We start from the raw sequence: 139,354 nt of genomic DNA, 5'->3' as shown, positions 1-139,354 counted from the left end.
AAATACAAAAAATTAGCTGGGCATGGTGGCGCGTGCCTGTAATCCCAGCTACTCAGGAGGCTGAGGCAGAATTGCCTGAACCCAGGAGGCGGAGGTTGTGGTGAGCCGAGATCGCACCATTGCACTCCAGCCTGGGTAAAAAGAGCGAAACTCCGTCTCAAACAAACAAACAAACAAGTATTAACTACAGAAAGGTAAGCCTGGCCAATAGGAAAGGAAAAGCAGCCCCCCTGCAGATCCACACCAGTATGGAAACCTGAGCCACCATACACATTACTTTGCTGACTGGGGGCAAAGGATGAATTAGTGAGCAAATGGTGCTGGGATAATCTGTAATCCTTTTGGAAAGAAATGAACTTGAATCTGATCTTATGACACAGAAAAAAAGTCAAGATATTCAATATGAAAGCAACACTTTTTAATTTAATTTCATTTTGAGACAGGGTCTCTCTTTGTCACCCAGACTAGTGTACAGTTGCACAATCTCTGCTCACTGCAACCTCTGCCTCCCAGGCTCAAACTGTCCTCCTATGTCAGCCTCCCAAGTAGCTGGGAATACAGGTGCCTGCTACCACACCTGACTAATTTTTGTATTTTTTTGTAGAGACAGGGTTTCACCATGTTGCCCAGCATGATCTTGAACTTCTGGACTCAAGAGATTCGCCCTCCTTGGCCTCCCAAAGTTCTTGGACTACAGGCATGAGCCACCACATCCAGTTGAAAATGACACTTTAATACTTTCAGGAAATTATAAAAGATGATTATTAAGAGCTCAGGATAAAGAGAAGTTTCTGGCGAGGAATGGTGGCTCCAAACTAGGTATCATGTGATGGAGGATGATCAGACAGGGGTGAGCACTGGACATTACCTACTGTGTGGCTGATATTCCCAGGCAGGAGTGAGAGAAGACACTGGGCCAGGCACGGCGGCTCACACCTGTAATCCCGGCCCTTTGGGAGGCTGAAGCAGAAAGATCACTTGAAGCCAGGAATGGAAGACCAGCCTGAGCAAAAGAGTGAAACCCTGTCTCTACAGATCATTTTAAAACTTAGCTGGGCATGGTGGTATCTGCCTGCATTTCTAGCAACTCAGGAGTCTAAGTCTGAGGCAGGAAGATTACTTGATCCAAGGAGTTGGAGGCTGCAGTGAGCCAGGATGGCGCCACTATACTCCAGCCTGGTGACACACACACACACACACACACACACACATACACACACACACACACACACACAGACACAGAAGACATTAATCAGACAGCTCTCTTTTTCTTTTCTCTTTTTTTTCCTTCTTTTATTCCCTCCCTTCCTCCCTCTCTCTCTCTCTTTCGAGACAGAGATAGGTCTCACTCTGTTGCCCTGGCTGGAGTGCAATGGCCTGATCTCAGTAATTGCAACCTTTGCCTCCTGGGTTCAAGTGATTCTCCTGCCTCAGCCTCCTGAGTAGCTAGGATTACAGGCATGCGTCACCATGCTTGGCTAATTTTCATAGTTTTAGTAGAGATGGGTTTCACCATGTTGGCTAGGTTTGTCTCAAACTCGTGACCTCAAGTGATCCACCTGCCTCAGCCTCCCAAAGGCTGGGATTTGTAAGTGTGAGCCTTTGCACTTGGCCTTTTTTTTTTTTTGAGATAGTCTCACTCACCCTTGTCCAGGCTGGAGAGCAGTGCCATGAACACTTCAGCCTCCTGAGTAGCTGGGACTACAGGCATGCACCACCACACCAAGTATTTTTTGTTAAATTTTTTGTAGGGTTGGGATCTCACTATGTTGCCCAGGCTAGTCTGGAACTCCTAAGCTCAAGGAATCCTCCGGCCTCAGCCTCCCCACGTGCTGGGATTACAGGCATGAGCCACAGTGCACAGCCCAGGCAGCTTTCAATTTGTATCCCAGACCACGCAGCCTGTGGTCTATTGTGCATGAATATAATTGCTATCATCTTGTGACTTGCATAATTATATTGTGATTTGTGTGTTAAAAGAGTTAAACTGTTTAATGTAAACATTTAATATTTACTATGATTTGTGTAAACCTATTTTGGCAGTTTTCATTTTGTAAGGTAGTGAGACCCTCCTCCCCCAGATCAGAAGCATTTCAGGGCTCTCCTAATATCTACAGGATCCCAGTTTGAAGGTACCTATCTCTTTGAACTTATAATTATACATTGTCAGCTCCTTTAAGGCAAAAGGAAGTCCTAATATTCTGTCCCACAGCTGCATTAATTGTTGGGAAGATATTTATCAGAGAATTTACCACGCCTTCTCATCTGTGTGGGATAACGAGGCAGGCAAACCATTTAATGAGAAATAAAAAATACTTGGGACTTTTTTTATTTTGTTTTGTTTTTTGAGATGGAGTCTCTCTCTGTTGCCAGGCTGGAGTCCAGTGGTGAGATCTCGGCTCATTGCAATATCCGCCTCCCGGGTTCAAGCGATTCTCTTGCCTCAGCTTCCCAAGTAGCTGGGATTACAGGCATGTGCCACCACACCTGGCTAATTTTTGTATTTTCAGTAGATACAGGGTTTCACCATTTTGGCTTAACTCCTGATCTCAGATGATCCGCCTGCCTTGGCCTCCCAAAGTGCTAGGATGACAGGCGTGAGCCACTGTGCCCGACCCGGGACTTTCATTTTATTTCCCCAGGATGCTCAGAGAACACAGCCCAGCTTCCTCCTTCTTCCAGCCTCCTCTCTCTCTAGGGGTTGTGTTTATTCTCACCTCTGCATATAGTCAATAGGAGCTGAGAGTCCGTGAAACCTGAGCCAGAGGGAGGGACCCCAGCCTCCAAAGAGAAGTCCATACATTGGACTGATTGGAGGGACAAGCCCTTGCTCTCACCAGGCTCTGACTTTTGCATAGGTTTAGGCAAGCAGTAGAGAGCTGGACATTTGGTCGCTAAGGCAGAGCACCTATTTTCTACTCCCAGTCAGAAATGCAGACACTGTTTCCACTGTTCACATGGTATGTGGAAAAAGAAAAAACTGTCTCAGCCAGGTGCACGGGCACCTGCACCGCGGGCCACAGGGGAAGCTGTGCTGGCTGCTCTGTTACTAGACACCTAGCCTACACTTTGCCCTCTTATTTGCTTTTGTTTTTCTTTTTTTCCCAGTTGTGCAAATGCATGCTCATTATACAAAATTAAAACAATATATATTTTAAGATGAGCAAATGATAATGCCAAACTTTTTGCCATTATAAATAATGCTGGAATAAACTTCCTTATGCATCCTCCATCCTGACTACATACAAACAAGTCTGGATGGGCCAGGCAAGGTGGCTCACACCTGTAATCCCAACACTCTGGGAAGCCAAGGTAGGTGGATGACCTGAGGTCAGGAGTTCAAGACCAGCCTGGCCAACTTGGTGAAACCTAAAAATACAAAATTAGCCAGGCATGATGGTGCACACCTGTAATCCCAGCTACTCCAGAGGCTGAGGCAGGAGAATCTCTTGAACCTGGGAGGTGGAGGTTGCGGTGAGCCAAGTCATACCACTGCACTCCAGCCTGGGTGACAGAACGAGACGTCATCTCAAAAAAAAAAAAAAAAAAAAGTTACTAGGAAGGCCAGCCTGTATGGTCTGGTGTCATCTTTTTGCTAGTCCATGAAGTACAATGGAGTTTCCAGGCTTTCTATGTGACAAAGGGTGCTGTTTTGGTGTCACTTTTTTTTTTTACTTTTAAGACAGAGTCTTACTCTGTAGCTCAGACTGGAATGCAGTGATGTGATCACAACCCACTGCAGCCTTTAACTCTTAGCCTCCCACCTCCTGAGTAGCTGAGACCACAGGTACGTGCCACTGTTCCTGGCTAATTTTTGTATTTTTTTGTAGAGACAGAGTCTCACTAATGTTGCCCACACTTGTCTGGAACTCCTGAGCTCGAATAATCCTCCCACCTTGGTTACCCAAAATGTTGGGATTACAAGCATGAGCCATGCCCAGCTGAGCCTTGATTTTTTTATTTTTTTATTTTTTTTTTGAGATGGAGTCTTGCTCTGTTGCCTAGGCTGGAGTGCAATGGTGTGATCTCAGCTCACTACAACCTCCACCTCCCGGGTTCAAGCAATTCTCCTGCCTCCTGAGTAGCTGGGATTAAAGGTGTGCACCACCACACCTGGCTAATTTTTGTATTTTTAGCAGAAACAGGGGTTCACTATGTTGGTCAGGCTGGTCTTGAACTCCTGACCTCATAATCTACCCCCCTCGGCCTCCCAAAGTGCTGGGATTATAGGCGTAAGTCAAAGGGCTGGCTAACCTTGGTATTTAAATAGTGGTCTGGGGACTCACAGCGCTGACCTCCCCTTGGAGCTTGTTAGAATTGTGCAATTTCAGGTCCCACTTCAGACCTATTGATTGAGCATTTGCATATTAACAAGATTCACAGGTGATCTGTATGCACATTTTAGCTTGAGAAGGACTGCTTTCGAATGGAAGATTAAAAAATGGCAGATATAGTGGCTCACGCCTGTAATCCAAGCACTTTGGAGGCCAAGGCGGGCGGATCACCTGAGGGCGGGGGTTCAAGACCTGCCTGACCAACATGGTGAAACCCCGTAATTTAAAAAAAAAAAAGAAAAGGCAGATAGAGAGTTAAATACCTTCCATTCAATTAGGGACTGATGACTGCGTGACCTAAAACATTCTTCTGGGTTGAATTTGGCATTGTTGCCTGGACTATCAATATTCTGGTGTGTATCCTCTTAGGGAGAGAACTCCAAAGACCAGATCCCTTCCTTAATCTGCTTCTCTAACCAGGTGTGGGAAGCTAGAGTACCTTCAAATCTTGAGCTGTTAAGGCTGGGAAGAGCCTGAGATGTCATCAGTTCAGCTCAGTCCTTAGCTGCTGCCCTACCCACTTCTGCCCACCCCTATGTCACAGGCAAGGCTCTAGGAAGGGCAGTGGTTTGCTCAAAGCACACATCAGCCCAGGGCGGGCTGCAGTCCTGGGTCCCAGAACTTACCTTTTCTCTAAGTTTTGGTCTGTTATTTTTTCTCTTACGGATTCAGCCTATCTTTTTAGAAAAATGAATTTTAAAAACATACATGGGTTCATATTATAAAAGTATCATGTGCTAGTGTTACAGCTCTTTTAGAATTTGTCTAGCAGGCTTTCCAGTTTTTGCCAGAAAGCCCCCCCAAAATTAATAATAATGAAAAAGAAAAAAAGTATAATGTGCTTATTGTAAAGAAATCAAACAGGATCGGGTACAGTGGCTCACACCTATAATCCCAGCACTTTGGGAGGCTGAGGCAGGAGAATCACTTAAGCCCAAGAGTGCAAGACCAGCCTGGGCAACACAGGGAGACCCTATCTCTACAAAAATAATAAATAAATAAATAAATACATACATACATACATACATACATACATACATAAGCAAGCCAGGCAAGATGGTGTGCACTTATGGTCCAGGCCACTCAGGAGGCTGAGGCTGGAGGGTGGCTTGAACCCTGAAGGTCGAGATGGCAGTGAGCTATGATTGCACCACTGCACTCTAGCCTGGGTGACAGAATGAGACCCCATCTCAAAAAACAAAACAAAACAAACTTTAAAAGGTGAATTTTGTATATGTGGCATTAAAAGGGTGAATTCTGGCTGGGCGCAGTGGCACATGCCTGTAGTCCCAGCTACTTGGGAGGCTGAGGCTGAAGGATCACTTGAGTCCAGGAGTTCTGGGCTGTAGTGCACTATGCGGATCTGATGTCTGCACTAAGTTCGACATCAATATGGTGACCTCTGGGGAGCGGGGGACCACCAGGTTGCCTAAAGAGGGGTGAACTGGCCTAGGTCGGAAACGGAGCAGGTCAAAACTCCCATGCTGATCAGTAGTGGGATCGCAACTGTGAATAGCCACTCGCTCCAGCCTGTGCAATATAGCGAGTCCCTGTCTCTAAAAAAAAAAAAAAAAAAAGGGTGAATTTTGTATATGTGAATTATATCTCAATAAAGCTGTTACTTGAAAAAAAAAAAAAAAAAGCAGGCTGGGTGCAGTGACTCTCACCTGTAATCCCAGCACTTTAGGAAGCCGAGTCAGGCAGATCACCTGAGATCAGGAGTTTGAGACCAACCTGGCCAAATGACAAAACCCCATCTCTACTTAAAATACAAAAATTAGCAGGAATAGTGGTGGGTGCCTGTAGTCCCAGCTACTTGGGAGCCCAAGGCAGGAGAATTGCTTGATCCTGAAAGGCGGAGGTTGCAGTGAGCCAAGATCGCCCCACTGCACTCCAGCTTGGGCAACAGAATGAGACTCCATCTCAAAAAAACAAAAACAAACAAAAAAAGCTAGAAAGAAGAAAGCAAAATATTCTGAGTCACCAAACCCCAGACTCTCCCCAAGTAGGCATTCATTCATTCATTCCACACATATTCTCTGAGGGCCTGTTCTGTGCAGGCTGTATGACAAGCGTTCCCACCCTGGGAGTGGTGCCAGCCCAGTATCCATCCCCCGTGACCAATGACTTCCCCTCCTCTGTAATTTCCATCGACTGACCTCTGTGACCTCACCTCCTTTCTTTCCTCCTGTGCCCCAGCTCCAGCAGTCCATGGACCCTGCCCCCTTCTGCTGTCCCTCAGCCCTCCTGCCCTCCATGTCCTTCCTGCCTAGCCCACAGTCCATGGTCAGGCTCCACCCCCACCCCCTCCTGTGGTCTGTGAATCATTGTCAATCTCACTGGACAAAACCCCAGCACTGGTCAGTCCCTCTGCCCCACCTCTGCTGTACCTGCACCTGCACTTGGGCAGCTAAAGGTCACACCACCTTGCCAGCTGCCTCTCTTTCAACTCATGACACAGAACCCTAGAAGGCCCTTTGTGGATGTCAGGGTAATTCACTGTCCCCATGACTCTTGCACCCCTCTTTTCTCCTCTCTATAAAATAGAGGTGATAATATTTCTGTCTCCCAGGGCTGTTGGCAGAATTAGTAAGTAGGTCCTTGCTCGGGGGCAGCCTCTGGGGTTATTTCCTCTAGTCCTCAGTCCAAGAGCTCCTGGGTGTCTTGGTCTCCACGGAGTCCCACCCTGCGGTCATTTATTCATTCTGCTGGTTGGGCAGTCATGGGCTCTTTGCCAGATCTGATCATCCTCCCAGAGACAGGAGGGGATGGAATGTGGCACCAAGCAGTAAAATGCATGGCTGAGCTCAGCAGGAGAGGGAAGCAAATGTCCTAGGTGATGGTCAAGCCTGACTCAGCCAGTGGGGCCAACGGAAACTTACCAGGGCCTCAAAAGGGTGTGTGTGGGAGTTCAGAGGGGAGTGGAGGCAGCCAGCATCCCAGTCTGGACCCACAGGGCAGGGCAGGGAGAGGAGGATGGTCCCGCCCCCAGGAATCCAGGCCGCACCTCCCTCCAGGGAACTGAGATCAAAGCCCAGAGGGAGGAGGAGGTGTGAACCCAGTGACTCACTGAATCCCTCCAGGGCAAGTGCTCTCACCCATACAGGAATTCTGCCCTCCTTCCCACCGACCGGACCGTCTGCCCTGGGTCAGCCTGTGCACAACACTGACCCCATTTGCCTGCATGCCTTCATTCCCCCACCTCCAACCTCCTCGAAGAGGTGTTCAGGTGTTTGCAGGTGCCTGCCTGTGTTTACATGTAGGTCTCGAAGATAAGAGAGGCAGCAGGGGAGTGGCGAAAGCCCGGTTCTGGTGGTCAGGACACACAGGGCTTGGCCACTAACCAGCTGTGTGAGCTTGGCTGGTCTCACACCCTCTCTGGGCCCTGGCCACCACTGAATTCTACCGGCTTGGGGTTCTTCCTTCTCACCATTGCTCGCAGGGGAAAAAGTCCCAACCCCAGCAGTGTCTAGGAAGCCTTGTTGCTTTGGTTCCTGCCTGAGTCTGGACCTCATCCTGCTACTTCCCACACCCTCAGCCACATTCAGCTGTGCCCAGCTCGGAGAGCAAGCACCTGGAGACCTCTGGGCCCAGAGCCTTGCCTGGCTGACCTCCTGCACACCCTTTAGGCCCAGTTCTGACATCACTTTCTCTGCAGGCTGCCCTGCTGGACTCCTTGCTGTGCCTCCCTAGCACGGGCTGTTCTCTTGCCTCCTTTTTCCACACAACTGAGCTCTGTGCCAAGGGTGGTGACTGGCATTTGGGAGGGGTCAATGAGCATTTTATTAATGAGTGAATGAATGAACAAATGAATGAATGAAGTGGGATTTCTAGGCACACTGGAGTGGAGCCATTGTTTGCTTCCTGCCCATGGGACCTGATTTGAAGCCATCCCAGGCTGGGCCATAGGGAGTTCTGCCCTGCCAAGGAGGGGGTGCTGGTCAGAGGGGTGCTGGAAGGCCAGGGCAGGGTGCTGGGGGCAGGGGTGCAGATTTGCAAGGGAGGTTCTGGCTGAGCTCCTTGCATGCCACAGCCCGTCTGAGCAGTCCTGGGAAGCCCCAAGCTGCCAGGCCCATGACTCACAGGCCCCAGAGAGCGTTCTTAACCCTCACTGACCCCCATTTGTCTTCTGATTGGGCCTTCAGGGTAACCCTTCATGGGTTTCTTTGTTCCTGCTTCACCCAGTCCCTCCCTATGGTCTGAAGCTTGGAATCCTGCTAACTTTAAAGGACCGGTTCAGGATTCCTGGGTCGTGTTGTTTTCCTAAGGAATCCTTGCTGTGTTTATGGACGAGAAAAAAATTACCACCCACATTAGGTGAAGGTCACTCTGATTTTCTGAAACCCCTCATCATCCTCTTCCTACTTGGCACCTGTCTCCCACATGCTATAGAAATTGGGTCAGGTCCCCCTCCTCTTCTCTGCCCTCTCCTTAGTAAGCAGCCCCTCCCCCTTGTCCAGACACGATGCCCCTCTCAGCCCAACTTTCCTGTTAGCAGAAGAGTGTCTGATGGCCTCCTCTCCCTCCCTTGTTCTTACATCATCAGTCGGAGGCAGGGCATCCCAGCGCTGAGGTGCAAAGGCTTTCCCCTTTAAATAAGAAACCTGATTTTGAAATAACTTTAGATATACTGAAACACTGCAAAAATCATATAGAGTTCTCTTACACGCTTCGTCAGTTTCCCTTCCATTAACATCTCACGAAACTATGGCGCTGTCGAAACTAGGAAACCGACATTGGTACAACATGACTCACCAAACTCCAGACTTTCTTGGGATTTCACCAGCTTTTCCACTAATGTCCTTTCTTCCTTTCTAGAACCCGCCCAGGAAATCACATGGCATCTGGTCATCCGCCATTGCATTCTTTTATGTGTGATGATCAAATAATTCTCTCTGTTTTACAGATGAGGAAGAAAGTGATGGCCAAGGGATTGCCCTGTCACTTCTGGAGGCAAAGACAGTGGAATAAAGGGTTTAGGATGTGGCTAAATTTAGAGCTGGAATCCATGTGGTATGACCTTGAGCCTTCGTCTCCGTCTGAATAATGGGATCATAGATCGTTCCTTCCAGGCAGCGGTGGGGACTAGATGAGATAATACACATGGGCATATGCGTGCCCATGAAATGGTAGTGGCTGCTGTTGTTATTACTGTCAGTATCATCACCAAGCAGCCTTGATCCCAGGCAGACTGCCTGCCTGCTGAAACCTAGCTTCCTTCCTGCATAATCCACCATCGCACCTCTCCAGCCTCTCCCCAAACAGGACAAACGAGAACTCAGGAAATAAATGTCAGTTTTTGATAGCATTCCTTACCCTCAAAACTTAAAGAGGTTGTGTCTCAAGGTCAAATAGCTGGCTAGGAGCTTAACTAGAGACAGAATCTAGTTGCTTTTTTTTTTTTTAGAGATGGGGTCTCACTCTGTTGCCCAGGCTGGAATAGAATTCCTGGACTCAAGTGATCCTCCCACCTCACCTCCCAAAGTGCTGGGATTATAGACATGAGCCACTTCACCCAGCCCAAGAATCTATCTAGGTTTTGCTAAGACTTTGTCCCATCCACTGGGCAGAACCCCTCCCTCTTCTCTTCCTCCTCCCCTCCCCTCCCTTCCCATTCAGAGGCTGCTCTGGGGAGCAGGGGCCGCCTGCTGGCTACCCTTAACTCTGCTTCATGGGCTGTCCTGCAAGGAACCCCACCACCTCCTCTGGTCTAAAGGAGCTGTCATAAACACCTGATGAAGGAATGTGTTGCAAGATAATTTCCAAAAAAAGGTAAAATCATGCCTCCCACACAAATAGAAAATGAATAGGTATTAACCATTTTATTTAACTCATAAGGGAGCCAGGTGATGTTATAACCAGCTCAGAAGGGCAGCTAAGAACAGTCACATTCATAGGTCAGGAATATTGAAATGAATGTGAAAATTGAAACTGGTTTTTCAACAAGAGAGGGAGGGAGAGCCTCTACTAGATAGGGCAATATATCTTTTTTTTTTTTTTTTTTTTTTTTTTGTGAGTGAGTCTTGCTCTATTGCTTAGGCTGGAGGGCAGTGGCACCATCTTGGCTCACTGCAACCTCTGCCTCCTGGGTTCAAGCAATTCTCCTGCCTCAGCCTCCTGAGTGGCTGGGATTACAGGCATCTGCCATCATGCCCAGATAATTTTTGTATTTTTAGCAAAGATGGGGTTTCACCATGTTGGCCAGGCTGGTCTTGAACTCCTGACCTCAAGTCATCTGCCCTCCTCGGTCTCCCAAAGTGCTGGGATTACAGGCTTGAGCCACCTTGCCCGACCAGCAATATATCATTTACCTACAATTTACAGAGCTGTAAAGTAGCTCAAAGACAACAAAAGGCTAGAATCTGATATCAGGAAGGGTGTGCTGTGTGTAGACAGTGCATTATTTTCTGCTGAATCACACACATTTTTTTCTGCAGAAGGAAGGTTATGAGTAGGGTACACTCCAGGGTCTCTAATCTGATGATCACTCTCTGAGAATTAGTATGAGTCATACAGGATACAAGGACCTTTCCAGATGGGTTAGGAAAATTATATCTCACTTGCAAGCAACAGCCTGCAGTCTAAACTCCCCGCACTTAAGATGCAGGTCTTAACCTGGCGAGTGGCTCACGCATGTAATCCTAGCACTTTGGGAGGCCAAAGCAGGAGGATCACTTGAGCTCAGGAGTTCAAGACTAGCCTGGGCAACATAGAGAGATCTCATCTCTACCAAAACAAAAAAAAAAAGGAAAACAAAACAGATGCAGGTCTTACTTAGCTGGGCATAATGGCTCACTCCTGTAATCCCAGCACTTTAGGAGGCTGAGGCAGGAGGATTGCTTGGGGCCAAGAGTTCCCGACCAGCCTCAGCAACATGGCAAAAACCCATCTTTACAAAAAATTTAAAAAATTAGCTAGGTGTGGTGCTGCATGCTTGGGGTCTCAGCTACCTGGGAGGCCGAGGTAGAAGGATTGCTTGAGCCCAGGAGATCATCGAAGCTACAGTGAGTTGTGCCTGCACCACTGTACTCCAGCCTGGGCAACAGAGTGAGACCCTGTCTCAAAAAACAAAAAACAAACAAAAACATGCAGGGCACCTTTGTCACATGATGGGTTCTGGAACATTCTAGAATGTGGATTTCTGAAGTCGGTCTTTAATGAGGGCCTATAGAATTTTCACTGGACCCGTTTTGATCTGTCTCTGCTGTGAGTCCCTGTGCAGTTACACCACCTCTCTGATGTGCAACTTCCTCCTCTTCCGGGATGCCAACATTGTTACTTCATAGATTGATTATTTTGTGACATAAACTGTGCATTAAACTGAGGAGAACATTTCTTGGAAAATGTCCTCATTCCCTGACATTCTTCCTTAACAGCCCAGCCTCCTCCCCTCTCCCCAGCCTCCTCCCCTCCTGCACTCCATTCAATTCCCCATTTCTACCATTTGTCTCTCTACCAGGGTAGGGAGGGGACTGGGTTGCCGTGGAGGGGGTGGACTGTGACTCAGGAAAGGGGCCCCTGGGGACAGGGAGACCATTGGAAAGGCTCAGGACTCCACAGTGCGCACCATGCTGCCCTTTGTCCCAGCCCTGATTCTGTGCTTACTGTGCCCAGGTTCCCAGGTATCCAATTGCAGGGGAGCAGCATGGGGACTTCCAGGTGGCCCCTCCTAGCAGGTGGGGGTTTGAGCCAGTGAAGAATTCAGTCCCCACAGGTCTCCCTCTAAAAGGGCATGTCCCCAGGACAGCCGCAGCAATGCCACAGCCACATCACTCACTCTCTAGTTTTTTTGTTTTGTTTTGTTTTTGAGACAGGGTCTCGCTCTGTGGCCCAGGCTGGAGTGCAGTGGCGTGGTGTGATCTCAGCTTACTCCAACCTCTGCATCCTGGGCTCAAGTGATCATCCCATCTCAGTTTCCCAAGTAGCTGGGACCACAGGTGCTCACAACCACACCTGGCTAATTTTTCTATTTTTAGTAGAGATGGAGTTTCTCCATGTTGCCCAGGCTGAACACTTTTTTTTTTTTTTTTCTTGAGACAGTCTTGCTTGTCGCCCAGACTGGAGTGCAGTGGCATGATCTTGGCTCACTGCAACCTCCGCCTCCCAGGTTCAAACAATTCTGTCTCAGCCTGAGTAGCTGAGGCTACAGACGCAGGCTACCACACTCGGCTAATTTTTATACTTTTAGTAGAGATGGGGGTCTCACCCTATTGGCCAGGCTGATCTCAAACTCCTGACCTCAGGTGATCCACACGCCTCCCAAAGTGCTGGGATTACAGGTGTGAGCCACTGCTCCCAGCCCAGCCGGGACACTTTCTCGTTTTGCAATCTGTTCTCTCCTCTCAGCCTCACTACAACCAGGCCTGGTGGGTGGGCTGGAATGATCCTTCCTGTCTGGCGTTTGGAGAAGTTGAGGACCCGGGTGAGCCCTGAAATCATTCCTGCCTTGGCTTCCTGTTCGCCGGCTCATGCTGCCCTCTAGTGGCTATATGCGCACCTGCCTTTAGGGATTCCAGGGCCGCTGGGACAACCAGCTGGGTCTGAAAACAGCAGTGGCCAGCCTTCCCAGGACCCTGGGCCGGGGACTGTTACATTATCATATATGTATATTTCAATTGTGTTAAAATACATATAAAACTTACCATCACAACCAATTGCACTCCAATCACACCACTGCACTCCAGCCTGGGCCACAGAGCAAGACCCTGTCTCAAAAACAAAACGAAACAAAAAAACTATACAGTGAGTGTGTAGCTGTGGAATTGCTGCAGCTGTCCTGAAGACGCCCTTTTGGAGGGAGACCTATGTAGGCGACTGAACAGTTTCCAACTGTACAGTTCCATGGCATTAAGTGCATTCAGACTATGGGGCAAGTATCACCACCATACAGCCCCAGAACTATTTTTTTTTTTTTTTTTTGAGACAGAGTTTCACTCTTGTTACCCAGGCTGGAGTGCAACGGCGCGATCTCTGCTCACCGCAACCTCCGCCTCCTGGGTTCAGGCAATTCTCCTGCCTCAGCCTCCTGAGTAGCTGGGATTACAGGCATGCGCCACCATGCCCAGCTAATTTTTTGTATTTTTAGTAGAGACGGGGTTTCACCATGTTGACCAGGATGGTCTCGATCTCTTGACCTCGTGATCCACCCGCCTTGGCCTCCCAAAGGGCTGGGATTACAGGTGTGAGCCACCGCGCCCCGCCCAGCCCCAGAACTTTTTGTTTTTTGCGGTAGTCTTATTCTGTCACCCCAGGCTGGAGTGCAGTAGTGCGATATTGGCTCACGGCAACTTCTGCCTCCAGGGTTCAAGTGATTCTCCCACCTCCACCTCTCAAGCACCTGGGACGACAGGTGCCTGCCGCCCCACCTGGCTAATTTTTGTATTTTTAGTAGAAATGGGGTTTCACCACATTGGCCAGGCTGGTCTCAAACTCCTGACCTCAAGTGATCCACCTGCCTTGGCCTCCCAAAGTCCTGGGATTACAGGCGTGAGCCACCATGCCCGGCCTAACAAGGCTATATTTTAATGATAGGAGAAATCAAACCAGACCAAACTTGGTGACTAAGAGAAAGTGGACTCTGAGAGCTGGGAGTTGGCCTGGCCTCACAGCTGCGGCCTGGGGTGCTCCCAGCTCACCCACATGGGGCAAGGTCACTCTGTGATCATGAGGAAGTGAGTCAAAGTCAAAAAGCAACACCACTCAGCAGCTGTCCTGAACACGCATCTCAAGGCCACCCACACAAATGCCAATGTCCCCCTAACCTGAGCAATCACAGCTGGAGATACAAAGGGATGGAGCCACCCAGCCATACATCTGACAGCACGTCCAGAGCAAGCCCGCACTTCCTTAAATCTTTCTCCAAATCCAATACCAGTACTAACACCGCCTTTGGAGACACCCAGGCTTCCCTGTGCTCTTCGGCCTCCCTTGCCACAGCGAGCATAATAAACCCAATTTTGTTGACTTCAGGCATATTCCTGGTGGCCTGACAGGCATTAACGTGACCATGAAGGAAGTGGCTAGAGAATGTCAGGGTTCATGAGATGGAGCCAGTGACTCATGAGCTGAGCTGAAATCACCCCAGCCTGATACTTCCCTTTTATCTCAGCAACCCACCATGATAGATTAGAATTGTTTCCAGTTGGCTGGGCATGGTGGTTCACATCTGTAATCCCAGCTATTTGGGAGGCCAAGGTGGGAGGATCGCTTGAGCCCAGGAGTTTGAGATCAGCCTCGGCAATATAGTGGGACTCCACTTTTATTTTTTTCTTATGACATTGTTTCGCTCTTGTTGCACAGGCTGGAGTGCAATGGTACAATCTCGGCTCACTGCAACCTCCACCTTCCACGTAGAAGCAATTCTCCGGTCTCAGTCCCCCAGGTAGCTCAGATTACAGGCATGTGCCACCATGCTCAGCTAATTTTTTTGTATTTAGTAGAGACAGGGTTATACCATGTTAGTCAGGCTGGCCGTGATCTCCTGACCTCAGGTGATCCATCCACCTCGGCCTTCCAAAATTCCACACCTGCTAGAATTACAGGTGTGTGCCACCATGCCTGGCCTCTATTTTTTTTGAGATGGAGTCTTGCTCTGTTTGAGATGGAGTGCTCGATCTCGGCTCACTGCAACCTCTGCCTCCCAGGTTCAAGCAATTCTCCTGCCTCAGCCTCCCGAGTAGCTGGGACTACAGGTGGCTGCCACAACACCCGGCTAATTTTTTTTTTGTTTTTTGTTTTTTTTGAGATGGAGTTTCGCTGTTGTTACCCAGACTGGAGTGCAATGGCACCATCTCGGCTCACTGCAACCTCCGCCTTCTGGGTTCAAGCAATTCTCCTGCCTCAGCCTCCCAAGTAGCTGGGACTACAAGCACACACCACCATGCCCAGCTAATTTTTGTATTTTTAGTAGAGACGGGGTTTCAGTATGTTGACCAGGATGGTCTCGATCTCCTGACCTCGTGATCCACCTGCCTCAGCCTCCCAAAGTGCTGGGATTACAGGTATGAGCCACTGCACCCAGCCCTCTATTTTTATTTTTTTAAAAATGTAATTGCTCCAGATGAGAACATCAAGGCTGAGGGTATTGAGTATAGAGAGAGGTCTGAGCTCTGGGTGGCCTGTCCCCAAGCCAACACTCATTTAGACCAACTGCCTCTGGGCTTGTGCTCACCAAGTGAGCCCAGGGGCCAGTGTGCAAGCTTGCAGAGGGAAAGCAGACTGGTTACATGCAGGGAGTAGGCCCTAGGGGTGAGTGGCCTTTCGGGACTTTTTTAGAGACAGGGTTTCACTCTGTCACCCAGGCTGGAGCACAGTGGCACAATCACAGCTCACTGCATCCTCGACCTCTACCTCAGCATCAGGCTCAGGTGATCCTCCTACCTCAGCCTCCCAGGTAGCTGGGACTACAGGTGCATGCCCAGCTCATTTTTTGTAGAGACGGGGTTTCACCATGTTGCCCAGGCTGATCTCAAAAACTCCTAGGCTCAACCCATCCACCCACCTTTGTCTCCCAAAATGCTGGCACTGCACCCAGCCTGACTTCTAATTTTTTTTTGAGACAGTCTTACTCTATCCCCAGGATGGAGTGCAGTGATGTGATCTCAGCTCACTGCCACCTCCTCCTCCCAGGTTCAAGGGATTCTCCTGCCTCAGCCTTCCGAGTAGCTGGGACTAGAGGCATGCACCACCATGCCCAGCTAATTTTTGTATTTTTAGAAGAGGCAGGGTTTCACCATGTTGGCCAGGCTGGTCTGGAACTCCTGGCCTCAAGTGATCTGCCCACCTCAGCTTCTGAAAGTGCTGGGATTACAGGCCTTGGCTATCATGCCCAGCCTGAGTGTTCATTCTTTTTTTTTTTTTGAGATGGAGTTTTGCTCGTTACCAGGCTGGAGTGCAATGGCGTGATCTTGACTCACCACAACCTCCACCTCCTGGGTTCAAGCAATTCTCCTGCCTCACCATGTTGACCTGGATGGTCTTGATCTCTTGACCTCGTGATCAACCCTCCTTAGCCTCCCAGAGTGCTGGGATTATCGGCATGAGCCACGACACCCAGCCCAAGTATTCATTCTTAAAGCATTTGGTGGCCTTAGTGAGGCCCCTGTAGCCAACCCCATCAGTGGTGGCCTTCGTCCAGGAAAAGCACACCTGTGAGCTGGCCGGCACCAGCCTCTGGTGCTGGGCATGAGGCAGGAAACAAGCCCCTTCATCTTCTGAGCTGAGCCCAGCACTTTCCGGACACTCCTGCCATGGCGAGCAGATACCCAGCAAACATTTTTCCAGGGCTACTACCAAAAGCCAGCATTTACCTGTGTGAGAGCTTATATGCAACACAGAAGAGCTTCTAACAGTTATACATTTATTTTCATGTGTAAGAAGAAAAACATTAGCACGTGAGCATGACTGCATGGATACACGGCTCAGCGCAAGGCTGAAGTCAGAAGTGAGTGAAAACAAAATAGCATGTTGATTTAAATGAAATAACACGAGGCCTTTGGTTATAACAATTGTGGAGGTGGTCTGTGAGTGCAGAAGTTTGGGATGCCCTGCTTTAGGCTTAGGGCGAGATGCTGAGCTCTGGACTGAAGCCCCTTGGGCTCTATAGAGAAGCTTGCCCAGTGCACGGCACCTGTGGGAGTCTCCCGGGAGCCTGTGGGACAGTGAGACCCCAGGGAGGAAAAGGAAAGCACATTCTTTCTTTTTTGAGACGCAGTCTTGCTCTGTCACCCAGCTGGAGTGCAGCAGCAAAATCTCAGCTCACTGCAACCTCCGCCACCCGGGTTCAGTTCAGCCTCCTGAGTAGCTGAGACTACAGGCATATGCCACCATGCCCAACTATTTATTTTTTTTTTTTTTTTGTATTTTAGTAGAGACAGGGTTTCACCATGTTGGCCAGGCTGGTCTCGATCTCCTGACCTTGTGATTTGCCCGCCTCAGCCTCCCAAAATGCTGGGATCACAGGTGTGAGCCACCACGCCCAGCCTGGAAAGCACATTGTTTCACTTGTCCATGCCCTGCAAAATGTCTTAGAAGGGATGAAGCAACAATGTTAATTCTCATTCAAAAGGAATCTTTCAGGTGTGGCCTCGAGGAGGCAGTGGATACAAGACAGGCTGGGCTGCAGGGCCCAAGTGGGACTTGAGGTCATAACCGGGGGACAAAGGGACACCTGTCCCAGCATCATTTTGGAGAAGTGCTTGTGTGTTTTGGATGGGAGGGGGGTGTATGGCTCCTGTCATGGGTCCAGGAGGCACACTCGGCCCCTGCACCCTGTTCCCAGCATGCAACAGGCTCTCACTGCATGCCTGCTGACTCACTGCAGCACTGGGAGGAGGTGCTAGAAGGCAGGTGGGTGCTGCTGACATCCCAGGGAGTCTGTGAACCACCCTCTTCTCCTGGGTCTGGGCCCCAGCCCCAGTTTAGCATAACCTATGCCAGGGTGGGGAAGTCCAGGGCTGTGTCCCCACTGAGTCCCATTCTCCCACGTGTGAACCAAGGGGAGGTGTTTGCTACTATGCTCTCTCCCCTAAATCCAAAGAATGCTGGTTCCCATCATTTCAACCTCAACATTTTCAAAAAGCATTTTTTCTTTTCCTTTTTTTTTTTTGAGACAGTCTCTCTCTGTCTTCCAGGCTGGAGTGCAGTGGTGCAATCGCCGCTCACTGCAATCTCTGCCTCCCAGGTTCAAGTGATTCTCCTGCCTCAGCCTCCCACGTAGCTGGAGTTATAGGCATGCACCACCACGCCCAGATAATTTTTGTATTTTTAGTAGAAATGCGGTTTCGCCACGTTGGCCAGGCTCGTCTCAAACTCCTGACCTCAGTGATTCACTCACCTTGGCCTCCCAAACTGCTGGGATTACAGGCATGAGCCACCATGCCTGGCCTAAAAAGCCCTTTTCAAGGAATCTTGGAGTTTTTCCTCAAACAGCTCAACCCTACAACAGGCCAGGCTGGTCCCAGCACCCCTACCAGATAGCTACAGTCAGTGATAGGGGTCCAAGTACCCTGGCAGACTTCCCCAAGCTTTCCCCTGGAAGTGGGGTGGGCCCAGTAGGGAATTCTGGGGGTGACACTCATGGTCCAGGAGTCTTCTGGTGCCCAGAGGGTAGAGGAGGAGTGGAAGGTCAGGGGGCACTCAGCCCGCTGTGTCCTGGAGGCTGAGATGACTTGCAGTCTGGTCTCTATGGGGGCTCAGAAAGAAAGTGTTCAAGAGCAGGTCAGGAAGGGAAACCAAGTCAGGGAAGGGTCCCCAGCCGGGGCTAGTGGTCCATTCACTGCCCGACACCCAGAGGGTGCTCTTAGCAGCACCCTGCAGCACTCCGCTTCACATGGCACGGCTTGCAGAAGAGACGGTTGTTCAGGGGGTAGCAGCCTTGGTCCGTGGGCTCCACAGACAGGAGGATCCTGCAGTCCTGGGGAGATAAGGACACCTGCAGACCCACCCCAGGCCTGGGCACTGCCTGCACAGTGGAGGAACTCACTTGGCATCTGCCACCTAAACCAACTGCATGAGTGGAAGTGCTCCTTAAGCATGAGGAAGGAGGCTGCTCGTGGCTGTCCTTCCAACACCTGGGCCAGGTCTCCATAAGGGAATACAAGACACAGACACACACAGGGGCTTTAATCCACGTGGAGGCGTGGGTGAGGACGGACATTCACTGTCAGGAAGACTGAGGACACCTGGGGGAGTCCCCTGAGTGTTCAGGGAAGGTTGGGGCTAGAAGGGCCTTAATAGTCCCTTTATCATTTTTTTAAGGCTGGGAGCAGGGGCTCACGTCTGTAATCCCAACACGTAGCGAGGCTGAGGTGGGCGCATCACCTGAGGTTGGGAGTTCGAGACCAACCTGACCAATTTTGAGAAATCTCATTTCTACTAAAAATACAAAATTAGCCAGGTGTGGTGGATGGAGCATGCCTGTAATCCCCGCCAGTCGGGAGGCTAAGGCGGGAGAATCGCTTGAATCCAGGAGGTGGAGTTTGCGGTGAGCTGAGATCGTGCCACTGCACTCCAGCCTAGACAACAAGAGCGAAACTCCTTCTCAAAAATAAATAAATATTTTTTAATATTTGTTTTTATTATTCATTTATTTTGAGACAGAGTCTTGCTCTGTTGCCCAGGCTGGAGTGCAGTGGCACGATCTCAATTCACTGCAACTTCCATCTCCCAGGTTCAAGCAATTCTCCTGCCTCAGCCTCCCAAAGTAACTGGGATTACAGGCATGCACCACCATGCCTGGCTAATTTTTGTATTTTTAGTAGAGACAGGGTTTTGCCATGTCAGCCAGGCTGGTCTCCCACTCCTGACTTCAACTGATCCACCTGCCTCCACCTCCCATGCTGGGATTGCAGGTATGAGCCACTGTGCCCAGCCTAACAGCCCCTTTAGAACATAAATCCTGTGAGACAGGAACCTTGTTTATGGCCAAGTCTCCAGCCCAGCCCAGCACAGCCAGCCGTGGCTGGGATACCTTTGTTTCCAGCTGTGAAACTCTTTGTTTCACAGCTGGGGTACCAAGGCCCCAGGTCACACAGCCAGTTCTGGAGCCGGGTCCAGGGGACTTTTTGGGGCTCCATGGCCCACACAGCTTCAAAACTGGCACAAATATTAGTATTTTCAATTTTTCAAATCACCAAGGATTTCAGAACGAGGAACAGAGGGATTCGGGGCCCAAACTGCCAACATCACTGTTCTGCCCCAGAAACCTCCCCTGGGCACATGCTGGAGAATGACAGAAGGGCAAATTTGTGTGTAAAACCTTGGTTCTGGGCACCCTTTGGAAGCTGATTGATCCCACAAGAGTCCCTATAGGGACAGTAGGGACCCAGTAGGGACCAGGGTCTGCAATCTGCCTTCCTCCATGGCTAGCTGGGTGAGGCACCCTTCAGTGTCTTCCCTGCAAGGCCACTTGAGTCTCCTAAGTGGACTCCGGGCTACACACTTGCAGCATCTGTGCCACCTGTGACCCCTCCTAAATGAGAACCAATTGGAGGAAACACCTCATCTATTGCCAAGTCTCACACCATCTGCAAGGCAGCCGTGTGGCGGCTGAAAGCTCACCCAACCCAGCCCACGCAAGCGTGGCTGGGACCACTTTTCTGAGATTATTTGCCTGTTTTCCCTTCTCTCTCTCTCTCTCTCTCTCTCTTTTTGACAGGGCCTCACTCTGTCACCTAGGCTGGAGTGCAGTGGCATGATCATGGTTCACTGCGGCCTCCACCTGTGTCAGGTCCAAGCAATCCTCCTGCCTCAGCCTCCAGAGTAGCTGGCACTACAGACAGGTACCACCATGCCTGGCAAATACAAAAAAATTTTTGTAAAGATGAGGTCTCATTGCCCAGGCTGGCTTCAAACTCCTGGGCTCAAGGGATCCTCCTGTCTCAGCCTCCCAAAGTGCTGGGATCACAGGTGTGAGCCACCACCACACCCCATCAGTTTCCTCATCTTACATGGGGACAATAAACGCCATCTCAAAAGGCTATCACTAGGATTAAAGAAGGTGATGTTAATGAAGGCATTTTATACATTTTAAAACATTACCTATGTATAAAAGTATTATTATACTTCCAACAATAGTCATAAATAATATGGACCCCAAGGCAAGTAGAAATGGTGAGATGCAGGTGTGGGTAGTGTGCAGAAACCCATTTTCCCTCTTAGGAAATAGCACTCAACTCCTTCCAGGCTGCTGTGGCTCAGAAGCCTCATTTTAAAATTTTATTATTATTATATTTTTGAAACGGAGTCTTGCTCTGTTGCCCAGGTGGAGTGCAGTGGCACAATCCTGGCTCACTGCAACCTCTGCCTCCTGGGTTCAAACGATTCTCCTGCCTCAGCCTCTCAAGTAGCTGGGACTCCAGACATGTGCCACCATGCCTAATTTTTTTTTTTTTTTGAGACAGTGTCTCGCTCTGTTGCCCAGGCTGGAGTGCAGTGGCATAATCTCGGTTCACTGCAACCTTTGCCTCCCAGGTTCAAGTGATTCTCCTGTCTCAGCCTCCCAAGTAGCTGGAACTACAGGTGCACACCACCACGCCCAGCTAATTATTACATTTTTAGTAGAGACAGGGTTTCACCATGTTGGACAGGCTGGTCTCATTCTCTTGATCTCATAATCCACCCACCTTGGCCTCCCAAAGCACTGGGGTTACAGGTATAAATCACTGCACCTGGCCTAATTTTTGTATTTTTAGTAGAAACTGGGTTTCGCCATGTTGTCCAGGCTAGTCTTGAAATCCTGACTGCAAGTGATCCATCTGCCTTGGCCTCCCAAAGCGCTGGGATTTTTTTTCTTTTCTTTTTTTTTTTTTGAGATGGAGTTTCACGGTTGTTACCCAGACTGGAGTGCAATGGCACGATCTCAGCTCACTGCAACCTCCGCCTTCTGGGTTCAAGCAATTCTCCTGCCTCAGCCTCCCGAGTAGCTGGGACTACAGGCGCGCACCACCATGCCCAGCTAATTTTTGTATTTTTAGTAGAGACGGGGTTTCACTTTGTTGACCAGGAGGGTCTCGATCTCTTGACCTAATGATCCACCTGCCTCAGCCTCCCAAAGTGCTGGGATTATAGGCATGAGCCACCATGCCCAGCCCAAAGCGCTGGGATTACAGGTATAAATCACTGCACCTGGCCTAATTTTTGTATTTTTAGTAGAAACCGGGTTTCGCCATGTTGTCCAGGCTAGTCTTGAACTCCTGACTGCAAGTGATCCATCTGCCTGGGCCTCCCAAAGTGCTGGGATTACAAGCATGAGCCACCGTACCTGGCCAAGAGCCTCATCTTCTGACACATAACTGCCAGAGTCCAAATCCTGACTTACGACAGGAGCCTTGGCCAACTCCCCGGATGGTTTATGTGCTTCCTGGCCAGGCTCAGGAAAGTGCCAGTCACTGCTGGCACTCATTAGGACGATGGTGGGGATAATAGCACTTGAACTTCCTCATTGGGCTTTCAAAATGCATTATCAGCAGGACTTTGAACTACAATCAACAGACAATGTAATGATGCAGCAATTTATCAACTTCTCTACCCAGCTCCCTTGACAACCTCAGTGAAAATAGCCTCTGGGTTCCCGTATCTGTTTAAATAAATGGGAGTGAACAGGGGTTAAGAATTACTCATCGGCTGAGTAAGATATTTGCTCTGGGGCTCTCCACTTGGGTCCTCCCATAAACGTTGCCACCTTGTCACCATCACCAGAGAAGGTAGAAGCTTCAGTGATAAGGAGCTGGCAGTAGAAGGGGTGGGAGAGGATTCCTGGAGGCTCCTCAGCAGCACTAACTACATAATTTGTAGGATCCAGGACAAAATGAAAATGTGGGGACCCTTGTTCAGAAATTAAGAATTTTGGTTGGGTGTGGTGGCTCATATCTATAATCCCAGCACTTTGGGAGACTGAGGTGGGCAGATCACTTGAGGTCAGGAATTCAAGACCAGCCTGGCCAACATGGTGAAACCCTGTCTCTACTAAAAATACAAAAATTAGACCAGCATGGTGGCAGTGCCTGTAATTCCAGGTACTTGAGAGGCTGAGGCAGAGAATTGCTTGAACCCAGGAGGCAGAGGTTGCAGTGAGCTGAGATTATGCCACTTCCCTCCAGTCTGGGCAACAAGAGGGAGACTTCATCTCAAAAAGAAAAGAGATGGAGAGAATCCTGATGCCATCACTCAATACCACCAGTGATCCTACCGCCGTGAGCCAGCAGACTGCCTTTTTTGCAGAAAGCAATTTGAGTTTGGTTTCTATCATTAACACAAAGAGTTCTGATTAATAGACTATAGTTGTATTTCCTTTATCTTCTGTTTCTGTTACTGGACAGTGAGCAATTTGAGAACAGAGCCCCCACCCTGACCCGTCCCCATGTCTCAGAACCCAGCCAAGGGCCTGGCACACGATTGAATATTAAACCACCTGGGCTCCACTCACCTCACACCTGTAGCAATTTTCATGGAAGTTTCTTCCCATGCACTCGATTTTGAAGGCATCCTTCCCGTCCCGAGGAATGATGGGATTCTCACAGATGCTGCAGATAGGGGCAAATTTCCTAGAAGCAAAGGAACCCATGCTTGGTAGGTGTTCATGCCGCAACCACAGAAATTAATTAGCTGTCAGAACTCGGGCTGGAGTTCACCTCCTGAGCAATTTCAGACCCGTTGCTATGAGATTGCACCGGCAGCTACAAGCAGAGATGTCTATTTCTTCCTGGCAGGAGCAGGTGCAAGAGACCTGTGGAATGAGACCTGGTTTCCCAGCATCACTAGAGATTTCTGAATTGAGGACAATCTCCAGTGAGGCTGGGAAACCGGGTCTCATAGAGGTTCAGTTGGGCTGGAATGCATCTCATCTTTTTTTTTTTTTTTTTTTCCAATACTTCTTTCCTTTTTCAGAGGCACACCTGTCTCTCCCCTTGTGTGGTAAACAACTCATGGGCAGAAACTGAGTCCAATGGATACTCATGTGCCTGTACTGCTTCAAGAAGCTCCAAGGGCAGGCCCCAAGGTTTGGGGTTTCAGAGCAAGGCCCCCAAGTCAGGTCCTTGGGAATTTGCATACTTACCAAGAGCTTCAATACTTACCTGTGGGGAGACTTTGGGTACTTAGCTGCTGTGTGACTTGGATGGTAAATTAGGACTCTTAATAGTACTTGCCTGTGAGATTATATTTATTTTTTATCTTATTATTTTTTTGAGATGGAGTCTAGCTCTGTCACCCAGGCTGGAGTGCAATGGCACCATCTTGGTTCACTGCAACCTCCACCTCCCAAATTCAAGAAATTCTCCTGCCTTAGCCTCCCAAGTAGTTGGGATTACAGGCACCTGCCACCACACCCAGCTAATTTTTATATTTTTAGTAGAGACGGGATTTCACCAGGTTGGTCTTGAACTCCTGACCTCATGATCCATCTGCCTTGGCCTCCCAAAGTGCTGGGATTACAAGTGTGAGCCACTGTACCCGGCTAATATTTTAGTACATTTCGAGACAGGGTCTCACTACAGGCTGGAGTACAGTGGCATGACTGTGGCTTACTGCAGCCTCTACCACCCGGGTTTAAGCAATCCTTCTATCTTAGTCTCCCAAGTAACTGGGACCACAAGCGCATGCCACCATGCCTGGCTAACTTTTTTGAAATTTTTGTAGCAACGAAGTCTCATTATTTTGCCCAGGCTGATCTCGAACACCTGGCCCCAAGCAATCCTCTTGCCTCAGCCTCCCAAAGTGCTGGGATTACAAGGATGAGCCATGGTGCCTGACCTATTTTTTTTTTTTTTTGAGACAGTTTTGCTGTGGCCCAGGCTGAAGTGCAATGGTGTGATCTCACTCACTGCAACTTCTGCCTCCCAGGTTCAAGTGATTCTCATGAATCAGCCTCCCGAGTAGCTGGGATTATAGGTATGTGCCATCATGGACAGCTAATTTTTGTATTTTCAGTAGAGATGAGGTTTCACAATGTTGCCCAGGCTGGTCATGAGCTCCTGATCTCAGGTGATCCACCCACCTTGGCCTCCCAAAGTTCTGGAATTACAGGATGTAATATTCTGTTGTTTTTTTAAGATGGAATCTCACTCTGTTGCCTAGGCTGGAGTGCAGTGGCACGATCTCCACTCACAGCAATCTCCACCTCTCGGTTTCAAGTGATTCTCCTGCCTCAGCCTCCAGACTAGCTGGGATTACAGGCATGTGCCACCACACCCAGCTAATTTTGTATTTTTTTTAGTAGAGATGGGGTTTCTCCATGTTGGTCAGGCTGGTCTCGAACTCCTGACCTCAGGTGATCTGCCCACCTTGGCCTCCCAAAGTGTTGGGATTACAGATGTGAGCCACCGCATCCAGCCCTATAATATTCTTTATAATAAACCAATAGACAGAAACTCTGGCCCAGCCCCCAGGACTAAAGCTCAGCTCCTTCATCCTGCTTCATCCTGGGTCTCACCCAGTCCCCACACCCTACCCAGTGTGCAGACCCCTCTCATACCTGTAGAAGTCGTCCAGGCAGTATACCTCGTTCTGGCTGCCCAGGGCAAAGCTCTCATCCCCGATGCACCGGGAGCAGGTCACACATGTGAAGCAGGAGGGGTGGAAGGCCTGGCCCAGGGCCCTGATGATGTGCTCCCGGACCACCTCGCCACACTTGCCGCACTTCTCCAGCGTGTCCTGGGACAGAGGCTACTGCCAGAGCCATCCACAGCACACCCACCCCAAGTCACAAGGGTTGCCTTCTTCTGGGAGGCTGCCCTCGGGGGCCCAGGAGCTAGGAAGTACAGGAGAGGCCTGCAGACAGCCCGTGACTATTGCCCAAAACCTCCACCTTTGATTATAACAAATTGAGCATAGTCTTGCATCCTTGGCTTACAGCAAGGAATACTGCTCTGATGCTACTTTTGTACTGCCTTTCTTGTTACTGGGACATGTTTAGGGCCAGCGTCCACAGAGAGCATAGGAGAAAACTCTCTTAAAAACCTCAGGGTCGGGAAAAAAAATCCTTAGGAGAGTTGGCGTGCTTTTATTATATGACAATAAACGAAATGGCTCTGAGCTCCCAAGTGGCCAAATGGAAAAGGGAAAGAATTTCAAGGCTTATTGTCTGTATGATTCCATAGGAATCATTCATTATAGGGCTTTTTTGTTGTTATTTGGTTTTCGTTTTGTTTTATTCTGGGACAGAGCCTCACTCGGTTACCAAGGCTGAAGTGCAGTGGCCCAATCTCAGCTCACTGCAAGCTATATGAGGTTCAAGTGATTCTCAAGCCTCCTGAGTCTCCAGCTGGGACTACAGGTGTGTGCCACCACGGCCAGCTAGTTTTTTGTATTTTTTGTAGAGATGGTGTTTCACCATGTTGGTCAGACTGGTTTTGAACTCCTGACCTCAAGTGATCCACCTGCCCTGGCCTCCCAAAGTGCTGGGATTACAGGCGTGAGCCGCTGCATCAGGCCTGCTCACACATCTGTGTAGTAATATTCCCTCTGATCTCGTCTCACTTTCTATTTTAATTTTCATTCTGTTTAGATGTTTTTGTTTATTTTACATATCATAGTATTACTGCAGTCTTTAAAAGAATTGTTTTAATAGGGGAAGAACACTTGAGATCTACCTTTTTTTTTTTTTTTTATATGGAGTCTTGCTCTGTCACCCAGGCTGGAGTGCAGTGGCATGATCCTAACTCACTGCAACCTCCAGCTCCCAGGTTCAAGCTATTCTTTTGCCTCAGCCTCCTGAGTAGCTGGGATTACTGGCATACACCACCGCACCCGGCTAATTTTGTACTTTTAGTAGAGATGAGGTTTTTCCATGTTGGTCAGACTGGTCTCAAACTCCCAACCTCAGGTGATCCACCTGCCTCGGCATCCCAAAACTCTGGGATTATAGGCGTGAGCCACCACACCTGGCCGAGATCTGCCTTAACAAATTTTTCAGTGCACCACATTATTGTGGTTATAGGTATATATGCATTCTTTTAAAAAATGTATTTTAATAAAGAACTATTTTAAAATAGAGATGGAATCTTGCCACGTTGTCCAGGCTGGTCTTGAACCCCTGGCCTCAAGTAATCCTTCCACCTCAGCCTCCCAAAGTGCTGGGATTGCAGGTGTGAGCCGCTGTGCTGGCTGGTATATATGCACTCTTAGAAGCTGCCTCAAATTCCTTCTGGAATGGGGAGGAATGACAGAGAGATTACCGAGCCAGAGCAGCGGGCCTCCCTCTAGCCTTTCCACCTTTTCTCCTGGACACGCTGTCTCTCCTTCCTGGCTGTGCTCCTGCGCATTTTAACTTGACCCCACCTGGACAGATATGGGGGGCAGCAGTTCTTGCTCCCTCCCTCCCTCTCATGGGCATGGCCCTTCTCTTCCTAGCACAATGCTCAAGTCTTCCTCCTGGCTGCTTCCAGCTGGAAACCCCTCCTCACCCCTCCTACCCCAATGTCTCATCCTTGAGTGACACTCCCCTGTCATGTTGATGGGGCCACAGGGACAGGGCAGGAGGGCCTGGCTCCTCTTTCCTCCCACAGTGCCTCACTGGTGGTGAGCCTGGAATCGGATTATTTAGATTCTTCTGGAGAGTCTCAGCTCCAAATACCCTAGACCCTCAAATCAGCTATTCTCCTTCTCTCCCTCCTTCCTTCCTTCCTTTCTTTTTTGAGACACAGTCTGGCACTGTCGCCAGGGCTGGAGTACAGTGGCATTATCTCGGACACTCAACATACCACCACAAACCATCCAAGAGTCAGAATTTCCAATATGCTGGCATCCCAACCAGCTCTCCCAGATTGCACGTGGTACCCAGACACAACACAGATTCTGGTGACATCAGCACTGGAAACTTATGGCTCCAGGGGAGACACTGACAAGACTGATGGCAGGCTCCAGAGCCAGACAGGTCTGGAGCAAAATCCCAGCGTCTTGGCCGCTTCATGTGGTAGCTAAGAGATGTCCCCAAAGATATCCAGGTCCTTACCTCTGGACCGTGTGAATGCTCAGATGATCCCTGAGTTAGGCTCTTAAGATGGGGAGGTTATCCTGATCATCCAGGTGGGTCCTAAGTACCATCACAGCGTGCCTCTAATTTGACACAGCAGTGGCCATACGGCCGCCGAAGTGGGATGTCACACTGCTGGCTTTGGAGGTGGAGGAAGGAGCCAAGGAGACTGCAGCTGCAGAAACCGTAAAAGGGGCAGGCACAGTGGCTCATGCCTGTAATCCCAGCACTCCGGGAGGCCAAGGTGGGTGGATCACCTGAGGTCGGGAGTTCAAGACCAGCCTAACCAACATGGAGAAACCCCATCTATACTAAAAATACAAAATTAGCCAGGCATGGTGGTGTATGCCTGTAATCTCAGCTACTTGGGAGGCTGAGGCAGGAGAATCGCTTGAACTTGGGAGGCAGAGGTTGTGGTGAACCGAGATCATGCCATTGCACTCCAGTCTGGACAACAAGAGTGAAACTCTGTCTCAGAAAAAAGAAAGAAAGAAACAGCAAAAGGGGCTGGGTGCAGTGCTCCCAGCACTTTGGGAGGGTGAGGGGGTGGATCCCTTGAGGTCAGGAGTTCTAGACCAGCCTGGCCAACATGGTGAAACCCTGTCTCTACTAAAAACACAAAAATTAGCCAGGTGTGGTGGCGGGCTACTTGGGAGGTTGAGACATGAGAATCGCTTGAACTCAGGAGGCAGAGGTTGCAGTGAGCCGAGATTGCATGACTGTACTCTAGCCTAGGTGACATAACAAGCCTCTGTCTCAAAACAGAAGACACTGCAAAAGGCAGAGAGATTTGGATTCTTGCCTCAAGCCTCCAGGCAGCATACCACCTTGACTGTGGCCCAGTGAAGTTGACTGTGGGCTTCTGACCTCCAGAACTGGGACAGAATAAACGTATATTGTTGGAAGCCACCAAGGTTGTGGTGATCTCTTACAGGCAGCCCTAGGAAACTAATCGTCTTTTCTGGGCTCCTTCTTTCTGAGCCTCAGTTTTCTCATCTGTTAAAGGGGTCAATAGTGCCTACTTCCCAGGATCATGGGGGAATGAAATAGTGCAATGTCTCCTAAGTACCCAGCTCAGTGCCTGGCACCCAGAGATCTGCTGCGGGGCTTACCTGGTAGCAGGGTTCACAGAGGGGTCTCCCATCCTTCTGGTAGAATCTCTGCCCGGCCAGCTGGTGGCGGCAGGTGCGGCACGTGAAGCACTGGGCATGGTACTGCTTCTTCATGGCCTCCACAGCCAGCTCTCGGGGGGACACGGTCTTGTGGCAGAAGGCACAGATGTCTGGGATAGGGGAGACAGCCCATCACCAGCCCAGCCTGCGAGAACCGTACCCAGGCACCACCCAGAACATGTCTAGGGAACCTGAGGCTGTGTCTTAAACCCTGCAAATCCCTCAACTGACAAATACAGAGGGTTGTGAGGAGCATTTAAAAGGAATCTGGGGTCGGGCATGGTGGCTCATGCCTGTAATCCCAGCACTTTGGGAGGCCGAGGCAGGAGGATCATGAGGTCAGGAGTTCAAGACCAGCCTGGCCAACATGGTGAAACCCTATATCTACTACAAATACAAAAATTAGCTGGGCATCTCTACCAAAAATACAAAAATCAGGGGGCTAAGGCAGGAGAATCACTTGAACACAGAAGGCAGAGGTTGCGGTGAGCTGAGAGCGTGCCACTGGACTCCATCCAGTCTGGTGACAGAGCGAGACTCTGTTTCAGAAAAAAAAAAAGGAATTCTGGACAGCAGCTTCAGGACAAAGGGATTGTTGGCTGAAAATAAATAAATAAAAGAGGGGGCTCCACAGCAATACCTTACACCTGGATAATCCCAAATTATCAAAGATTTAAATGTAAAAAAAGAAAACCGTAAGAATACTAGAAAAAACAAGAAGAGAATTACTGTACAACTCTGGAGAAGGGCCACTCTAATCACGGCCAAAATCCAGAAACCAGTAAAGGGCAGAGACATTTGACTACAGAAAAATTAAATTTTTTATGGATGACAAAAGTCACCATAAGTCAAAGGGCAAATGACAAAATGAGAAAAATATCTGCAACTTGTATCACAGACAAAAACTCAAGGGCTGGGCACAGTGGCTCATACCTGTAATCCCAGATGTTTGGGAGGCTGAGGGAGGAGGACTGCTTGAGGCCAGGAACTGGAGACCAGCCTGGGCAATATAGTAAGACCTCATCTCTAGAAAAGATTTAAAAATTAGCTGGGTGTGGGCTCTTGAGTAGCTGGGATTACAGGCACACACCACCACACCCAGATAATTTTTGTATTTTTAGTAGAGACAGCGTTTCACCATGTTGGCCAGGCTGGTATTGAACCCCTGACCTCAAGTGATCCACCTGCCTCGGCCTCTCAGAGTGCTGGGATTACAGGCCCGAGCCACTGCACCCATCCAGGAGCCACTTTATATTCTGATGTGTGACCAGCTCTGAGCTGTAGGAAGGAAAGAAAGTGAACAGCAGAAGGGCCTGGTTTGCTACTTATGGAAAAATGGGGGGAGTGGGTGGACACATATTTGTATTTGCTTGTATGGGCACAGTGTCTTTGGCAGGATACACAAGAGCTCAATGAATGACAGAGGACACCCATCCTGAAGGAAACCGGGTGGCTTGGGGACAGGGCAGGTCTCAGGCTTCTCACTGTGTCCCCCTCACGCTGTCTATTTCGCACTACGTGAGGGCATTAGGGATTCAAAAAAATAAAATAGTGGAGAAAAAATTTAAGGCATTTTTGCTATCATAGCAAACCGTGCAGATAAACATTTTAAATGGAATTTAGGTATGAAGGAGAAAAGGCTAAGGCGATACAAATTAAATGTATGCCCAACTGCAAAGCCCATTGTTGTCATGCGAGCTGGGGCGGGGATGGGAAGGGGGCCTCAGTCTCCTCACCTGGAAGCCCATGCTGGCCCCATGAGGTCACCCAGGAATCCTCCCAGCCCTGTACACCTACCTGTGGACGCCTCTCTCTCAACAGGCTCTGCTGGAGGAGGTGGCAGCTCTTCCTCCACGGCCCTGAGGGGACCAGGCCCAGGCTGGACTGAAGGTACCTCTGCCAGGGCCTGTGGGGATGCAGAAGGGGAGTCACCCAGTGAGGACCCCATGCAGCGTCCCTAGCTCTGTTCCTCATCTGGGTGGCAACAAGTACAATTAGCCCCAGTGCACCGAGAAGGAAACTAAGGCCTAGGGAGGTGGAGGTTTCCATGAGCCGAGATCACGCCTTTGCACTCCAGCCTGGGTGACAAAGAGATTCCATCTCAAAAAAGAAAAAAACAGGTTTCCTATGCAGCCTAAGGGAGTTAGGTCAGACTCGGGGAAACCTCTTCCTCAGAGCTGAAGCGGGGGGTGTCTGAGGGGTTCTGCAGGGAGGGAGTGCATGGCAGCCCTCTCCCGGGACTGTGAAACACTTAGCCAATTTTTACCTGACTGAATAGGGACTCCTGAAAGTTTCAAAGAATGAATGCCCCTGAGCAGATGAATGGACCAGACAACATCCAGGTTTAGAACCCCTGAATGCCCAGAAGGCCCAGACTCCCCGTCCCCCAACCCAGGGGACAAGGGATTGCTGAAGAGGGCAGTACCTGTGGTGGGGGTGGGGGCAGGGGCAGGTGCAGCTGCTCTAAGTCTGCAATGAGTGAGGCACCCATTGGAGCAGGAGCCTCCTCTTCAGAAGGCAGGAGCGCTGGAGGGGGCGGTGGAGGGGGTGGGAGGAGGTCCAGGTCGGGAAGTGCATCCTTGCCATCCAGGACAGGAGGAGGGGGTGGGCATCCTGCAACTGGGGAGGAAAAAGGGCTGGTCAGAGCCTCCCAGGTGGACAGGGGAGGGTTTTACTTACCCACATGGCCATATGGAGGGTAGCTAAGGGCTCGGGTCTGGGTCACCCCAGCCTGGGTTCCATCTCTAACTCTGTCACTGATTTGCTGTGTGTCCTTAGGCAAGAAACGTAATCTCAGGTCAGGCAAGGTGGCTCATGCCTATGATCTCAGTACTTTGGGAGGTCGAGGTAGGCAGATTGCTTGAGCCCAGGAGTTCAAAAGTAGTCTGGGCAAGATAGTGAGACCTTAACTCTACTAAAAAAAAAAATGTAGCCAGGCATAGCAGCCTGGCCATGTAGTCCCAGCTACTTGGGAGACCGACCTGGGAGGATCCCTTAAGCCCAAGAGATTGAGGCTACAGTGAGCTGAGATCACACCACTGCATTCCAGCCTGGGTCACAGAGGGAGACTCCATCCAAAAAGATACTCAAAAAAAAAAAAAAAAAAAAAAAGGCCGCATGCAGTGGCTCATGCCTGTAATCCCAGCATTTTGGGAGGCTGAGGTGGGTGGATCATGAGGTTTGGAGTTCAAGACCAGCCTGACTAACAGGGTGAAACTCTATCTCTACAAAAAATACAAAAATTAGCTGGATGTGGTGGTATGTGTCTGTAATCTCAGCTACTTGGGAGGCTGAGGCAGGGAAATGGCTTCAACCCAGGAGGTGGAGGTTGTAGTGAGCAGAGATTGCCCCACTGCACTCCAGCCTGGGGGACAGAGCTAGATCAAAAAGAAATAAATAATAAAATAAAAAGAAATAAAAAAAAAAAAGAAATAAAAGAAAGAAAAAGGAAACATAGTCTCTCCTGAGTCTTATTTTGTTCAGCTGAAAAATGGTCATCAGTCCCTTAGGCTGCTGAGGATGAAATGAGATGACACACAGTGAGTGGCACATGTGGCAAGGGCTCAGAGAACAGCGGCTGTGAATGCCCTGCTCAGCAAGCCCCCTGCCAGGGGGCCTGAGTGCTCAAGAGTACCCCAGAGGCCCTTGTGGAAACAGAAGCATAACTGACCCCCGAGGCCGAGGCTCTCCCAGCATGGCCCCTGTAGTGACAGTAGCAGCATGACCCGGGAGCTTGTCAGCAATGCAACTTCTCCGCCTGCCCCAGACCTATAGAATTGGAAACCCAGGAGCTGGGGCAGCCGTGTGGATCTTAACAAGTCCTCCAGGTGATGCTGATGCTGCTTAGGTGTAGGGACAGTGCACCGCCCTAATGAAGTAACAGATCCAGGTCACGACCATCAGGTGTTGGAAGCACTGGGGGAAAGGTTCTCGGGAAACTTGCCAAGGTGGGGTCAGGCTGCTGCCACCTGGACTGACTTGTAGCCTTCGGCAGTCACGGAGTGGGGGTCTCCTGACTCGTGTGATGCCATGGCAAGCTATGGCACCTAGAAAATGTTCTTCAACAAGGCCGGGTGCAGTGGCTCACGCCTATGATCCCAGCACTTTGGGAGGCTGAGGCGGGTGGATCACAAGGTTACGAGATCGAGACCATCCTAGACAACGTGGTGAAACCCCTTCTCTACTAAAAATACAAAAATTAGCTGGGCATGGTGGCTCGTGCCTGTAGTCCCAGCTACTCAGGAGGCTGAGGCAGGAGAATTGCTTGAATCCAGGAGACGCAGGTTGCGGTGAGCCGAGATTGCGCCATTGCACTCCAGCCTGGGTAATAAGAGCGAAATTCCGTCTCAAAAAAAAAAAAAAAGAAAATGTTCTTCAACAAACAAACAAAACCCCTCCATCTAATCGAGTCTCTGGAGTTAATCTGCATTAACAGATTCAGGAGGTAGAGGGGAAAGTTAAATGAGAACACGGGGAAGCAAAGGGACGAACCGGGCAGGTGGGATTTCTACAAAAACCGACCTTGTTTCTACAATAAGCCCATGGCATGAGGAAGAAAAACAGGGAGGACTGCCCCAGAATTAAGAGACTTAAGAGAAAAATGCATAGATTTGTGCTGTCCAATGTAGTGGCCACCAGCCACATGTGGCTACTGATTACTGGAAACGTGGAGGCCACACTGAGCTGTGGTAGGTGTCTTAGCATGCAAAAAAGCACCGCATCCTGAGGAACTGGGACCACAGGCACACACCAACACACCCAGCTATTCTTTTGTGTTTTTAGTAGCAACAAGGTCTTGCTATGTTGCCCAGGGTAGTTTTGAACTCCTGAGCTCAAGTGATCTGCCCACCTTGGCCTCCCAAAGTGCTGGGATTGCAGGCGTGGGCCACTGCACCTGGTCTAAATGGCATTTCTATGACAATCAGGGAAACTGAATTTTGAACAGAGATACGCAGAAGGCATTTTTGTTCAATGTGGCACTGTTTGGCACTGTGGTTACGTAAAAAAAATGGCTATATTTAGAAAGACAGCCCTGACCAATGTGGGGCTGAAATGCTGCAAAGATTCAGGTTTCCTTTAAAATACTTTACAGGGCTGGGCATGGTGGCTCACGCCTGTAATCCCAGCACTTTGTGAGGCCGAGGCAGGTGGATCACGAGGTTAGGAGATTGAGACCATCCTGGCTAACACGGTGAAACCCTGTCTCTACTGAAAATACAAAAAATCAGCCAGGTGTGATGGTGCACACCTGTAGTCCCAGCTACTCAGGAGGCTGAGTCAGGAGAATTGCTTGAACCCAGAGGCAGAGGTTGCAGTGAGCCGAGACTGGGCCACTGCACTCCAGCCTGGAGACAGAGTGAGACTCTGTCTCAAAAACAACAACAAAAAACAACTATACAAAAGAAAAAGAAATAAAGGAATAGAATAAAATGTGGCCAAGTCTCCATCACTGTTGAAACCAGATGTAGGTGGCCGGGCGTGGTGGCTCACGCTTGTAATCCAAGCACTTTGGAGGCCAAGGTGGGTAGACCATCTGAGGTTGGGAGTTCAAGACCAGCCTGACCAACATGGTGAAACGTTTTAAAAAAAAAAAAGGAAGGAAACCAGATGTAGGCTATGTAGGGTCCTTGTACTGTACCCCCTACTTCTGCATATGTTTGAAAGTTTCATAAAACCACATCTTCACATCCCACGCTCACCCAGCCACCCATACCCCCAACACACCACAGACACACTGGCACAAAGTCACTTCCATTATTGGCACAGCTCCGCTCCTGCTCCCAGGAGCTGAGATTGGCAGAAAAGGAGGGCACAAGAGCTGCCCTTGATCCTGATGGCTGGTCAGGGGGCACAGACCCTCAGGGCTCCTGACAGGGAGGGAGGTGGGTGGCTCAGCTCCAGGCTCTTTCCTCCATCCAGGGACCATCAATGCTGTAACTGCCCTGCCCCCCCCATGCCAGGCTGCCCAACAAGGAAGGCAGGAGGGAAGCCTCAGAGGGAGGCTGGGACCATGCCTGTGAAAGCCCTCTGTCTACTGCCCATACGGGGTGGGCACTGTGAATAGTGCCCTGGGGAGAAAAGGGTACTCTGCTTACCTCCTGGCACAGCTAAGGCCAGGCCCAGGAGCTCAGCCTAACTGAGATGCCTGTGGAAAGCAGATAGAAAGTGCTAGAGATCCCAGGGCGTCCAGGCCTAGCTGTAGCCCAATCTCCAGTTCATTCTTGGGGGCACCCTCCAGGCTTCAGGTTTCTCATCCATTCAATCAAGACAACCCCCCACCCCACCCCACCTCTCCCTGGGCTTGGAGGGAAGTACAGATGAGAAGCTGGTTCTATGCCTGTGGTCCTCACACTTGAGCTGGTGACAGAATCCCCTGGAGGGTGGGGGGACTTGCTCAAAGGCAGATCATTGGGCCCCAACCCGAGTTTCTGATCCAGCAGATCCAGGACAACGGGAATGTGTGTGTCTGATGAGTTCCCAGGTGACATTGATGCTGCTGGCCCAGGGGCCACACTCTGAGACGACTGTCCCAGCCCCAAAGTCCCACCTGCTTGACACCACTGAACTAGAATAACAGTTCTCTCTTTTTTTTTTTTTTGAGACAGAGTCTTGCTCTGTCACCCAGGCTGGAGGGCAGTGGTGCGATCTCAGCTCACGGCAACCTCTGTCTCCTGGGTTTAAGTGATTCTCTTGCCTCAGCCTCCCAAGTAGCTGGGACTACAGGCATGTGCCACCCCAACCAGCTAATGTTTTGTATTTTTTAGTAGAGATGGGTGTTTAGATATGTTGGCCAGGCTGGTATCGAACTCCTGACCTCAGGTGATCCGCCCACCTCGGCCTCCCAAAGTGCTGGGATTATAGATGTGAGCCACTGTACCCGGCCTAGAATAACAGTTCTTAAAGTGTGGTCCCCAGACCAGAGCATCAGCATGACCTGGCAAGGGGCAAGAAATGCAAACTATGCCGGGTATGGTGGCTCATGCCTGTAATCCCAGCACTCTGGGAGGCCGAGGCGGGCAGATCACTTGAGCACAGGAGTTTGAGATCTGCCTGGGCAAGATGGCAAAAACCTGTCTCTACAAAACATACAAAAATTAGCTGGGCTTGGTGGCGAGGGCTTGTAGTCCCAGCTCCCTGGGAGGCTGAGGTGAGGGCTTGTAGTCCCAGCTCCCTGGGAGGCTGAGGTGGGAGGATCACTTGAGCCAGGGAGGTTGAGGCTACAGTGAGCCATGATCACACCACTGCACTCCAGCTTTCGTGACAGAGCAAGACCCTGGAAAAAAAATACGCAAATTTTCGGGCCCCACAGTAGACCTGCTGAATCAGAGCTACCCAGGGTGGGAGCCGGCAACTGTGTTGGAACAGGCCTGGGTGACACTGCTGCTGACACAGCGGAAGTGTGAGAACCAGGCTCTGATGAGCTCACAGAGCCAGAATCCAGGTCTTGGAGAGGCAGTGAGAGTGCTGTGGCCTCTCCCAGTGCCTGCCCCCGGGGTAGGGCCCACAGAGGGCAGCAGGAATTCAATAGAGAAGCAGGTCGACCTGAGGCCACAGGGCAGGTGGGCAGAAAGGGGGTCCGGGACCCGCTTGAGGATGATTAAGAAGACAAGTACTAGGCAGATGGCAGCTGGCAGCCTGTAGTGTAAATGGCTTCGAGCAGCTGGCAGCATCCCCACGGCCCAGGGCCAGCCTTTGTGTCCTGAGATCACACCAGGAGCATGACGAGCTGCTCACATAAAACTATCTCATAGGCCGGGCGAAGTGATTCACAACTGTAATCCTAACACTTTGGGAGGCCGAGGTGGGTGGATCACCTGAGGTCGGGAGTTTGAGACCAGCCTGACCAGCATGGAGAAACCCTGTCTCTACTAAAAATACAAAAAATTAGCTGGGCATCATGGTGCATGCCTGTAATCCTAGCTACGTGGGTGGCTGAGGCAGGAGAATGGCTTGAACCTGGGAGGCAGAGGTTGCGGTGAGCCAAGATCACCCCATTGCACTCCAGCCTGGGCAACAAGAGAGACTCTGCCTCAAAAACAAAACAAACAACCACTATCTCCCTTCAGGGAGACTGAACCCCAAGATCCCCATGCTCTGCTTGAGGGCATCAAATTGGCAGATGAAACAGCCAGCCAGCCATGCTGACCAGTGACAGGCCAGCCCTTCCCAAGGCAAGTTTGATCTTGTTCCCACACTCCCAAGATCCTCTTCCTATAATCCCAATAACCCATGAAAATGTCCTGGAAATTCTGACATCTAACCTCTACTTCCCTGGCTCCCCTGCCCACCCAGAAGGGGCACATCTTTTTTTTCCTGTTGGATCACATGTCCTGATATGTGAATTTTGTCAAGATGGCCCTCCTCTAAGGAGAGGTGGCTGGGAGGAGCCTCTGTTCTTGGGATGTGAGATTAGGAAGGAAAGATCAACGTAGGAGCATCCATCACAAGGAGGAAGCATGTTCCATGGACACCCAGGTGTACTTGAACCTGTGTGGCCCCTTGTATTGACCCTTTTCTGGCTTCCTGTAATCGATATTTCCTATTGGCCGCTGGGTGATTTCCATACTGATGATAGACAGGGCGGCCCCCGACCTGCTCCAGGACATCAGGACACCTGCCTAGGCACCTCGGGGATTCAGGGACTTAGCTGCCTCCCTGGGCTGGCCTCTGCCCCTTAGCTCTCCGCCAGTACCCTGTCAGCTGATGAGCCAACACCTTCCCCAAGCCCTGGACTGTCAACCTTCCTCACTCCTGCCCCTCATGATAGCTGAGACTTTCCTTGGGAGACACAGGGAAGAGAACTGAAAGGCTCTTCCTGTCCGACCAAGCCCAAGGGAATGGAATAGTCATTTGTGCTGTATTCATTTTGTGATTGATGATCACATCCACACCCGAATTTCCAGTTTCCGGAAGAGGACCTTGAGGCCCAGAGCAGCAGAAGGCTGGCTCCAATCACACAGCAAGTGAACAGCAGAGCCCAAGAGAAAACAAAAGCAGGTTAAAGACCCTTCACCCACCAAATTGCTTCCTCCCTCAGGCCTCTGCACTGCCCTTGGACTTTATCTCCCCCTGGCCGGCTCCACGCTATCATTCAGGTTTCAGCTGAAATACCACCTCTTCAGAGAAGCCATCCTGAGCACCCTGTAAAAGCTGCCTCTTGGCTGGGCACGGTGGCTCACACCTATAATCCCAGCACTTTGGGAGGCCAAGGCGGACAGATCACCTGAGGTTAGGAGTTCAAGACCAACCTGGACAAAATGGCAAAACCCCATCTCTACAAAAAATACAAAGATTAGCTGGGTGTGGTGGTGCATGCCTGTAATCCTAGCTACTCAGGAGGTGGGAGGCTGAGGCAGGAGAATAGCCTGAACCTGGGAGGTGGAGGTTGCAGTGAGCCGAGACCGTGCCACTGTACTCCAGCCTGGGCAACACAGTGAGACTCCGTCTCAAAACCAACAAACAAAAGCTGCCCCTCATCACCTCTCCACCACACTTTACTCTATGAGATCGCAGGTGTCTGCCCAACATCAGACATCATATTTTCATTATGTGCGCTCTGCACACTGGGATGGAAGCTTTGTTCAGGCTCAAAACCTCTCAGCACTTCCTGCGTGACACACCCAAGGCTAAACACTTTACAGGTATACTAACTCATGTAATTCTCACAACCACACTGAGGGAGGTACTGTCTTTATCTCTGTTTTACAGATTAGTAAACTGAGGTACGAGAGGTTAAGTGGCCTGCCAGGATCACCCAGCTGAGAAATGGAGAAGCCGGGGTTTGTACCTAGGCAAGTGGGTTCCAGAATCTGCCTGGCACTTAGTAGGGCTGAATGAATGAATGAATGAATGATGCTGGAGCCTGCCCTTTCCTCCCCACTTCTGTCTCTGACCTGGTCTTCTCCCAAGTTCCCTCCACTCTTACCTCCATTGGAGAGCTGCAGAGGTGCAGCTGGCACTGTGGCCGCAGCCTTGCCAGTGGGTGTCCAGAGACTGGGCCTCCCTGCTAAGCCAGCCCCGGGTGCCTTCATCGGGGCAGGAGCCTCCCAGGGGCGGCCATGCTGGGCCTCACAAACCGCCTGCCTCACTTCCTCCGCCACAGCCACATCGCGGCGCGGGGGTGCCAGGGTGATAAAGACAGATGACGCCACCCTCTTCTCAGGCTTTGAGGCCATGGCTTCAGCTCCTGGTGTGGCTAGGGACAGAATGGGGGATGGCACAGGATTGCCACCTGGACACACAGACACACTCCCTGAGGGCAGAGAGCCTCCCTCCCCACAAAAAGACAGGTCAGCCACCCCACCATGCCAACAACCCAGTCCAGCACCCAGCCCAGCCAGAGAAGGGGTGGGAGTATCCTGCTGGGGAGGGCAGGGGCCCATCAGGGTACTTGGCCATAGGGGTGAGACCCAAAAATCCTGACTGCCCCTCCCCCCAACCTTCACACCAAGGGGTGCAAAGGGCACAGATCACCTCACCAGGCACTCAGCTGCCACCCTGAGTCTAAGACCCATGAGGAAGGAACAGATCCTTCAGCTCCCAGCCTGGAGCCCCACCTGCCTGCTGGGCCACACCCCAAGCTACCTCCCTCACCTGGGATCTGATTCTCCTGGAAAGGCTGAAGTCCGGAAGGTTCAGGACAGCTCCACTTTGGGAGGGAAAGAGAACAGATTAGGATCTGTCAGCGTGTCAGGGCTGGGCTCTGGCGGGGGGCGGTGGGGTGGGCAGGACTCAGCGAGAGCTGTCTTCACTGAGACCTGATCCTCCCTGAGCACGTTATGGTCGTTAACTCATAAACCCTCAGAAGGGACTGTGGGGCAGGCACTATCATCACCCACCTAACACATCAAGAATCGAGACTCAGAGAGAAGTCACTGTTCAGGGTCACACAGTGGTGAGGTGGCACTGGAACCCAGAGCCCATGCCCTTGGCCATTTTGCTCTGCCTTGCCCTCTCTGCCTTGCCCTCTCAGCCCAGTGCACGAGTCAGCACCCTCCATGCTTGCCTTCTAGTGCCGGAATCTCTCACTCCACCCGATCTCCAAAACCCTGGTCCTGGTTCAGGCCTGGGCAGGGGGCAGCGGGCAAGGGGAGAGATGGGGAGGCTCCACGGCCTCTGGTCTCACCTCCTAACCCTAAAGATTGATGTTTCTAGAACGTACATACTTCTACTTCACTCAACTCTGGGAAACAGAGCAAGACTGTCTTAAAAAAAAAAAAAAGAAAGAAAAAGAAAAAAGGCCAGATGCAGTGGCTGATGGCTGTAATCCCAGCACTTTGGGAGGCCAAGGTGGGTGGATGATCCTGAGGTTGGGAGATCAAGACCAGCCAGTCTCACCAACATGGAGAAACGCCATCTCTACTGAAAATATAAAATTAGTTGGGCATGGTGCTAAATTCCTGTAATCCCAGCTACTTGGGAGGCTGAGGTAGGAGAATCGCTTGAACTTGGGAGGCCGAGGTTGCAGTCAGTCAAGATCACACCATTGCACTCCAGCCTGGGCAACAAGAGCGATACTGTCTCAAAAAAGAAAAGAAAAGAAAAAGAGCATGGCTTTAGGAAGAAGGAGCCCCTGGACCACTCATCCTTCCCGCATCCTCTCTCAGGCCTTGGAGTGATTCTTCTACGGTTTTCCTCTCCTGCCCCCACAGGGTGAATTTGAGCTTTCTCTTAGAGGCCCAGCTCAAACATCACCTCCTCCACAAGGTCCTCCTGATTCCTGGCTCTCTCCAGGGGTGGTTTCTGCTGCCAAGGGCGATGACAGAGATGACAGCCCCAGGGCAGGACAGGCTGGCTCACAAGCTCACTATCAATGTGTGACCTTCAGCAGTACCTGAATTCTTTCTGTGCCTAGAGGGTAGCTCACAGTGCAGGCATCAAAGCACAGATCTGGCCGGGTGCAGTGGCTCACGTCTGTAATCCCAGCACTTCTGGAGGCAGAGGCTGGGGATCACTTGAGGTCAGGAGATAGAGACCAGCCTGGCCAACGTGGTGAAACACTGTCTCTAGTAAAAATACAAAATTTGGCCGGGCTCGGTGGCTCATGCCTATAATCCCAGCACTTTGGGAGGCCAAGGCAGGGGTGGATCACGAGGTCAGGAGTTCAAGACCAGCCTGGCTAACATGGTGAAAGCCCACCTCTACTAAAACTGCAAAAATTAGCTGAGTGTGGTGGCAGGCACCTGTAATCCCAGTTACTCAGGAGGCTGAAGCAGAGAACTGCTTGAATCCAGGAGGTGGAGGTTGCAGTGAGCTGAGATTGCTCCGCTGCTCTCCAGCCTGGGCGACAGAGGGAGGCTCAGTCTCCAAACAGACAAACACAAAAATTAGCCAGTCATGGTGGCTTGCACCTGTAGCTACTCAGGAGGCTAAGGCAGGAGAATTGCTGGAATCCTGGGAGGCAGAGGTTGCAGTGAGCTGAGATTGCGCCACTGCACTCCAGCCTGGGCGACAGAGGGAGACTCTGTCTGAAACAAACAAACAAAACAAAACAAAACAGATCTGAGAGCATGGTGGCACCCTGACATCCTGATGTCAGGAAAGGGCATTATTTCCCATATGTCACGTAGTTCCTGCTGACAGTAGTCTCTGCAGCCAAGGCTGAGGTGGGGACATGGTGGGAGATTTGGGAGTCCAGTGAACCCAGATGTCCTCACCAGGCCTGCAACAGTGGTGCCCAGGGCTAAAACACGTCTCTTTTTAGGTCGAGCACAATGGCTCATGCCTGTAATCCCAGCTGTTCGAGACCAGCCTGGCCAACACAGTGAAACCCCGTCTCTACTAAAAATAACAAAATTTCCTGGGCGTGATGGCGGGTGCCTGTAATCCCAGCTACTTGGGAGGCTGAGGCAGGAGAATTGTTTGCACCTGGGAGGTGGGGGTTGCAGTGAGCTGAGATTGAGCCATTGCATTCCAGCCTGGATGACAGGGCAAGACTCTATTAAAAAAAAAAAAAAAAAAAGTGTCCTTTTCTATCTCGCTCTTCAGGCTGTCCTTTGTGCACTGGCCACTGTGGGTTCTCAGTGACTGATGGATAATAAAAACAGTAAGAAGTGCTCCTGAATTACTCTTAAGTTGGTTTATGTGTTTGGCTAAAACATATAGCCCAGTCTGATAATAAAGTATTTATTCTGAGTAAGAAATCAATATATTAGGAAAGAGCCTCAAAACTTACTTAAAAGTACTTCTCTTTAGCTTCTGGGTTTGGCAATGGTGTCTGGAAGTATGTATGCTCAGGCTGGCTGTCACGGGCTTTAGTTTTACACTTTGTTGTAAGTTTAAGAATCTGTTTTCTGTCAACAATATTCAGAGTGCATCTGAGATCTAAAGAAATACTGAACAACTCGCTGATAAGGCACCAGGCCTTGTGCCAGGTACTATATGTGCCTCAAAACCCACCAGCCTCTCAATCTAGCTGCAAGAAAGGCCCATCCTGGCCCCACTTTGCAGATGGAGCCTATGAGGTTCCAGGAGGTTAAGTGACTTTCCCAGGCCATCCATGGCTCTCAGAATTCTAATGAAACATCATCCCACCTGGAAATCCAGGGTGTCCCCATACCTGAGAGGACACACTTTTCCTTCCTTGGATGGCACAAGGCCCCCCAAGTTGCCAGGCCTGTTCTCACTCTAGAATGACCCAATCCAGAAATCTTGTGGTCGGCAGGTTCTGGGCTGGTCCCCCGGGCTGCTGTGGGCCTTTGAGATGGCCCTCTGCCTCCTCCCACCCAGCCCTGACCCTTCCTCCACTCCTCCGGGAAGTCAGATATGCCTGGTTTCTCGGAAAATGTCCAGCACGGAGGCCAGATGTTCACATCTGGGCAGCCCCCATCCCTCTCAAGCAGTGACTGCAGGGACCTCAGGCCCCAGGGGAAGGGACTGAGCTGGGGAGTTTCAAAACCCTGTCAATCCCATCGGGAAAGGGAGCCCTGGCTTCCCTCCGGTCCCACTGCCCTCCAATCAGTTGGGAGCAGGGTGTGTGTGTGTGGCGGGAGCAGCAGGATGTGTGTAAGTTCCCCAGGGGCAGTCTCCCTTGCCCAGGGGACCCTCTGCCCTCACTCTTCCTCCCGGAGAGGGTGAATCAGAGATCCAGTTAGATAAGTGGAGAAAGTGGGGACAAAGGGAGGGAAAGTCATTTCCTGTCCAAAGTTAGGAAGGAGGTTGGGATCCAGCCAGCCACCCAGACCAGCTAGAGGCTGCAGCCTTGGGACAGAGGATGTGCAGCTCAGGACCTCAGGACCCCCCCACCCCCATTCATTTCCTACTCCTAAAAAAAAAAAAAAAGAAAACCTCCGGGACCACCTCTAAGCGTTTTCCTTTTTTTTTTTTGAGACAGAGTCTTGCTCCAGAGGCAAGTGCAGTGGTGCAATCTCGGCACACTGAAACTGCCTCCCAGGTTCAAGCAATTCTCCTGCTTCAGCCTCCCTTGTAGCTGGGACCACAGGCATGAGCCACCACACTTGGCTGATTTTTGTATTTTTGGTAGACACAGGGTTTCACCATGTTGGCCAGGCTGGTCTTTAACTCCTGACTTCAGTGATCTGCCGGCCTTGGCCTCTCAAAATGCTGGGATCACAGGAGCAAGCCACCACACCCGGCTTCAGCGTTGTTCTTTAATGACTGGATAAAGCAGTCTACCTTTGGGTCCGGAATTAAACTTAGCCCGAGATGGGGACGGGGCGGGCTGTGCCCCAACTCCTCCCACCTAGCAGCCTTGGGGAGGGGTTCCCTCAACCTCTCTCCCACCCCAGGGAAACAGAGGAGACAGAGCTGGGTTCACAAGAGGCCCCACCTCTTTCCTGCGGGGTGACCTCGCGCAGGTCACTGAACCTCTCTGGCCTCGTTCTTTTCATAAAGTGAGAATGAGCCTGTCCTAAAGGCGGCTGAGAGTATATAGAAGGAAAGAAGGCTCAGGGTCGAGGCCCTTGGAAAGCGCAAAGAGAAGGTTATGCAGCGGCTGAGCGGGAAAAGGGCCTGGGGCTGGGCTCCGCTGGGGGTGCCTCCAGGACCAGGAGGTAGCTTCCACCGTCATTAAGAACAGGAATCTGGGCGCGGCCCCAGCCTCTCCCGGGGGTCCTCAGGTCGGGGCGGAAGATGGCGGGTGGGGGCGGACGCCAAGATCGCCCCAGGGCACACACCTATCGCCCAGCTCCGCTCCTTTTCAGCCCCCGACGGGCGCATGAGGCCCAGAGAGGGGCAGCCCCGGGGCCCGTCCCTCCCCTCCCCTGACCCTGGCTGGGAAAGGGGCCCGGAGCTCCCCCGGGCTCCGGAAACGCGGGGCCCTCGCAGGCAGCCGAGCAGGGAGGCCGCCGGGGTCACCGCCGGGGCTTTAATTCGATCCATGTGCGGGACGCCGGCCCTTTGTGCGGGAGCTTCCGCCCAGCGTGCCCGTTCCCGGAGCCCGCTCCAGGTCTGGGACTCGACCCTCCGCCGCCCCCACTGAGCCTTCGCCCCGGACCCGCCGACCCCCGACTCCGGGGACAGAGAATAAAAGAGACGGGGACGCAAAGGACGTGAGGACCGCACCCCCCACCCGCAGGCCCCTCCAAGGGCGCCGCGCCGGGACTCCCGGCTGGGGACCGGGTGGGCTCCGGCCGAGCGCTGCCTGCGCTGTCACCTGTGTGCGACGGGGGCAGGGACGGAGGAATGCCTCCCTCACCCACCCGGCCCCCTTACCTGGGCTGCCCGCACCCCTGCGGCTCCGATCCGACGCCCGAGCCAGTGGAGTCCGGAGCTGCGGGGCCTCCCGCCCCCTCCGCCCGTCCGCCCTCCCCGCCCCCTCGGCTCCCTCCGCCCCGCCGCCCCGCGCCGCGTTACCATAAAAGGTGAGGCTCGGTGGGGAGGGGGCGCGGGATTCCCGCCCCGCAGAAGCGGTTCTTACCTGCCCCCTACCCGCCCCACAACCAGTTCGGCCGCGCCCCGCGCCGTTCCCTCCCCCTCCCTTTGTTTCCTGGACCACGCCTCCCCTCCCCCTTGGCCCAGGCCCGGGGGTGGGGGTTAGGGGGAAGGGGTGTGGGGGCCGAGGAATGGGGAGTGGGGGTGGGCCTCCTTCCCTCCCCGCTGTCCACCCCCTCGTGTCCGTTATGGACCCCTCGTGGTCCCTGCCCTGCCCTTTCCCTTGCTTTCCTGGGCTGACGCCCCCACCTGCCCTGTCCCGCGTAGGTGAGCTCTTACACCCCACTTTGCCTCTAGGATCCGCCAGGGTCCCGAGTCAAGCCGATCAGGGTTCTGCGGCCGTTCACTAAGCGTGAGACCTGGAGCAGTCACTCCACCTCCTGAGCCTCAGTGTCTTCATCTGTAAAGTGGGAGTAGCCACTGCCTACCTCTCCAGGTTGGCCTGAAGATAAAAGGTGACAGTCACAGCCAGGACTGTGATTAATAGAGGTTAATATATGCCGGGTTGGGGTTTTTTTCTAGGAGTGCCCCTGCGGGTGGGGGTCTCAGAGACCTCCCAGTGGAGCAGGTCACCTTGTTCTGCTGTCCTGAGGTATAAGCCCTCTGCAGGTGGGTCCCGGTGTCCTGGGGGACAGGCCCCTCCAGGAGCTCTGGAAGGCAGAGCCCAGCTGGCCCAGTGGCTGAACCCCTCCCTCCACCTCCAGTGACCCTCTCCCTCCTAGCTGGAGCAGTTAGGACGGTAGGGGGAGGGAAGGCTGAGCCTGGCTCTGGGGCCCAGGATGGGGCTGGGATGAGCCGCCTGGGTCCCTCAGGAGCATTGTGGCGAAAGGAATCTGGGTCTGATTCAGAGGCAGATTGTTCTTTTGATTAAAGCCACAGTGGCTGAGTCTGGAGGAGCGCTGGACCCAGCGCCATCTGTGGGGCGGCCAGGCAGCATCTGGCCCTCTCCTGCAGCCTCACAGCTACAGTCACCCCTCCAGGGTGGCTCTGGGACTGTTTCTGAGGGAGGCTGGTTTATATTCGAAGGAGGGTGCCTTTGCCCTCTCCCACCAATCATTGCCCCTCCCATCCCTCTTGTCACCCCATTTCCCATTTGATCCTCACAGTTGAACTGCAGTAACAGCAGCAGTCCCAGCAGCTGCCTTTGGTGGGGGCTTTCTAGGTGCTGGTGCCCATCCTCATCCCCTTCCCAATCCCACGAGAGCCCTGGGCGCCAGGGCTGATAATTCCTCTGCACAGTCAAGGACACGGAGGCCCCGAGAGGCCCGAGGCTACACTAGGGGCAAATGACAGAGCTGAATTCAAACCAGAGCCGCTGTGTCCTTGGGCACACAGCTCTGCTAGTCTCAGGAACAGGTACCACTGCCACCCTTCACAGATTCGGAAGCTGGGGCTTGGAGGTGGTGAGAGTTCTGTGCAGCAGGGCGAGGTTGCAGCTCAAGGCTGTTTGAGTCCCCCCTTGGCTCATTCCTGGCTTGGCAGTGATACCCTGCTCCTCCCAGCCCCCAAGCTTTGCAGTACCCTTTGGAGGAGACTTCCCCCATACCCTCCACTGGGAGGGAAACACCGAACGCCAGAGACAGGAAGGACCCTGGTGTGATCTGGGGGTTTTCAGGGACTTTTGGCTGTAGAACCCCTTTCCAAGTGCTTGATGACCCAGGAGTTTATTTTAGAGATAAAAGTGGAGCTGCCCGCCGTCACCTCCATGACATCCCCTGAGCCACCTGCACCCCCAGATGGGAGAGTGGGGCACCGAAGGGTTGAACTGGGGCTTTGTTCAAGGTCACACTGACTCAGTCTAGGACCCAGGCCTCCCACATCTGCTCTGGGACGGTCAAAGGGAATGAGGGTCCAGCTGCCTCTGCTTACCTGCCTCCAGCACCTTTGGCCGCCTGTTCGACTGCCACCACCACTCCCAGATGGAGGAGTGCATCCTGGCCTGCAGCAGCCCAGGTGTCGATGTCACCTATCAGCAGGTGCCAAACTTCCTGCAATGGAAACCCAGGAAGTGCACTGGACAAGAACAGACGCGCTTTGTCTGCCAGCTCGGAAGCCCTGCTGCCCTCTGCTGTCACTGCCAGGTTCGCATCGGCTTTCTCCCCACTCAGATGGCCCCAGCAAGCAAGGGGCTCAACCTTCCCTTAGGATGGTGGCAGCAGAGGCCCTGGGTGGCAGGGAATGGGTGGGCGAGAGGTTTGAGGGAAAGTGTGCTTGCCAGGGTAGGGGTGGCACCTGCCATCCACAATGGAGAACTTTGACTTTGCAGACACTGTTGTGTGCAATGCATGAGTCAAGGAGCCAGTGGGATCAAGTCAGACATGATCAGCCCTTGTCCCCACAAACCTTACAAGGAGATTGGGTAGACCAAACCATAAGGCATATTAACATGATAATGACCAATAGTAAAAGGTGCTATGAAGGAATGGACCAGGGGCTGAGACAAACATGAGTGGGGGTGGGCAGGGATGGGCAGGAAGGCCTCTCTGAGGAGGTGAGGAGGGTTAAGCTGAGATGGAGAGGAGCCAGTGTGAGAATAGGGACAGAGGGGAACTTTATTAAAGGTCAGATGCCCCTGGGGCCTCTCAGCTCCTTACTCCATCCCTTATTTTCCATCTGCCTACCTGCTTGGAGTCAGGTCAGTCCAATGCTTATTTCCTGGGTGCTGCTGCGTATGGGGTCCTGTGCTAGGCAGGGTGGGAAGAGGAGCAGCACAGACAAGAGGGAGCTCCCCCATAGTGGAGGCGTCAGATGGGGACACAGATACAGTTGTGAGTAACATCAGCATCTGGGAGTGACTCCAGCTCTGCCATTTGCCAGCCTTGGGCAAATCACTTCTCTCTGGGCCTCAGTTTCCTCTTGCAACTGAGGAGTTACAAACCCAGGTTTGTCCCTTGTGACTTCATAGCAAGAATCCAGTGGGGTAAATATGGGTAAAAATACCTGGTGCTCAGTAGGTGTTCAAAGCTGAGCTCTCCCTACCACATAAAGGATAGAAGTTGTAGTCAGAGGGACAGAGTGCTGAAAGGAAGAGAAGGACGCGACTTTGTCCTGCAAGAGAATCCAAGGCACATCCATGGCTCCTGACAGCCCAGCACTGCTTTCCCAGATTCTGATAACAGCACTGTTTCTGTTTGGGGAACCTTTCCTTCACTCTCAATGCCTGGGGTTAAGATAAGATTCCTGGCCAGGGGCGATGACTCACACCTGTAATCCCAGCACTTTGGGAGGCTGAGGGGGCAGATCACGAGGTCAGGATTTCAAGGCCAGCCTAGCTAATATGGTGAAACCCCGTCTCTACTATAAAATATTAAAATTAGCTGGACATGATGGTGGGCGCCTGTAGTTCCAGCTACTCAGGAGGGCTGAGGCAGGAGAATCACTTGAACCTGGGAGGCGGAGGTGGCAGTGAGCCGAGAACATGCTACTGCACTCCAGCCTGGGTGACAGAGTAAGACTCCGTCTCAATCAATCAATCAATAAAAGATGAGATTCCTACATCCTCTGACTCTGCAGATGTATACATGACCCATGTCCAGCCAATCATGGTGGCTGTTAGTTCTAAGATAAGCTCTCTGGGCTTGTTGGCTGGCAGAATACAAGCTTGGCACCACTTTCGCCCCCCACTTGGACCCCCACAGAGGACAGCAGAGCAAAGAGATAGAGAAAGATAACTGATTTCATCACTTAAGCTGCTGGATCCAGCCCTGCCTGCAATCCTACTACCAGGCCTGCAGAATCAATGCATTTTTTCCCTTTTTGTTTTTTATTCTTTTAAGACAGAGTCTTGCTCTGTCAGCCAGGCTGGACTACAAGGGTGCAATTTTGGCTTACTGCAACCTCCACCTCCCAATTTCAAGTGATTCTTGTGCCTCCTGAGTAGCTGGGACTACAGGCATATACCACCATGCCTGGCTAATTTTTGTATTTTTCTAGTAGAGACAGGGTAACAACATGTTGGCCAGGCTGGTTGTGATTATAGGCTCCTTACTTTTTCTTAAACCAGTTAAAATTGCATTTCTGGCCAGACGTGGTGGCTCATGCCTGTAATGCCAGCACTTTGGGAGGCCAAGGTGGGTGGATTATGAGGTCAAAAGTTCCAGACCAGCCTGACCAACATGGTGAAACCCCCACATCTACTAAAAATATACAAATTAGCCAGGTGTGGTGGCGTGTGCCTATAATTCCAGCTGCTCAGGAGGCTGAAGCAGGAGAATTGCTTGAACCCAGGAGGTGGAGGTTGCAGTGAACCAAGATCACGCCACTGCGCTCCAGCCTGGGTGACAGAGCAAGATTCCGTCTCAAAAAAAAAATTGTATTTCTCCAGTCATTTATTGTGCTTTTTCTTTTTTTCTTCTTCTTCTTTTATTTATTTATTTTTTTGCCTGAACATAGCTGTAAACTGTTCTGAGATGTTGTGCTTTTTCTCCTTGTTCTAAATAAATAGTCATGAGTCTGGGTGCGGTGGCTCACGCCTGTAATCCCAGCAGTTTGGGAGGCCCAGGCAGGCAGATTACTTGAGGCCAGGAGTTAGAGACTAGCCTGGCCAGCATGGTGAAACCCCGTCTCTACTAAAAATAGAAAAATTAGCCAGGTGTGGTGGTAAGCAGCTGTAGTCCCAGCTACTCAGGAGGCAGAGGCACAACAATTTCGTGAACCTAGAAGGCAGAGATTGCAGTGAGCCGAGATGTCCCCACTGAACTCCTAAGTGCCCTAAGTGATAGAGCCAGACTTTGTCTCTACTAAAAATACGAAAATTAGCTGGGTGTGGTGGTGCACACTTTTAGTCCCAGCTACTTGGGTGGTGGAGGCAGGAGAATTGCTTGAATCTGGGTGGTGGAGGTTGCAGTGAACTGAGATTGTGGCACTGCACTCCAGCCTGGGTGACAGTGAGACTCTGTCTCAAAATAAATAAATAGGCCAGGCGTGGTCTCTCAGGCCTGTAATCCCAGCACTTAGGGAGGCCAAGGCGGGCAGATCACAAGGTCGGGAGATCAAGACCATCCTGGCCAACACAGTAAAACCCTGTCTCTACTAATAATACAAAAATTAGCTGGGTATGGTGGCATGTGCCTGTAATTCCAGTTTCTCTGGAGGCTGAGGGAGGAGAATCACTTGAGTTCGGGAGATGGAGCTTGCAGTGAGCCAAGACTGCACCACTAAACTCCAGCCTGGCAATGGAGTGAGGCTCCATCTAAAAAATAAATTAGTACATAAATAAATAAAACAAAAAAATTAGCCAAGTGTGGTGGTGCACACCTGTAGTCCCAGCTACTTGGGAGGCTGAGGTGGGAGGATCACTTGAGCCCTGGAAGTGGAGGTTGCAGTGAGTGAAGATCAATCATGCTACTACATTCTAGCCTGGGCAACAGAGCAAGACCTTGTCTTGAAGAAAAAGCCAGGCCAGGCATGGTGGTTCATGCCTGTAATCCCAGCACTTTGGGAGGCCGAGGTGGGAGGAACATGACGTCAGGAGTCTGAGACCAGCTTGGCCAACATGGCAAAACCCTGTCTCTACTAAAACTACAAAAATTAGCCAGGCGTGGCAGTGGCAGCTGGGGGTAGTACCTGTAATCCCAGCTACTCGGGAGGCTGAGGCAGGAGAATCGCTTGAACCTGGACGCAAAGGTTGCAGTGAGCTGAGATTGCACCACTGCACTCCAGCCTGGGTGACAGAGCAAAACTCCATCTCAAAAAAAAAAAAAAAAAACCAGGCACCTGTAATCCTGGCTATTTGGGAGGCTGAGGAAGGAGAATTGCTTGAACCCAGGAGGTGGAGGTTGCAGTGAGCCAAGATTGTGCCACTGCACTCCAGCCTGGGCGACGAAGTGAAACTCCACCAAAAGAAAAAAAAGCCGAGTAGGAATTGACCAGGCCGCAGCTAGAGCCATATGGTGTCCACTCTAAGGCTTTAAGCCTGTGTCCAACTGCCTCGCCCAGGCAGAGCCTACGTTCCCAAGAGCTGGCTGTGACAATATTGTCTGGGTATTAATCCCCTACTGGTTTAGGGGCCTGAGCTGGCTCTGGCCAGGCATGCTGGTTCCCACGACCAGGCTGTCCACTCAGCAAATCAGCACAGGCTCCAGGGTGGGGTGTGAGAAGTATGGGACAGGCCAAGGAAGGGCTTGAGGCTCAGCTGACTGAGGGGGCCCTCCTCACCCTAGGCCATCCCCGTCAGGGCCCCTCTGTCCCTTATTTGGGAAGGTCCCTGAGCTAGCTCCAAACCCTCACTGACCCCAGCTGCCTCCTCGATCCCCCTCCCACTGGGAACCTCCACTCCCAGCGGGAACCTCCACTCCCAGCGGGAACCTCCACTCCCAGCGGGAACCTCCACTCCCAGCGGGAACCTCCACTCCCAGCAGCTTCTATCCCAGCATCCGCCCTTGCTGATCTATCTCCGCACCCTCAAGCCCTGAGCCCCCTCCTTACTAAAGCACAATGTGGCCTGAAACCTGCCATCACCTCTGTGGGTCTCCCCTTCTCTCTTAGCCAGAGGTGGGCTTATTGTGGAGTTAATAAAACTTATGCTCATGGCCTCACTCCCATGGCCCCTATGAAGGCTGGGAACTTCTGGGTGTTACAGAGTGTTCTAGACAAATAGGGAAGCCGGTTTTGCTTAGGAAGGGAGTCCATGAAGCACACCTGGCAAACTGCCCAGGGAGACATCAGAAGAGCCCAGATCTTCAAGTCTCCAGTCATAGTTGTGCTTCTTCTCCTTGTTCTAGTCACTTTCAGCCAGGCGCAGTGGCTCATGCCTGTAATCCCAGCACTTTGGGAGGCCTGAGGTCAGGAGTTTGAGACCAGCCTGGCCAACATGGGGAAACCCCATCTGTACTAAAAATACAAAAATTGGCCGGGCGTGGTGGCTCACGCCTATAATCCCAGCACTTTGGGAGGCCGAGGCGGGTGGATCACGAGGTCAAGAGATTGAGACTATCCTGGTCAACAAAGTGAAACCACATCTCTACCAAAAATACAAAAATTAGCTGGGCATGGTGGTGCGCGCCTGTAGTCCCAGCTACTTGGGAGGCGGAGGCAGGATAATTGCTTGAACCCAGAAGGCGGAGGTTGGGGTGAGCCGAGATCATGCCATTGCACTCCAGTCTGGGTAACAACAGCGAAACTCCATCTCAAAAAAAAAAAACAAAAAACAAAAATTAGCCAGTGTGGTGGTGCATGCCTGTAATCCCAGTTACTCAGTAGGCTGAGGCAGGAGAATTGCCTGAACCCGGGAGGCAGAGGTTGCAGTAAGCTGAGATCTCCATATTGCACTCCAGCCTGGTGACATAGTGAGACTGCCCCTCCCCAAAATAGTCATCTTCATACGAATCCTGTATTATTTTTCTAAAGGGAGTCCTTAAAATGGGATCTGCCTTGATCTTTCTTATTTTATTTTGAGATGGGGTCTTGCTCTGTTGCCCAGGCTGGAGTGCAAGTGGTGTGATTATAATTCACTGCAGCCTCCACCTCCTGGGCCCAAGTGATCCTCACGCCTCAGCCTCCCAAGCAGCTGAGACTACAGGGACACACCACCATGCCCAGCTAATTTTTTTTTTATTATCTGTAGAGATGAGGTCTTGCTATGTTGCCCAGACTGGCCTCGAACTCCTGGGCTCACAAAATCCTCCCGCCTCGGCCTCCCAAAGTGCTGGGATTACAGGTGTGAGCCACAACGCCTGACCCATATGCCTCACTTTTATTATTTACAATCCCCTCTCCTCACAGCAGCCAGAGCCCCTCACTAAAGCAGCACCTAATGCCCTTCTTTGCACAGCCCTCTATGGCTCCCCACTGCTCTCTGGGACAATGCCAAATCCCTCACCCCGGCCCTGTGTGATCCCGCCCCAACCCACCCCTGGTGCTATTTCCCACCACTGCACCCCTCAACCCTCTGCTCCAGCCACACTGACCCCTCCTCAGCCCCTCAGTCCACTCTGGAGCCTTGAAACCTTGCTGGGCTTCAATACCACCCCCCTGGCCTGGGAATGCTCATCTTCTCACCTGGGTTATTCAAATGCTTCCAGACTATTCTGAAAACAGCCACAAGAGGATTCTTCTCAAGGTGTACGTCAGCTTCCTCACGTCCTTGTGCAAAACCTTCTGCTGGCTTCCCTCAGGTCAACACAGTCCTCAGCCTTGCCCAGTGCTCCAGGCCCAGCTGCCTTACCCTCTCTACCACCTTCCTTTTTTTTCCTTTTTTTTGGAGAGGGAGTCTTGCTCTGTCACCCAGGCTGGAGTGCAGTGGCACGATCACTGCAATCTCTGCCTCCCAAGTTCAAGTAATTTTCCTGCCTCAGCCTCCTGAGTAGCTGGGACTACAGGTGCCCATCTCACCACACGCAGCTAATTTTTGTATTTTTGGAGAGACGGGGTTTCACCATGTTGGTCAGGCTGGTCTTGAACTCGTGACCTCAGATGATCTGCCTGCTTCGGCCTCCCAAGTGCTGGGATTATAGGCGTGAACCACCACACCTTCCGAAATGCCCCAGCCTGTTCCCGCCACAAGGCGCTTGCTGAGTGGTATTCTCAGCTTGGGACGTTCTTCCCTCTGCTGTTTGCCTGGTTCCCCCTTGCTTTGTTCAGGTCTCTGATCCAATGTCCCCTCCTCCCAGGAGCCCTCTGTGATAGCAGCTTCTGAGATGCCCCTAGGAGCCCCACCTCCTGGGATTCATGTCCTCCCTTCAGCTGGGGACCTGGGGACCTCTCCTCACTGATAGATTGTAGCCAAAACAATGGGATATCACTTTCAGTACTGAGTCACAAAAAGAACGAGGCCTGGGCTCACTTGTCCTCCAATCCTCTCCCTGGCTGACCCTGAGGAAAGCCAGCTGCCACATTGTGGGGCTTCCCTGTGGGAGGCCCATGTGGCAAGGAAGGAGGGAGGCCCTGGGCCTTAAGATGACACCGTAGCCTCGGTGACACCTTGACAGCAGCCCTGAGACACAGGACCCAGCTCAGCTGCACCCAGATCCCTGACCCACAGAAAGATGAGATGATCCATGTCTGTTGTCTTAAACTCTTAAATTCTGGGGGGGTAATTTGTTACATCTATAGATAACAAATGTACCTTTGTGCCTGCCCGCCACTCCACCCCATCACCTGGCTTTACTTTAGTTGTTTTTTTTTTTTTGAGCCGGAGTCTTGCTCTGTCGCCAGGCTGGAGTGCAGCAGTGTGATCTCGGCTCACTGCAAACTCTGACTCCCAAGTTTAAGCAATTCTCCTGCCTCAGCCTCCCAAGTAGCTGGGACTATAGGCGTGAGCTATAGTCCCACATCCAGCTAATTTTTGTATTTTTAGTAGAGACGGAGTTTCATGATGTTGGCCAGGCTGGTCTCGAACTCCTGACCTCATGATCCACCCACCTCGGGCTTTCAAAGTGCTGAGATTACAGGCATGAGCCACCGCACCTAACCCAGCTTTAATTTTTTTGCAGCACTTTGTGGAGGGAAACTTCCCTCACTCCTCTCAGTATCCCCAATGCCAGCCTAATGCCTGGCTCCAGGCAGGTTCTCAGTTATAACTTACTGAATGAATGAATGGGTGAAGAAATGCAAGGCCCTCAGAAGGAAAATGCTAGAGCTCAGAAAAACCAGAAGTGGGGAGCTCAGGATGGGGAGGCCAGCTTACCCCAATCCCAGCTGCCCAGAGGTCACTACCCACTTTACGCAGAGCGTGGGAACACTGCTCCCTACCTCTTCAGCATGAGGTTGCCCTCACCTTGGGACCTTGGTCCTATTGGTAAGGGCCCAGGGTTCAGGCTCTTAGGGTCCCCATGGGAACTGGTCCCAGCCTCATGCTTTGCTCAGACAGTACATTTAGATTGTCCTACGCCTGCTGGATTTCAGGCCGCTTTTCTCCATTTGGTGTGGAGATTGCTAAATGCCTCATTTAGAGTGAGCTCATTTTATGCCCTTGCCAGTCTTTTCACAAAAATAATTCGATAAGAAAAGAATCCTACTCAAGCCCACGTGTCCCAATTTTTGTTTGGAAAACAATCCCTGTGCCCATAAAAAGGAAAGGACTGCTGAGTCCAGTCCCCTTCTGGCCCTGTCCCTAATGGGGCCCAGGCTGTGCCAGGGATCGAGAGGCTGAAGCACATTCCAGAAAAAACACTGGCCCCGCTTGGAACCCAGAGCCCAGTCTGGGTCCGGCAAGAAGCTGGCCCTGTGCCCACCTAACTGAGCCATTTCCTCCCAGACTGGGGCAGGTTTCCTGCCCGGAGGGAACAGAGCACACTCCCAGCCGGGGAGGACTGGGTCCTGTTTTGGGGGAGGGGGCTTCCACAGGCATTTCCCCCACCCCAGCTACCACACCCTGGGATGAGAGGCCTGTTCAGGTTCAGGTTTAAAGACTGGGCAAGTGGTGGCCATTCTTGGGTGGATGAGCTGAAACCACCCGGCCCAGCCTTGGGTGCAGCCTGCTCTGTATCCCAGGTGTGCTGAGCGTGGAGCATGAAGGATCCTTGGGCCGTCCCTCCCTGCTCCCAAGCAGCAGCCTTCAGGTGAGTGCGGTGCCTTTGCGGAGAGGCAGGGACCCAGCAGAGCCTGGAATCCTCAAGGTGCCCTCTCCAGGCCTCACCTCCCTGATGCCTTCTCTGCTACCCCCACACCTTTCAAACCCCCTCCAGAAAGGCCATTGGCTGGGAGGTTCCTTTGCCCTATGGAGCCTTCCCTAGGAAAAGGCCCTGAGCTGCAGCCCTGGATCCCCATGGAACCAAAGGGCCCTGAGCGCTGGGGCTGGGCTAGAACACTGAAGCCTCAGGCTCCCTTGCACCAAGGTGGCTGGAACCACATCCCAGAACCTGCTGGTAATGGACGTGCCATATTTCTCATCTCTGTTAGTTTCCCTGGCCCCAGATTTTCAATAAGAGGGTTAGCAGGGAGCATTCAAAGCACTTGAGCTCTGGGGGTCAGGCCACATGAATTCAAATCCTAGCTTTGCTACTTAATGCCTGTGTGCTCTTGAGCAAGTCACTTAACCTCTCTGAGGCTCAGTTTCTGACTGTAATAGGAGATAACAGTGCCTGCCTCTTGGGGCTGATGTCAAAATGAGATGGGACAGTGAAAGTACCTGGCACATGGCAGGCACCCAGCACGAGGTGGTAATTCTTCTGCCAGGCTCAGAGAGAGACAGTGGCCTGTCCAAGGTCACACAGAGGGTAGTGGAGGAGCTGGGACCCAACCCTCTGGCCTTCCTGAGCAGGGTCCTGAACAGGCTGAGATGGGAAGGGTGCTCATGGCCTTAGAGAAGTCAAGGTCGGGACTGGGGACCCCAGGGCACCCAGCAGAGACCCTGTCAGCATTGTGCGTCCTTCAGCTGTTTCCTAGCCTGGGATGGGACAGGACATGACCACTGTCCACCCAAGACTGCAGGTGGGTACCAGACCTAGTGTCCATTCCCCAGCCCCCTCACCTCCTCAGCCACCTCAGTACTGCGTGTCCCCCCCCCACACCACCCCAAACCATTTTCTTAGTCTGCAAGGAGCCACGTCTCCCAGGGGACATGGTCAGCCTGAGGCACATATCCCAGGACCCTGCCAGAAGAGCTGTGTGGCCTCAGAAAAGCCTCTTTCCCTCTCTGTCTGCGATTCTTTTTGTTTGTTTGTTTTTGAGACAGAGTCCTGCTGTGTCACCCAGGCTGGAGTGCAGTGACACGATCTCAGCTCACTGCAACCTCCGCCTCCTGGGTTCAAGCAGTTGTCTTGCCTCAGCCTCTTCAGTAGCTGAGATTACAGGCATGTGCTGCCATGCCTGGCTAATTTTTGTATTTTTAGTAGAAACAGGGTTTCGCCATGTTGGCCATGCTGGTCTTAAACTCCTGACCTTAGATGATCCACCCACCTTGGCCTCCTAAAGTTCTGGAATTACAGGTGTGAGCCACTGTGCCCAGCCTCTGTGTGTTCGTGAGTCTAAGCACAGCTTGAGAAAGTCATCGTCTTTATTGTTTGTGAAGAGGGCAAGGGGAGCCAGTAAAGGGGGAGCCCTTCTGAGGATGCACCCCCACCCCCACCCCTGCCCAGGAAGTCAGGTCTGAGGGGCTGCACCACTGCCCACCCTGAGAAAAAGAGAGTTCAACCAGGGCCCTCAGGTGTCTCCTTTCCAGAGTCTCCCATCCCTAAATCCTGCCTTCCCTTCTTGGGGCTCCCAGGGCCTGCGCTGAGCTCCGGGCAGGGGGCCAGCCCCGTCACTCTGCCTCCAGGCATCGTCCTGGGGTCAAGACCTCAAAGGTCAGGCTGGTGGGCCTGAGACAGACTTCAGATCCTCCCTGAGGCAGGTCAGGAGGAGGCTGAACTCTGGGACTGGGGTGTAGAGGGCAGGGGCTGGCTTGGCGTTGACACCGAAGGCCTCTGGGTTGGAATGTCCTGAGGAAAGGCATCAAAAATGAGACTGCCCATTCACCCATCCCCCTGGGGCCTTGGGTTTCCAGTGACCCGGGTACTTCCTCCCACTTGGGCCTCTGGGTTGCAAGCTGGAGAGGGCTGTGGACAGGGTGAGGGGTGCCAGTGACATGGAGGACAGCCCTGGCCTGGTGACAGAAGGCAGGAGAGGGGATTCCAGCTTCCCCTGCCCCCAACTCCCAAGAGAGGTCACCCTGGCTCTGCTTTTTTTTTTGAGACAGAGACTCACTCTGCTGCCCTGGCTGAAGTGCAGTGGCACAATCTTGGCTCACTGCAACCTCCACCTCCCAGGTTCAAGTGATCCTTGGGCCTCAGCCTCCCGAGTAGTTGGGATTACAGGTGCGAGTGACCATGCCCAGCTGACTCTTCTTAAACTTGGGCCTCTTGAGGCTCCTGGGCTGTTTAAAGTGGGGCTTCAGTGTCTGGGGGACACATGGGATGGGGGTACCCACCTGTATCTGGCAGAGGTCAAGTAGGGTGCGGACACCCACCAGACACCAGAGCTCGCCCAGCAGGGAGACGAGGATGCCCAGCAGGTCCAGCCAGCGGCCCACAGTCAGCAGCAGCACGAAGAGACCGCCCATGCGCACCAGCACCGTCTGCACCTGGCTCTGCAGGCCGGGGTGCTGCCGCTGCTCCTCTAGGAGACAAGGGTGCCTGTCACCACCCGACGCAGGAGGCTGGACCTCCTGGCTCCCCGACCCACCCTCCCCGGGCAAGCCTTCCCCTCCCATGCAGCCCTCCTCCCATCCCATCCTCCTGGTCCCCACCCCTGCTCTGAGCATCTGCAGGGCACCACGTGCTCTGCCTCCAGGACTCACTGCCCAGCCCACAAGCCTCCCACTGGGCCAGGCCAGAGCCCCACAGCCTCGCAGGTGCCGGCGTTATCCTGATTCCTCTCTTGGCCACACACCTGCCTCTAGTCCATTAGTTAGAGCCCTGGCAACTCCTTCTGCCTCCCCCATGGACACATCAGGGCCCAACTGCCTTCTTTTCAAGAAGCCTCCTTGCCGGGCTTCCAGCTTCCGCTCTATTTTTTTGGGGACGGAGTCTCGCTCTGTCGCCCAGGCTGGAGTACAGTGGCACGATCTTGGTTCACTGCAACCTCCGCCTCCCATATTCAAGCAATTCTCCTGCCTCAGCCTCCTGAGTAGCTGGGATTACAGGTGCACTCCATTACAGCCAGCAAACTTTTTGTATTTGTAGTAGAGACGAGGTTTCACCATGTTAGCCAATCTGGTTTTGAACTTCTGACCTCAAGTGATCTGCCTCCCTTGGCCTCCGAAAGTGCTAGGATTACAGGCGTGAGCCACCTCGCCTGGCCTCGTTTTTTTTTTTTTTTTTTTTTTTGAGACAGAGTTTCTCTTTTGTTACCCAGACCGGAGTGCAATGGTGCGATCTCGGCTCACCGCAACCTCCGCCTCCTGGGTTCAGGCAATTCTGCCTCAGCCTCCTGAGTAGCTGAGATTACAGGCATGTGCCACCATGCCCAGCTAATTTTTTTTTGTATTTTTAGTAGAGACGGGGTTTCACCATGTTGACTAGGATGGTCTTGATCTCTTGACCTTGTGATCCACCCACCTCGGCCTCCCAAAGTGCTGGGATTACAGGCTTGAGCCACTGTGCCCGGCCTGTTTGTTTTTTGAGACAGAGTCTCAAAAAACTTAAGTAGCTCAGCCTCCCACCGAGCTACTTGGGAGGCTGAGGCCGAGAATTGCTTGAACCCAGGAAGTGGAGGTTGCAGTGAGTTGAGATTGTGCCACTGCACTCCAGGCTGGGTGAAAGAGGAAGGCTCCATCTCAAAACAAAACAAAACAGCAGCAAACCCTGCAGTGGGCAGGGCGTAATGGCCCGTCCTGTGATCCCAGCACTCTGGGGAGCTGAGGTAGGTGGATTGCTTGAGTCCAAGAGTTCAAGACCAGCCTGGGCAACATGGCAAGACCCCTTTATTTATTTATTTAGAGACAGAGTCTTGCTCTGTCGCCCAGGCTGGAGTGCAGTGGTTCGATCTTGGCTCACTGGAACCTCTGGCTCCCAGGTTTAAGCAGTTCTCCCTGCCTCAGCTTTCCGAGTAGCTGGAATCACAGGCACCCACCATTATGCCCAGCTAATTTTTCTATTTTTAGTAGAGATGGGGTTTCACCATAATGGCCGGCTGGTCTCAAACTCCTGACCTCAGATGATCTGCCTGCCTCGGCCTCCCAAAGTGCTGGGATTACAAGCATGAGCCACTGCACCTCCCAGGTTCAAGTGATTCTCATGTCCTTTGTAGCTGGGATTACAGGCACAGGCCACCACACCAGGCTAATTTTGTATTTTTAGTACAGGCAGGGTTTCACCATGTTGGCTAGGCTGGTCTTGAACTCTTGACCTCAATGATTTGCCTGTCTCAGCTTTCCAAAGTGCTGGGATTACAGGCATGAGCCACAGTGCCCAGCTGACCTCTTCTCTACAAAAAATAAAATTTGCCTGGCATGATGGTACATGTCTATAGTCCCCACTACTTGGGAGGCTGAGGTGGGAGAATCACTTGAGCCTAGAAGGTCAAGGCTGCAGTCAGCTGTGATTGTGCCACTGCACTCCAGCCTGGGCCACTGAGCAAGACCTTGTCTCAAAAAAACAGAAAAGCAAAACAAAACAAAAACACAAAAAATCCTGTACAGCGGCCTCACGTCAGACTGATGAGGCTGATGAGGGCTCTCCAACAGGCCCCTTCGAACCTGTCCAGGCTCACCCCTTCGCCATGCCGTGGGGGTGACAGTCACACTGGACTCCAGTGGCTTGTTTGATGCTGCCATGCCCTCTCTCCCCCCTTGGTGTTGGCACATGTGGTTCTCTCTGCCCGAGATTCCCTTCCCTGCCTCGCTTCTTTCTTTATTTATTTTTTGAGACGGAGTCTCGCTCTGTTGCCCAGCTGGAGTGCAGTGGTGTGATCTCAGTTCACTGCAACCTCCACCTCCTGGGTTCAATCAATTATCTTGCCTCAGCCTCCCAGGTAGCTGGGACTACAGGCACACGCCACCACGCCCAACTAATTTTTGGTATTTTTTTTTAGTAGAGATGAGGTTTCACCATGTTGCACAGGCTGGTTTCGAACTCCTGAGCTCAGGTGATCCACCTGTCTTGACCTCCCAAAGTGCTGGGATTACAGGTGTGAACCACCGTGCCCAGCCCCTGCCTCGATTCTCTTAGGGATCTCCTACTCATCCTTCGAGCCCCAATCTAGAGGCTTCCACCTCAGGGCACCCACCACATGCTGCTTCTCTGCACTGCCCATGCCGCACAGCCTCTGCCCTGACCAGGCTCTCTGGGATGGCAAGGGTGAGAGCTGTTGGCTGGCGGCCTCCCCAGAGTCCGGTGCAGGCAGAGGGATGTGTGTGGATGCAATGAGCCGCACCGTGCTCACCCTGCATGTAGATGACCAGCAGCGTGTAGCAGATGGTGAGCGGCGTCCAGAACCGCACGGCCTCCGAGATAGTCAGAAAGTCCCGGTTGATGAGGGCCACTGCTGCCAGGTCACCCACAGCAAAGGCCACGGCCAGGGCACGGCCCAGCAGCCGGGGGAGATCGTGCGCGCCAGCCAGCAGGCCCAGGCACACCCCACAGTAGCGCTGGCTGCTGTGCAGCTCGTAGAGGCGGCAGACGTGGCGGTGGAGGCGCCGGGCGCCCAGGCCCAGCAGCGTGGCCAGCCCGAGGCTGAGCAGCAGGTTCAGCGTGCGGTGAGGGGCGCCCTCCTGCAGGAAGCTCAGGCCGCAGCTCAGCCCACAGCCCAGCGAGTACTGGCACAGCAGGTAGAGCTGCAGCCTCTCAGGGCCCTGGGAGCCCTGTGGGGAGTGGCAGAAGAGGGGCAGGAGATGTGGGGACCGCTTCACTACAGATGCCACACGCCACAGGAGGCTGACCTTAGGGATGGTTCCCAAAGGGGCCACATCGGCTTCAGATGAAGCTCTAGGGGATCATCTCTCTCACCTTAATTTCAATCATGTCTCTTTTTTTTTTTTTTGAGAGAGTCTTGCTCTGTCGCCCAGGCTGAAGTGCAATGGCACGATCTCTGCTCACTGCAAACTCTGCCTCCTGGGTTCAAGAGATTTGCCTGCTCCAGCTTCCTGAGTAGCTGGGATTACAGGTGCTCACCACCACGCCCGGCTAATTTTTTTTTTTTTGAAACGGACTCATGCTCTATCACCCAGTCTGGAGTGCAGTGGCCTGATCTTGGCTCACTGCAACCTCTCTGCCTCTCAGGTTCAGCAATTCTCTTGCCTCAGCCTCCTGAGTAGCTGGGATTACAGGCACACACCATCACACCAGCTAATTGTTTTGTGTTTTTGGTAGAGATGGAGTTTCACCATGTTGACCGGGCTGGTCTTGAACTCATGACCTCGTGATCTACCTGCCTCAGCCTCCCAAAGTGCTGGGATTACAGGGGTGAGCCACCCTGCTGGGTCTTCAGTCACATCTTAGTACTTGGGGCTCATCTCTTAGCTGAAGGGTGGTGGTTCAGAATCTCAGAGCCCTGGGTTCAAAGCCTGACTCTGCCTGTTGACCACAGACAAGCCACGTAATCTCTCTGAGCCTTAGTTCCCCCATCTGTGAAATGGGGAATCCCAGCAAACCTTCACCCCTGTGGCTGTGAGGATGACATGATACACAGAACGCATTTGGTGCAGGGCCTGGCATCGGGGGAGCCTGATCCACAGGAGCTGTTGCTCCTGTCATCTTGGGACTGGGACTGTATCCACTATGAGTGTGGCCGCTTCAGCAACCAAACCCAAGGGTGCATCCTGCAGCCTCTGTTCTCAGTCTTACGGCAAATACAGCGAAGAGGCTGGGATGATGGAGCTGGGCCCTGCTGCCCACGTTCCGGGGGTGAGAGCCCGCCCTGGGCTTCGGGGTGATCCACCCACTGCCTTCCCTGAGGCCTCACCTTGCCCAGGGACAGCAGCGTGGACATGGCCCGGAGGGAGAACTCGAGCACCACGAGGGCAGCCACCCGGGACCCCACGACCGTCAGGAACAAGGCCAGCCCTGCCAGGTGCACCGTTTCCAGTGAGGCCCACTGGGTCCGCAACCGCTCCTTTTCGGGCCGCCGCTGCGGTTCACTGTGGGGACAGAATGGCTGTGGCCAAGGGTGCAGAACCGCCCTAGACCCCTAGTGGGGGTCCCCAGCCACATTCCCTGGGGGATGAGGTGGGCACTCACTTGGTACAGCCCACGAAGAAGTAAACTTTCAGGAGGCTGTTCAGGACCAAGACTCCAAGGGCCCCGACCAGGCCTGAGGGGGCAGGAGGGAGGGAGTGAGGTGGCGTGCAGGGGTGTTGGGGGGCAGGCTTGGTTGATAGGGTCAGCGGTGGGGGCGGCCATAGGGTGGGGGTGGCAGAAGACCATGTGGGTGAGGTCCACCTTGTGCCGAGAAGAGCTGGAAGGGGACAGGTCTAAGGCGGAAATGGGACAAGGGGCTCACCTTGTAGGAGGGAGTCGAGGAGGCTGGAGCCCCACTCGAGGGAGGGGAGGCCGGGGATCCAGGAGGGGAGGGACGGCAGGGAGAACATGGCAGCCCGGGAACCAGGTCTGCACAGGGACAGACTGACATCACCTCACAGGGCAAAGGTGTCAGTGGAGGGAAGAGGCTGGGAGGGGTCAAAGGCCAGGGGAAGGGAGGGGAGGAGCGCCAGGGACGTTAACCCTTCAAGGCCCAGAAGGGCAAGGTCCCAGCTCCAGGCACAGGGGGCGTCTGGAGCCAACTGCTGCTAGGACTCACCATTTGGGCAGCGTGGGGTGAAGGGCAGGTATCTCTGGGCTGGTCTCTGGTCTCTGTCCCTGCCAAAGTCTGGTGTCCACTTTACTTGAAATCTTCCTTGAGGCTTTGGACTACCCAATGCCCCCTGGAAGCCCCAGGCTCTATCTGTGCTGCCCAGCCTTAGGTGTGGGTCCTGGCCTCTCGCAGCATGAAGTGTGGGCTCTGCCCTTCAGCCCAAGGTCTGAGGGTAGGACTTTATCCTCCCATAGCCAGAGATCAGCTGTGCGGTCTCAGCCTGAAGTCTGGGGCTCTATCCTCCTTACAGGAGGTCAGGCTTTGGCCCCCTCAGCCTGAGATCTGGCTCTCTCTCCCTCTCCGCCCGAGGTCTGGGGCTCTCTCTCTCACCCTCGGCCCGAGGTCTGGGACTCTCTCCCTCTCAGCCCGAGGTCTGGGACTCTCTCTCCTCCTTGGCCCGAGGTCTGGGGCTCTCTCTCCCCACCTCAGCCTGAGGTCTGGGGCTCTCTCCCCCTCAGCCCGAGGTCTGGGACTCTCTCTCTCCCCCTCAACCCGAGGTCTGGGGCTCTCTCTCCCGCTCAGCCTGAGGTCTGGGACTCTCTCCCACCCAGCCGGAGGTCAGCTCTGCCTGCTTTTTGTGAGGACTGGTTCCAGCTTTCCAGAGCCTTTGGTCTGGCTCTGGCTGGTGTGGAATCTCCGCAGCCTGAGCCTGCCTGAGCCTTCCCCTCCCACAGGCCGCGGCTGCGCTTGATGTTCCTCCCCAGGTCCACTAGGTGGCAGGCCTCACCTGGGTCTGGCAGGGCGGGGCTGAACAGGTGAGCACCATTCCCACCCTGCTTTCACAGACAGAAAGGGCAGAGGGAGCCGAGGGTGGGGGTCAGGGATGGGGGAGACTGAGATTGGCCGCAGCGCGGGGTCGTTGAAGTAAACAAAGTAGAAAACTTTATTGGTTTGGAGCGTGCAGTAGCAGGTGTTCCTGGGAGTAGCCCTTACAGACGGGGTGTGGCTGGGGGGACAGGTGGGGCTGCTAGGCCTAGGCCATCCTGCCCCTGCCACGGAGCTGCTGTCCATCTCTGCAGTGTAAAGGCTGGTGCGGCGTTGAGAGCACGCCCATGGGGAGTGGTGCTCAGTCTAGAGAAAGGGCCCAGGGCCTGCTGCGGGCCCTGCCACATCGCTTCCCTTTTCTGGGCCTCAGTCCCGTCATCTGAACAGGGGACACCCGGAGCTCCTTTCAGGTTTGTCGGGATACATGCAAATGGCCACAGTGCAGGCAGCTGGCAGGCCCTCTATGAGAGCTGTTAGATGGTGCTGGCTGAACTGCGGCCCCTGCAAATGTGCCTGTGGAAATCCTCCCCCAGCAGCTCAGGATGCGACTGTATATGGGGATAGGGTCTTGACAGATAATTAAGTTAAAATGAGGCCAAATGAGGTGGCTCATGCCTGTGATCCCAGCACTATGGGAGGCCAGACCAGTGGATCACTTGAGGTCTGGAGTTCGAGACCAGTCTGGCCAACATGGTGAAACCCCATCTCTGCTAAAAATTAAAAAATTAGCCAGGTGTGGTGGTGCACAACTGTAATTCTAGCTACTTGGGAAGCTGGGGCAGGAGAATTGCTAGAACCTGGGAGGCAGAGGTTGCAGTGAGCCGAGATTGAGCCACTGTACTACAGCCTGGGTAACACAGTGAGACTTTGTCTCAGAAAAAAAAGAAGTTAAAGTGTGATCATGAGGATGGGCCCTAAGCCAACATGATTTGTGTCCTTATAAGAGGAGAAGATCAGGACCGGGGGCGGTGGCTCATGCTTGTAATCCCAGCACTTTGGGAGGCTAGGGTGGGCAGATCACCAGGTCAGGAGTTCAAGACCAACCTGACCAACATGATGAAATCTTGTCTCTACTAAAAATACAAAAATTAGCTGGGTGTGGTTGTGCACGCCTGTAATCTCAGCTACTCTGGAGGCTGAGGCAGGAGAATCGCTTGAACCCAGGAGGCGGAGGTTGCAGTGAGCCGAAGTCACACCACTGCACTCCAGCCTGGGTAACAGAGAGACTCCGTAACAATAACAAAAAAAAAAAAAAAAAAAATAGGAGGAGATCAGGACCCAGACTCACACCCACACCAAGGGACCACCATGTGCAGACACAGGGAGAAGGCGGCATCGGCAAGCCATGGGGAGAGGCCTCAGAAGAAACCAGCCTGCTGACGCCTTGGTCTCGAGCAAGCGGCCTCCAGAACGGTGAGAAAATACATTGCTCTAGTCTACGTCCCCCGGTCTGTGGTTCTTTGCTACGGCTTACGGCTGCTCCAGCAAATGAGGCAGGTGACAACGGCGCAGCCTCCGGTGCTCCCCAGCTCTCGCCATACACAGTGGTCCCTACTAAGGGCAGTCCCGGCCCATGGGCCTGGCACAGTCACACACTTGTCAAGTGCATAGGTCTGGGGTAAGCAGGGCTAAGTTCCAGTCCTGGCTCTGCACTTCAAAGCTGTGTGGCTGCAGTCAAAGCCACACCACTGCTCTCAGCCTCTGATGGTAAACGAGGGCAAAGTGTCTGCCTCGAGCTGCTGTCTGAGGCCTAAGTGAGCTGATGGATGTAAGTCACTGGGCCCATGCTGTGTGCATGCCTGCAGCAGTTGTTATGACTAAGGCTCTGGGATTTGGAGACCCAGTGCAGAGAAGGAAGAGAACTGTCTGGAAGACAGAATGAGTGGTAACTTGAAGTGGATGTTCTGGCCCTGGGTGGGCCATGGAGCTGGGTGCCAGAGCTGTCCACACTCTCCTGGGGTCTGTGGCAGGGCCTGGGCCTGTGGTCCCTCCTGGGACAGCTGGTTGTGCAAGAGCAGGCCCTCACTTCTGGCCAAGTGCCAGGCCATGTCAGGACGTGGGGATGAGGGCCGACGCCTAGGTGCCCTGGTGCTGGGCCCGCCCAGCCAGTTTCCGAAGCTCGTCCCAGAAGAGCATGCTGAGGATGGTGTGGGGGCCCAGGCGCAGGTAGGCGGGGCCCAGGCCTTTGTAGAGTGCCAGGGGGCCCTCCTGCCGCCAGATCTTCACCATGCAGTTGGTGAGGCCCCCATACAGCTGGCCCTGGGGACAGACATGGGGGGGGTGTCACTACAGGGACCGTGGGGCCCTGGCTCACACCACATCTTGGCACAAGGGTCAATTTCACCCCTGCACACCCTGTGGACAGCACCTTTGATTGGACACATCTGTGAGGCTGCTGGGAAGGCTGTGGGATCAGGCCTGAATTCTAGTACTGGCTCTTCCACTTACCAGCTGGGGGACCTCATGCAAGTCACTTCATCTGTCTCAACCGGTTTCCTCATCAGGAAGATGAATGTGATTATAAGGATAGAATAAAATCTGGTTGTGAAAGTGCTTAGCCTGTGCCTGGGACATGGGGGCTCAGCAAACAAGCCCAGTTAGTGTTTGCATACATGGCCCGTGTCTGTGTGTCTCTGGCTCTGTGTGTGTGTGTGTGTGTTGGGGGGTGTTCCCAGCTCCCCACATCCTCCCCTAGACCCATCCCTGCTCACCCTGCCAGCTCTGTCCACTGGCTGATTGTATAGCCGCGTGCTGGCCACATCAAAGGGGGTCATGACGACAACCACGGCTATGCTGCTGATCATGCCCCCAGCCAGGGCCACCAGCCAGCTGTCCGCCGGGAGCCACTGTGGGGATGGCACAGGTGCTGACCCCTGCAAATGCCCTCTACCCACCCACGTGGTGCCCTCCCAGCCTCCTACTACCCAGGGGCTAGAAGGGCTGTGGAAAGGGGAGCAGATGAGGCCCCTCTAGGCATCCCCCAGCCCTGCCACCCTGAGCTCCTTCTCAGCTTTGGGGTTCACTGCTGACCTCCTACTCTTGCTGGTACCAAGGTCTGGAGTCACCACTCTGAGGGCAGAGGCGGGGCCCCATCTGTTGCCACCCCCAGTCTTCTCCATGTGGAAGGAGGCAGGTGGCCCCTCAATCCCGTGTGTCTGTGTGGGTGGGCACAGGTGCCCCCCGCTCCTCACCTGTTGCTCCTGCACCCAGGCCTTGGCAGAGGTGAAGGTGGCCAGCTGGGCAGCTGAGCCCACCATGACTCGGGGCACAGCCCCACCCACGCCCTGCCACAGCCCGACCAGGCCCTGCTGCCGCCAGATGGTCTCCAAGGCACCCAGGAGGGTCTGTGGGGAGAGGGATCAGGGTCACTGGCCAGCCCCTGCCCAGGCTGGTAGCATGCCCAGTCCATGTCCCCAGGGAGCTCTGGGAGTGACCAGGGCCTCACCTGGTGATTGTGCTGGTGTCCTACAGCCATCTCGGCCACTGTCTGGGCTTGCAGCTGTGTTTTGATCTGTGGGAGCAGAGGGGACATGGGGTTTGGGGATGGAGCTTGGGAGAGCTGGGACGAGCTGTGTGTGTTGAGGGTTCCCCCACCTCTGTGCCTCTGAAACTCAGAGCTCCATGGTCCCAAGCCTAAAGCTTAGGGGTGCTGTGGAATAGGGTGGAGGTGCAGCTCTAGGGTCAGCCTGGGTTTTGCATCTCGGTGTGACTTGGAGCAAGTCACCGAATCTTCTCTGAGTGGTTCTGTCACGGGAAAGCTGTTCTGAGGATTAAGTGAGACGATGACTGTCCAGCACCAGCCGAGGAGGTGAGCCTTTCTCAAGGGGAGCTTTTTCTTCTGTGGCCAGGCTGGAGTGCAGTGCCACGATCTCGGCTCACTGCAACCTCTGCCTCCTGGGCCCAGGCAATTCTCCTGCCTCCACCTCCTCAGTAGCTGGGATTATTGGCATGCACCACCATGCCCAGCTAATTTTTATACTTTTTAGTAAAGACAGGATTTCACCCTGTTGGTCAGTGTGGTCTCAAACTCTTGACCTCAGGTGATCTGCCCACCTCGGCCTCCCAAAGTGCTGGGAATACTGGCATGAGTCACTGTGCCCCTTCCAGGGGTAGCTTTTTTCAAAAAAATATTTTTTTGGGGTGGTCCTGAGGTGCCCCTGCAGAGTGCACAAGAGGAGGAGGCCATCAAGGGTAGCTTTCATTCTTTTGTTTGTTTTGTTTTGTTTTTTGAGATGGAGTCTCACTGTTGCCCAGGCTGGAGTGCAGTAGTGTGATCCTGGCTCACTGCAACCTCCACTTCCCAGGTTCAAGCAATTCTCCTGCCTCAGCCTCCTGAGCAGATGGGATTATAGGCACGTGCCACCACACCTGCTAATTTTTATATTTTTAGTAGAGACAGGGTTTCACTATGTTGGTCAGGCTAGTCTCGAACTCCTGACCTTGTGATCCTCCCACCTCAGCCTCCCAAAGTGCTGGGATTACAGGTATACCCCACTGCGCCCAGCCGGGTAGCTTTTATTGTTAACATATACGAGGCCACACAGGAAGAGACGTAACCCAGCCAGGATTTGAGCCAACACATCTGCCACCCTCTGCCCCTCCCCTGGTTTAGGACCAGTGGGGCAGGGTCCCCAGGAGAGCATCGATCAGGGCTCTCCTGGGCCAAGAGGCAGATTCCAGGCCTGGGCCAGGATGTTCCAGGGAGCAGCCCCGCCCAGACTGCCCTACCCCACCCAGGTCCACTGAGCCTAGCCTTGCAGGCTGCCGGGCCCCTGTGGGATATGGGTCACGGGATGGTGGAGGATGGAGACAAGGACTCACCAGGTAAGCAGGGCTCCCCACGAAGGCTCCTAGGGCCCCTGCCACGGCTCCCGCAACCACAGTGCCTCCTGGCTGCTGCGTGAGGCCAGCCTGGCATGCCAGGCTGTAGCAGTAGAAACGGACGCTGTTCATGAGGCCTTGGTACAGCAGCCCGGCAGCCAGCCCCTTCTGCAGGCCCCACAGCCCGTCTGCTCGGGCCACAGCAGCCACAGAGGCCATGAAGCCCCGGTAGGGCCGTGGGTAGGTGCCCTGGGCTTGCAGCTCCCCCTGCAATTGCAGCCGCGTCTTCACCACCTCCAGGGGGTTGGTGAAGACACAGGCCAGGCAGCAGGCCGAGGCACCCAGCACCAGGTCCACTACTGGGGGCACCGTCTCCCCAGCCTCCGGGCCAGTGGCCTTCTGTGCCCGGGTCAGGGGCATGGCACAGGACCTGTGGTGGTGGCGTTTAGGCTGTCTGTAACTTCACAGGGCCATGGGGCTGGGATTTGCCGGGGCCCGAGGCCATGTCTAGAGGGCAAGGGTCCTGGTCTGACAGGCCCGTGGCTGCCTGGAGGCCCTGGTCTATCTCAGGAGTCCACCTGCTCTGCTCAGCTGCTCCAGGGGTCTGTTGGAGCCTTTGACACGCCTCCACCGGCTGTGACCAATCCCAGCTGCCTCTGTCCCCACACTTTCCAGCCAAGGGCGGGCCTGGACCCTGGGATCTGGGGGAAAGGTCACTTGGGACTGGAAGGCGAGCAAGGGTAGGGAGAAGGTTCCAACCAGCACAGGCACCTCCTCCTGGCCTCCCTCTGGTCCTGGGCAAAGGGCTGGCACCACTGCCTTGTCTCTAGCTTAGCCTGTCCAGCTTTGGCAGAGCCCTGGGCAGGGGGCAAGTGACTGGGAGGTCCCTGGCATGGGGTACATGGGCAACACTGACCCTGCCCCACCCATCCCTGATGTGCCCCTGGTGACTGACATCCCCTTTCCAGGACTCAGTCTTCCAGTCTGGCTCCCACCATCTACGGGCCCAGGCTCAGCAGGGGCAGAGGTAGAGAAGGGCTCTGGAGCGCTGGGAGCTGATTGGAATCCCAGGTTCTGCTCTTATGTGCGAACCTGGGCAAGTCACTTCCTCTCAGAGCTTCAATTTCTCTCATTTGTGAAATGGAGGTACTGACATCACTCCAGAAGGTTCTGTGGAGGACTGGCAATGACAAGAGTGGGCCTAGACAGTGCTGCACCCAATAAAAGGCACCCACATCCACTGCTAGCCCCTGTCCCCACTGCCTCTGGCTCTTATGCCCCCCTAGCTTCCCCCAGGACTTCAGGGCCCCTACCATGCTCAAAAAGGGCCAGTGACAAGGCTTGGCAATATAACGTGGATTTTATTTTAAAAAACAAAACCCAAACCACCTGACCCCTTCCCCAGGAGGCTCTTGACAAAACTCTAGGGAAGGGCCTGACTCCAGCCAAGCAGGGGACAGTCAGAAGATGTGTACATGGATGCCAGGCTGGTAGCTCTGCCCTTCTCCAAGCCCCCCATCCACCCATTTTGCTCCTGGGTGCTACAGGCACTGCCGGGTTGAGGGGAGAGGCGGGGCAGGGCCATGGGCATGCAGGGCCTCCTGGCAGCCAGGGAGGCCCGCCGCCCCTGCATCTGGTGAGGCAGGCAGCTATGTGCGCGGTGATGGAGCTAGGAGGAGGAAGCATGCGCAGACACCCCGTGTTCCTGCTTCCCCACGTGGCCAGGGGAGTGTTCAAACACGAACAAGGATGGCTGGGCACTCAGGGCCCCCAGGCAGCCCTGAGCCTCTGCCTGGGCCCCTGACCCAGGAGAGGAAGAGGGGGCTCCCGCTCTTCTGTTTCTTTTGCTCTTCCTTAGATCCATGCTGTTCTCAGTGCCACTCCTCGGATTCTGCAGACGGAGGAGGGCATGCATCTGCAGAGGCCTGTGCCCCCAGTGACCTCCATCTGCCACCTGTCGGGCAGGATGCCCAGGGGTGCTGGGGACCTGTTCTGGATCCCTGGAGTGGAGAGACCCTGCCTTAAGCCACACTCGGTGGTGCTGCCACCGGGGGCAGGGGTGGGCTGCAGGCTTTCAACAGCATGGCGACAGCCGTGACAGTGTGCCTGCTGGTTGGCGCGCCTTCCTTTCCTGCCCACCAGTGATGCCAACCAGCTCTGACTCAGCACCAGGGGTCCCGGGAGGCTCGGCCTCGGCAGAGGCTGTCGCTCCGCTGCCAGGCGCTGTGGATGAGGCTCAAGGCATCCTCGAATTTCTTCTTGTTGGAGGCCTCCTGGATCGCTGCGTGGGGGAGGTCCACCTGTGTTGGGGGCGCGCAGAGAACAGATGAGGGCCGCAGGGGGCTTCAGGGCTTATGGGCCCCAGGCCTGCCTCTGTCAGACCCTCCCCATCACTCTCCAGGAACAGCTTTCACGCTGCTAGGTTCTCCTGCTCTTCCAGGCCCTTGCGCTGAGGATGGGGTAGTGCCTCCTGCAGCCCCTCTGTCCTGGGAAGGCCCCAGCTCTTAGGATGGCCCAGAGAGGCAGGTGCTGCCCTCTGTCGGCTCTGCAGGGAGGATGTCGGTCCTGAGCTGTTCTCTGCCTCTGGCTAGTCCAGGCTTCCACAGGGCTAGCGCATAGCATGTGCTCAAAACCCACTTGTGCAGGCATCTCACGAGCACCCTCCCACACTGGCACTAAGCCTTGAGGACAAGGAAGAGGATACTGCCAATCCTGTGCCCCATCATCTGAACACAGCTGTAGGCCCACCACAATTTGTGCTGTTTGACTGGAACTGAGGTCAGGAATTGAGTTTCTTGGGTTCTGTTTTCAGCTTTGGCTTTAGATTCACTGGGAGTCAGGTTTTTGCCCCTTTGATTCTAAGTTTTTGTGCCTGTCCAGTGTGTGTGCTCAGGCTGGTGCCAGCACCACCATGCCCACCTGGGCCTCTGCCCCCAGACAGCTCTCTCCTTATTAGCCACCCTCAATCACCCAAGGCCCAGTCCAAACCAGAGGCAGAGCCACCCAGGGTGGAGTCTCCCACCTACTTCCCGGAGCCCACTCCTTCCTGCCCAGGCCCTTGAGGCAGCAATGTTGAGTGGCTTGAGGGCCTCGGGCTCCTGGCCCAACAGGCTTGTCACCCTCTGGACAGCCTAGGAAGGGGTGGCTCAGCAAAAGGTGGTGAGCACAGCTTGGATTCTCCTGGGTTTGTTTTGAGAGCAGCAGGCACTCATCCCCGGGGCTGTGGAGGCAGGAGCGCCCTGGTACACTGCTGTGCCCAGGACCCTAGAGGCCAGTCCTGGGAGCAGCCAGGGTTCCTCTCCCTGGGGAGTGGCTCCCATGAGACAGGGTCCCTGGCTGATGGGTTTCCTGGGCAGCTGGGTACCTGGTAGATGGTTTTCCACCCAGAGTTCAGTGCAGACAGCAATCGGTCCAGTTCAGAAGTGCAGCTCAGGTAGATGACCCAGGGTGGGAGGAGCTGCTGGTTGTCCTGGGAGAACTCCTAGGGAGAGCCAGCCCCCAGGTGAGCAGACAGCTTTCCTTCTGCAGGGCCTGTGGGCGGGTGCCCCGTTCCCCACCCCAGCTTACCAAGACACAGTACTCCTTGCCCGGCTCAGTGGAGACAGTGCTGATATCGCCCAGCTTGGCTGTGCCCAAAGAGCGAAAGAAGCTGGTCTGGCAATCCTCATGGCACGTGAAGAGGCAGTCATCCGTGACGACCAGGCAGCAGGGGATGCAGGGGCTGGGAGCTACACCCTGGGGGATGACCTGGCAGCGGGGTGGGGGAGAGGCAGGCTGGGGCCTCCAGGGCTGGTCTGCACGGGAACTCCCCACTCCAGGGGACCCAGCCAGCCCTTCTGCTCTCTCTCCAGGGATCGGGAGCAGAGGTGGGGGTGGGGGTGATGGCAGGAGTGCTCCAGGCTGCAGGTGGTTCTAAGCGCCAGGGTCCGTTCCTGGGTTGCCCCTGGAGGTCTGTCTTGGCCCTGAGGTGGCTCTGTGACTCTGGGTTTAGGGATGGGGCCTTGGGGGTCCTGGATGGGTCAGGCAGACCAGGTGAGCGGTGGAGCTCACCCCTTTGGACACGGCCTGGCAGAGGTGCTGCATCCAATCAGCCATCTCGGCCTCACTCTCGGCACTCAGCTCCAGGCAGGGCCGGTCGGAGAGAATGACCTGGAAGGCGTGGGGCCGATCCGTGGTGTTGGCTCTCCGGCAGCCACCGCACTGCTCCCCCCTGGGCCAGAGGAGGAGGGTGAAACGGGAGCGAGGAGGCAAAGGCAGCACGGGGTGGCAGCCCCTGGGGTAGGTGCAGGGTGTGTGACGCAGGGTCTGCCCCACTGTCCTGGGGGCTGGAGGATACCAGAAGGTTCTCCAGACCCTTCCAGCTCCCAGGAGAGGTCTGGAAGCCCCACCCCTTTCTGTGTAACAACTTTCATCTCCAGAATACCCAAGATCTACTAGATACCCAAGCATGGCCAGGTGAGGCTGGGAATCAGCTTTCCCTCCAGCCCTCTGAGAATCGGCCGCATTCATTCATGGGTGCTTCCTCTTGGGGGCCCACCATTCCTTCCAAGTACCCGGGAGTCGACCTCCCATCAGGCTGGGAACTTCTGGGGAAGGGCCTGCCTCCCCCATCAGACTGGACCTGTTCTCAGCCAGGAGCTCCTTGCTGCCTCCCTCCTCCCCTCCTGTGGGTTCCTTGCAACTCTAAGAGTGTGGAAGCCCCAGGCCACCTGTCAGGGCCGCTGGATAGGCTGGGGCTGATGGCGAGGCTGAACTGCGAAGTGGGGCGGCCATGATGAACCAGGGAGACAGCAGCTCTGGGCCCCAGGATACAGCCCCCATCTCTCACACTCACCCCATGTTCACCGAGAGCAGAGGGATGACGTCAGTGCGGTCCGGGTACTGGTAGAGGATCCCATTGCTGCAGGGGCACAACACAGGGTGAGTAAGGCCTGTCCCGGGAACTGGGGCCAGACGGAGCCCAGATCCCAGGGTTCCCCTGCCACGCACACGCTGTGGCCATGAACCTCTGGCAAAGGAGGCCAGCGGCTGTCACCTATGGAAGGGAGGGTGAAGAAAGACCTGGCGGCCCAGCAGGGAATGTGGCCACCTCAGCAGACCTGGAGCACATCTCAAGGTTTATCAGGGAGACAAATACTGTGTCCTCTCCCGAGGCACTCAGGGATTCCTGGGTACCCAAAGATGACTGGCTCTACAGAGAAGCTCTAACACCCTAAAATAGGTCTCCTCCAAGCTCATGAGCTCTTGTAGGGAAGGGAAGCATCCTCTCCTCAGTGACCTGCTAGAGAGATCCCCACTGGGGACCTAACAGCCCAGATACCCCAGGACCCAGCCCGAGGCCCGGAGCTGCCAGGGCTTACCTGAGCACCACGAAGCATGTCTTCCAGTGTTCCTTGCCCAGGTAGGAGGTGCCCGCCTTGTAGTGCAGCATGCCTTCTTTGGTGATGGTGCCCTCAGGGGGTGAGCAGTGGCAGGGGGTGGGGCCCAGGGACTCATCGGTGGGGTCCTCCCAGTGCACAAGCCCATAGAAGTGCACAGTGACAGCAGATGCCTGTGGTGGTGGCGGGGGGGCGGGGCAGCGGACAAAGCAAGTGAGCCCTGGGCCAGGCAGGTGGCTGAGCCTGGAATCGGCTCATAGAAGGTCTGGCGCCTGGGGTAGCCAAGAGCAAGGGTATTTTAGCTTCAGGACACACCTGAAGTAGGAAGGAGGACATGACCTTCCTCCTTTCCAGGGTAGGAAAGCCCCACCTGGCCAGGTAGGCATTTGTAAAATGCCGAAGACATGTATTTGCATCCCTTAAGCCTCACACCGAGGCTGGCTGCTGCACTGCTATTTCTGGGGTTGCACCCACCTTCCTCCCCAGGTTCTTACTTCACACTTGGATTCCTGGGCCACAAATTTGGCTAGTGCCAGCTTCTCCATGGTGGCATCCGTCAGGATGCTGGGGTAGGGTGGTTCTCGACAGCCTTTGATCATGGCTGACTTCAAAGAAGCCAAAAAGAACCTGCACGGGGAGTAGGGCTTGTGGTTAGAGGTCTGAGACCAGGGCCTCAACACAACAGGGCTTAGTCCTCAGCGCTCCTGGCCTGGAGGGGTCACGGAAACTTGGGGGAGGGGCCTGGCTAGACCCAGTGCCCAGAGTGGCAGGTGAGGCAATGACAAGGTAGGAGTCCAAGGTCATCAAATGACAACTGGTACAGGCCTGATTGTTCTCAGTGGCCAAGGGGCCTGGGATTTTGACATTGAGGGAAGATAGACAAGGTGAGAGTAGGCAGGACTTGAACAGGTGGGACCTTGAGCCTGGACAACGGTGTGAGTGTTGAAGGGCATGCCCAGCCCAGCAGCATGGCTCTGTGCCTTTAAGGAAGGCAGGAAGCTGTTGGACAACTCATGCCAGTGCTCTCAAGAGTCCCCAGGGGCTGACCACGTGAGTCCTGTGATTGTCTACTTGCCTGCCTCTCTGAACAGATGCAGGTTCCAGAGGGAATGCTTCTGGGTTTCCCCTCCTGGACCTCCCAGCCCCAGGCCACCCACACCTATGGGCAGTTGTGGAGCCTCCAGTCCTCCCAAAGGGGCGGGGCTGCCACTCACTCAGCCAGCGCTGCGTCAGCTGTGTCCAGCAGAAACTGCTTCCTGCGGTTAGTGCACACTAGCTTCACCGTCTGCTGGTCCAGGCCGACCTGCCAGAAACCACATCCTCACATGCACAAGGGGCTTGGCTGCTGCCTGGTGGAGGTGGCAGCGTGGCCACGCTGAGTGCTGGCTGGGGAGGAAGCACACCCCAGGCCACCACCAAGTAAAGCCCCAGAAGCCCAGGGCTGGCATGAGTGAGGGAGGGACAGTCAGAAGTCTAGCACAGGAAGAGGCGACCTTAAGCTTGGTTCTTACCCCCAGCATCATGTACAGAAGCTTCTCTGAGAGTTAAGTTGGTGCCCAACCCCAGGAGGTGAGTGAGATGAGAAGCCCTGTGCCTACAGCAGGTGTGCAACTGCAGAGCCTGGACTCACCGACACATAGTCAAGTTCATTGTAAGAAACGGCCTCTTCCACCAGATATGGCTTCTCTGTGGCCCCTGAGAGAGGAGACCCCAAGGCCTATTATCCCTATAGGCCTCTTTTTCCTCCCCCTGCCCCATTTTCTTAGACACCCCTCTCTTAGTGGACTTGTCCTTGGCCTGCAGTCTGAGCTGACGCAGTAGGAGAATGGCGTGGAGTGCTGACAGAGGGGATCCCAGGCTCATGTCTCAGGGCTGCTGGCAACACCCTGCTTGGGGTGCCTTTTCATCACTACATGCCAGGCGGCTGGAAGGTACTCAGAGGGCAAGGGGACTAGGGAAAAGGGGCCGAGAGTCAGCCTCGTCCACAACCCACTGTCTGCCGGGGGGTGGCGGGCACCTTTCCGGAGCAGGTAGACATAGCAGTCCGTGAGCAGCACATAAAGCAGCTGCAGGTTGCCCTCCATGTGCCCGGTGCTCATCCGGATCATCTGGGGGCCGAAGTAGACAGAAGTCAGGCAGGCGGCTTCTGCTGCTCCAGCAGGGGCGGTGGGCCATCCCGCCTCCCCATTGCTATCTCTTGCTCGCTCCTGAGTTCCTAGGACTTACTTTGAATAGCTGCTCTTCGTTTTCTCTGAACACGTGGATCATTAGCAGGAGCAGGTGATTGTTGTCTACTCTGTGAGGGCCAAGTCGGGAGGGTGAGGTGTCAGGCAGGCAGGGGTGGGAGGGGCACAGGGAGGGGCCACACCCCACCCCAGAGCCGGGGGTAGTGCCTCCACCTCTCCCCAGGAGAGCCTAAGTTAGGGAGGGAGGCTCACCCCCCTTCCACTCAGGCTAGGTCTTCCTAGAGCTTAATTTATCTGGAGGTCAGAGGCACAGTATCTCCAGCTTCAAGGGCTGGGAGAGTCCTGAACCAGCCACACGGTCTTGTTACCTGAACTCTGAGGAGTGAAGCATCTCTGAGGGGCTCCCCTGTCCCTCATCCACCCCAGAGTCCTCAGCGCTGCTCAGACACGGGCTGGGCTGCTCTCGCTTGAGCTGGCAGAGAGCCTCCTGGGTCCCAGGCTCTGGCTCAGACACAGGCCCTTCCCTGACCAGGGATAGCTGGGCCTCCAGCTCCTGAGCCTCCCCTGTGGTGTCCTCTAGGGGCCGAGGCGCCTGTCCCTCTCCTCCTCCTCCCTCTTCTTCTTGGCCAGCAACCTCAGGGCTACTAGGAACATGCAGCGGTTGGCCAAGCCCTGCAGGGTCATGGTGGCTGCCACCTGATGTAACAGTGCTTGGACTCTCGACGGTAAAGCGGTAGAAGTCCATTGGGGCTGAAAGCCCCTCACTAAAGTCACAAAGTGGCGGCCTCTCCGGGGCATCCCCGGGAGAGCCGGTCCGAAAGGACTGGTCTGGAGGCTCAACACGGGAGCACCAGGTGCTGGGGTCCAGCTGCCCATTGAGTTGGTCGATAACCTTGCTCAGGGGCTGCCCCAGGCGCTCCATGGAGGTGTCCTTCATTTCGGGGATCAGCAGGCCCGGCTCCGAGCGCTCGCTGCTCTCCGCGGTGCTGCTGGGCCCCTCTCCCTCCTCTTGAGGGGAGGCAAGCATTGTGTCTGGTGAGTTCCGCCCAAGGCCTGGGCTGCCGAAGTGGCTATCACTGTCCCCCTGCTTGGCACATTTCTTCTGGCTGCAGGCAGGGTGGAGTGGACTCGCCTCCTCATCTGATCTGCTCTTCTTCTTCTTGCCAATTTTCTTCTTCTTGGTGACCCTGGGACAGTAATGATGGGACAGTGTTAACCCTTCAGTAACCCAGTGCTGGGGAAAACCAGGCTGGGTCATGGCAGTAATGCTGGGTATGTGACCTCTGAGGGCACAGCTAGTGCATCAGTGGTCCTAGGCAGTGCTGGGTGGAGGCACTGGGTCAGGGGACAGTAGTGGCTCAGGCCCCAAGGTACCCCCTTTGCTGGCAGAGGCGGGGTGGGGGAGCATGGGCTGGGCACAAATGGCCACAACCAGAGGAACCCGAGCAGGTCTTCCAAATTCCTCCTGATGGAACAACTGAGCTAGCTGCACTCTAGGAAAGAAAAACAGGCCAGGGCTGGTCAGGCAATGCCCCTCCACTCAGCCCCCCTTAGGATGTGGACGATGGGTCCTCAGCTGACCTCACTTCACTTTCAGCATTATCATGAATAAATCACCCAGAAATGTACTCAGTGCTTTCTTGGCTCAAGGTCCAGGTCCCACTCTGGTTCCAGGTTGGCTGGAGCAGGCTTGGCTAATGGACCCCAAGTCTGAGCCATCAATGCTGCTCTGGACTGGAACCAGCCCGTGGGGTGGCTTCCTGGCTCCAGTTACTGGGGAGTAGTCCCCCTGCCTCAGGCCAGCAAGCGTGGGGCAGTCTGACATGCACACGGGGTTCTCTTATTCAGTGTGAAGTTTCAAGAGGGGGTCAGGGAGGTCAGGGAGCTGGGAAGGCTCTGGTCAACTGTCGCCCTGGCCACTCACCACATCCTTCCCTTCTGTGTCCCACCCATATGACAAAGATACTTTTCTTTCAATGAGTCTCAGAAATTGTATCTTCACTTCCAAGATACACTTCCCTTGGGAAGGAGTTCAACCTGAAGGGGCTTTCTGATCTTAGGCAGACCCAACAAATGCCCTGGCAGCCTGGATATGGCCCCAGAAGCCAGCCGCGGTGGCTGCCGGTGCTGCCTGCTTCCAAGGGCTTGGGCCTTACAATGGACTGAATGTGTGTGTCCCCTCCAAGTTCCTATGCTGAAATCCTAACTCCTGATGTGATGGTGTCAGGAGGTGGGGCCACTGGGAGGTGATGAGAACCTGAGGGTGAAATCCTCAGGAATGGGATCAGCGCTCTCATAAATGGGACCCTAGAGAGCTCGCTCTCTGCTCCCCACCATGACACAGCGAAAAGAGGGCCATCTGTGAATCCCTTATCAGAGCCTGGCCACACCGGGACCCTGACCTGAGACTGCAGGCTCCAGAGCTTCGAGGAAGAATGTCTGTGGTCGAAGCCGCCTGTCTGCGGTACTTTGTTCCAGCAGCTGAGCTGACTAGGACAGGCCTCCATTTACCCTTGCTCAAAGAACTGCCCAGAGGTGGGAGGGGTTCCCAGGAAAGTGTGCAACTGCCCTCAGGGGGTGTCCTGGTCTGCCCTAGATGAACAGCTGATGCTGGGAGTGGACAGGTTGGACCCCAGGACCCCAGCTCCTCTCTGGGCCCCTCCCCACTGACCTAATGACCTCGAGCTCTGTGCAGGCATCCGGTGGGTCCAGGGCCTGGGCCTCCTCCCTCTCCTGAGAGGTGGTATGCACGGGGGTGGTGTCAGAGGAGGACACGGTCTCTGCTGGCTCCTCGTTGAAGGGGTTCTGGCGCTGGGTGGGGCTCCTGGTGGAGGCCTTGCTGCTGGTCAGGTCGGAGGCTGTGGAGCGGGGGCCGCTGACGGTGTCTGTGAGATCTCCATCTGGGAGGACAAGGAAGCAGAAGATACCCCGTCAGGTACCCCCTGGGGCCCCCGACCCCCCCGGAGCATGCCTTAGCCCTGGAGGGAGGCAGGTCAATTCCTCCCAGGGAAACATGACCCAGGTGGCAGTATTTCAAGTAGAAGCTCCAACCTAACAGGACATGGGGTTTGTACTTTAGAAGCAACTTGGAGGGACCACCAACTCTACCACCCTTGGGGCCCTCCAGAGCTCACAACAATTTGGCTGAGTGTGTGTTAAGGGCCCCAAGATGAAGCAGCCTCCAGGCGCAAGCTCCAGGCTTAAGCCCCATAGGGATGGTGACCTTGAGGCCTCCATGGGTGGCTAGGAGCCCCAGAGAGGAGCCAGGCTGCACACCTCTTAGGTTACCCTCAGAGCCTTCCTGCCAGGATGCTGCGGGGGTACCCAGCATCCCCTTAGCCCATATCCCACTCATAGAGCTGAGAGGTGCCCAAAGTCTTCTGAAGGGTCCCTTGCAGAGGTGAAAGGAACACAAAGTGAGAAGAATGGAGGAAGACAGCAGAGAAAGTGAGGGGTGCAGAGAAGGGCAGAGGCTGGGAAGACAGGATGGGAGCCCAAGGGGTGGAAACCATGGGGCAGAGGGAAACACCCAGAGCACAGGGTAGAGAAGAGATGACAGAGCAGGGCAATGAGAATGAGGTGTGAAGGGGCAAGGACAGGTGTCCGAGAGGCTGCCCCCCAGGCTGCTTCTCCCTCGCCCCCAACCCTACATACTCCTGGGGGGCAGGACCAGGTGCCCCTGAAAGGGTGGTGCTGAGAATCCATTTCATTCAAGCATCAGCTCACTGCTCCTCTCTGAGTCACACCCTGACACGCCTCCCCAGGAGGGAAGCTGGCTTAGCCACCCCACCCCACCCAGCTGTCTGCCCCAGGTTACTGGAACAGGGCAGGAGAGGGAGCCCGGGCAGGAGAAGTACACTGGCCATTTAGCCAGTGGCAGATGGGAGCCACCCAAGCAGAGAACTGAGGCCCAGCTGGTGAAACCGCCTGGGTGAGGGTCAACTGCAAGGGACACGTCTGGTCATGCTCCATTTGCTGGCCAATGCCCATCTTGCTGGCCATTGTCTACCCGGAAGAAAAGAGGCAAACAGAGCCCAAATGGGGGCCCAACCAGCTGTCAACTTAGTGCGTCTTAGAAACCACAGGGCAGCTGTCTGCTGATGCAGCACACCGTCTTTTTTGTTTTTTTGAGACAGGGTCTCGCTCTGTCACCCAGACTGGAGTACAGTGGTACAATCATAGCCCACTGCAGCCTCAACCTCCTGGGTTCATACGATCCTCCTGCCCTGCCTCAGCCTACAGAGCAGCTGGAATACTGGGTACAGTGGCTCATGCCTGCAATCCCAGCACTTTGGGAGAACGAGGCAGGTGGATCACGAGGTCAGGAGTTCAAGACCAGCCTGACTAACATGGTGAAACCCTGTCTCTACCAAAAATACAAAAATTAGCTGGGTGTGGTGGTGGGCCCTATAATCCCAGCTACTCAGGAGGCTGAGGCAGGAGAATTGCTTGAACCCGGGAGGCAGAGGTTGCAGTGAGCTGAGATCGATTCACTGCACTCCAGCCTGGGCCACAGAGTGAGACTCTGTCTCAAAACAAACAACCAAACAAACAAAATACAAGACCAGAGTAGCTGGGACTATAGGCGTGCACCACCACACCCGGCTAATTTTTGTACCTTTAGTAGAGATGGGGTTTCTCTGTGTTGCCCAGGCTGGTCTCAAACTCCTGGGCTCAGGCGATCCTCCAGGCTCTGCTTCCCAAAGTGCTGGGATTTTAGATGTGAGCTAACATGCCTGGCCCTTAAAAAAAAAACAAAACTGCTGTCTTTAAATATAAGGACAAAAGAGGAGGCTAAAGGCAATGAGCAGCTCTGCCAGAAAACACCAGCGACATCGGGGACTTTTTCTAGATTTCCTGGGATCCCAGAGCCCGAGTTCTACTATGCAGAAAACTAAGTCCCTCAGTCCCAGAGCAGGCTCCTGCCAAGCCCATGTGTCCTTGCTCCGGCCCTGTGATTCTCCTCAGCACATGCAGTTGCACCCAAGAGGAGTCCCGAGATATGAGTGGGCAGATCATGAGATGTGGTGGGTGTCAAGGCCCGGATGCCCACCAGTTCTGTAAATAAGCCAAAGACCAGGGGAAGGCTGCCCAGATCTCAACCGCAGGCTCCAAGTTTGGAACTGCCCCAAGTCCTGCCTTCCTCCAGGTCCAAGAAGAAGACAGAGCCTCCCAGGGTGAGCTGCCAGAGTGAGCTCCAGAATCCTGCTCCAGGAACTCAGGAAATCTCACCCTGCCCTCGGGCAAGTAATGCAACTGGGCTGTTAGTTCTCAGGCCGCAGGGAGCCCTGAAAGGCTACAGAGGAAGGTCAGGCCCTGCTTGTCAAGTGACTGCAACAGGCATGTCAGGAGGGGGGTTAGTTGTTAGAATCAGAGGGAAAAAAACAATATCCAGCACGTGTGCTGCAAGAAGAGAGGCTGAGAGGGTACATGATGTTATGATGGAATTCTGGAATCCAAACTGATTTAACTCAAATGTGGGACCCTTCCACGCCACTCTTGGCCAAATGTTTATTTTTCCCAATGCCATATCTTATTTCCCAGAGAGTTAAGCTATTTCATGCTCACATTATTTGGGAGGAGATCACCTGTCACCCATTACTCAGAATCACGTCTCTAATAATGCGGGAGAGCGACCTGCTGCTCATCCTCAGGGTGAGGCAGTTCTTATCTCCCCTGTTCAGAGTCCAGGTCCCCTCACCTGCCCTGCTCCAGGCTGGAAGTGGCCCAGAGGGTAAGAGGCTTTTGAATAACAGGGATTTGGACCAGGCGCGGTGGCTCACACCTGTGATCCCAGCACTTTGGGAGGCTGAGGAAGATGGATCACCTGAGGTCAGGAGTAGGAGACCAACCTGGCCAACACGTCAAGATCCTGTTTCTACTAAAAATACAAAAATCAGCCAGGCGTGGTGGCACACACCTGTAATCCCAGTTACTTGGGAGGCTGAGGCAAGAGAATTGCTTGAACTCGGGAGGTGGAGGTTGCAGTAAACTGAGATCAGGCCACTATACTCCAGCCTGAGCAACAGAGCGAGACTCTGTCTCAAAAAATAAAATAAAATATAACAGGCTGGGCGTGTTTACAGTGGCTCATGCTTGTAATCCCAGCATTTTGGGAGGCTGAGGCAGGTGGATCACGAGGTCAGGAGATCAAGACCATCCTGGCCAACATGGTGAAACCCAGTCTGTATTAAAAATACAAAAAATTAGCTGAGTGTGGTGGCATTTGCCTACAGCTCCAGCCATTTGGAAGGCTGAGGCAGGGGAATCGCTTGAACCTGGGAGGTGGAGGTTGCAGTGAGCCAAGATTGTGCCATTGCACTCCTGCCTGGCAATAGAGTGAGACTCCGTCTCAAAAAGTAAAATAAAATAAATAACAAGGATGTACTATAGCCTCAGATTTAAGGGGGAAACATTCACCTTATTGGCAACACAACCTTTGCTTTGAGTAATTGTGGCAAGCTGGGAATATATGCAAGCCCAGAAGTGGAATTTCAGGCAGAAAAATGCCCAGGCACTGCTACTGCCTGGGAGACAGGGTGGGAGGGCTGGCAGATTTCCTTTAATCTGCTTTAAAACTTCAAGAAGATTCTCTCTGTAGGAAGTTTCAGCTGTACCTGGGCAGTTCCCTCACTTGGACCTCAATCTCTCCAAAACACCCAAGAGGAAGCCATTAGGACAGACTGAAAGAATCAAGCTGTCTTTCTCCTTGATGCCCATCTGACCCAAAGGAGCTTACCACCCACATGTTTAAAGGCATGGTTTTCCAGAACAAGTCTTGGTTCACTGGGTCAGGCCCTATACACCCCGAGAGCATCAACTGGCATTGGAATCAGAAAGGGTGATCCCATATCCCCTGAAACACAGCCACTTAGTGACTCCGAAAGGCCACTGCACAAAGGCAGGAGCCCTGCACGGGGAGAAGGGATTTGCCTAGGGCTGGAGGTCAAGTTTTCCCACTGCAGAATTCCATCTATTAGAACACCAAACTTGGCTTTATTATGATCATGGACATTATTATAAATAATAAGGAGCTGATTTGATACATGCAGCAAGCTTGGCATGGAAACATTGCAAAACAGGAAAAGAGGGTAACAGCGGACTCTGGCCCACCTTCCCAGTCTGTGCTGGGTACAGACGGCACTGCTGGAAACACATCTCCAAAATCATAATCTACAAAAACGAGGGACAAAACTGAAGATTAGAAACACAGGCAGTGGAAGGACGACTGGAGGGAGGGGGAGGGAGGTGGGGTGGGAGACATGGGGAGGAAACAGGAGAGGAAAACTTCGACTTTCTCCATTGTATCCAACAACCTTGGGGAAACTTACTAGGGCCCTGGCTGCCTCTCAGCTCAGGCAGTGGCCCAGGAGCCTCCAACCAGCTGGAAAGACCTGTAGGGGGTGACCCCTTTCCACACCCAGAAGCTGGTTCTGGCAGAGAGCAGCCTGGCTGCCTGTGCCTAGCTTTGTTTTCTACCCCTTGCCTCCCTTCCCTCCATACCCTAGCAGGCAAGGAGATGCTGCCCTGGCAGCTGCAGCTGTACAATCTCCAAATTGCTGAGGGGATGCCTCCATCCATGGAGCCATCCTTGCCCTGGCTGTTCCAGCGAGGCCCATCCCTCCAACTTCTAGGCAGCCCATGGGCCCAACCGAAGGAGACTGAGCTGCTGTCTTCTGCTTGCACAGTCAACGATGTTGCGGCAGGTCTTGCTAACACCAATTCTGAAAGGGACCTCCCTCCCTGGGACATATAACCCCTGGTACAGCAGAAATAAAGAAAGGGGAAGGCCAAGGTCTCAATGCCGAGGCAATTCTAGAGTGCCCCAGGGCTGCACTGGGGGCTGGGATCCCCTTCCCTGGAGGTGAGGTGGTGGGTGAAGTAAATGAGGGGCTCTGGTCTCCCACAGGGGATAAAGCAGGGAAAATGGACAGTTTTATCTATGAACACCAAGGCCTAAGGTTTGAAAGAAACCAGGCTGTTCCAGTAAGTCCTTGGGGCAAGACAACAAAATGATCTGCAGCTTCTTCCTCGGTCTCTGATGCAATGGGTGCGACCATCCGAAACACACCAGAGAGCGCAGGAGGGACTTGGAGAAATCAGACGGGCACATGGCAACGCAGCAGCGGCAAGGTTTCCCTGAGCCTCGGACCCACCTGGCTCACTCTTCTTCAAGGGGTTCCTTAACCTTAACCTCTTTCTGCCTAGAATATGGGGCCAGACAAGCTCCGCAGAGCAGGCAACACTCAACCCTGCGACAAGTGTTTCCAGGTCCAACTGCTAAACCTTCCTGGCTTAGAAAACTGCCCCAGGCATGTAACTAGAACCTGCTGGAAAAGGGTCTAACCCTAAAAAAAAACCACACACCTCATTTCGGCCTTTTGTGCCCAGAATCCGCTTTTTAGCCACCACAGGGACTCTGAGGAGATGAAGATCTGGGAAGTGGCCAGCCCTGTTGAATTGCCAATTTCTGCCACCAGACCAAAAACTAGCCAAGAAAGACACCCAGCCAGGCTTAAGTGGCTCAAGTCTGTTTCACAGCAGGGGCTGGGCCTTTCTGCCCCGGAGCCACTCACCCTCGCTAGATGGGGCAATTGCACTGTCATCCCACTCCAGGTTGGTGGAGGTGACGGAGTTGAAGGAGTTGAGGGACAGACTGTCTGAGCCGTGGACCGAGCTGGGAAGGCGGTCTTCAAAGTCCAGCAGGTACTGAGGTTTGTAGTAGTCGGGCATGTAGGGGGCCAGGTCTAGGTAAGGGGCATCCTGAGGAGAGAGTAGAGGAGGCCTGTTTGGTGGGAGGCCTCGGGTAGCAGCCTTCCACGGACGGCAGGATCCAAGCCTCGGAGACACAGATGCGCCTCTGTGACACCCTCTAGGCTGGGTTTTCTTTGGGAAATCAATGGCTTAAAGTAGTAAATTCAAAGATAAGCTGCTAAGAAGAGCAATGTGAATAGTGCTGGCTTTTAAAGGTGTGGACTTCAGGCTGACAGAAACATTTGGTGCCCCTGCTCTCTCTCTCTCTCTTTGAGACAGAATCTCACTCTGTTGCCCCGGCTGGAGTGCAATGGCATGATCTCCGCTCGCTGCAACCTCCACCTCCTGGGTTCAAGTAATTCTTCTTCTGCCTCAGCCTCCTGAGTAGCTGGGATTACAGGCACCTGCCGACACACCCCACTAATTTTTGTTTTTAGTAGAGACGGGGGTTCTCCATGTTGGCCAGGCTGGACTCAAACTCCTGACCTCAGGTGATCCACCTGCCTTGGCCTCCCAAAGTGCTGGGATTATAGGCATGAGCTACAGCGCCCAGCCCAGGGAAGCTCATTTGATTAGAATGAGGTGGCTGTGTCCATTTTGAGCCCAGTCCAAGAGGTGCCTGGGAGCCCCTTTGGCTCCTGTGAGCCAGCATCACGTTTGTACAGGGTGTAATGAGGAAAGAAGCCTGAGAACTTGAAGAGGGTGGCTGAAGACATGTCAGCTGGGAGGCATGGAGCTGAGGACTTTTCAGAGTCCCAGAGGCACCAGGCTGAATTTGCCTTGTCCTTCTAACTCTCATGTCCTAAACATGAAGGCCGTTCTTCTGGGCTAAGATACTCCAGGCAATGAGGCAATGTGGCTTTTCTCCAAGTTGGATAGGAAGATAGGAGGAAGTCACCTGAACCAGGAATTCTTGCCATCAGTAACCATCAGGAGAATTCTTGCCATCAGGAGAAGAGAGAATCACTTCTCCTCTTACTCAGTTCCACCGACCCTGAAACCTTTCCCTCATCTGAACAAACAACCTTTGCTCAAGCCCAGTCATACCCAACAAGACCTGAAAAATGAAACAACTACCCAACCTGCTCCCACCCGGCCCCTCCTCTGCTTCCCACAAGCAGCGAGCGCCCTGGTGTCTCACCAGATCCAGCTCGAAACGAATGAACTCCAGTCCAGACACCAACGTCAGGAAGAGGGTCAGGTGATCGTGGCTGCAGACCAGGGCATTCCTGCGAGACACAAGAAGCCACAATGGTGCCTCTGGGCCTGTTGACCAGCCTGGCCTAACCTCACCAACATGCCAGCTGTGTTGAAATTTGACATGTGATGTCCCCTACCTTGGATGGCACCCAGCTAGATATGACCATCACCCACCACCCTCTCAGCCTTCTCCCACTGGGTTAGCAGCCACATTGCACTGTCCTGCGGTGACTTCAGAGATGGGCAAGGGCAAGGCTTGCAAGGCTCTCAGTGGCTGCTGTACACACTGGGACAGCAGCAACCCCAGCAAAAGCTGAGCCAAAGCTTGGGCATTGGTCAGGTCTGAAGCCTGGGAGGACCAGGGAGGAGCAGAGCCCCAAATTGTACCCAGTAACCCAGATGGAACCCCAGTGCTCGCGGTGAAGGCCATCCAGCTACCAGCAAGGCTCTATTAGCTCTCTGGCATCACTGATGTGGCACACTGTGTTGTCTGCATATGACAAGCCTTTGGGAGGTGGCTGAAGGGGAGCTCTGAGGCTAGGGGAGACAGACCGTCCCAGACACCCACTTGACGTAGTACTTATGCAGCAGACCCAGGTTCTCCTGGAACAAGCGCAGGTAGCTCTCCAAGGAGTTCTCGTTGAGGGCCAGATACAGCCAGGCACGGCCTGCAGACAAAGGCAGGAGTAACTGGCAGGAAGGCCTGTCAGAGTGCTGGCTTTTGTTTGCCAAGCAAGGGCAGAAGGGAAAGAAAGAGCAGGTCAGGGGACCAGGCACTTCAACGGCCTTCGCGCTTGTTGGGGTACCATGACCCCTGACGGCTTTATTTTCCTAGTCAGACTTCAGCCTGTAGCTGGCCAGGAAATTCTCATAAAGAGGGCAGATGACATACTTCAGATAGCTCAAGAAATGCCAGGACTCTGTGCTGATCCTGTATGCTAACAGTGATCCCAGCTCAGGGAGAGAAACCAGACTCCACAGCACGTGCTCAGGCTGGGATTCCTTAGGAGTCCAGCTCTTGCTGGCAGCTTGCTGTCCTTCCCCCTATCACTGCTGTGCCAAAACACTGTCATATGCAGGGAGAAAAGATGCCTCATGGAGGGGGCTGGCATTTTATAAATTTGTTATTTTTATTTATTATTATTGTTTTGTTTTATTTTTTGAGACAGGGACTCTGTCACACAGGCCGGAGTATAGTGGTATGATCATTAGCTCACTACAGCCTTAAATTCCTGGGCTCAAGGGATCCTCCTGCCTTACCCTCCCAAAGTGTTGGGATTACAGGCATGAGCCACTGTACCTGGCCATATGCTTAAATCTTTAAAGATGGGTCTCACTTTTTCTTCCAGGCTGGAGTGCAATGCTGTGATCATACCTCACTGCAGCCTCAAACTCCTGGGCTCAAGCAATCTTCCCACTTCAGCCCCCTGAGTAGCTGGGACTATAGGCATGAACCAACACATCCAGCTGATTTTTAAATTTTGTAGAGATAGGGACTTACTGTGTTGCCCAGGCTGGTCTAAACTCCTGGCCTCAAGCCATCCTCCCTTTTTAGCCTCCCAAAATTCTTAGATTACAGGTGTGAACCACTATGCCTGGCCTGATGCTGTCATTTTAAAACCCCACTGCTACTGGACACCACCAGGTAACTAGCCTCCCAGGGCTGACCCTGAGGCTAAACCTAGGACAGAGCCCCAAGCTACCCATAGAGAGGGTGGAGCTGGTCCCTTCCCCAGCATCTCCCTGTGACTACTCACTGCGCCCCAGGTTGGTGGCCACATGCTGCAGCACCTCGATCTGCCTGATAGCCTCTCTTCGAGTGAAATGCACCACAAGCACCCAGTAGCCAGAGGAGAGGTCCTGCAGTCTGAGAAAACACAACAGGAGCTGCTATGACCTGCATGGGGCTGCCTGGGAAGCTGCAGTTGGCTGGTCCAGCAGTGAGCGCAAGGCAGGGAGTGATGGATCCTCAGCAGGTCCCCAGGCACCCAGCACACCTTCGCACCATCATGTCATTTGTGGTGAATCCCCCCCCCCCCCCCCCATTTATGTCTTCCCAGAGGTGATTTACTGGGGTAACTACAGAGAGACTATGGCCCACTTGAGTGGGACAAATCCCTTTCTGCCAAGGGGAGAGAAGAAAGAAAAGGCAGATAAACTAAGGGTTTCTCTCTGGAGGCTACTCATGGCCTGGGTTGTGCTCCCGGGTCTTTGGAAACTTCCTCCACCTTACCCATACAGCAGGGCGTGGTCCAGGTGCTCACACAGACGTTGCAGGACCTTGTCATGGTTCCGGATGGCAGGGGTCTCATCCTCACATGCAGCAAAATAGCTCTGCAACTGAAAGAAAACAAATCCCCCTCCAAGTCAGAAATGGATACAGAGGAGGGCTACAAAAGTTCTGGAATCAAGAAGGTAGCTAAAAAACAGTCAAGGCCAGGCGTGGTGGCTCACGCCTTTAATCCCAGCACTTTGGGAGGCCGAGGCGGGTGGATCACGAGGTCAAGAGATCGAGACCATCCTGGTCAACAAGGTGAAACCCCACCTCTACTAAAAATACAAAAATTAGCTGGGCATGGTGATGTGCACCTGTAGTCCCAGCTACTCGGGAGGCTGAGGCAGGAGAATTGCTTGAACCTAGGAGGCAGAGGTTGCGGTGAGCCAAGATTGTGCCATTGCACTCCAGTCTGGGTAACAACAGTGAGACTCTGTCTCAAAAAAAAAAAAAAATTAGCTGGGCGTGGTGGTGGGCACCTGTAATCCCAGCTACTTGGGAGGCTGAGGCAGGAGAATCACTTGAATCTGAGAGGTGTGGGCTGCAGTGAGCTGAGATCATGCCACTGCATTCCAGTCTCAGAACAAGACTTCATCTCAAGGAAACAACCAACCAAAAAGAAAATAAAAAGAAATATATTCATACTTTTCTAATATTTGACTGGGAAAAATGGAAAACTATAAAGGAAAAGATTGACAGATTTGACTGCATAAAAATTAATACAGCTAATTTTTGTATTTTTAGTAGAGACGGGGTTTCACCATGTTGACCAGGATGGTCTCCATCTCTTGACCTTGTGATCCACCCGCCTCGGCCTTCCAAAGTGCTGGGAATATAGGCGTGAGCCACCGCGCCCGGCCAAATTGCTTCATCCTAATTTTTTATCTTTAGTAGAGACGGGGTTTCGCCATGTTGGCCCGGCTGGTCTCAAGTTCCTGACCTCAGTTGATCCACCCACTTTGGCTTCCAGAGTGTCAGGATTACAGGCAGGAGCCACTGTACCTGGCCTGTTTGTTTCTTTTGAGACAGGGTCCCGCTCTGTCACCCATGCTGGAGTATAGTGGTACAGTCACAGCTCACTGCAGCCTCAACCTCCTGAGTTCAAACAATCCTCCTTCATATCACAGTGGCCCCACTTGGAGCTGCCCTCTGCACACACTAAGCGCTGATGGACTGGGGTGCCTACCCTCACAGCCTTCTTGCCATGGCATACTAGAATTGCCTGAGGAACCTGACAAAGCTGATATGGATCTAGGTGCATGCCACGCTCACGTTAAGGCCTACACCAAGAAGGACACCCCTGTTCCTGGGCTGGGCTGATAAAAGGAGATTTGGACAGTAGGTGAGATGAACCCCCTCAGGCTGGTGAGGGTGAGGGCAGCTCCACTGGCCTAGATGAGGATAAGAAAGCTCAGATATTGGACTGAGTTCACTGCAGCCACAGTTACAGAGAGAAGGCCCCTTTCAAGCAAAGCCTTAAGAGAAAAGGCTCCCCAAGTTCAAGTTAGTCATATCCTGTTCTGCTACTGCCCTTTCAGTGGCCAGAAGGGAGTAGAACACAAGAAGAGAGCACAGATGCCTGATCCTGATCTCAGGTTGAAGCTCTTGGGACAAATATATCCTCAAGTGTTTTCTGGAAGCAGTGGTAGAGACGGCCAGAGCAGGCAAGATACATCAAACACGCCAACGAGCATGTGCTCCTGGAGAGAGGCCAACGATTCAGCTCCCACAACAAAAATAGCCTCTCTTCTCTGTGGCCCAGAGCAAGGCTGGCAGGCCTGCCAGCCAGGACAAACCTCAGTCCTGCGGGGTCCTCCCTTCCCTTCCTCTCAAGGGCAGGCAAATCGAAGCATCAGAAGGAAAGATTTCTAGAGCTGAAAGAAAGAGCAATGAGCCTGCAAAAACTGCACAATCCCTCTCAGCGACGCTGGAAGCATCATCGCACACTTCAGTATTAAGTATGACCACATTGGGATAGAGCTTTTTTTTTTCCTTTAATTTCAAAATCTGAGTAAATCTGAGATCAGTGAGCCTTTGGACAGATGTTAGAGTTGGAAGGATCCTTAGAGATCTAATGTAATGTTCTCATTAAAAAAACAAAACAGAATATTATTCATTCTCTTGATTATAATACCCACATGGGAAAGAATGTATTTACAGAGAAGAGATTAAGTCCCTCAATATAGTTTTTAGTTAAGTGACAGACCTAGGGCTGGAACTCAGACTCCTTTCTCAAGCTAAGATACCTTTAAAGAAAAACTATTCTGAAAACATTTGCTTATTGTAAAAATGCAAGCAACACAGAGGTATGTATAAAGCATAAAGGCCCCTTGCTCCCGTTTGCTAGTGCCAACAGCTTGGTGTACACGTATCCCCCCAACTCTTTTCCTGTATACACAGATTTTAAAAAAAGAGGGGGAAAAAAAAGGAATGCCAGGAGTGGTGGTTCATGCCTGTAATCTCAACACTTTGGGAGGCCCAAGGCAGGAGGATCGTTTGAGGCCAGGAGTTCGAGACCAGCCTCAGCAACACAGTGAAACGCTGTCTGTACAAAAGAAAATTAAAAAGTAGCTGGGTGTGGTGGCCCATGCCTGTAATCCCGGCACTTTGGGAGGCCAAGGCAGGCAAATCAGTTGAGGTCAGGAGTTCAAGACCAGCCTGGCTAACATGGTGAAATCCAGTCTCTACTAAAAATACAAAACTTAGCTGGGTGTGGTGGCGCATTGCCTGTAATCCCAGCTACTTGGGAAGCTGAGACAGGAGAATTGCTTGACCCCAGGAGGTAGAGGTTGCAGTGAGCCGAGACTGCACCACTGAACTCCAGCTAGGGCAAAATATAAAACTAAAAATAATAATAATTAGCCAGGCATGGTGGCATGCAACCTATAGTCCCAGCTACCTGAGAGGCTGGGGGCAGGGGTCGGTGGGAGGTGTCCCTTGAGCCCAGGAGTTCAAGGCTGCAGTGAGCTGTAGCAGCACCACTGCACTCCAGCCTGGAGCAAGAACTTAACTCAAAAAAAAAAAAAAGAAAAAAGAAAAGAAGATCATGCTATGTTTGATTTGAAACTTGCTTTGCTTTGCCTTTAAGGTATATCCATGAATATTTCTATATCGCTATTATGCACCATACTTCAACCATTGTTAAATATGGATATCATCTCCAGTTCCTGGACATTACACATAATATTGCAGTGGCCATCATGTGGTCCTGTGTGGGTGCTTCTGTATGGTGAGCGCTTGCAAGGGGAGCTGCTGAGCCAAGGGACAAACACATTTACAATCTGCCTGCCACCTGCCCATCTAGAATGTCAGATTGATTTACACTCCCACCATGCTAGCCAATGCTGGATATAATTAGTCTTTTTTTTTTTTTTTTTTTTTTTTGAGATAGGGTCCTGCGCTCTGTTGCCCATACTAGAGTGTAATGGCGCCATCCCGCCACACCATAACCTCCGCCTCCCAAGTTCAAGCATTTCTCCTGCCTCAGCCTCCCAAGTAACGTCCACCACTGTACCCGGCTAATTTTTGTATGTTTAGGGAGATGGGCCAGGCTGGTCTCAAATTCCTGACATCATGATCTAACTGCCTCAGTCTCCCAAAGAACTGGGATTACAGACGTGAGTCACCACGCACCCAGCCAGTTAATTTTTGCCAGTCCATTTGGTGAAAAATAGTACCTGTTTTAAACGGTACTTCTCTGACTAAATGCATAGTGGAACGTCCTCATTAGCCATGTGTTTCTCTTCTTCTGTGAACTGTATTTGCAGCCTTTGCCCAAATATTCCACTGGCTGCTTGTGTTTTTGTCGTTGTAGCAGCTCTTTAAGGATTTGACCTAGTGTGTTGTTATGTATCATTTCCTCCCATTATCAATTGACCTCTAAACTCTGCTTATGTCATTTTTTCCCCATTGAGAAATTTTTAATTTTGATGCAGTCAAATCTGACAGTCTTTTCCTTTACAGTTTTCCATTATAAGATTATAAAAGTGCCGCCAGGCACGGTGGCTCATGCCTGTAATCTCAGCACTTTGGGAGGCGGAGATGGGCGGATCATGAGGTCAAGAGATCAAGACCACCCTGGCTAAAATGGTGAAACCCCATCTCTACTAAAAAGTACAAAAATTAGCTGGGTGTGGTGGCGTGCGCCTGTAATCCCAGCTACTCGGGAGGCTGAGGCAGGAGAATTGCTTGAACCCAGGAGGCGGAGGTTGCAGTGAGCCGAGATTGCGCCACTGCACTCCAGCCTGGCGTCTGGTGACAGAGCAAAACTCTGACTAAAAAAAAAAAAAAAAGATTATAAAAGTGCCTTTTCTTTTTCATTTTTTTTTTTTTTGAGATGGAGTCTCGCTGTGTTGCCCTGGCTGGAGTGCACTGGTGCAATCTTAGCTCGCTGCAACCTGTGCCTCCTGGGTTCAAGTGATTCTCCTGCCTCAGCCTCCCAAGTAGCTGGGACTACAGGTATGCACCACCAGGCTTGATTAATATTTTGTATTTTTAGCACAGACAGGGTTTCACCAAGTTGGTCAGGCTGGTCTCGAACTCCTGACTTCAGGTGATCCACCTACCTTGGCCTCGCAGATTGCTGGGATTATAGGTATGAGCCACTGCACCCGGCTAATAACACCTTTTGTATGTGATCCAAGGAATGAAACACCACTGCATACACTTTAAGTACTATATATACATATATATATATATATATTTTTTTTTTTTTTGCTCTGTTACCAAAGCCGAAGTACAGTGGTGTACTCTTGGCTCACTACAACCTCCGCCACCCGGGTTCAAGCAATTCTCCTGCCTCAGCCTCCTGAGTAGCTGGGACTACAAGCACATGGCACTGTGCCTGGCTAATTTTTGTATTTTTAGTAGAGACAGGGTTTTACCATGTTGTGGCCAACGTAGTGGTTGGTCTCAAACTCCTGACCTTGAGATCTGCCTGCTTTGGCCTCCCAAAGTGCTGGGATTACAGGCGTGAGCCACTGCCCCTGGCCAAACACTCTTTTACAGCAGGGTGATAAACATTTTCCATGATCTCAGGGGACAAGGAGATCTTGAATCAATGCTACCAACCAGCATAGTTCTTGAAAGGAGCAGGAAGAAGTAGTTCTCTGATTCAATGATGCAAGAACCTGAGAGCTATGTTAACAGCCTGAGCCCAGACTTTGGGAGCTGGGCAGCAAAGTACATAGAGGTAAACAAACAGCAGTGGCACACTCTTAGCTGTAATGAGGCAGCAGCTGGTAACCACCTCCCGCTCCAGGACGATCAGAAGGCTCCAAAAGAGCAGAAGTGGAAGGAAAGCAAACATGGAAGAAATGAGGACCCCGGAACAGAATTAATGGGGTGAGTGTAACAAATATAACCCGGCCTGGAAGCACAATTGCCACCTTTTATGCCAAATTACTCTTTCGTTGCACTCAGTAGCTGCTGGTAGAGCTAATACCCACTACAATTAAGGCCATGATTTACTGAGTGCACATTTTGTGCATCAGGACCGTGGCAGAGCTGTTAAGAGTGTGGATTCTGGAGTCAGACAACTTGGTTTGAATGCTGACTCTGCTACTCACTCATTCACTGTGTGACCTTGGGCAAGTTGCCTAACCTCTCTAAACTTGTCTTCCCTGTCTGTAAAATGGCTTAGTAATAGGACCCTCCCTACAGGTTGCCTTGAGAGTTCATAATGCTTATATTGTGTTTGTCAAAGTACATGATACTTCATAAACACTTAACAAACGTTAGCAGCTATGACGATGATGAGGATGATGACACATTTTCCAAATGTAATTTAATCACTAGGTCACAGAGCTAGTAAGGGGCAGAGACAGATTTTAAACCGCATCATTTCATTAATCCTGGGTTAGAGGTCCCTGAATAAATAATGGATGTAAAATGTTAGCCTCTAGCCAGGAATGGTGGCTCATGAGTATAATTCCAGCTCTTCGGGAGGCCAAGAAATGAGGATCATTAGAGGCCAGGAGTTTGAGACCAGCCTGGGCAATATAGCAAGACCCCATCCCTTTCTCAATTTTTTTTTTTTTTTTTTTTTTTTGAGGCAGAGTCTTGCTCTGTCACCCAGGCTAGAGTGCAGTGGTGCGACCTCAGCTCACTGTAACCTCCACCTCCCAGGTTCAAGTGATTCTCCTCCTTTAGCCTCCCAAGTAGCTGGGACTATAGGTATGTGCCACCACACTGAGCTGATTTTTTGTATTTTTAGTAACGACAGGGTTTCTCCGTGTTAGCCAGGATGGTCTTAATCTCCTGACCTCATGAAACACCTGCCTTAGCCTCCCAAAGTGCTGGGATTACAGGTGTGAGCCACTGTACCCATCCCCCCTATTAAAAAAAAAAACTTGTCAAGTTAAGACTATTTAAATCCTCTCTTAATATATTTTAGGGGAACCCAAGAAAGAAAAATGCAGTCTCTTCTCTTTTAAATTATGAGAACTGGCCAGATGCCATGGCTCATGCCTGTAATCCCAGCACTTTGGGAGGCCAAGGCAGGCAGATCACTTGAGGTCAGGAGTTTGACACCAGCCTGGCCAACATGGTGAAACCCCATCTCTACTAAAAATACAAAAATTAGCCGAGTGTGGTGGCAGGTGCCTATAATTACAGCTACTCAGGAGGCTGAGGCAGGAGAATCACCAGGAGGTGGAGGTTACAGTGACCTGAGATTGTGCCACTGCACTCCAGCGTGGGTGACAAGAGTGAGACTCTTCTAAAAAATATATAAATCATGAGAACTAAAAGCCCATGGTGGATATGAGCTCAGTGTCTTCTGCAGTTCTGCTTCTTGGAAGACAAACTGAGGAGAGAGGCCAGGGTGGCTTCTCTACCAAGAGCCCTTGCCAGTACCCTCTCTGCTCTTTGGCCCCACACTGGCATCTCCTGAGTGAGGATGTGTCTTGTTCGGTTTTTTAAAAAAACTGCAGCTGCTCCAGGAGGGCCTTTCTCCACTTCTGGGAAGTTCATCCTGCTGACCAGACTGCCAAGTGGTTCTGAGTGTTTCCTTTCTGTTCATGTGGATTTTGGGGAAAGGCAGAGAATCTCAGTGTGTGGGACCCTGTCTGGGCAGGGTGGCTAGGGGGCCACCTCCAAGTTTTGTCTGTAAAGTTTTATTGGAACAGCCACACCCATTGGCTCACGTGTCACCTGTGGCTGCTTTTGTGCTATGATGGCGAGTGGAGCAGTGCGACAGAGATGGCATGGCCTGTAGAGCCTGAACTATTTAGCATCTGCCTCTTTACAAAAGCAGCATACTGGCCCTTGGTCTGGAGCCTGGAGCAGAGGTGGCAAGGAATGCACACTCTGATAGGCTCGGCTGAGGAGCTGCCTCTTGCTCAAAGCTCTTTTCAGCAGTGGCCAGAAGGGGAGGCTCAAGCCGTGAAGGGTCACCTATTTCAACAAACAGTTACTGAGCACCTGCTATGTACATATCAGACACGGTGGCAGAGATAAATTACGTGCAAATATATAATATGGCATCAGGGAGTTGTAAGTGCTATAAAAAAAAACACAGCAGGGTATGGAAATCTGTTATAAATAGGAGCCCCCGGAGGGAAAAAATAAACAAATACAGAGGCCAGGCACAGTGTTTATGCCTGTAATCCCAGCACTTTGGGAGGCTGAGGCGAGTAGATCACCTGAGGTTAGAAGTTTGAGACCAGCCTGGCCAACATGGTGAAACGCCATCTCTACTAAAAATACAAAAAATTAGCCAGGCGTGGTGACATGCACCTGTAATCTCAGCTACTTGGGAGACTGAGGCAGGAGATTCGCTTGAACCCAGGAGGCGAAGGTTGCAGTGAGACGAGATCATGCCACTGCACTCCAGCCTGGGCGACAAGAGCGAAACTCCGTCTCAAAAGATAATAAAAGTAAATAAATAAATAAGGAAACACAGAATACCTCCCTGAGAAAATGGCTATGTGGCATCAGTCGGGGGAAGTATTCTGGTTAGAGGAACAGCAGGGGCAACAGTGAGGAGCCTGGTGTGGCTGGAGCTCAGGGAGTGAGGGGGTGAGCAATATGAGATGAGGTCAAGAAGGCAGTTAAGGCCGGGCGTGGTGGCTCACACCTGTAATCCCAACACTTTGGGAGGCTGAGGCGGGTGGATCACGAGGTCAGGAGACTGAGACCATCCTGGCTAACACCATGAAACCCCATCTCTACTAAAAATACAAAAAAATTAGCGGGGCATGGTGGCACACACCTGTAGTCCCAGCTACTCAGGAGGCTGAGGCAGGAGAATTGCTTGAGGCGGAGGTTGCAGTGAGCCGAGATTGTGCCACTGCACTCCAGACTGGGTGGCAGAACAAGATTCTGCCTCAAAAAAAAAAAAAGGCAGCCAAGGACCAGCTCATGCACAGCCACACGGGCCATGTGGTGAACTTTGCATTTTATTACCAGTTTGACGGGAAGCTGTTGGAAGGTTGAGAAGAGGGAAGTACATAGCCTCATCTTGCTGTTACACAGCTTCTATAGCTTCTTTCTTGTTTTTTGAGACAAGGTCTCGCTCTGTCACCCAGGCTGGAGTGCAATGGCGCATCTTGGCTCACTGTAGCCTCTACCTCAATCAATCCTCCCAATTCAGCCTCCCAAGTAGCTGGGACTGCAGGTGTGTGCCACCACAGATGGCTAGTATTTGTATTTTTTGTAGAGGTAAGTCTCTTCATGTTTCCCAGACTGGTCTCAAACTCCTAGGTCAAGCAATCCACCCACCTTGGCCTCCCAAAGTGCTGGGATTACAGACATGAGCCACCATGCCCAGCCTTGCTATAGCTTCTGAATGGTGAGTAGACAGACTGTGAAAGGCCAGGGTGGAAGCAGAGACTGGTTAGGAGGCTAGCAGCACGGCCAATGGGAAGATGGTGACTGGGAGTTGGCTACAGTGCGGAGGACAGGAGAATGGGTAAGATGCAGGGTCTGAAGGCAGAGCCCTAGGGATTTACTGAAGGATTAGATGTGGGGCATGAGGGAAAGGGAAAAGCCAGCAATAGCTCTGAGGTATGGTCTGAGCAGCTGAATGGCAGCCGTTTCTGGATCAGGTGGAGTTCAGCTCTGGCATGCTAAGTTCAGGACACCTATCAGATATCTACGAGGAGGCTGGACTCAATGGCTCACGCCTGTAATCCCAGCACTTGGGGAGGCCAAGGTGGGTGGATTGCCTGAGCTCAGGAGTTTGAGACCAGCCTTGGAAACATGGCAAAACTCTATCTCTACCAAAAATACAAAAAATTAGCTGGACATGGTGGCATCGTACACCTGTAGTTCCAGCCTACTCGGGAGGCTGAAGTGGGAGAATTGCTTGAGTCTAGGAGGTAAAGGTTGCAGTAAGCCAAGATTGCACCATGGCACTCCAACCTGGGTGACAAAGTGAGACCCCATCTCAAAAAAAAAAAAAGGTATCTATGTATCTATGTGAAGACATCAAGGAGACAGCTGTGGAAATGGATCTGGAGTTCAGGGGGAGGTGGGCACTGCCAGCCTTTGGATGCCACTGAAAGCCGGAGAGTGCAGCAGGAGGAGTGTCTGAGCACCGAGCTGCCAGGGCTGCATTAGACTGGGGACCTCACCCACACAGCACAACAATGCCCAGGCCCCCTTCCAGACCAACGACATCAGGGCACAGGAATCAGCACTATAACACTCCAGGTAATCCTGATGCCCGGCCCAGGCTGAGAATCACTGTCTGAGACCACGAAGGCATGAAGGCACAGCCAGCCAGCGGGGCAGAAAATCTGGGCAGTGTGTGCTTTAGGCGCCGAGTGAGGAGAGTCTCTCGAGGGCAGGCATCGTCAGTCGCCAGGGTCATGTCAGTCAGCAGCAGAGGCCTAAAAGGGAGGTGCTGGGACCATGAGGAAAGCACGTGGGCGCAGGGGCAGCACCTGATGGGCACTCATCACGGAGGGCGGGAGCTTGCGTGGATCCTGCATCAGCAAATGAGGCATTTAAACATGACAGTGATGAGGCAGCTGGAACTCAAAAACAGAGCAAATGTTTGATGATACTGAGGAAAAGTTATTGTGAATTTTTTATAATATTGGGTCATGTGAGAAAAGAACCCTCATTTTTGAACAATATGTACTGAAATATTTGTGGATGTCTGGAAATCTGTTTCAAAATAACACAGGGCTGGTGGTATAGATTGTCTAGTGATGATAAGGGCTGAACATGGGGCTTCAGTATGCCATTCTGCCTATTTTGGGTCAGAAGAGAGGGTGCGGGAAGTGGAAGAAGAAGAGACAGGAAGAGGAAGGAAGGAAAGAAGAGGAAGGAAGGAGGGAGGGAGGAAGGGAGGGACAGTAAGTACAAAGAATCCCCAGCCAGGCACAGTGGCTCATCCCTGTAACCCCAGCACTTTGGGAGGCTGAGGAGGGTGGATCATCTGAGGTCAGGAGCTTGAGACCAGCCTGACCAACATGGAGAAACTCCGTCTCTACTGAAAAAAAAAAATACAAAATTAGCCAGGCGTGGTGGTGGATGCCTATAATCCCAGCTACTTGGGAAGCTGGGACAGGAGAATCGATTGAACCCAGGAGGCAAATGTTGCAGTGAGCTGAGATGGCGCCATTGCACTCCAGTCTAGGCAACGAGCAAAACTCTGTCTCAAAAAAAAAAAAAAAAAAAAAAAAGGCTGGGCGCGGTGGCTCAAGCCTGTAATCCCAGAACTTTGGGAGGCCAAGGCGGGTGGATCACGAGGTCAACAGATCAAGACCATCCTGGTCAACATGGTGAAACCCCGTCTCTACCAAAAATACAAAAATTAGCTGGGCATGGTGGCGCGTGCCTGTAGTCCCAGCTACTCAGGAGGCTGAGGCAGGAGAATTGCCTGAACCCAGGAGGCGGATGTTGCGGTGAGCCGAGATCGCGCCATTGCACTCCAGCCTGGGTAACAAGAGTGAAACTCCGTCTCAAAAAAAAAAAAAGAAAATCCCTTTGACCAGTTTTGCCAAAAGAGTGGCAGGAAAACCAGGTGGAGGAGTAAAGAAAGAGGCCGGGCGTGGTGGCTCAGGCCTGTAATCCCAGCACTTTGGGAGGACAAGGCAGGTGGATCACGAAGTCAAGAGATCAAGACCATCCTGGCCAACACAGTGAAACCCCGTCTCTACTAAAATATAAAAAATTAGCTGGGTATGGTGGCCCGCGTCTGTAGTCCCAGCTGCTTGGGAGGCTGAGGCAGGAGAATTGCTTGAACCCGGGAGGCAGAGATTGCAGTGAGCAGAGATCGCGCCACTGTACTGCAGCCTGGCGCCTGGCAACAGAACGAGACTCTGTCTGGAAAAAAAAGAAAAAGAAAGCAAGCCCTTGCCCAGGAAAGAAAGCCCTGTACCCTGGCCACAGAGGAGAGTCCAGAAGCAGGTGGGCCAGCATGCTCTGTGGTGGGAGGATGAAAATGTTCTCATCAGAAGAAAATTCAAAAGTAAGCAAGGTCCGCTGAGAATGAAGAGAGAGGTTAAGATTTAAGGTAATTTTGTTTTAACACTATGGTTTCCCTAAGGTCCATGGACTCTGAGGCCTCTGTCTCAAAGTCATGTTCCCAGGCCATACTCTAGACCTGCTCAGCTGTTCTCCTGTCCCTGCTGCTGATTTTTTGGGTGTGCTCAGGCACCAGGGCCAGAAAGAGCTGGCTCAGCTCGTCCCAGACTCTCCCAAAGCCAGGAGCATGGGGCTCCCAGGCGCTCTAGAGCCCTACTCTCTGCTCTGAGCTGCCATAGCCCGGCCCTCTCTGTCCCGTCTCTCTCTGATCTTCACACATCCACAAAACAATTTCTAGTACTATGGTTGATATGAAGAAATCCTTCCAGATTGGTCCCTAATAATGAACTCAAAAGTAGCTGTGAAAGACGGTAAATGGCCAAATGAACATAAGGCAGTTGCAAGTGACGTCCTTCCTTTCTCCTTCGTCAGTCAAGGCCAAAACCAGGCTGCAACCCTGCCCGGCCCAAAAGGGGACAATGTGGATTCTAACTCTGCTGTCGACTCACAGGCTGTAAGCTATACTAGGGGAGCAGAGCTCACACTTTTCTATTTACAGAGCAGGATAAAAACCCCTGCTCCAACATCAGGAGAGGCTGGACACAAGGCTGTAAGCATGCCTGTTCAACTGCCTGGCCACTGTGGGGCTCCACAGGGATGCGCCTGCCCCATCCCTGCTCAGCCACCACAGACACAGACCTGAGGATACTGGAGAAACCTTGCCCAGCCTGGCCTGGCGGGTATGGTGTTCCTGTGATGCCCAGGGAGGAGGTAGCCAGGTAACAGCAGCCTCCCTGTGGGCTCCATGGAGACCAAATGTATTCAGACAACAGAGTGTTTGGAAGAGCCTTGGCAGGACAGGTCTAGAAGGTAGAAATCCAAAAGTAGAATAGACCCCACCTGAGAGCTGGGAGCTGTGGCTCACGCCTGTAATTCCGGCACTTTGGGAGGCTGAGTCAGTGGGAGGATCGCTTGAAGCCAGGAGTTTGAGACCAGCTAGGCGACACAGCAAGACCATCTCTAGCAATAATTTTTTTTATAAGTTAGCTGGGCATGGTAGTGGATGTCTGTAGTCCCAGCTACTTGGAAGACCGAGGCAGGATCACTTGAGCCCAGGAGTTTGAGGCTGCAGTGAGCGGTGATCACACCACTATACTCCACCTTGGGCAATAGAGTGAGACCCTGTCTCAAAAAAAAAAAAAAAAAAAAAAAAGATGGCTGGGTGTGGTGGCTCACGCCTGTAATCCCAGCACTTTGGGAGGCTGAGATCACTTGAGGTCAGGAGTTTGAGACCAGCCTGGCCAACACAGTGAAACCCCATCTCTACTAAAAATATAAAAAACTCACCAGGCAAGGTGGCTCACATGCCTGTAATCCTGGCTACTCGGGAGGCTGAGGCAGAAGAACTGCTTGAACCTGGGAGGAGGAGGTTATAGTGAGCTGAGACTGTGCCACTGCACTCTAGCCTGGGCAACAGAGCAAGACTACATCTAAAAAAAAAAAAAAAAAAAAAAAGACCTCATCTCCAATCACCTCTTTTAAGGATTAAATCCACAATGGCCACAGCTAAATAAGCTTGTATCAACCTCTGAGCCACACTGCGCTGCAGGTGCCCTCTCAGCCCACTGAGTCCTGGAGGCTGCCCCTCCTCTGGTGATGCTGCAGTTGCACTGTGGGTGAGGACACGACCCACAGAAAGTGACACACCACTGCCCTCCTTGCGTCTGGGAATTCTACTCACAGCATGGCCACTGGTTGGGCAAACCACCCCTCTGGTCTTCACAGACATTCCTCCCTTCCAAGGCAGATCCCCAGGGGAAAGATGGAGCTCAAGCTATGCACTGTCATTTACCTCTGGGGGACCCATCCACATCAGTAACAGCTGGAGAAGGGTCATGTGGTTGGAACTGCCGACTGTCCCTTCAGGGAAGCCACCATAATGACTGGGCCCCCAAGCTGGCATCAGCAGTTTGCTCCAGCTTCAGGCTCAGCCTCTTGTGAATGTAAGGGAGGGGCCAGTGCTCACCATCCATCCCCTCAAATAGACAGGGGGAGCAGATAATAAACAAATGAGGCAGGCAGGCTGAGGTCTTTTAAATTTTAGCCAAGCTCCCTAAGAGACTAATAACAGCTTTTTTTTTTTTGTAGATGGAGTTTCACTCTTGTTGCCCAGGCTGGAATGCAATGCCATGATCTCGGCTCACTGCAACCTCCACCTCCCAGGTTCAAGTGATTCTGCTGCCTCAGCCTCCCAAATAGCAGGGATTACAGGTGCCCGCCACCATGCCCAGCTAATTTTTAGTAGAGATGGGGTTTCACCATCTTGGTCAGGCTGATCTTGAACTCCTTACCTTAGGTGATCCACCCGCCTCGGCCTCCCAAAGTGCTGGGATTACAGGCGTGAGCCACCGCACCCAGCTAATAACACCTTTTTTATGTGATCCGAGGAATGAACCACCACTGCCAACAGCACTTCTGTAGAGACTCTCCACTGCGATCTACGACAAGGCAGGGAGCTGGCCAGGGCTGAGGAATTTCGTCATCGAAGAGCAGAAGAGCCCTTAGAAAACATTTGGTTAGGAAGCAGAGTTTCCTGGGGCCACCCATTCAGAAAGAATGGCCTGCCCTGTGCAGAAGGGTGTTTGAAGGGAGATGGAGTTAAGGAGAGGGAGAGAGAGAGAAGTTATCAGTGAATGAAACTGACTACTGAATGTAATGAAAATCAGAAAAATAATCACTCAGCCACAACCTTCATTTATAGGCAGGGAGACCAGAGCCCAGGGAGACAGTGGTGCTTCCTGTACACCCCAGCCTTGGCCAGCGTCCTGCCACCGTACTGCAGAGTCTTGGCCAGGTGTGCTCAGGCACAGGGGTAGCTACTTCTGGAGCTCCTTCTGCTTCATCCCACCTGGAGATAAAGCGGTCAGGGCATCAGCTGTCACCAACCCAGCAGCACTCATCCCAGCCTGGGTGACAGAGCGAGACCCCGTCTCTAAAAATTAAATTAAATTAAAAAACTAAGGAGGGCAGAGCAGCAGGGGCCATGGTCCATCCCCAGGGCTTCCATGATGGGGCTCAGTAGGATTTAGGGGACCATGTCAGGAATGTCCCAGTTGCTTCCCTCCTAGCAACATGAGATGTCAACAGAGGCTTCAGCTGCTAGGTGTCTGCTGCTTCACCAGCCCCAGGGAACTGCAATCCTTCTGATGTACACTGCTAATTTTATTTTATTTTTTTTGTTGGTTTGAGATGGGGATCTCACTATGTTGCCCAGGCTGGAGTGCAGTGGCTAATCATAGGCACAATCATAGAGCACTACAGTCTCGAACTCCTGGGCTCAAGCAGTCCTCCCACCTCAACCTTCCATGTGGCTGGGTCTATAAGCACACACTACTCTATATGCCCAGCCTACTCTCCTAAATTAATATATTTATGTAATATAATAATAGAGATGGGGTCTCACAATATAATACATATATATATACATATAATAACAGAGACGGGTCTTGAACTCCTGGGCTCAAGCAATCCTTCTTCCTCATCATCATACCTGGCCTACTCTCCTATTTATTTATTTTAATAATAGAGATGGGGGTCTCACTACATTGCCCATGCTGGTCTCGAACTCCTGGGCTCAAGTGATCCTCCTAAAATCCAGGGATTACAGGCATGAGCCACTGCCTAAGCCTACTCTCCTAATTTTAAAATCCTTCACCTGAGGTCCCACTGTACCATAGCCTGGAAAATATATTTCATTCTCAATGGCAATAAATTATAGTGAATTACAGAGCAAGAGAGCCCAGAAATCACCCCTGCATAAGAACCAATCAGAGATCTTGCAATTCAGAAACAATCAGGCTAGTTTCTCTACATGAAAAATGTTGGCTGGGTACAGTAGCTCATACCTGTAATCCCAGCTCTCTGGGAGGCTGAGGTGGGCAGATTACCTGAGGTCGGGAGTTCGAGATCAGCCTGGCCAACATGGTGAAACTCCATGTCCATGAAAAATATAAAAAATTTGCCAGTCATGGAGGTGTACACCTGTAATCCCAGCTACTCAGGAGCTGAGGCAGGACAATCTCTTGAACCCAGCAGGCAGAGGTTGCAGTGAGCTGAGATTGCGCCATTGCACTCCAGCCTGGGCGACAGAGAAAGACTCCGAGAAAGAAAGAAGAAAGGAACAGAACAAAAAGGAAAGGAAAAGAAGAAAGGAAAGAAAGAGGCTGTTGGCCAGGAGTGGTGGCTCACACCTATAATACCAGCACTTTGGGAAGCCGAGGCAGGAAGTTCGCTTGAATCCAGGAGTTCAAGGCCAGTCAGGGCAACATAGCCAGACTCCTGTCTCTACAAAATACTAAAAAACTAGCCAGGCCTGGTGGCACACACCTATAGCCCCAGCTACTGGGGATCCCAGGCTGAAGCGGGAGGACTGCTTTACCCCAGGAGTTTGAGGCTGCAGGGAGCTACAGTTGTGAACTACAGCCTGGGTGACAGAGTGAGACCCTATCTCTAAAAATAAAAATAAATAATAATAAAAAGAAAAATGCTGTCCCTAGAGATGTCTTAGAAGGGCGGTCAATGCTCCTGTCCAGGAAGGGCTTGTGCCCAGGCTGGGTGGCATCCTGGGTCTGGCAAAGTCCCCCCACATGTAGAGCTGTCATAAAGGGCTTGTCCACCATGGGACTGCATCAATCTCCAAGCAAGTTTCATGAAATTAGTGCTTCTTAACCATTCATTTACAACTAAATACAGCAGTCAATTGCACAGATTTCTTTGCCCACCTCCCAACTCACTGCTCATTAGCCCTTCTGCTGGAGAGATGGTAGGCTCTCTACTTTACTGGCAGCTCCATTGAAAGATATGCAGGGCATGACCAGCCTGGGCAACATGGTAAGACCCTGTCTCTACTAAAAATACAAAAAAGGCTGGGTGTGGTGGCTCATGCCTGTAATCCTGGCACTTTGGGAGGTCAAGGTGGGTGGATTACCTGAGATTGGGAGTTCAAGACCAGCCTGGCCAACATGGCAAAAACCCGTCTCTACTAAAAATACAAAAATTAGCTGGACATGATGGCATGCGCCTGTAGTCCCAGCTACTCAGGAGGCTGAGGCAGGAAAACTGCTTGAACCTGGAAGGCAGAGGTTGCGGTGAGCCAAGATCATGCCACTACACTCCAGCCTGGGTGACAGAGTGAGACCCCATCTCAAAAAAAAAAAAAAAAAAATTATCTGGGCATGATGGCACACATCTGTAGTCCCAGATACTTGGGAGGCTAAGGTAAGAAGATTGCCTGAACCAGGAGGCAGAGGCTGCAGTGAGCTGTGATTGCACCACTGCACTCTAGCCTGGGTGACAGTGAGACCGTCTCAAGAAAAAGAAAGATGTGCAGGGAGAAAGCTGGAAGAAAGCAGGCACTTGAATTATCTGTGGATTTCATTTTTCTGTGCTTTCTTTGTGGTGTAGGAACAATGACAGCTGAAAGTGACTAGCCTAGCTGGGCACAGATCTCTAGCATAATTGAGAGAACATGGTTTCCAAAAGCAGATAAATCCTTCCTCTTCCTAGAAGGGGAGTGTGCAAGCCTCCAGGTACTATGCTTCCTAGGGCTCAGAACTCAGCACAGGGACTGACTTCTTACAGGACTCCTCTTAAGGTGGAGAAACTGGTCCGGCATGATGGCTCACACTTGTAATCCCAGCACTTTGGGAGGTCAAGGCAGGCAGATCACTTGAGGTCAGGAGTTTGAGACCAGCCAGCCATTATGGTGAAACCCCGTCTCTACTAAATATACAAAAATTAGCTGGACGTAGTGGCAGGCGCCTGTTATTCCAGCTACTCAGGAGGCCGAGGCAGGAGAATCACTTGAACCCAGGAAGCAGAGGTTGTAGTGAGCCGAGATCGCACCACTACACTCCAGCCTGGGCGACAGAGTAAGACTCTGTCTCAAAGAAAACTAAAAGAAAAAGGTGGGGAGAAAAATGCTAACAGGTTCTGCCAAGGGGCCTCAGCAAACACTGGAGACCTAGCAGCCAGCCAATGGCCTGAAAAACACAGAATGCACATGATTCTGCTCCATTCTTCTACTGCTGGGACGGAAGTAGGAGCTGGCAGAGTCGCTGAGCTCTGTTTTCTGAGGTCTCCACACTCAGTGTTGTGTGTGGCACTGGTGGAGGAGAAGGGAGTTTTTCAAAGCCTCATTTTAGCCAGGCTTTCAAAACACAGAAGCCTCAGCTGGTGTGTCCTCTTTCACTTCCCTTTTACCCTCCTGTGCCTACACCACCACCTCATGAGTGCCTCCCCCAACCAGACAACCCAGGTATGGCCAAGGGAAGTGCTCACCCAGTCACTGTCGAAATGAGTGTTAGGCTGGGGGATCCTGGGGTACCCCTGCTGCCATTCCAAGACCTGTGCAATGCAGCCAGACACTCTACTGAAGATGAAAATGTAAATACAGGGCTAAGAAGCATGATGGATCTTCATGGATTACAAACCCATAATGCTTAGTAAAGGACATCAGGGAGGACCTGGGGTATACACCTGTCCCACTGCAATTTGTTTGATGTCTATCTCCTCTTCCAGAATGTCGGCCCCATGGGTGCAGGGGCTTGGTAGGGTTTGCTCACTGTTGATTCCTATGACTAAAAGAGTGCTCAGCACATAATACTCACTCAACAAACATTTGTTAGATGGTTTTATGGAGGACGGGCCCACAGACTGACCCATGGGGACCTATTATCTGTTATTTCAAGACCAACATCATGGAGAAGGAAAAGGCTCAGAGAAATAGAAAGAACAAGAGCCAGGAAATCGTTCAAATCCCAGCCCTGCTCCTTGTGAGCTTAACAACCTTGGGCAGTTTACTTCTCTGAACCCATTCCCTCGTGTGTTAAACAGGCATTGGCCAGATGCAGTGGCTTATGCTTGTAATCCCAGCACTTTGGGAGGCCAAGGCAGGTGGATCACCTGAGGTCAGGAGTTCGAGACCAACCTGGCCAACATGGTGAAACCCTGTCTCTACTAAAAATACAAAAATTAGCTAGGCACAGTGGTGCGCATCTGTAATCCCAGCTACTTCAGAGGCTGAGGCAGGAGAATCGCTTGAAGCTGGGAGGCAGAGGTTGCAGTGAGCTGAGATCATGCCACTATACGCCAGCCTGGGCAACAGAGTGAGACCCCATCTCAAAACAAAAAAACAAACATACCCAAAACACCCAGACATCATGGGCCACTGACCCAGGAAATGCATGCAAACATGCCAACTATAGGGCCTGGCATGCAATAGGTACCGCATAAATTATATTAAATGTTAAGGATTCTTCTGGTTTTATTACTCCCCTTCCTCTGAACATGTTCAGAATGCTCATGCCTCAGCAGTCTGTGAACATCAAAAACAACCTGGGGCAAAAGTGTGAACAATGAAGTTTGGTTACCCTCAAAAAGGAAGTTTGGAGATTTTTGTGGATTTCAAGCACGCATCAGTACCTTCCTTGTTCTCACACAATATTAGGTTTCTCAGAATCTGTTAGTTCCAACTGTTAAAGACAGTTATGTGGGGAGGAAGGGAATTATAAGAAACTAATATCTTCCTTATGTATTTGTGTAAATTTGTAGACATTTATAGGCAAAGGAAGAAAAGATAAATTACAAATACATAGCATGAGGCCAGGCGTGGTGGCTCATGCCTATAAACCCAGCACTTTGGGAGGTCAAGGCAGGTGGATCACTTGAGGTCAGGAATTCCAGACCAGCCTGGCCAATATGATGAAACCCCATCTCTACTAAAAATACAAAAATTAGCCCAACATGGTGGCATGTGTCTGTAATCCCAGCTACTTGGGAGGCTGAGGCAGGAGAATTGCTTGAACTTGGGAGGCAGAGGTTGCAGTGAACCCAGATCATGCCACTGAACTCCAGCCTAGAAAACAAAAGTGAGACTCTGTCTCAACAAACAAAACAGGCTGGGCACAGTGGCTCATGCCTGTAATCCCAGCACTTTTGGAGGCTAAGGTGGGCAGACCATGAGGTCAGGAGTCTGAGACCAGCCTGGCCAACATGGTGAAACCCCATCTCTACTAAAGATACAAAAAATTAGCTGGGCTTGGTGCCATGTGCCTGTAATCCCAGCTACTCAGGAGGCCGAGGCAGGAGAATTGCTTGAACCTGGGAGGCAGAGATTGCAGTGAGCCAAGTTCACGCCATTGCACTCCAGCCCGGGCGACAGAGCAAGACTCTGTCTCAAAACACACACACAACTAAAATGAAACAAAACAAAATACATAGCAGGGAGGAGAATATCTGTGCAGAAGGCCACATGCTTCACTGGCAAGAGGTCAGGAGAATCTCTCAGGACCCCGGATGGTTTCAATAACTGATAGATCAGTGGCCTAAACTTTCATCTCCAGTGGAAAGAACTCTCCCAGAAATCATCCTTATTCTCCTGCCTAAAATGGAAGTTCTAGGACTTTTGTACCTTGAACGAACAGCACCAAGGAGGACAGAGCTGGAAAGGAGACTTCACCCAAACAACCAGCCCTACTGCCTGGTTTAGACTCTCAAGAAGGAGAGCTTGGGGCCCAGAGTGGCTTGCTCTCTATTACATGGCACTTCCCAGATCCCAGGCTGAGAAACCTGTTTTATCAGCAGAGGTGGCAACCCAGAGAGCTTTTTGTCATAAGTGAAAAAATATTGCTTCCCTTGGACAGAAGGGCACTGCCAGCTTCGGCAGCTACACCGTGATGCCTCTGCCGTGATGCCTGAGATGGGCACTGGAGACTCCAAAAGTAGGAATGATCCAGACAGGCGCCCCACAGTCCCTGCAAATGCCAACCTTCTTCTCCCCACAGCAGTCATGAACTGAACATCAGCTCTTGCCTTTCCACATTAAGGCTTGTCTGGACCACTCCACCTCTTACTCAACGTTTCCAGACCTAGCATTTTTATCAGCTGGCAGCAGAGTTTCAGTTTTGCTGAGAATTTCTTTTCACACTGGGCTCCAGCTGAATGAGTTTTGAGGGAGACTCACGGGAATCACCGCTGCTCCATCTGAAGCTCCAAAGTGTTAGCCATGACAGCAGAGTGACCACAGATAGTCAGCCCCATCTGAACAGAGAGCCTGTTGCTGCCAGATGGTGACCTGTTTCTGTTAAACCCCAGGTGAGTTTTTGCCTGGCCTCAAATCATCACACAGGGCCTTTCAATCTGGACAGGCCTAAGCCAGAGCCAAAACATGGAGAGAGTAAGCCTAGGATGTTCTGTGATGGAATGGAAAGGACCACAGTGTCATAAAAAACCTGACAGCAGAGAAGCATTTCACCAAAGGAGAACCATATCTTAAACACGAATGGGCATGGGGCCGGGTGCAGTGGCTCACACCTGTAATCCCAGCACTTTGGGAGGCTAAGGCAGGCGGATCACCTGAGGTCAGGAGTTTGAGACCAGCCTGATCAACATGGAGAAACCCATGTCTACTAAGAATACAAAACTAGCAGGGTGTGGTGGTGCATGCCTGTAATCCCAGCTACTCAGGATGCTGAGGTAGGAGAATCACTTGAACCTGGGAGGTGGAGGTTGCAGTGAACCAAGATCACACCATTGCACTCCAGCCTGAACAACAGGAGTGAAACTGTGTTTCAAAAAGAAAAGTGAATGGGCATGGGCACAGCGGCTTGCAAGTGTAACCCCACATTTTGGGAGGCCGAGGCAAGAGGAAAGCTCGAGGCCAGGAGTTCAAAACCAGCTTGGGCAACACAGGGAGACCCAGTCTCTGAAACAAAAAACAAAAAAAAAGTGAATGGGCAGGGCTCAGAAAAAGCACTTACCACCTCTCCACTCCTATCTACTCCTGAACCTGGGCGGAGTTACTCATGGGGTCAAGGATCCCTCTGTGCACACCATGGTTTCCAGGTTAGGGACCTTCAGGTCCCTCCTCCCAGGCCTCACCAGACAGCCTCTACTCTGGGAGAGAGGAAAGGAGTAGGGAAATAGCTACTGAGAATTTAGGCAGCGGAGGAAGAGGAGTGGGGAGAAGGCACACTGACCCTTAACACTTCAGTTTGCAAAATGTATGTGTAGATACTATTTTATATAAATCTTTGTCCTGGTGACTCAGGTCCTTAGGGATTTTGAGAACATTTAAAACTCTTAAAAGGTTTTCTGTAAAGCCAGAGAGAAACAAAACTATTGATCTAAACAAAATAGTCAATACAATTTTTATACTTATCTACCTAGCAGTCCCTGCCTTTTTTTTTTTTTTTTTTCCAAGACAGGGTCTTACTCTGTCACCCAGGCTGGAGTATAATGGCATGATCCTGGCTCACTGCAGCCTCGACCTGCTGGGCTCAAGTGACCCTCCTGCCTCAGCCTCCTGAGTAGCTAGGACTATAGGCATGTGCACCCATGCCCACCTAATTTTTTATTTTTATAGAAACGGGGTTTCACTATCTTGCACAGGCTGGTCTTGAATTTCCAGACTCAAGTGATCCTCCCACCTCAGCAAATCCCCTCCCGAAGTGCTGGGATTATAGTCATGGGCCGCTATGCCTAACACCTCCTCTCCCTGTCCCCAGCTTTTTTTTTTTTTTTTTTTTTTTTTTGCAGAAAAGTGATTTATTTAGGCAGAGAGAGAAAAGGGAGAAGGAGAGACAAGGAAACAGCTAGCTCTCACACTGAATTAGAAAAAGAAAAGTCGCTCTCACACTGAGTGAGAAGGGTTCCCAGAAGGAGAAAACCAGAGAAGGAAAACTCCCCTCACACTGAGTGAGAGAATCCAGAAAGATGGAATCCAGGAGAGGAAAGACAGCTTCCACAATGGGTGGAAGGAGACCCCAGAGGGGAAATCCAGGAGGGGAAAGAGAGCTCCCACTATGTGGGAGGGGATTCCAGAGAGCTGGAAATCCCACTAATTTTTAATATACTTGCAGATCTAACCTATCTCAGGAGTAGAAAAATGAGAAAAAGCTCACCCCTCCAAGACAGCCTTTTCAACTGCACAGACAGGCTGGACTGAACAACAGCTGTGCCTCATTCACCAGCGCCAGTCAATCCCTATCCGGAATGGGGACTGGGAGGCTCCTGATCAAGGCAGGGTGTGCCTGGCCAGAAATAACTTCACTCAGAGCCTATGCTGGGGGGGCAGTGTCTGCCCAAACCGAAGTGAGTGGGAGACTGAGGCGAGAGAAGGTTGTCAGGACCCAGGAACTGAGCGATGGTTACCCTATTACAATTCATTTATCCCCTGGAAAGGATGGGAGAACAGGAGACAATGACTTTTCATTTTATATACCTCTGAGCTATTTGTGTGTTTTTAAAAACCACTACTTATTTTCTTAGAGTAATTTTTTGGCCAAGTGCAGTGGCTCATGCCTCTAATCCTAGCACTCAGGCAGGCCGAGGTGGAAGGATCACTTGAGCTCAGGAGTTCCAGACCAGGCTGGGCAACATAGTGAGACCTTGTCTCCACAGAAAAAATTAAAAATTAGCTGGATGTGGTGGCATACGTCTGTAGTCCCAGCTACTCAACTGGCTGAGGTGGGAGGATCACTTGAGCCCAGGAGTTGAAGGCTGCAGTGAGTCATGATGGTGCTACTGTACTCCAGCCTGGGCCACAGAGTGAAACGCTGTCTCAAACAAACACACACAGAAAAATAATCATTTTTCATTATCTTATCCTACTAAGTGTCCCTTGCAGGATGCAACGCCATTGCCTTAGGGAATCTTCCCTCATCATCTCCTCCAGAGCAAACCTCCCTGCCAATTCTTTTTCCCATTGCTCTAATGCCTTCATAACACTTACCATGATCCGAGATCATCTCTGCTTGTCTACAAATGGATCACCCTTCTTCTACTAGAATGTCAGCTCAATGAGGGCAGATACCTCATCTGCCTGTTCACAAGAATCTTCCTAGGGCCTATGATGGTGAGGTCCTAGGGAAGGTGCTCACTAAATAGTTTTGAATAACTGAATACAGGGACACGTGATGAGATTTACAAGTATCCACATTCACTCCACAAGCCTAACACAATATGCAAAAACACAGCTACAATAGAGATTTGGTTAGCTATAGGACTGGTTGCACCAGCATCTCTGGAGGTGATCCCTGGCCTGCCTTGGCAAGGACTTTTTCTTATGGACACATGCTTCATACATGAACTACTGTCTGCAGGCTTAATCCAGCCTTCTACCTATTTTTGTAAATAAAGTTTTATTGGAACAAAGCCATACTCATACACGTTTGGTTGTTTTTGAGCAGAACTGAGTCATTTCAACAAAGACTGTATGGCCTGAAAATATTTACCATGTGGCCTTTTAAGAAACAGTTTGGAGGCTGGGCGTGGTGACTCACTTCACGCCTGTAATCCTAGCACTTTGGGAGGCCGAGGTGGGTGGATCACCTGAGGTTGGGAGTTTGAGACCAGCCCGACCAACATGGAGAAACCCCATCTCTACTAAAAAAAAAAAATTACAAAATTAGCTGGGCCTGGTGGCTCATGCCTGTAATCCCAGCTACTCGGGAGGCTGATGCAGGAGATTGACTTGGACCTGGGAGGTTGTGGTGAGCCGAGATCATGCCATTGCACTCCAGCCTGGGCAACAAGAGCGAAACTCCATCTCAAAAAAAAAAAAAGAAAAGAAAAAGAAAAATCCATAAGCCTAGCAGCCTTCATAGGTACCACCATGAAAGGGAAAAGCTACTGCAGAAAATATATTATAATAATGCAAGGTTCAGGGTTAAAACAAACTCAACCAGGCCGGGCATGGTGGTTTACACTTATAATCACAGCACTTTGGGAGGCTGAGGTGAACAGATCACCAGGTCAGAAGTTCAAGACCAGCCTGACCAACATGGTGAAACACCATCTCTACTAAAAATACAAAAATTAGCTGGGCATGGTGGTATATGCTTATAATCCCAGCTACTCGGGAGGCTGAAGCATGAGAATCGCTTGAACCTGGGAGGCAGAGGTTGGAGTGAGCCAAGATCACATCACTGCACTCCAGCCTGCACTCCACAGCAAGACTGTCTCAAAAAAAAAAAAAAAAAAAAAACCCCACTCACTGAAGACCGCAAAAAGGTGAACCGTAGAGTCCACAGAGACACCTGTAAATAGTAATAATGATGGTGGCTTCTCTTTAGGTCTCACTGTAAGTAAAGTATTGTGCTAAGTGCTTTAAGTGTGTTCTCTCATATAATTGAATTATCATTACAATATCAGTAGTAGGTTCTCACTGCTGATGCTAACAGTGGTCTGGTCATCTGCCAGGGTCGAGATGGTCAGTGACAAACCAGAAGTGAAACCCAGGCCCAAGTCTGCATGCCTCTGAAGCCTGCTTTGTGTCCGCCAGGCTATACGGCTTCCACAGAAAGCACTTCTCAGGCGCATCTTGCAGAACCCTTTGCACTCTTAAGACAGGTACGTCTCTCCCTGTCCTTGGAAGACCATCTGGAGGGCCCCAGTTCCTTGGGGATGCCTAGGCTATTTCATGAATGTCTGCTTCTTCTCTTTCTCTGAACTCTGCCAGTATTTCAAGACTCAGTTAACTCCACTCTGAGAGTTTCTCTTTGCTCTAGTTTATTATTATTTGTTTATTTATTTTGAGGTTTGACTCTGTCACCCAGGCTGGAGTGCAATGGTGCGATCTCAGCTCACTGCAACTTCCACGTCCTGGGCTCAAGAGATCATCCTGCCTCAGCATCATGGGTAGCTGGAACTATAGGTGTTCGCCACCACCTCTGGCTAATTTTTGTATTTTTTTGTAGAGACGGGGTTTCACCATGTTTCTCAGGCTGCTCTCAAACTCCTGAGCTCAAGTAATCTGCTGCGTTGGCCTCCCAAAGTGCTAGAATTACAGGCTTCAGCCACAGCACCCAGCCAGTTATTTATTTATTTATTTTTGAGATGGAGTTTTACCCTTGTTGCCCAGACTAAAGTGAAATGGCGCGGCCTCAGCTCACTGCAACTTCCACCTCCCAGGTTCAAGCAATTCACCTGCCTCAGCCTCCCAAATAGCTGGGAGCATAGGTGCCTGCCACCATATCTAGCTCATTTTTTAATTAAAAAAAAATTTTTTTTTTTTTTTAGAAGATGGCCAGGCTGGTCTTGAACTCCTGACCTCCGGTGATCCACCCACCTCGGCCTCCCAAAGTGCTGGATCACAGGCATGAGCCACCTTGCCTGGCCTAATTTTTGTATTTTTACTAGAGATGGCATTTCACCATGCTGGCCAGGCTGGTCTCGAACTCCTGACCTCAGGTGATCTGCCCTCTTCAGCCTTCTAAAGTGTTGGGATTAAAGGTGTGAGCTGCTGTGCCAGGACCAGACAGTTATTATTTAAAAAAAAAAATTCTCTCCCTCAGGCAGAGGTTGCAGTGAGCTGAGATCATGCCATTGCACTTCAGCCTGGGCAACAAGAGTGAAACTCCGTCTCAAAAAAAAAAAAAAAAAATGATCTCCCTCCTCCTGCTGATCCCTCCGAACCAATATATAAATTGCTGCTGGAGGGAGGGAGAACACTGCTTGTTGTTGTTGTTGTTGTTGTTGTTGGAGTTTCATTCTTGTTGCCCAGGCTGGAGTGTAATGGCACGATCTTGGCTCTCCACAACCTCTGCCTCCCAGGTTCAAACGATTCTCCTGCCTCAGCCTCCCGACTAGTTGGGATTAGAGGCATGCACCACCACGCCCGGCTAATTCTGTATTTTTAGAAGAGATGGGATTTCTCCATGTTGGTCGGTCTGGTCTCGAACTCCTGACCTCAGCTGATCTGCCCACCTTGGCCTCCCAAAGTGCTGAGATTACAGGGGTGAGCCACCATGTCCGGCCAGGAGGCTGCTTCTTATGACATATAGTCTTTGCTCATTCTGCAGGCTTATGCAACAGACACACCTGCTCCTCAAAAAAGTTTGGAAAACCACTGCCTGCCTGCCTTCCCCAGAGAAGGTGTTATTTGGTAGAACCACATCCCGATACAAAATGCCAAAGCTGTCCTTGACTTGGACACTTCTCTTTAATTATTACCGGCAACCACAGGCTTCATTGGCAGCATCTAGGATGTTTCTGCTACTAGCTCCGTTTCGAGAATTCAATTTGCTTTTCATTGTTATCATTTCCTTTTTTCTTTTTTTGAGACAGTCTCCCTCTGTCGCCCAGGCTGGAGTGCAGTGGCACGAACTCAGTTCACTGCAATCTCTGCTTCCCAGGTTCAAGTGATTCTCTGCCTCAGCCTCCCAAGTAGTTGGGACTACAGGAATGTGCCATCACATCCAGCTAATTTTTATATTTTTGGTAGAGATGGGGTTTTGCCATGTTGGTCTCGAATTTCTGGCCTCAAGTTATCCACCCACCTTGGCCTCCCAAAGTGTTGGGATTACGGGCGTGAGCCACCATGCCCAGCCTATCGTTATCATTTTCATTTAATCATGTTAATTATTAAACTCTCCAGTTCTCTCTAACCCCCAGGAATTTTGTGTCCACATCAGAACACAGGTTGCCTTGGATTTAGGACTGACAGCTATTTCAACTGTCTGGTGTTATAATGGGTATTCACCATCACAAAATCTAAGTGTGAAAATAGCTGAACTCAACATACTCCTTGGGGATAGTGGTTGCTTTGAGGGTGTAGTTTCTGGGAGGGGGAGCAAGAGGGCCTTCTGGGACAATGGTCACATTCTGTTTCTTGGTCAGGGTGCTGGACATGCAGGTGTTTTCACTTTGTGAGAACTCATTAAGATGTACCCTCAAGACGTGCGTACTTTTCTGTAAGCACGCTTCATTTTCTTTTTTTGAGATGGAGGCTCACTCTGTCGCCCAGGCTGGAGTGCAGTGGCGTGATCTTGGCTCACTGCAACCTCTGCCTCCGGGTTCAAGTGATTCTCCTGCCTCAGGCTCCTGAGTAGCTGGGATTACAGGTACTCATCACCACACCCAGCTAATTTCTGTGTTTTTAGTAGAGACAGGGTTTTACCATCTTGGCTAGGCTGGTCTTAAACTCCTGACCTCGTGATCCACCCTCCTTGGCCTCCCATAGTGCTGGGATTACAGGTGTGAGCCACTGTGCCCGGCAAGCACCATTCATTTTCATAAAAAGTTCTGAAAACTCTTCATAAATATAGAAATATTGCAGTAGTCTCAAACAAGCACGCAGAGGAAGTTGGCTAACAAGAACAAATGGTGTGGTAGAACCTTTCCACACTTGAGGCACTTGAACCACCTTCAAGCCTTGTAAAATTGAGGAATGGGCTCTTCCACAGAGAAAAGATCTACCAGTTAAGACTGGGTCAGGATCCATGTTAAACACTATGTTCATTCAAACTTCACAACACAGCCTGACCGATATGGTGAAATCCAGTCTCTACAAAAAAAAAAAAAAAAAAAAAATCAGCCAGGTGTGGTGGCTCACGCCTGTAATCCCAGCACTTTGGGAGGCCGAGGCAGGCAGATCACTTGAGGTCAGGAGTTCAAGACCAGCCTGGCCAACATGGTGAAACCCCATCTCTGCAAAAAATACAAAAAAAAAATTAGCTGGGCATAGTTGCAGGCGCCTGTAAGCTCAGCTACTTGGGAGGCTGAGGCAGGGGAATCTCTTGAACCCAGGAGGCAGAGGTTGCGGTGAGCCAAGATTGCACCACTGTATTCCAGCCCGGTGACTGCGTGAGACTCCGTCTCAAAAAAAGAAAAAGTTTGCTGGGCATGGTGGCACATGCCTGTAATCCAAGTTACTAGGGAGGCTGAGGCAGGAGAAGTGCTTAAACCTGGGAGATGGAGATTGCAGTGAGCTGAGATCATGCCACTGCCCTCCAGCCTGGGTGATAGGATAAGACTGTCTCAAAAACAAACAACAACAACAAAAAACACTTCACAACAACCCTAATTTTATCCCTGCTTTACAGATGAAAAAACTGGGGCATGAAGAGGTTAACAAGCCTGACCAAGGTTACAGGGTTATTATTTTGGCAGGGTGGGGATTCAATCAGGCAGCTGGACTCCTGAATCCATGCTCTTAACAATGATGCTGGCCATGCCTTTGGTAGTGCTACACCCAGGGATGGATTTGCAGTGTCTAGTGTGTGACATTTACTGGGGTGCATTCCAGCTCAATAAAATGTCCTTGTCCAAACACCTACAATTATATGCATCTTAACAAACACACCTCTTTCATAAATGACAGCCTGATTTACAGAGTGAATCTCTGTCTTTGAAAGACTTGTGTTTAAACATGTGACAGGGTGCCCATGTCTCCTGCCTCTTCATCAGAGACTTTCTCCATTCATTTGTTTGAAATCAAACACAAGTGCTGGGCCTACCTGAAGCCACAATCAGCCCAGATTAGATTAGAGAGGTCACCTGTGTTCCTTTCTCGTCCATTAGGAAGATGTATTGCTTCTCAAGAACGCATTTGCTCATCCTCCCCTCCTGGAGTAAGCAAAAACGGTACTCCACTGCATTAGCAGAGCTGGGTAAAACTAGTACAACTCTTGGTGGATCTCTGCAATGCTACCTTAATTGTGCTTTTAGAGGAACGTTTTTAGTAAGGGCAGTTCAGCAATGTTTTCTTTTTAAGTCCCATTTATCTTTATGAAAGGTAAACCTGTTTGCCTGTGTTGCTTTTGAGGAATATTAGTGGGAAAACTGACAATTATTTAAATATGATGGATTATCTAATTAATTCTCTTCATTTTGCTTCTTCAAGTAAAAAAAGCTGCTGAGTCCCTCACTCAAGCCATTTTCTTATTTTTTGTTTTGTTTTGTTTTCAGTTTCTGAGACTGTCTGGTGAGCCAGGAATTCAAATTACACACACACACCGTGTGTACACACCATTCTGATTTGGCTATTGAGGTTTTCAGTGAATATGGATTCTTTTAAAATTATTATTATTACTTTATTTGTATTTTTACATCCAGCCCAAAATGTCAGAATATGGATTCTACCTTCTAGCACGGGACCCTTTTCTGATAGTGCGGACTTCAGCACAAATGCATGGTCTTGACAGGTATGTACTCATTTCTCCCTGGAACTGGGACAGTGATCTCCACTGCGGCAAGCCCCACGGCAAGGTGTCTGTGGTGTCACCCGGTTCCCCGATCGGCATCCGAAATGCAATCCCCAGGTACTTCAGGTTCTTATCATCAAAGCCCCCGGTGAACCTCTTCAAAGCTACCCTCCTTGAGCAAGATTATTCAGGGGACTTCCCAGGAGCAGAGGCAATGTCCCCGGGACCCAGGCCCGGGCAAAGCTAAGTTGCTTATCACAGGCCTCCACCCTGACTATCAGACTCACTCAGGGCGACGCCTGCTTCCCGGGGGACCCGGGGACTCAGTGGCTTCCGCAGGAGGCTGCCTGGGGCTCCTCCAGGAGCTCCCGGGGGCGCCGCGGCACCAGTGGGGGACCGGAGGGTCGCTGGCCCCTCTCCGGGAGGGCAGGGCCCCGGGCTAAGTTTGGGGAAGCTCCGAGGATGCTGACCTCAACTTTGGTCTTTAAAAATAGCTCCCAGGCCGCGGCGCTCACGTGAGCGGCCCCGCTTCCCCTCCACCGGCCCGGGGCTCCCGGCCGCTCGTCGCCCCCCGGGGCGCGGAGGGGAAGGGCGGGGGCCCGAGTCCCGGCGGCAGGAGAGACCCTAGCCCGGGTGAGCGCCGCAAGAGGGCGTGGGGGGCGAGGCGGGGAAGGGACCCCGGCCGGGAAGGAGGCCGCGCTCACCTTCTTCACCGACAGCGAGATGTTCTCCAGGATCCGGTCCTTCACCTCCCGCGGCTCCATAGCGCTGCCACCGTCGCCGCCGCCGCCCCGCCGCCGCTTCCCGCGCCGGGGGCCGGGGGTCTCCGCCAACCGCTGCCGCTGGCCGTGTGGGGGCTCCGTCGTGCCGGCCGCGGGGCGCGGCACCCGCCGCCCGGCCCTCGTCTAGCCCGGGCCCTCGCTCCGCCGCGGCCCGGCGGCTCCAGAGCGCGGCCCGGCGGGGAAGGAGGCCGCGGCTGTGCGCGGCGGCAGCAGGAACTGATGTCAGGCGGGGCGGCGCCAGGGCCCGCCTGCGCCTGGGGACTCCGGGGACCCGGAGACCCGCACAGAGTCTGGGCCGCGGCCCTCCCCAGAGACCCCGAGGCCCTCCCCCAGCCCTCCTCAGGACACAGACCACCCCCTCGGGGACCCCATAGACACCCTCAGACCCCAGGGACTCCGGAGACCTCGACCCCGCCTGCCGGGGACCCGGGCCCCCCTCAGAGACCCTCCCCTGGCCTCCTCAGCCCACAGACTCCCTCCGAGATCCCAGAGACACCCTCAGACCTCAGGGACTCTGGAGATCCCGACCCCGCCTCCCGGAGACCCTCACAGACCCCGCGACCCTGGCCCTTCTCAGAGATCCCGGAGATCCCTTCCCCAGCCCTCCTCAGGCCATAGACTACCCCCTGGTACCCCAGAGACACCCTCAGATCGCAGGGACTCCGAAGAACCCAACCTCACCTGCCAGAGACCCCCACAGACCTGGGCCCCCTGCCCTCCTCAGAGACCCAGAGACCCTCCCCGCAGCCCTCTTCAGCCCACAGACTTCCCCCTCAAAACCTCAGAGACTCCCACCCCACCGGCTAGAGACCCCCGTAGACCCCAAGACCCCTACCCTCTTCAGAGACCCTAGACATCCACAGACCCTGGGACCCCTCCCGCTGACCCTCTTTAGCCCACAGACCCCTCCTCCCTCTTAGGGGACCCCACCCCTCCTCGGTGCACCCCGCTAACTGGCCAGAGACCCTCAGACCCCCTCAGCCCACAAGCCCCACCTATCTTCCTCCCCTTCCTTAACCCAGGCATCCCCTCAAGGCACACACCCAGGCCCCCTGGCTTTGGCAGCCTGGAGGCTCCAGCACCCAGCACTAGACCCTCCCTGGTCCCCCTGCCCCTCCCCAGCCCCTCCCCTCCTCAGTGCCTCACCCTCAAGGCCCAGTCCTACACTTGAGGTCCCTGGCGCTCCTCCCCACCCTCAAAACACACCCTCCTCACCTTCAGCCCCAACTCCATTCCCATTCCTTACCCTTATCCCTCTTCTTCAGCCCCACATATCCTGAGGGCCTCAACTCCCTCAGCCCCTAAAACCCTCCATAACAACTCTGTTTTCCCACACACCCCTCCTGAAATCCACCATCTCATAAAGCCCCTGCACTTAGAGGTCTCAGTCTCCTAACCTGGCTCTCTTCCCTCGTTTGGTTCCCAAATAAATATATCCTGATACCTTGATTAGTCCCTCTTTTTTATTCTTAGACACCCCAATTCTCAACTCTGGTTCTCTGGTCTTCCCTCTTCTCTGCTCAGGTCATCTCGTCCCTGAAGCCCCACTTAGCACAGCATCTGAAATACTGATTCATTAAGAAATTAATTAAGAAACCTAAGAGGGACCCCACTCCACAAATCTCCAAAGGTCGCTCCCCACCCCTCAGTTTCCCAAAGAGAGACCCAAGGTAGTGCTACTTTTTTTTTTTTTTTTTTTTTTTTAAGACAGAGTCTTGCTCTGTTGCCCAGGCTGGAGTGCAGCGGTGCGATCTCAGCTCACTGCAACCTGGGTTCAAGTGATTCTTCTGCCTCAACCTCCCAAGTAGCTGAGATTATAGGCATGCGCCACCACACCTGGCTAATTTTTGTATTTTTAGTAGAAAGGAGGTTTCACCATATTGGCCAGGCTGGTCTCAAACCCCTGACCTTGTGATCCGCCTACTTCCGCCTCCCAAAGTGCTGGGATTACAGGCATGAGCCACTGTGCCTGGCCTAAATTATTTCTTAAAGATAGGGTCTCACACTGTCACCCAGGCTGGAGTGCAGTGGTGTTTGTGTGATCATAGCTCACTGCAGCTTGAACGCCTGGGGGGGATCCTCCCACCTCAGCCTCCCAAGTAGCTGGGACTACAGGTGTTCACCACCATGCCCAGCGAATTTTATTTTTTGTAGAGACAGGGTCTCGCTTTGTTACCCAGGCTGCTCTTAAACTCCCGGGCTCAGGCCATCCTCTTGCCTCAGGCTCCCAAAGGGCTGGCATTACAGGCATGAACCATCATGCCCGGCCCAGGGTGTTTTCTTATTTGTACTGAGTTCGGGAAAATAAGAGATACCAGCCTCTCTGGAGCTGTTATCTACCTCTCTTATTCAGAGAGCAGAATAAGAACAGATGAGGGTTGAGACTCAGTCACTGGATAGGTAGAGAAAAGGTTGAGGACAGAGGACACATAACTTTGAATGAGGAAACAAACAGCCAGGTATCTATGGTTATAAATAGCCTCCTACTTACCAAAGATGTTTGTGGAGTCAGAGTCAGCTAGAGTGAATAACTAGTGTAATCGTGCGCTCCCTTCCCACTCCATCCTGGCTGGGGTACATACAGGCCCCAACCTGTTGGATGCAGCTCTGGTTCACGAGAATGCAGTCAGCCCAAAGTTGACCCAACAAGCTTTGAGATTCTTCTCTGTTGTTGAATTGCAAGCCATCTTCTGCTGGGCACTGTCTTCTGTTGGTTACCTCCTTCCTGAGAATGGCTGTTCATGGCTTGGGCACATGGTAGATTCAATGAGATTTTTTTTTTTTTTTTGAGACGGAGTCTTGCTCTCTTGCCCAGGCTGGAGTGCAATGGTGCAATCTTGGCTCACTGCAACCTCTACCTCCCTTGGCTCACTGCAGCCTCCACCTCCAATCCTGGGTTCAAGCGATTCTCCAGCCTCAGCCTCCTGAGCAGCTGGGATTACAGGCATGCGCCACCACGCCCAGCTAATCTTTGTATTTTTAGTAGAGACTGGGTTTCACCATGTTGGTCAGGCTGGTCTCGAACTCCTGACGTCGTGATCTGCCTGCCTCAGCCTCCCAAAGTGCTGGGATTACAGGTATGAGCCACTGTGCCCGGCAGTCAATGGGTATTTTTATTCCTTGGCTGTATACTTGGGGTGTCCACTTTATATAGGAAGGTGATAGCATTTCTGCCATATTGTTTTCATCTGCGTGCAGTGGGAGATGGTCACATTCAGCATTTTACAACATTCAGAGGAATGTAAGGTCTCACTGTCTGCCAAATTGCTAAGGCTTGCATAGGTATATGAGCTGGTAGAATAGCCATTTTTATCTAGCAAGATGTCTTGCAGGAAATGAGGAGATGCCAAATGTACATTCATGTGCAGCTAATTGCTCCATGTCTAGAGTTCAAATATGGAATCCATCTTTCGTGTCAAACACAGCGTCAGTTGGACGTGGTGCTGCACATCTGTAGTCTCAGCTGCTTTGGAGGCTGAAGAGGGAGGATCCCTTGAACCCAAGAGTTCAAGGCTGCAGTGAGCTATGGTCACACTGCTGTACTCCAGCCTGAGTGACACAGCGAGACTTCATCTCTAAAAAACAACCCCAAAAAACAAACGAAAAACCCCCAAAAAAACAAAAAAACAGGGCGACTCTGAAAAACACAGGATACCTATTTAATCTTGTTATTGGGAGTCACTTAAGCTGGAAACTGAAGCTCATTTTTATTGCACAAGACTTTTCTGATCACATGAGAAGGGCATGGGACTCTGAGTCAAAAGGCAACAGGAATCAAAAGCCTCAACTGACTCATGCTAGGGCCTCAGGCAAGTCACTTTGCCTTAGTTTCCAAATCATTGACCCAGGAAAAATGATTCTGTTCTTGTTTTTTGTTTTTTTTATTGTTGTTTGAGATGGAGTCTCGCTGTCACCCAGGCTGGAGTGCAGAGGCATGATCTCAACTGACTACAACCTCCACCTCCTGTCATAGCGTTTAGAATACCTTCTGTAGCACAGTGTAAGAGGAAAAAAAAAGAAAAGAAAAATTAATAGAATACAGTCTACACTCTTTTCTCTGGCTTCCAAGGCTGATCTGACCAGCCTCCCTCCCTGACTCATCTCCTAATCTCTCCGCTGGTATGTGCCAGCCCCACCAGCCTTAGTTTCTCAAGCATGCTGGTCTGTTCACATCCAAGCGCCTTTTCAGGGAATACTCTTTTTCCCAGTACAGTGAGGCCTCTAGCTATTCACCCAAATCTACTCTCTCTGGCTGGCTGCGATGGCTCACACCTATGATCCTTAGTGCTTTGGAGGCCAAGGCAGGATGATTACATTTGGAGGTCCAGGAATTTGAGACCAGCCTGGACAACAAAGTGAGACCCCATCTCTACAAAAAATCCAAAAATTAGCCAGGCACAATGGTGTGTACCTGTTATCCCAGCTACATAGGAGGTTGAGGCTTCAGTGAGCCATGTTTGCACCACTGCACTCCAACCTAATTAAGAGAGTGAGACCTTGTCTCAAAACAAAAGCCAAACAACAGAAAAACAAAATCTGCCCTCTCTTTCCACAGTAATAGGGTTGTAGCCAGGCACAGTGCTAGAGTACATTTTCCACCCTCCTTTGCAACAGGCACAGCTATATGATCAAATCCTCTCCAACAGAACATGGACAGAAATGTGATTCATTCCTAGGCTGGGATTCTAAGCAAATTCCTCTTCCATGCTGTTTCTTCTACCAGTGGGATGAAGCCAAGGGGATGTCAGACTTATAAAATGTAGACAGCCTAGTTTCCTGAATCACTGCATGGAAGAGAGCTGTCCATCAACCTAGAACAGCTGCTCTTTTTTCTGATTAATTTTTAACTTAATTAAAATGCAGGTAAAGTTTTTAGCTGGCTATGGAAGTTAAAGGACAATAGAGAGGCTGGGTGCGGTGGCTCACGCTTGTAATCCCAGCACTTTGGGAGGCCAAGGTGGCAGATCACCTGAGATCAAGAGTTCGAGACCCCAGCCTGAGTGACAAAAAAAAAAAAAAAGATGACAGGTGTGGTGGTTCATGCTTGTAATCCTAGCACTTTGGGAGGCCAAGGTGGGTGGATCATGAGATCAAGAGATCGAGACCATCCTGGCCAACATGGTGAAACCCTATCTCTACTAAAAATACAAAAATTAGCTGGGCGTAGTGGCGCACACCTGTAATCCCAGCTACTCAGGAGGCTGAGGTAGGAGAAATGCTTGAACCCGGGAGGCAGAGGTTGCAGTGAGCTGAGATCGTGCCTTTGCACTCCAGCCTGGTGACAGAGCGAGACTCTGTCTCAAAAAAAAGAGAACTAAGGACAATTGTAAGGTTGCTTCTCTTTACACCTGATGATGTAGTTTGGATATTTGTTCCAAATCTCATGTCAAAATATAATCCTCAGGCCAGACGTGGTGGCTCATGCCTGTAATCCCAGCACTTTGGAAGGCCAAGGTGGATGGATCACTTGAGGTCAGGAGTTTGAGACCAGCCTGGCCAACACGGTGAAACCCTGTCTCTACTAAAAATAAAAATAATTAGCTGGGCGTGATGGCGCATGTACCTGTAATCCCACCTTCAAGAGAATGGCTTGAACCCAGGAGGCAGAGGTTGAGCTAAACTCACGCCACTGCATTCTAGCCTGGGTGACAGAGCGAGACCCTGTCTCCAAAAAAAAAAAAAAAAAAAGTAATCCTCAGTGTTGGAGGTGGGGCCCGGTGGGAGGTGACTGAATCATGGGGGTGGAGTTCTCATGAATGGTGGAGCATCGACCTTGTGATCTGCCCGCCTCAGTGTCCCAGCCTTATTATATATTTTATTTGACTACAGACTTGAAAGAAGTGAGGGAGAAAGCCCATGAAGGTCTCTGGGAAACAGCATTCCAGGCTACGGAAATAGGAGGTGCCAAGGCGCTGACGTGGGAGCAAGCATGGGGTTCTCAAGGCCAGTGAGGCCAGAGTGGCTCAGAGCTGAAAAGTGGGAAAGTGGGAAGTAAAGGAGAGAGGGGCACCGGGGCCTTGGAGGCATTATAAGGACTTCAGCTTTTACTTTGAGTGAGATAGGGACCCACTGAAGGGTTTGGAGGAGAGGCCTGATCTGATTCAACACAATCATGCTGGCGTTATGCTAAGAACAGACAAGGTAGGTAGGCAGACAGATAGGTATGTGGGTAGGTAGGTAGGCATATAGGTGGAGAGGCAGGTAGGTAGATAGGTGGGTAGGTAGGCAGGCAGGCAGGAAGGGAGGCAGACAGGCAGATAGGCAGGTAAGTAGGTAGCTAGGCAGGCAGATTGATATGTAGGTAGGCAGGTATGTAGGTAGGTAGATAGGCAGGAAGATAGGTGTGTAGGTAGGCAGGCAGCCAGGCAGCCAGGCAGGTAGGCAGGCAGGCAGATAGGTAGGTAGATAGGCAGGTAGGTTGCCAGGTAGACAAGGCCAGGGACAGGGAGACCTGTTGCAATAATCCAGGCAAGAAATGGTGCCTAGAACTGAGGAAGGAGACTTAATCATCCATAAGCATTTAAGACCACCTCCCCCTTGACCTTCACATTGCATTTTAGTAGGGGAAGTTAAGGCTGGCAGACTGGGCGCCACCTTTAATTGCCCTCCTGTAGATCACAGGCATGGTGTGGAGGAATCCTTCCGGAAAGCATTGTTTTTACTTAAACACGATCAAACCCCCACCGAAGGCACTGTACCCCACCCTACTCTGTGGACCAAAACCCTTTCACATGTAAATTCTAGAACTATAAACCCAAGACCCTTTCACGTGTAATATCTAGAGTTGTGAGCCTTTATAAAGGCAGAGATGTCCTTTGTTGGACAAGCTTGGCTGTCAGGCACCTATGCTGCCTTGCTCCCAGCCGAATGAATCACCCCTTCCCAGTTGGGTTTTTGAGAGGTCTGTTTCCCACGGCCGCTCCTGCTTCAGGACCAGGTTCTAAAAATGATCAGATATCAAACAGATTTTGAAGTAGAGTCGATAGAATTCAGGATGGGTTGGATGTGGGTAGGTGGGAAGAGAGGAGTCAAGGTTTATTTATTTATTTATTTTTGAAATGGAGTCTTGTTCTGTCGCCAGGCTGGAGTGCAGTGGCGTGATCTCGGCTCACTGCAACCTCCTCCTGGGTTCCAGCAATTCTCCTGCCTCAGCCTCCCAGGTAGCTGGGACTACAGGCCGCGCCACCACACCTGGCTAATTTTCTATTTTTACAACATGGGGTTTCACCGTACGGGGCAGGCTGGTCTCCGCCACCTCCTGACCTCAGGTGATCTGCCTGCCTTGGTCTCCCAAAGTGCTGGAATTACAGGCACTCAGCTGAAGTCAAGGTTTTAAAATGAGCAAATGGAAATATGAAGCAGCCATGTACTTCTCAGGGGAAGAAGACTGAGAGGAGCAGGTTGGGGGTGATGAAATATTTCTGGCTCAGGGCACTTCACTTTCACACATCTGGGGTCAAACAGCGAAAATGTTGGCTTCTGGTAACTTTCTAGGGGGAACCAAGTCACATGGGTTCCACAAATAAGGCTTGGTAGTTGGTTATCCCATTAGAACACTAACAGCTCTAAATAAGGAAATAGTGTCTTGTGACAATTTGGTGTTTTTATATAAGGTGGCAATATGTTCTGCTTGCTGCATATTTTGAGAGATTTAGAATGATGTTCTTTTTTGAACATTTCTTCTATTACCTTGTATTTTTACTTATTTTATTTTATTTCATTTATTTTATTTGAGACAGAGTTTCACTTTTGTTACCCAGGCTGGAGTGCAGTAGTGTGATCTCAGCTCACTGCAACCTCTGCTTCCTGGTCCTGGGTTCAAGCAATTCTCATGCCTCAGCCTCCCGAGTAGCTGGGATTACAGGCTCTCGCCACCATGCTTGGCTACTTTTTTTTTTTTTTGAGACGGAGTTTCACTCTTGTTACCCAGGCTGGAGTGCAATGGTGTGATCTCAGCTCACCGCAACCTCCGCCTCCTGGGTTCAGGCAATTCTCCTGCCTCAGCCTCCTGAGTAGCTGGGATTACAGGCACGCGCCACCATGCCCAGCTAATTTTTTTGTATTTTTTTTTTTTTTTAGTAGAGACGGGGTTTCACCATGTTGACCAAAATGGTCTCGATCTCTTGACCTCGTGATCCACCCGCCTTCGCCTCCCAAAGTGCTGGGATTACAGACGTGAGCCACCACGCCCAGTCACTTGGCTACTTTTATGTTTTTAGTAGAGACAGGGTTTCACCATGTTGGCCAGGCTGGTCTTGAACTCTTGACCTCAGGTGATCTGCCCGCCTCTGCCTCCCAAAGTGCTGAGATTACAGGCATGAGCCACGGCACCCAGCCTTTATTTTATTTTTTAAGTGGAATTTCCATTTTATTTTTCTCCAGAGAATAGTCTGTCTTCAGTCTCGAAGGACTCAGCTCCTTACATGGGATTTGGTGGGGGTCGTGAGTCAGCACCCGCAGGTCTAAATCTGAGTGAGAGTGTTTGGTCCTTGCGGGCTTCACGAGATCGATTCCTGACTATTTCACTGTGAATTGCACAACTCACACTGTAGTGTAGCTTCACATACAGCTTGGGAAGCACATAGGCATCGAAGACGCTCGCATAAGAAATGTCCCTGACTGCTGCAGCCCCCACTATGTTTCAAAAGACGAATTTCTTAATGGCCTTGTCCTTGGGCACACATCGGGCACAGTTCATGCTGTGAGTTGGCTGCACATGGCTGTGGCCCTTTTTCGGACCAGAGAGAGCTTATTTTCAGTTTTAAATGCATGAGAGAACCTCCAAAAGTTTGTGGGAAAGCATATTATTAAAAAACTAGTTGGACGTGGTGGCTCACAGCTGTAATTCCAGCACTTTGAGAGGCCAAGGCAGGTGGATCACAAGGTCAGAAGTTCGAGACCAGCCTGACCAACATGGTGAAACCCCATGTCTACTAAAAACACAAAAATTAGCCAGGCATGGTGGCACGTGCCTGTATTCCTAGCTACTCAGGAGGCTGAGGCAAGGGATTGAGCCCAGGAGGCGGAGGTTGCAGTGAGCCAAGATAGTGCCACTGCTCTCCAGCCTGGGTGACAGAGCGAGACTCCATCTAAAAAAACAAAACAAACTCCGCATTCCTTTCCATTTTTTTTTGTACCAAAATACTAACTTGTCATAACATGTTCAAGCACAATCTAGATTGAGGAACTAAGGATAAGACATCAATTTTTTTAAAAAGCCCCTATAGGAGCAACGTGAATTCTGCTAAAACTGAAGCGAGAACATGCATCAAATGTATGGTGAAGCTTGGGTGGACGAATGGTGAAATCACTGATGCTTTATGAAAAGTGTATGTGGTCCATGCTCCAAAGGTATCAGCAATTTACAAATGGATAACTCCTTTTAAGAAGGGACAAGGCTGGGCATGGTTGCTCATGCCTGTAATCCCAGCATTTTGGGAGGCTGAGGCAGGTGAATCACCTTAGGTTGGGAAGTTCGAGACCAGCCTAACCAACATGGAGAAACCCTGTTTCTACTAAAAATACAAAAATTAGCCAGGTGTGGTGGCCCATGCCTATAATCCTAGCTACTCAGGAGGCTGAGGCAGGAGACTCGCTTGAACTTGGGAGGCAGATGTTGTGGGTGAGCTAAGATTACACCATTGCACTCCAGCCTGGGCAACAAGAGCAAAACTCAGAAGAAAAATTATCCTTGGTTGAACTAATTTACACTCCCACCAACAGTGTAAAAGCGTTGAACTAATTTACACTCCCACCAACAGTGTAAACGCGTTCCTATTTCTTTTTTCTTTTTTAAGACAGGGTTTCACCGTGTTGGTCAGGCTGGTCTTGGACTCCCTACCTCAGGTGATCCACCCGCCTTGGCCTCCAGAGTGCTTGGATTACAGGCGTGAGCCACCACGCCCAGCCAAAGTGTTCCTATTTCTCCACATCCTCTCCAGCATCTGTTGTCTCCAGATTTTTTAATGATCGCCATTCTAACTGGTGTGAGATGGTATCTCAATGTGGTTTTGATTTGCATTTCTCTAATGACCAGTGATGATGAGCATTTTTTTTTTTTTTTTTTGAGACGAAGTTTCACTCTTGTTACCCAGGCTGGAGTACAATGGCACGATCTCGGCTCACCTCAACCTCCGCCTCCTGGGTTCAGGCAACTCTCCTGCCTCAGCCTCCTGAGTAGCTGAGATTACAGGCACACGCCACCATGCCCTGCTAATTTTTTGTATTTTTAGTAGAGACAGGGTTTCACCATGTTGACCAGGATGGTCTCGTTCTCTTGACCTCGTGATCCACCTGCCTCAGCCTCCCAAAGTGCTGGGATTACAGGCTTGAGTCACCGCGCCCAGCCAGATGAGCATTTTTTAAAATATGTTTGTTGGCTGCGTAAGTGTCTTCTTTTGAAAAGTGTCTGTTCATGTCCTTTGCCCACTTTTTGATGTTTTTGTTGTTGTTTTCTTGTGAATTTGTTTAAGTTCTTTGTAGATTCTGGATATTAGCCCTTTGTCAAATGGGTAGATTGCAAAAATTTTTTCCCATTCTGTTGGTTGCCAGTTCACTCTAATGATAGTTTCTTTTGCTGTGCAGAAGCTCTTAAGTTTAATTAGATCCCATTTGTCTATTTCGGTTTTTGTTGCCATTGCTTTTCATGTTTTAGTCATGAAGTCCTTGCCTATGCCTATGTCCTGAATGGTATTGCCTAGGTTTTCTTCTAGGGTTTTTATAATGTTAGGTCTTATGTTTAAATCTTGAATGCATCTGGAGTTAATTTTTGTATAAGGTGTAAGGAAGGGGTCCAGTTTCAGCTTTCTGCACATGGCTAGCCAGTTTTCCCAACACCATTTATTAAACAGGGAATCCTTTCCCCATTGCTTGTTTTTGTCAGGTTTGTCAAAGATCAGATGGTTGTAGATGTGTGGCATTACTTCCAAGGCCTCCCTCTGTTCTGTTCCATTGGTCTATATCTCTGTTTTGGTACCAGTACCATGCTGTTTTGATTACTGTAGCCTTATAATATAGTTTGAAGTCAGGTAGTGTGATGCCTCCAGCTTTTTTTTTTTGCTTAGGATTGCTTTGGCTATGTGAGCTCTTTTTTTCATTCCATATGGAGTTTAAGGTGTTTTTTTTCCAGTTCTGTGAAGAAGGTCAATGGTAGCTTGATGGGGATAGCACTGAATCTATAAATTACTTTGGGCAGTATGGCCATTTTCACAATATTGATTCTTCCTAACCATGAGCATGAAATATTTTTCCATCTGTTTATGTCCTCTCTTATTTCCTTGAGCAGTGGTTTGTAGTTCTCCTTGAATAGGTCCTTCACGTCCCTTGTTAGTTGTATTCCTAGGTATTTTTGTAGCAATTGTGAATGGGCATTCACTCATGATTTGACTCTCTATTTGCCTGTTATTGATGTGTAGGAATGCTTGTGATTTTTGCACATTGGTTTTGTATCCTGAGACTTTCTTGAAGTTGCTTATCATCTTAAGATTTTGGGCTAAGGCAATGGGATTTTCTAAATACACAATCATGTTGTCTGCAAACAGACAATTTGACTTTCTCTTTTCCTAGTTGAATATTCTTTATTTCTTTTTCTTGCCTGATTGCTCTGGCCAGAACTTCCAATACTATGTTGAATAGGAGTGGTGAGAGAGGGCACCCTTATATTGTGCCAATTTTCAAAGGGAATGCTTCCAGTTTTTGCACATTCAGTATGATATTGGCTATATACCATTTGACCTAGCAATCCCATTACTGGGTATATGCCCAAAGGATTATAAATAATTCTGTTATAAAGACACATGCACACGTATGTTCACTGTGGCACTGTTTACAATAGCAAAGACTTGGAACCAACCCAAATACCCATCAATGATAGACTGGATAAAGAAAATGTGGCACATATACACCATGGAATACTATGCAGCCATAAAAAAGGACGAGTTCATGTCCTTTGCAGGGACATGGATGAAGCTAGAAATCATCATTCTCAGCAAACTGACACAAGAAAAGAAAACCAAACACCATATGTTCTCATAAGTGGGTGTTGAACAATGAGAACACATGGACACAGGGAGAGGAACATCACACACTAGGGTCTGTTGGGGGCTGGGAGAGCTAGGGGATGGATAGCAGGGGGTGAGAGGATTGGGAGGGATAACATTAGGAGAAATATCTAATGTAGGTGATCGGGGGGTGGATGCAGCAAACCACCATGGCATGTGTATACCTATGTAAAAATCCTGCATGACCTGTACATGTACCCCAGAACTTAAAGTATAAAAAAAAAATTTAGCCAGGTGCACCTGTAATCCCAGCACTTTGGGAGGCCTAGGCAGGTGGATCACAAGGTCAGGAGTTCGAGACTAGCCTGGCGAAAATAGTGAAACCCCATCTCTACTAAAAATACAAAAAATTAGCCAGGTGTGGTGGTGGGCACCTATAATCCCAGCTACTTGGAAGACTGAGGCAGGAGAATTGCTTGAACCTGGGAGGTGGAGATTGCAGTGACCCAAGATCATGCTATTGCACTCCAGCCCAGGCAACAATGTGAGACTCCATCTCAAAATAAATAAATAAATAATAAAAACTTTTGGCCAGGCACAGTGGCTCAAGCCTGTAATCCCAGCACTTTGGGAGGCCGAGGTGGGTGGATCACGAGGTCAAGAGATCGAGACCATCCTGGTCAACATGGTGAAACCCTGTCTCTACTAAAAATACAAAAAATTAGCTGGGCATGGTGGCACATGCCTGTAATCCCAGCTACTCAAGAGGCTGAGGCAGGAGAATTGCATGAACCCAGGAGGCGGAGGTTGCGGTGAGCCGAGATCGCGCCATTGCACTCCAGCCTGGGTAACAAGAGCGAAACTTTTAAAAAGAGAAAAAAAAACTTTTAAAAAGAGAAAATAATCAAGAGGGAATACAAAAAAATGAAAATTAAGTGGAAATTAAACAATAGTTTTATATTTTAAAAAACTTTAAAAAAGAGAAAATAATCAAGAGAGAATACAAAAAAATGAAAAAAGTGGAAATTAAACAATAATTTTATATTAAAAAAAATTAAAGCTGAACAAACTTTCCACTTGCTGGGTGGCAAAATAGTTGAGCCCAGGTCAGCTGCAGACAAGAGCAGAGCTTTCAAGGGAAATTTTAAACAAGTGGGATCAAGATCCTGAAGCAGGAGTTTGAGACCAGCCTGGGCAACATGGCAAAATGCTGTCTCTACTAAAAACACAAAAAATTAGCCAGGCATGGTGGTGTATGCCTGTAGTCCCAGCTACTCGGGATACTGAAGCATGAGAATCACTTGAACCCAGGAGGCGAGGTTGCAGTGAGCCAAGATCATACCACTGCACTCCAGCCTGGGTGACAGGGCAAGACTCTGTCTCAAAAAAAATAAAAATAAAAATCCTGAAGCATTTATTTGAAGGTTTTTTTTTTTAAGATGGAGCTTCACTCTTGTTGCCCAGGCTGCAGTACCGTGGCACCATCTTGGCTCACTGCAACCTCCACCTCCCAGGTTGAAGCAATTCTCCTGCCTCAGCCTCCTGAGTAGATGAGATTGCAGGTGACTGCTAGCATGCCCAGCTAATTTTTGTGTTTTTAGTAGGGATGGGGTTTCACTGTGTTGGCCATTCTAGTCTCTAACTCCTGACCTTGTGATCCACCCACCTCGGCCTCCCAAAGTGCTGGGATTACAGGTGTGAGCCACTGTATCTGGCCTTATTTGAAGAATTTTTAACAGGAGATGAAATGTGGCCTCATTAGTACAATCCTGAAGACAAAGCACAAGCTAAGTAGTGGCTACTGAGAGGCAGACGTGGCCCAGTCAGAGCAAGAGCAGACCAGTCAAGCAAAGGTCATGGCAACAGGTTTTGGGGATTTTCAAGGCATTTTGCTTGTTGACTTTCTGGAGACCAAGAACCATAACACCTGCGTAGTTTGAGACTATTTGGAGAAAGCTAAAGCTTTATCAGAAAAATGCCCAGGAAAGCTTTACCAGCGAGTCCTCCACCAGGACAAGTCTCCCACTCACTCCTCTCATCAAATGAGGGCACTTTTTGAGAGTTTCAATGAGAAATCATTAGGCATCCACCTTACAGTCCTGATTTGGCTCCTTTCTTCTTCTTTATTTTTTATAGAGATGGGTTTTCACCATGTTGCTCAGGCTGGTCTTAAACTCCTAAGCTCAAGTGATAAGCCCAACTTTGGCTGGCAAAATGCTGGGATTGCAGGTGTGAGCTGCCATGCCCAGCCTGATTTCGCTCCTTCTGACTTATTTATTTCCTAATCTTTTTTTTTTTTTTTTTTTTTTGAGGTAGAGTCTTGCTCTGTCACCCAGGCTGGAGTGCAGTGGCATAATCATAGCTCACTGAAACCTCTACCTCCTGGGCTCAAGTGATCCTTCTACCTTAGCCTCCAGAGTAGCTAGGACTACAAGTATGCAAGACCACACCTGGCTAATTTTTGTGTTTTTGGTAGAGATGGATTTTTGCCATGTTGCCCAGGCTGGTCTCAAACTTCTGGGGTCAAGTGACCCACCCACCTTGGCCTTCCGAAGTGTTGGGATTGCAGGTGTGCACCACTGCACCTGGCCTCAGGACCCTCAGTTCTTTGATGAACTAAATGGCTGGTATCATCATTTACAAAAGTGTTTTTTTTTTTTTTTGAGACAGAGTTTTCCTCTGTCACCCAGGCTGGAGTGCAGTGGAGTTAAAGACCAGCCTGGACAACAAAGTGAGACCCCATCTCTACAAAATATTATAAAAAACAAAAATTTTTAAAACATATATGTTTAGATATTTTATCTTTTTTTTTTTTTTTTTTTTGAGAAGGAGTTTCACTGTTGTTGCCCAGGCTGGAGTACAGTGTCGTGATCTCTGCTCATCACAGCCTCTACCTCCCAGGTTCAAGCAATTCTCCTGCCTCAGTCTCCTGAGTAGCTGGTATTACAGGCATGTGCCACCATGCCTGGCTAATTTTTTGTATTTTTAGTGGAGATGGGGTTTCACCATGTTGGCCAAGCTGGTCTTGAACTCCTGATCTCAGGTGATCCACCCTCCTCGGCCTCCCAAAGTGCTGGGATTATAGACATGAGCCACCACGCCCGACTATTTTTTTATCTTTTAATTTCATTTTCCATGAACTTTTTGAAGTCCTCTTGTATATACTATTTTTTTTTTTTTTTTTTTTTGATGAATCTCGCTGGGTCACCCAGGCTGGAGTGCAGTAGCATATTCTTGGCTCACTGCAAACTCTGCCCCCTGGGTTCAAGTGATTCTCCTGTCTCAGCCTCCTGAGCAGCTGGGACTACAGGCACCTGCCACCTCGCCTGGCTAATTTTTTATTTTTGTATTTATTTATTTATTTTCTGAGATAGAATCTTGCTCTGCCACCCAGGCTGGAGTGCAGTGACACGATCTCTGCTCACTGCAATGTCTGCCTCCCAGGTTTAAGCAATTCTCTTGCCTCAGCCTCCCTCATAGCTGAGATTACAGCCACATGCCATCCCACCCAGCTAATTTTTGTATTTTCAGTAGAGACGGGGTTTCACCATGTTGGCCAGGCTGGTCTCAAACTACTGACCTCATGACCCACCCACCTTGGCCTCTCAAAGTGCTGGGATTACAAGCATGAGCCACCGCACCTGGCCGATTTTTGTATTTTTAGTAGCAATGAGGTTTTGCCATGTTGGCCAGGCTGGTTTCGAACTCCTGACCTCAGGTGATCCATCCGCCTTGGCCTCCCAAAGTGCTGGGATTACAGGCATGGGTCACCACACCTGACCTTTTTTCTTTTATTTGTGAGAGAGGGTATCTCTCTGTCACCCAGGCTGCAGTGCAGTGGCACCATCATAGCTTACTGCAGCCTTGAACTCCTGGGCTCAGGTGATCCAATCCTCCAGCCTCAGCCTCCCATAGTACTAGGATTACAGGCATGAGCAACTGTACCTGACGCCCCCTCCCTTTTCTTAGATTTTTCCTCCCCAAGCTGTAGATACAGATTTCTGCCATAAAACCCCCAATACATTTACTCCCTTGATATTTTGAGTATTTTTAAAAATAAAGATGCCGTGAATTCCCCTTTCTGTATCAAAGACCACTGTTTCCACTAATAACGAATGTCTCACAATCCCTACTATAATCGGACTATAAATAAGAGCTCTATCAAGTACTAGAAATCTCACTTCAAATGGAACTAAATCTCCAAAGATTGAGATCTGAACGACAGAATAATTCTTACTTCCAACTAGCAATAGCGTTTGCTCTCATAATTCTTTTTAGACAGGTGAGAAGGGTAGCAGAATAAGGGGAGATTTGTCGAAGCTACCCCGTTTAAACCACCTTGTCTGTGCACATAGAAATCCTCTCAAATAAAGGCCCCATGGCAGAAACATATACACAAAGTAATGACCTACACTGGTTATTTAATACTGCAGGGTGTCTCTAAGAGTCTGAAAATAGTTAATTTTTAATCACTTTAAGCACAGACACATCATTTAGAAAGCTTTAGAATAGGAAAGTTGTCTTGAAACTCCGTGATAAGGAAATCAACTCAAAACAGTTTAGAATTATGGGTCTCAATCTGTGAGTATATAACTGGGAGTTGAGAAGACTCTACAACCTGACTCAAATCAACATTAGAAAGTTGATATTCTTTCTCTCCAAGGTAAAAACGGAGCCGGCTGATCTCCTCTTATCGGACATCGGTCAGTCTACAATTCTCTGCTTCTCCTTCAACTAGGTGTGGTCAGGAGACTTCTTGCTGATTTTGTGTGAGAAGTGATATATACCATTTGCAGGTCTGGCCCATAAAAACCCTTCAAGCTCGACTCTCTTCACTTCCAACCTGTTCCAATGGAATGATGAAGGCCAGGGCAACCCCAGGAGTGGCATGTACATGGCAGAGCTCCTGGAAGCCCGGTTCCTGAATGAGCTTGGAGAAGAGCCCTCCTACCCCATTCCCACCTGACTGACTTGAACCTGCACTGGACTGTTAGTGAAGGAGAGTTTCATGGTGTTGAGCTATGGACATCTGGGGTGGGTTTGTTGCTGTAGTTAGACAACCTTAACCAGTTACAGACATTGGTACTGAAATGGGACACTTATCACAAAAATCTATTATAACACTGGTTTGGTGGTCAAGAAGGAAACTGATCTGGGAGGCTGGAAAAGTGGAGATCTATGTTACCTGGAGGGCAAAGCATCCGGAAAAACTGTCTCCCGTGGCACTTGGATGGTTGGCTATATTAACTACATAGCCTGAATCTCTAGCCTAAGATTGAGTTGAAAACTCATGTCAGTGTGCTGTTAAAAGCATTACAAGAAAGACCTGGCTGGATGCAGTGGCTCAGGCCTGTAATCCCAGCACTTTGGGAAGCCGAGGTGGGTGGATCACTTTAGGTCGGGAGTTCGAGACCAGCCTGGCTAATACGGTGAAACCCCCGTCTCTACTAAAAAAAAGCAGAACTAAACAAAAAAACCCTAAGCGTAGCAAAGAATTGGCTGGTTATAAGCAGAAATGAAAAGAGTGAGCCGAAACACCTGGGGCCTTGAGGGTTGTAAGAAACCAATTTCCGCTGGGCACGGTGGCTCACGCCTGTAATCCCAGCATTTTGGGAGGCCGAGGCGGGTGGATCACTTGAGGTCAGGAGTTCGAAACAAGCCTGTCCAACATGGTGAAACCCCGCCTTACAAAGAAAATAAATAAAGAAACCAATTTCCTTCTTCTAGACTCCAGATAAAAGCTAAGTTTGAAACAGGTTTTGAATACCAAAGGCCCAGTAAGACTCAGCCCTGCAGCAGAAATTAGGGTTTTTCCACTCAAATATACCTCAGATGAAGTCAAGGCAGGTGTCACTGAGAACAGACCAGAAATGAGAAGCAAAATGAATCAGGCTTGAGACCTGTGTAGAGGCAAGAACTGCTAGTGTGGTTACTGGAATGCAGAAATGCCTGCAAGTGAGTCATCAGAAGTCTACCAAGTAAATTGTTTTCCCAAAGTAACCACACATTCAGGTTTTAAAAGCCACTGACTCTTTTCCAAGTCTTTAGACAACCCTCAGGTCCCCAGACTTGCACAGAACATTAAGCTAGCTAGGAAGGCCATGCCAACTCCCAAGAGCAGACTCAATGGGGCTATGGACAATGGACAAGGGACAAGGGAGTTCCTTTCAAACTAGGTAATCAGAATTTTAAATAAACTCCTTCGCAAAGTCTGTTCAGCATGATTTCTAATTGTTGGGGCCAATGATGGCTTCATTTCCCACTTCCTTTTCCAGCTGAGATTTGCTACTACAGTTATTCTATGCCAGCTCTATCACGGTGTATGGGGTAGAAACAGGTAACTTAACTCCAAGTTCAGAGTTTGGCAGACCTTAAGGGGCCATAATCAAGACCCGAAAAAATACAGGACATCAGGAGACTCTGGACTTTGAGATCAGTGGAATGCCTGGATGGGATTTGGGGCCATCTCCTTTAGCGAAAAGGTATGTGTGGTCTCGGTGTAAGGCGACATTGGAGGACTGCTAGCCAGCCACCTAACTGTACCCATCTGCCTCAACATACATTTCATAGCTCCCCTTGCAGTCTGGTATGGTCCTGTGACTGAGTTCCAGCCAGTGATGTGGACAGAGAAGTTATGTACACCACTTCCAGGCCTGGTACATAAAACCCCTTCCCCTGGTATACCAGTTGGATGCTGATGTCCAAGGCAATCTTGGAACCCCCATGTTGAAAATGGCAGAAACCTGGTAGCCTAGAATCTTGACTGGCTGATTGCATAGGGCAAAGCCCTTCCCCAACATCGGTCTGTTAGATGAAGCACCTGACTTCCGGAAATGCCATTTAACATCCTCAAATCCCTTAAGTGATATAATGAATACTAGTTCACATCTCATGAGCATTTACTTTGTGCCAGATATTCTTCTAAGCATTTTATATGTATTAACTCATTTAAGCCCCATAACCTCTCTCTTTTTTTTTTTTTAAGAGACAGGGTTTCACCATGTTGGCCAGGCTAGTCTTGAACTCCTGTCCCTCAGGTGATCTGCCCGCCTCAGCCTCCCAAAGTGCTAGGATTACAGGCGTGAGCCACGGTGCCCGGCCAAGCCCCATAATCTCTCTGATGGTCCCCATTTTACGGGTGAGGAAATTCAAGCACAGAAAGGTTAGGTGACTTACCCAGTCATAAGCTAGTAAGTGGCAAAGCTCAAACCCAAGCAGCCTAGCTCTAGTGTCTAGTCTTAGCCACCATACTCTATTGCTATTATTTTAATTGAGACAGGCTCTCGCTGTTGCCCAGGCTGGAGTGCAGCGGCATGATCTCAGCTCACTGCAACCTCCGCTTGTTGGGCTCAAGCAGTCCTCTCACCTCAGCCTCCTGAGTAGTGGGGACCACAGGTGTGTGCCACCACGCCCAGCTTTTTTATTTTTAGTAGAGATGGGTTTTCGTCTTGGTGGCCAGGCTGGTATTGAAGTGATCTGCTCATCTTGGCCTCCCAAAGTGCTGGGATTACAGGTGTGAGCCATCATGCCTGACGCAAAATGCACACCTTTTACATCCACAGAGCTGTTTTCCTGCAGTAGTCATCTGGATGTTAACGGCTCTGAGATGCCCACTTCTTCTGGGTTCAGGTACATGCTTTAAGTTACAATGTCTGGGTATAAGTTATTTAAAGGGGCAGGGAGATAGAGACAAAGACAAAAGTAACCACCTCAATTTAAAAGAAATTGATCAAACAGAAGTCTTATGATAAAAACTTTATTGTCTTAAATATCAAATTTTACACACCACTTTTTCTTCAGAAAGTTCCTATTTAAAAAAAAATAAAATAAAGTGTTTCAATTATTTAGGGCTGACTTACATTTCAGTATGTGACAAAAATTCAAACCCAAATGCATCTAGTTCACTCAGTTTCAGACGGGTCCTATGTTCAGCCCCTAAACGAGTGGCATAATGCCACCAATTTTGGGATTCCTGAGTTTGGTTCCCTTAAGTTCTCAGAGTTTTCCCAACTCTCAAAACCAAAGCATCATGGGAGTGACAGGGCACCAGCAAGACTTTGTGCCAGTCAGCCTAGTTCTTCTTTGAAGATGCAGTAGTCTCAAAGCTTAAAGAAGTCAGAAAATCTTGCAATACAAGAGCAACTGCAAGAACATATAAAGAGGGAAAAGAAAAGACAGGGTTTCTATTTGCTAAGATTTGCCAAATATGGCTACAAAACTGGTAAACAAACCTTTCTTGAGTGCAAAGTCCATTAGCCCAACTTGCCATGAAGATGAGATTTGGAATAAAAATGAACAAATCAATTTTTGTTGTAGGTACAAAGCGAAAAAATAAAATTCAATCAATATATTCAACTGCTCTGAGTTTAACACTAGAACTATTTAAAAAAGATGATCAGGGGATAGAATGGAAATCTAGTAATTCAAATGGGAAGGTCCTGGAAGGTATAAACTCAGAAAGCTGTGAAGATTCAGGAAAGGAAAAAGAAGTCTGGTCAGCATCAGGTAATCTCAGACAGTAGGAATCAGGAAACAAACAAATCTGACTGCCTCTGGCGCAAAATACAGGTCTACCACTTTTAGGCCACAGACACATTCATTCAGTGTTGTGTGTAAAACCAATGCTTGTAAACAAGAGAATTTCCCATCAGAAATGCA

General features: G+C 51.3%; 4 protein-coding genes, 1 long non-coding RNA gene and 1 other non-coding gene across 17 annotated transcripts; 2 read left to right on the top strand and 4 right to left on the bottom strand.

The window, feature by feature from the left end:
* Positions 1-5,072: 5,072 nt before the first annotated feature.
* LOC118143434 (U7 small nuclear RNA) lies at positions 5,073-5,134 on the top strand. Its single transcript, XR_004727650.1, has one exon. It is a non-coding gene; the product is annotated as a U7 small nuclear RNA (small nuclear RNA).
* An 11,544-nt stretch (positions 5,135-16,678) lies between these two features.
* FBLIM1 (filamin binding LIM protein 1) lies at positions 16,679-46,831 on the bottom strand. Of its 9 annotated transcripts, none has more exons than XM_078330459.1 (10): positions 46,737-46,831; positions 39,570-39,624; positions 38,902-39,171; positions 31,402-31,595; positions 30,774-30,882; positions 29,910-30,002; positions 28,917-29,086; positions 25,306-25,484; positions 23,260-23,377; positions 16,679-18,747 (listed from the first exon to the last, which is right to left on the bottom strand). In XM_078330459.1, exons 3-10 carry the CDS (start codon positions 39,149-39,151, stop codon positions 18,634-18,636), a joined length of 1,227 nt encoding a protein of 408 aa, XP_078186585.1. In that variant the 5' UTR covers positions 39,152-39,171; positions 39,570-39,624; positions 46,737-46,831; the 3' UTR covers positions 16,679-18,633. The 9 variants fall into 9 exon arrangements, with proteins under 9 accessions (XP_078186585.1, XP_078186583.1, XP_078186584.1 ...); XM_078330457.1 differs by lacking the exon at positions 46,737-46,831 and adding an exon at positions 45,117-45,237; XM_078330458.1 differs by lacking the exon at positions 46,737-46,831 and adding an exon at positions 45,147-45,237.
* Positions 36,445-37,076, top strand: LOC144576939 (uncharacterized). The gene is made up of 2 exons (XR_013519812.1): positions 36,445-36,535; positions 37,043-37,076. It is a non-coding gene; the product is annotated as an uncharacterized LOC144576939 (long non-coding RNA).
* Positions 46,832-56,784: 9,953 nt separating the features above from the next.
* Positions 56,785-62,847, bottom strand: TMEM82 (transmembrane protein 82). Its single transcript, XM_002750346.6, has 6 exons — positions 62,724-62,847; positions 62,462-62,534; positions 62,187-62,361; positions 60,669-61,086; positions 57,715-57,902; positions 56,785-57,226 (listed from the first exon to the last, which is right to left on the bottom strand). Exons 1-6 carry the CDS (start codon positions 62,809-62,811, stop codon positions 57,140-57,142), a joined length of 1,029 nt encoding a protein of 342 aa, XP_002750392.4. The 5' UTR covers positions 62,812-62,847; the 3' UTR covers positions 56,785-57,139.
* A 1,086-nt stretch (positions 62,848-63,933) lies between these two features.
* SLC25A34 (solute carrier family 25 member 34) lies at positions 63,934-69,240 on the bottom strand. Of its 2 annotated transcripts, XM_002750345.6 has the most exons (5): positions 68,661-69,240; positions 67,285-67,350; positions 67,031-67,183; positions 66,551-66,685; positions 63,934-66,098 (listed from the first exon to the last, which is right to left on the bottom strand). In XM_002750345.6, the coding sequence occupies exons 1-5, from the start codon at positions 69,078-69,080 to the stop codon at positions 65,916-65,918; spliced, it is 957 nt and encodes a 318-aa protein (XP_002750391.1). In that variant the 5' UTR covers positions 69,081-69,240; the 3' UTR covers positions 63,934-65,915. The 2 variants fall into 2 exon arrangements, with proteins under 2 accessions (XP_002750391.1, XP_035163737.1); XM_035307846.3 differs by lacking the exon at positions 66,551-66,685.
* A 761-nt stretch (positions 69,241-70,001) lies between these two features.
* On the bottom strand, positions 70,002-118,915 carry PLEKHM2 (pleckstrin homology and RUN domain containing M2). 3 transcript variants are annotated; one of them, XR_621569.5, is made up of 20 exons: positions 118,620-118,915; positions 88,412-88,518; positions 87,936-88,045; positions 86,747-86,846; positions 86,120-86,207; positions 84,801-84,987; positions 83,338-83,397; positions 78,896-79,124; positions 76,593-77,411; positions 76,265-76,334; positions 76,056-76,146; positions 75,669-75,733; positions 75,253-75,341; positions 74,533-74,665; positions 74,021-74,211; positions 73,495-73,560; positions 72,711-72,809; positions 72,228-72,407; positions 72,025-72,141; positions 70,002-70,960 (listed from the first exon to the last, which is right to left on the bottom strand). XR_621569.5 is itself a non-coding variant. In XM_002806965.6 (20 exons), the coding sequence occupies exons 1-20, from the start codon at positions 118,677-118,679 to the stop codon at positions 70,823-70,825; spliced, it is 3,060 nt and encodes a 1,019-aa protein (XP_002807011.3). In that variant the 5' UTR covers positions 118,680-118,915; the 3' UTR covers positions 70,002-70,822. The 3 variants fall into 3 exon arrangements, 2 of the variants coding, with proteins under 2 accessions (XP_002807011.3, XP_008998709.2); XM_002806965.6 differs by having other exon boundaries at positions 72,711-72,870; XM_009000461.5 differs by lacking the exon at positions 83,338-83,397 and having other exon boundaries at positions 72,711-72,870.
* Positions 118,916-139,354: the final 20,439 nt, after the last annotated feature.

Source organism: Callithrix jacchus, chromosome 7 (genome assembly GCF_049354715.1).
Source record: "Callithrix jacchus isolate 240 chromosome 7, calJac240_pri, whole genome shotgun sequence".
NCBI classification, from domain to species: domain Eukaryota; kingdom Metazoa; phylum Chordata; class Mammalia; order Primates; family Cebidae; genus Callithrix; species Callithrix jacchus.
This window is presented reverse-complemented; position numbering and strand designations above follow the sequence as displayed.

What these genes read in the sequence shown, in the direction of transcription:
- FBLIM1 (XM_078330459.1), bottom strand. Translation starts at nt 39,151, where the DNA reads ATGGCCTCAAAGCCTGAGAAGAGGGTGGCGTCATCTGTCTTTATCACC. An exon ending in CCAAACATCTGGGATTACAG is followed by an intron (nt 29,087 to 29,909) that starts GTATGAGCCACT and finishes CCCCTATCCCAG; the next exon opens with ACATCTGTGCCTTCTGCCAC. An exon ending in TGCCTGGACGACTTCTACAG is followed by an intron (nt 23,378 to 25,305) that starts GTATGAGAGGGG and finishes CTTTGCTTCTAG; the next exon opens with GAAATTTGCCCCTATCTGCA.
- TMEM82 (XM_002750346.6), bottom strand. Translation starts at nt 62,811, where the DNA reads ATGTTCTCCCTGCCGTCCCTCCCCTCCTGGATCCCCGGCCTCCCCTCC. An exon ending in GCTGGTCATCTACATGCAGG is followed by an intron (nt 57,903 to 60,668) that starts GTGAGCACGGTG and finishes CTTGTCTCCTAG; the next exon opens with AGGAGCAGCGGCAGCACCCC. An exon ending in TTGACCTCTGCCAGATACAG is followed by an intron (nt 57,227 to 57,714) that starts GTGGGTACCCCC and finishes GCCTTTCCTCAG; the next exon opens with GACATTCCAACCCAGAGGCC.
- SLC25A34 (XM_002750345.6), bottom strand. Translation starts at nt 69,080, where the DNA reads ATGCCCCTGACCCGGGCACAGAAGGCCACTGGCCCGGAGGCTGGGGAG. An exon ending in TGGGGAGCCCTGCTTACCTG is followed by an intron (nt 67,351 to 68,660) that starts GTGAGTCCTTGT and finishes CTGCTCCCACAG; the next exon opens with ATCAAAACACAGCTGCAAGC. An exon ending in CAGTGGACAGAGCTGGCAGG is followed by an intron (nt 66,099 to 66,550) that starts GTGAGCAGGGAT and finishes GTCTGTCCCCAG; the next exon opens with GGCCAGCTGTATGGGGGCCT.
- PLEKHM2 (XM_002806965.6), bottom strand. Translation starts at nt 118,679, where the DNA reads ATGGAGCCGCGGGAGGTGAAGGACCGGATCCTGGAGAACATCTCGCTG. An exon ending in TTCGTTTCGAGCTGGATCTG is followed by an intron (nt 84,988 to 86,119) that starts GTGAGACACCAG and finishes CTCTCTCCTCAG; the next exon opens with GATGCCCCTTACCTAGACCT. An exon ending in ACATGCTTCGTGGTGCTCAG is followed by an intron (nt 73,561 to 74,020) that starts GTAAGCCCTGGC and finishes GTGCCCCTGCAG; the next exon opens with CAATGGGATCCTCTACCAGT.